The following is a 130,083-nucleotide window of genomic DNA, read 5'->3' as shown; positions in this document are numbered from 1 at the left end:
GAGGCCGGGGGGGCACGCCGGGCCGGTCATGGCAACAAGTAAATACACGAGTAATAAATGGAACACTGCGGTGAAAGGAGCTCGGTGTGGGGACCGGCATGGTGCTCCCGCACCTCCACGCTGGGCCAGGGTTGTGTGTTGCACCGCCGGCACGGGCAGCGCCATTAGTGACACCTCACACTGCCCCATCACCTCGTGGTACCTTCGTCACGGCTTCAAGTCATGCTCTAACAGGGAAAATACAGACGTGAAGTGAAAAACCTTAGTCCTGCCTGTTTCACTGGCGAAGCCAGAGCAGAGCCAGGGCCTGTGCAATGCTGGCAAGTCCCGGCCCTTCATTTGGACAGGTCTTGGGAAGCCTGAGGTAACACCCACCGTCAGAGCCTCTGTGCAGTAGCCCAGGCTTGCTGCAGCTTTGATGTGATAACATATGTCAAAAAATCGTCTTCACAAGGTGCGGTATGTTGAACTGGTTGCAGTGCAACATCCAGACTAGATGTAATACAGCATTTGTCTGTGGGTACTGACCTACCACTCGGCTTGGTATGTACAGATATGGGAGTCCTTCTGCATCTCAAGGATGCAATGCTTGTGTACGCTAAGCTACGGAAGATTTAAACCCTTTAAACCATTCTCTGCCAGATGAAACAATTTTCTTTCAGACCACTTTAATTTCGTGTCTGGAGAAGAGTTCCCCTCCCAGCTTCAAGATCAAAGGAGTGTGAATAGCATTACAGACCACTTGAAACAAACCTTCAAAATTGTTTTTCAGATAGAGGTAAAGCCACGTAATGGCTTTTCTCAGCATTGGCATTACACAAGTAGCTCCTGCAGATTGGAACTGTGGTAAAGATCTCTGTAAGCTGCACAAAAGCAAGGGCATAATAAGTACTGCAGTGTTAATCTAACACATAGAAAAATGCTTTCCTTTTTCGAGGGAACTGGCAGACCTGGAGTTTATTAAGTTTCATTAAGAAATCACTTTGTCTTCTTACCAAGTTAAATACAAGAGCTGGTTTTCCAAGAAGTTCATTCCTCACTGTGCTTACTTACTTCCCAGTTGCTCTCAGTGGTTTGCATGAATAAGTGACCTGCTGCACTTAAACAAAGCCCTCTAAACACTCACTCATCTTTTTCCTTTCCATGCCAAGAAATAACATAATGATAGTAATTGCAACAACTTCAGTACAAGCAGCTATACACCCAGTGGCAGTCCCCAACTGGAAGTAATTGGCACAGCTGTTTGGCGGAGCTGTGCCAGTTTGAAACATGGAAGGATCTGCTCCCTTGAGCTTGCAGAGAGAGATGAAGCAAAGGGAAGTACAAATGTAGGAAGGCAAGTATACAAATGAATTCATAATGCAGTTTTTTTTCAATTCCATTGAGCAATAAAGGTGTGATTTTTGATAGCATCAAAAATGGCTTTCTATCAAGATTATTTCACAAAAAGCTAATGCAAGATCAAAGACATTGGTTTTTACTGTCCATAATGTCCTCTGCTATTTGAAGCAGAAGTACTATGTTGAACTAAACTAATTCAGGTATTTTGATCCATGACAATTAAGAAAACAAACAGGCACAAAAGTACTGTTAACATTTTTTCTTCCTATTTTTATAAGAGAGCAAAAGGATCACATACTGAAAGAAGCAAATGCATTTTCCTACTTCTAACAAAGGTAGCATGCCTCTGGTGCCTAGGGTTTGTAGCTAAAAATATTTCAATTTAATTCATAGATCTGCAAGGCAGTCAAAGATGTAACCACAGCTGGGGAAGGCATGTCTAAACTGGCTTTCAATCTGCTAGCGCGGCTGGATGCAAGCTGGGTGCAGCAGCGCTACGTGTAATGAGGCAGTGCACATAAACCCTGTAATCATTTGTTGCTAAAGTGATAAACCAGGGTAGCGGGCAATGGAGAAGTCAGAAAAACAGGATAAAGACAGTCCATCTTCTAACAGAAAACATTTGTGAGATATACAACATACAACATTTTACAATATTAAACAGGTATGCAACTACCATTTTATAAGACTTCACCAGTATTTTTGGCCAGATGGCCTGGGAGCCTTGACAAAGGGCCACACACACTCAATGCCTTTTTGAAGGTGCAGGTTTTTCATTTGCATCACCTTTCATAATATTTCCAGTTCATTTTTTTGAGGCTGATAATGCTTTTGCTTACCTTAGTGGTTGCTTTTCCATCTTCAACTGTTACTATATTCCCTACTTTATCCTTCCAAGGACTCTTTCCTTTATTTTCTGTTTTTAATCTCTTCTGAGCTGCTTAAAAATCTTAAATCACATGGTGCCAGCTACTTCACAGTATTTTTTGGTGAGTGGGGGAAAGGTGAAATTCAGCCCAGACCTGTTGCTCATGCTGCCTGGGCCTACACATCCACATGTGTTCCTGGATGAGTTTGCAGCCTGCGCTGGACCCCTTGCTGTCACGCCACGCTTCTGGCTCAGATAAGCGTACGTACACCCCTGAATGACTACAGAGGGGGTGCAGGCAGTACGTGACCCTAAACTTGTTTTCTTGTACTTATGAGAGCACAATCCTGCCCTGGCAGGGTGTTGATCCTATCAACCAGAACAAAACCTTCTTGACAGCTTATTTTAAAATTGTTCACAAATATGTTTCTTCTATCCAAAGAGTTTGAGTTGTCAGGAAGGGGAAGAAGTCAGCGGCACATCTCTGTGCAATGACGTGGCCAGGCACAGACCGCCACTAGGAGTGACAGATGGAAACAAACCAAATGCTAACATTTTTTCACAAATGATTAGTAAATGCTTACAAGTAATAGATACACTCACAGAGACTGGCATTTGAGAGTGATGCACAAATGAAAAAAAATAAAAAGAGCTAAATTCCCTGGCTAGTGTTTTCATGACAAATAATTGAGTGTACCTCACATGTTCCTCTGCAGTCAGAAGTCAAAATGCAGCCATAGTCAAAATCAGACCTGGTTTAATTCAGTAACATTTAGGGTGGTTTTGGCCCATTTGGCCAGGTTCATCCCTGGCCCTCAGATGCTTTACTAGTGATTGTAGTCAAAGAGTATCAAAGATCCCTGGTGCAAAGTGGCATTTCAGGAACAGAAGTGACCTGTGTCCTTTTTATAAGGTAGGCTGAATTTCCTGTTCCGTTGATGACACACTTTCACCATGCAGCAATACTGTGTCTCTCTCTTTTATCAAGTAGCACTGTTTCTTTCTCTTCATACTATTTAAAGATCTTGTGCACTTCCCTGTACAAAATATTTGGACCATTTAACAGATGTGTGCTTTGTCAGATGAACCCTGAGTGGGCACAAGAGGAAGCACAGGGTGGCTGAAATGTTGAAAGAAGAAGCAGTGGCTGGAGACAACCCATTTTCTCTCTATGGGAGTAGGAGAGAGATAAATGGTTGGGAGTTTTCCAATACAACAGGTTTTCAGCAAAACATTTCAATTTCACAGAAAGACCTGATTCATTGAAATGGAAATGTTTTACAAAGAAGCATCTTTTTCAATGACCTTTTAGCAGAACTCAGGCAAGATGCCACTGAAATCCACCTGTTTACTCTTCCAACTCAGTTGGAGAGCTTGCCACACTTGTGAATCAGAGACTGCATGACTTCTGGACTCCCTGGTCAGCTAACTCCCAAGCTGCTCTACCCTTCTGTGTGCCACCTGCGCATCACCCATTAGGGAAGATGGAAGTTCATGTCTGCCCAGAAGTCATGACTGTTCTGAGAGTGCATAGCCTCAGAGCTTGTAAGGGATGACCGCAGCCTTGTCCAGTCTCCCTTGTTGGCAGGCATCTGGTTCCCTTGAAGCTGGACTAAGGTATAAATTTGGGGAGTTTTGTCCTAAAGAATCCAAATGGTTGTGAATACGCCTGCCACTGCTGGCAAGCTAGTCCAATTGTGTTTATTATTCTTGCTGGGAATAGGAAATTATGTAAAACTTGAGCTTGAAGTCTCATTCTGTCTTTCAGCCCCTGGATCATATGCCTTCATATGATCCAGAAAATGTCCCTCTTTTCCAGGAGCACGTGTGCAAGGTGCGCTCAAACTCTCCTGAGCTGGGTCCACATTATTTCACCTATGACTAACATTAGATTAATCAATCTATAGCTCTCACTTACCCTTTGGCTGTCTGCCAGTACTTGGAAAGCCCAATTTTTTAAAGAGTTTATAAACATTTAGAAAAGTGGTTCAAAGGACTCCTCAGCTAATTCACCAGAGGCACTTACATGCAAGATACCCAGCTGTTGTTTTGTCTTGGCAGATACTCAATTACATCTTTGGCAAATGGTAAACTTTTGATTGAAGGTACATCATCAGCTAGAAAGCATCATGCTTGGGCATTTCTAGTACAGAGAGGAAAAAGTAATCAGAGGTAATCAGCAGTTATATCTTATCTGCGTCATAATATTTGCACTTTGGGTTCCTTGTCATGACTGACTGGTGCAATACAGCACCTGTGCCAGGTAACTTAAGAGGCTTACGGACACTGGTGCCTAGGCAACAGCTGATTTTTTAGGTTAGTAATTAGCTCTTTTTTGTCTGCCTGAATAAGCTTGCCACGGAACAGGACCTTTGGGTTGAAAGAAATCATTATCCTCTAGTTTAGAAACACTGTGGCTGTTTCAGTGATGTCCAGAGTAAGGTTATCTGTGATAACGCAAGTGTATGCAAAGACTGGAAGACAGACACGGCAAGAGGGAAATTCACCAAGTGAAGAGAATTAAGTTAGTGACCACACAACATTTACTAAGATTTCCATTTCTTCTCTCCAGAAAGCTGGTGTTAGTTATTCAATCTTTAAACTTCAGTTAACTTCACTTAAACTCTTACAAGATGTAACAGCAGCATGATGTGCCCCAAGATATAGCAAAGGACAAAAATTAAGGCTAGGAGATAACGGTCTATCTTTGTCATGTCTCATCTGGAAATTATTTTTAAGTTAGGTAGATGCAGATATTACATACAGAATTTTGTCCAATTTCTTTTCAAACTGGAAATAAGAAACAAGTGTGCCATGCTAAAGAAGGTTCAAACGAGGAGGCAGTATGTAACCGTCATGGTGTAAGCCCAGCCGGTTAAGTACCACAGAGCCACTAGCTCACTCACCCTCACCTGCCACCCCGCCCCGGGTGGGATGGGAGAAGATTTGAGAAAGGGTAAAACCCACAGGTTAAGATAAGAACTGTTCGATAGTTGAAATAAAGTAAATAACAATAATAATAGGAAATACAGAGGGAGAGGAATAAAACCCAAGAAAACCAAGTCATGCACGATACAACTGCTCATCATCTGCTGACCAATGCCCATCCCATCCCTAAGCAGTGATTGGTCCCTCCCAGGTAACTCCCCACAGTTTCTATACCGGGCATGACGTGCTGTGGTATGGAATACCCCTTTGGCCAGTTTGGGTCAGGTGTCCTGCCTCTGCTTCCTCCTGGCTTCTTGTGCCCCTCCTCACTGGTAGACCATGAGAGACTGAAAAGTCCTTAAGTAAGCGCTACTTAGCAACAACTAAAACATCAATGTGTTATCAGCATTTTTCTCGGACTAAAGCCGAAACACAGGAGTGTACCAACTACTAAGAAAGAAAAATTAACTCTACCGCAGCCGAAACCAGGACAATAGTGTTTAATTCAGAAGGTTGCTTCTGTCCCTTTGTCACATGTGACCCAGAAAATTGTAAACCGCTGATAGAACTGACATTTCTGTTTAGCATGACTTTGCAAATCTTAAAAAAAAATAAAAAAAAATCATCCGATTTCTTTAAAAAGAGAACATTCTTGAACTGAAGTAGCAGCGAGATAACGGGTAATTCCAAGATGCTTCGCTTGTGAGGGCAGCGGAAGGGAGGGTGCTGGCGGCGGCGGTAGCCGGGGCTGCAGCTCCCTCCAGCGCTGGCCCCGCACCGCGCACGGCAGCGCTCCTGGTGCCTGGCGTTTGGAAACTGCTCATTTGCTCACAGACATGTTTGATATCGTAGAAATTCCTAGGTTTCGAACTTTAAAGATAATAAATGTGGGATCAGATCGTGTATACAATAATCTGTATGTGTATCCAGGAAACTGATAGGGCAAATGGCATTGACAAAATCTCATACGTTAGTTTGGGCAGGATTAAGAGCTGAATGTTTGAAGACTGTTGAGAATTTCACATCTTTAATGAAGTATGTGGTATTCCCTTTGTAATGTCTAAATGGGACAGGCATCCCTGTGCTGTGCAGCCTGGATTCCAGTGGAACACGCTGAGCAGCTGGCACGTGGCTGCAGACAGGGTGCTCCAGTGCAGGTCACACCAGTGTACTCCCCAAGGGACTTCTGAAAAAAATGCACAAATGTAAGTACGATCTGCCTATGTCTTATGGGTCCTGGCTGGCTTCTTCTGCATAAATACTCATACTCACTCATAACTTGTTCCTTCCTAAACTATTCTAGTAAAACCTCATTGTCCAACATAGAGCATGAAAACCTCCACTTGGTGTGTGTGAAACAAAAAGAGTGATGCAAACACAACTAATGTGATGGTGACTCAATTTGCTTAATAAATGAACAAATAATGCTGTTTTGCTTCTGTTGTCTTCATAGGAAATGTTCACCAGGTGTTTAATAATGACATTTTCTGCCCTTGCCCCACACAGAATCCCTGTGTAAAAAAAAATTACCCACCACAGTGTTTGACTCTAGTGGTAGAGACTTTAGAAAAGCAAAGCATTGGTCTAGATAATAGCATTGATATATCTGTATTCTTCCTGAATAATTCCCTTTTAAGATATGTTTCCCTTTTTTACTTTTCTTGTACAAAACATCCTCACCTCTATGTAATCTCTAATAGGGTCATGCTCACTGGAGTCACTGAGACGCATAGTAAGGCGGCAGAGAATCCTATAGTTACAAAACACTTCTCTTATATAAGTAAGAGATATTAAAACAAACAGCTGTACCAGGTCCCTGTATAAATTACTGCAATTGTTTAAAGTGAAAACTCTGTCCACTGACAATAAATCTGGAAGCATTTTTCTTGAGACTGGCTTCTGCTTCTGTCTTTGTTGGCCAGTGCTGCTAGCGTGAGCAGGACATCACTTTCCTTTTCAATCTGACTGACGAAATAGGCTCATCCTGGTCTTTCACGCCACACTGCTCCATCTGACCTCTCTGGAAAAAGAAAAGGGGCAGAGGAAAGCTTTGCAGAGCTTCCTGTGAACCCTCTGTCCAGCAGAAGATGCATTAAGAAGATGTGCGTAGATCCTTCCCATGCTGCAAAGTCTGTATGGGGGTGATCAGGCATGCCCACTCCAGCAGGGTGCAGAGGGGAAGCCAGGTGAGGATTGCCCTGCTCCCTCCAAAGGGCTGAGCTGGTGCTTACAGCAGTCTTCCACATTTTCAGCTGATATTGTGGAATTTGCTGTTATTGAGTATAGAGGTGTCTGATTTGCTGAAGAAAAGCTTTGCAGGAGTACAGGCTCCTTCCTAAGACACTGGTGCCAAGTTATAACATCATTTGTATTCAGCCAACTAGTTCTATTTATAATAACCTTTCAAGTGACCCAATCGCACACTTGGTAAAGCACTTCTAAAGAAGGAGATTACTTTCTATCTTTCCAGGGTATGAAGTAGTGTACTATATAAATACTGCAGCTTAACTACTGTCTATTTTGAATGTCAGTTAGGATCAGGTAGTGTTTATACACTCCTAAATTTTAGCAGTTTTTATTCAGGACTTTTCAAATTTGCATCAAGCTGAAACTTGGCATGTAAGCTGTCAGCACAGATGCTAGTTTTATTCCAAAAATAGACTAAGTAAGTTAAAGCTTTTAAAGGTGTCAAATGGATTATTTATGCAGTGGTTGCAGATGCTTTAGTTTTCTGGCTCTTTCAACTGTACAAAAGCTTACTGTGTCACCTCCCTCTCTCTTCCATTCTCCAACATAACAGTTCTGAACAGTGAGGAATAAAAAGACAAGTAATGACACTGGAGTAGTAATCCAGGGATGGCAGGCCCTGGAAACAGGCATAAGTAGCAGTCATTTTTGGTGAAATGAAACTATCCTCATTGAGTCACCATAAAGAAAAAAAATCAGAAGACACCTGAAGTGTTATGACACCAAATGATGACATGTTGCTTGACAGCACAGTGAAAGGAAAGACAAAATCCTCAGTACCTGTGGTGGTTCCCTGTCACTCCCATTTAGACAAGGAAGAACCTCTTCTGAGGGATTACTGCAGAGGACAGCTCTACATCCACCGTGATATTTATCGAGTATGTGTATTAAAGTCTAAGGCATCACAATTCAGAAAACTTATCTTCAGTGATCTACAACACTGTTTGAATGGTAAAAAATTCCCCCTCATAGAATAAATCAAACCAAATATATACCCACAGGTGATCCCATTTGCTCCATTTTGCACAGGCAAAGAAATGCCCTCTGCCATATCCTGAAGTTAATAAACCTGTGTTCTTTAGAAAACAAAACCAGATTATAAAACATAGGACCTTTCTTGCAGAATGTCTTGCCAACAGCTTCAGGACCCTCATATTATACTTATATACTCATATACTCATATACACATACTTATTTGCAAGCATATTTAAATACAAAGTGTCTCATTATAAAATGTAGTTTTTCATTAATTTTCTAGGTTTTAAGAATACTTACAGGATGCAAAGATTGTGATCAGGTTTCAACTGAATGTACTCATTTAACATGATCTTCAAATTCATAGTTATACTTTTTCCAGTGAGCAATTTACTCCTGGTAGAAGGACTTGTGCCAATACAAGTTAATGTGCATGACTACTTTAGACTACTTTATTCTACCCCTCTTGGGGAGGCATGCTCCCTCTGTTTGTAAAACAAAGAGAATGGTTACAGACAAATATTTTTTAGTTTAGATTTTTTCATTCCACTGAAACCAACCTGACCCATGTATGAATAAAGACCAGTCACAAGATTATAAGCCTGAAGCATTTGCTCGTACATAACACATATTCAATACTCAATCTTTTTTTTTTTTTCTCTGAGGAATGGTAGACTTTCAACATTCTTTCTAGAGGTTTTAATCAGTAATTTCTCCTCTAAAATTTACTCCATATAATGTTCAGCTGTTTAATAGCTATAAATAAAAAGCAAAAGAATAGATAATGATACCATATCAAGATCTATTTAGTAGTCAAGATTTAACAACACCTACCTACAGTACTCATGCAAATGTTTTAGTCCTTCCTGTCAGAATGAAACAATGTGAAGAACCCAAGCTAATTTCTTTGGGTTTCAGACAGCTGTGGATGAGAAATAATTTATGGTCAGGTTTTGAAATCATGCCAGCAGGAGCTTGCTCTTCAAACAGATGCTCCAGTATACTATTAGGAAGGTCACATATCTCATGTCATCATTTGATGGGAACCTGGTCAGAAGTCTCTTTCCCTCCTGCTACAGCTGTCCTTGTGAAATAGCAAACATGTTTTCTGGTCATTGTGTGCTCTGTGAATTATTTCTCTAAAGCTTATTTATAGAAAATTCAGGGATCCGTTTTCTTAACTCCACAAACCTGGAGGTCGAAACAAATGATGTTTGTTAAATAAAACAAGCCACAGCGTGGTACAAATCTGAATCTTTTTTAATAATTTCAGAATGTTAAATTCGTTTTACGAATAAAAAAATTAAAACCCCAAACCCACAAAGGACTGTTTTTTATCAAACCATTTGCTTTTGAGAAGATACATGAAAATTTAGAGATTGCATTTTTTCCTAATGTAAATAAAAATGAGACAGCCCAGCAAATACAGGCAGAAGAATCAATGTTTGTGTCAGTGTCTGTCTAGACCACCTCTTGAAGCTTCATGAATGTGGGGATCTTCACACCTTACATCATCTGCTGCTGCTATGTGGGCATAGAATCACAGAATGGTTTGATGGTTTGGGTTGGAAGGGACTTCAAAGATCACCCAGTTCCAACCCCCCTGCCATGGGCAGGGACACCTTCCACTAGACCAGGTTGCTCAAAGCCCCGTCCAACCTGGCCTTGAACACTTCCGGGGATGTGGCATCCACAACTTCTCTGGGCAACCTGTGCCAGGGCGTCATCACCCTCACAGTGAAGAACTTCTTCCTTATATCTAATCTAAATCTACCCTCTTCTCGTTTAAAGCCATTGCCTCTTGTCCTATCACTACTTGCTCTTGTCATCCTGAGATATCATTTACACATAATTATTGCATGTATACACAATTGCTTTTTGTGTTTCAGTGATTGCCCTTTTTTTTTTTTTACTTAGAAAGCACCTCCTTATTCCATAACAAGAATTGCTTACAAAAAAACCCCCAAAAAACAAAGCATTGCCTTTTTCAGTAGAGCTAGCAAGGGCGCAAAGATTATTTTAGTAAGGATCCAATTCTGCAAGGTATAAGCACCTTTTTCTGCACAACTTTGAAACTGACAATACCTGTTCATAGTTTTGTTTAAAGCTCACATTAGTTACAGCAGTTTCTTTCTTTCTAGCCTCAAATTCAACCCCAGGTTGCATTGTGATGTTTCCCCTCAGGACACATTATGGTTGATGCCAGAGCATTCTAGCTCCCAAGAGTTTCTTCTGTACTTGTCTCCAAGTGAGACAAATAGAAGCTGGATTTTTTTGGTAGGTTACTCATACTTTGCTAGTCAGCAGTGCTGTAGTTTCCTGAATGCTTTCAGGTAGCATAAACCAGTTCTGGTGTTGAAAGAACCTTTCCACCCTTCCCCACCCTCCAGCAACCTGCTGTCATCCCACTGCTCCCCTGCCATGGTGTTTTGTGTGGTCATGTGGAGAGCTGGTTGTGTTTGGATCAGGGAAAAACCAAGAAAGGTTGACAAATAATTCATGAAAAAACAGTGAAGGCCAGCAGCAGGGCCTGGGCTCAGCGGTGGCTCAATGCAGCACCTGAAGGTCAGGCACCAGCACCAAGGCTGGAACTCACCACGCTGATGTAGGCGCTGTACAGGAAAGGGCGACTAAATCAGTCACTGAGGGAGACTCAGGCAGGTCACCCCTGAGACTCAGTGCCCAGATTCACTTCTGGTGCCCAGCTGCCTACAGCACAGAAGAGGAACGTGCACGTAGATTCTATTTTGCAAGAACTGCCCAAAAAAGGTACAGTGAATATTTTTTGCTTGTGGTGTGATTTGACACATGACAAACCACAGCAACCTTCCAGGGCAAAGAATGCTTTCCTAGTATATATCTGATATAATTAAGGATGTATGACTTAAGTACCAGCTCCTGGCAGTGGTCTGAAGTGATACCATAGGACTGAGATACCACACTGTGGTTTTGCTTCCCATCTAAGGAATTGCAATATGTGCTAAAAATACTGTTGGGCACTTGGAAATGCAGTGTTATCGCATGCAGAGGGGGAGATGGAATGTCAGTCCCAGTAGAAGTCACCACAGAAGAAGGAAAATATAGCATTGAGCATTTTAAGGTAAGCCTTTTTGTGTTGCCAGCAAGATAAGCTGGGGCTGGGTTGACATTCTTTATCCCTCTCTCCACCCTGTCCCTTGCAGGATAAGAAATGACCTGTTTAGAAGTGAGTCATGGGTAAATAGAACATATATAGGTAAGCATTTGCACCATATTAAGCATCAGTTTTCTGCCACACATCACACCTATGATGAAGAAACTGAAGACGTTGTTTCCCTCCCTGTGTTTTGTCACAGGAAGACACATTTATGTTTTAGCTGGTTTGAAGTCACTCATCTCTAAGGAGCTGTGGGAGGGGATGCTTGACACGCAAGGACTGTGGTGACTCATCCTCCCCTCCAAATCCACTCTGTGCCCTGCCTCTGCTATCCCAACTCTGGGTGGCACACGATGACTGTGGTTTAAGAGAGCAGCCAGAAAAGACAAGTTGTTCTGACAACCCTCTTAGAAAAAAATACCCATGACCCTGTTTGAAATGGTGGTTACAGACGGTGGCATCTGCTGAATTATTTAAATTCATACATTCAGGTTCTACAGTCATATAATCAGAAGAGAGGGAGCCGAGAAATTTATACACAGTTACTTGTGAAGGACAATAAGGTAATAAACAAAATGCTCCAGATAAATAACAAATTAACCAAAGTGATTAGATTTCAGCCTTAGAGAACTGTAAAGCCAACTCCTGCCCATTTTACCCTTATGAGTATTTTCATTATACAACAATCTGCTTCTTAGTAAATTGCCAGTTATAATAAAAACAATTAAACTTATTCCTTTGCTTCTCTATTGTTATGCATTTTAATAATTCTAGTCGTAACCATTAAAACTTGTGCTTTTATACTCCCATGTTGCAAAATACTCTTCACATTACTGTTAAGCTACTCAATCTCCATTTTCTGTCCGAGTGTCAGTATAGCACCCACAGAAGAAGCAAAGTAAATAGACGCAGAACAGGTGCATGAGCTGGCTGATGCAACCGTCTGCTCAGTCTGCCCACAGGAGCAATGCAGCTCCTTGGGGCCATGAGCGTGGATCCACAAAGCAGGACTGAGTGAGTTCCATGCCAAAACGTTGGCAACATCTGATATGTGCAAGAAGGATGCTGAATGCACAGAACTGCATGCCTTGCTGAACATAATACCATGCAAACACCAGCAGGGTTAGATTTGCACACAGTAATCATTTATTCGTTATAAAAATAGATGTGCTTCGTCATTCTATCTAAAAGGTGCGCTCCCAAAATTAACAGTCTAAAACCTGTATGAAGGTAAAGGTTTGTAACTTCAACAATTAACTTGGAAAAGTTACTCTCTGTTTTCTTATACTGTAAATATCAATTTTAGTGAAGTACCGAATGACAGCTATGAAGGGGGTTTTTAGTGTTTTTTACTTTTTCACGTTTATGCTTATAATGACTCTATGCTAACCAGGATAAAGGAGTGGCTGCGCATGTATTGGCTTAGAGTGGTGAGTTTTCTTGAAAAGAGTTGTTTGTGTATTTTATACTATTCATGAAGTGTGTAAAGTTATTCAGGAGAATAGCTAGCTAAGAAATCATGATGTTTCATATGCATGTGTACAATACTTATTCTGCGAAAACAATTTTCATATGAAGTGGGTAACATCTCTTTCCTGCACAATGGTACATTTAGGAAGTGGCTGTCAGTTTTTTATTTTGCCCATGAGAAGTGACACTCCAGAAGACTCCCTTTGTGCCCATTCTTCTCAGGAGCATTTCTGAGAGGGCAACTGGCTTAGTGGTGCAACAGATCTGGAGTGAGAGATTTCACTGTACAGCCCCTGTGAAAGGGGAAAAGTAAGGCAAAATAATATTAATTTGGATTTTTGTCCACACTCCCAAGAGTCACACTTGAGAAGCTAGCAGTGTTGTGCAGAGGCATTATTCATCTCTGTTTCTGGAGCCCCTAAATCCGTTGTGCTGAATGTTGTACAGAACTGGGATAAAAAGGCAGGCCCAAAGGAAGCTGGCAATCTGTGTATGATACAACAGATGAGAAATGAGTGCTAATGGAAGGAAATAAGGAAATAACTCTGCTATAGGCTGCTCAATGATCTGAAGAATTTGTATGCAGGGATGGTGATAGGGGGTAAAAAATTCCTGTTTTCTAGCAAAAAACTGTTTCCAAATACAATCATAGAATGATTTGGGTTGGAAGGGACCTTAAAGATCATCTAGTTCCAGCCCCCATGCCATGGGCAGGGACACCTTCCACTAGACCAGGTTGCTCAAAGCCCCATCCAACCTGGCCTTGAACACTTCCAATAGAAAGACTTTGCTCAGTACCTTTTTACAGTCTAATTAGAAATTTCTCTTGACACTGTTAGCTATTTAGTGAGTTTGAAGTATTTAATCTTACAGATGAACTGTTGTGGAACCCTCTTGGATGGCCACAAACTTGTGATCTCTGGATTAAGGGGGAACGCCTTGACCTTAAGGGTCTGTCCTAAGGCTGAACCTGATCCCACCGGAGTTCATCATTGTACGCTGTGGTGGTGCTCTCTGCAGCCAGAAACCAAGCACCGCTGGCTCTGGTGTAGATTTATCAAAAGGATAAGCCACAGTCTAGGCTGCTGCCAGTGTCCATGGGCCATGGCAAATGGATCCCAAGCAGAAGAAAATGTCTTTTGGATCTCTGTATCGCTCCAGGGATAACGCAGTCCCGATGCAAACTGGAGCTCCACAATACAAGTAAAAACTACTAATGGTAACAGACTGCTGTACAAGTGAAAACACAGGTCAAGGACAGAAGGTGTCCTTGCCTCAGTAGTTTTCCATTTGCTCATGATGCAAATGTCTCCAATGACTATCTGGCTGTTCTCTTGGCTTGTTCTAGTCTTGTGGGCAAAGTATTAACTGTGATGAACTCAGGCTCCATGTGAGCGCAGCTCACATGGTAAGTCAGACTCCAGACTCCTAGCCTGTGGGAGTAACTCCACAGATAGCACTTCCTTAAGTAGAGCTGTAGCGCTGTGCCCTTTGTTCTCTGCTGTATAAACCTGGGCCCATTTAATTTAAGGAATTCTGCTTAAAATTGGTTGGCATAGTGGAGTTTCTGCTGAAAGATGATTGAAAAAGGAATGAAGTGAGTTATAGGAAGCGAAGCCAAACTGTAAGTGGTGTGAACCTTGTTTTCCTTTCCAAAGTAAAACTAAATGTATGGAATCTTATTTAAAATGACAGAATGCTTTTGAAATACATATAAAACGTTTCATTTTAGTAAGAAGAAATGATGAAAATCTTTTTTGCTATCAAGCAGACATGTGGATGACATTGGCTGGCAGTCTGATACAACACGGGAGTACAAAGGGAAACTCTTCAAACACTGCCATAGTACATGTTTTTTTCAGTTCAGATTTTACTACTATAAAGTTAGTCAAATGAGAAGACTTTCCCATGTTTTTGGTGGTAATAAATCTTCCAGCACAGTGTTAACCATCATCTTGGGCAGTTTTGCTGGTTCATATTACTCTGTATGCCACAATACAAATTGCTGAAACAGGAGAAGGGGCTTAGGTACACATTTCAAACATTTCCTTCCTAGTTTTGGTCAGCATCATATGTCCACATGAGAGAAATAGCAAGGGATTCATCAATAATATAAGTGGTAAGCTATTTTTCAGGTTTTAGGTTAAAAAGAAAACAAACCCAAAACAACCTTCTTTCCGTGCTCCCCCTCCTTATTCCCATCTAACTGTTCAGCAGATTTTGTGAGAAGCTTGGAACAATTTCCCTTTTCAACACTTCTAATTTAAATGACTTACTAGAAATGAATATTTCATGGCATATCAAGACTGTTCTTCAAAGCTTCGTCTCTTTAGTGCTAATTATTTCAACAAGACCTATACTAAAGGCAAATTCTGTCACTTCTCTATATTGTCTGCATTAACACTATAACACTAGCTTCATATGGCAGTTCAAGTTCTTGTTTCTGGTATTCCCTCATTTTGACATTTTAGTGTCTTCCACATAAAGAAGTGACACAGTTTGAAGAGGCGCAGAGTTTAGAAACCCTACAGGTAATCAGGTATAGCCTCATTAGTAAAAAAAGGCAAGATTGCTAAAATTTAATCCTTACTGCCCTTTCTCTTCAAGCCAAAGCCATCTTCAATTTCTATACTGGAAATTCCCATAGCAGTATCTGTAAACGAAGTAATGTTTAACCTTCCAGGTCAGTTTGAAATAGTTGCCTGAGCAAGGAAGCAATGTATGTTGCCATACCACCTGTATGTTTGGAATTAAAACTTAGTTTCCACTAGACCTCACTTTTCTTGTCATAGTAAAAAAACCCCAAAACATTCAACCCTCCATCTGTATCACTTTCACAATCAGATGTGCCCAGAGATAATAATATACCACTCCCCTCCAAGCCCAACACTTATGTCATTTGATCAAATAGAAAAACATGCAGTACAAAGCTGGAAATCTTTTCCGTGTACCTAGGCCAAGGTAAAGATGAGTTGTCCTGTCACCTGTCACCTGAGGTGCCAGTGTTTCAGACATACTTTCAGAGGCTTTTGCCACAGCTCCTTCATGCTCTGTGCACACTGAGGCAAAGTCCAGTGTCTTCTTCTCGCCCTTTGAAATTCCCTCTTCTTCCTTCACTCATGTTCAACCTTCAGCAGCTCATCTCTGATCAGCTGCAATTAGGAAAAAGAGTCTTCCTTTGCCCTGGCTTCTGCCTGACTCTCAAAGTCTAGCTGACCATCCAGGTGGTCCCTCACATTGAGAAGTCAAATATCAAAAGCTGCTGCGAATAACCTACAAGAGAACAGCACAGGGGGCTCACAGCCACATTCTGCCTGCCACATGCTGGTATAATTCTCCAGGTGAGAGCATTCAGGGCTGATGGTTGCTCTGTATTGCCAGAGCAGCATAATGGAAGACCAGTGCAGCCAAAGAGCAGTGGATGATATGAGAAACAGTGGCAATAATTTCTCCAGACTACTCTTTGTGTCACTGAGCAGCCTGAAGCTGGGGAAACACCTCAAAGGAGGACAGAGCCAGAGTTTCAGCCTTCCGCTGTTCATCCTCCAACCTCTGAGCTGAGTGACCTAGATCAATTTTGTCTTTCTAAAGTTGGTATTCAGAAGTACCACACTTCAATGCTTCGAATACTCAAGGCAGCTTTTCCCTCAGTACCTACATATGGCTTTTACTCATCCATGCTATGTTTTCTGATGGAGAACCAGAAGGCTTTGCATGCCCTTACCCATTCCCACAGCCAGTCTCCTGGGTGCCTAGTATCCTTATGCACAGTAATCCGTTATATAAAGCTAACAATTCAATCCCAGTTTTATGAAGCGCAGATTTCTGTAAAGATGGAGTTATCATCACAAAAGAACCTGCTGTTTATTATCAAGCCGTATAGGTTTTGACAAGTTTATTAGTTTTGGATGTGGATCTTAACTAACTCCCATTCCTTGACTATTGCAAGAGTGACTATGGCCTCTTAAACACTTAATAAACATGATGAAACAATAAACTATCTGAAATGAAAAGATGCCGTGGGATTAGCTCTGCATTTGAACTGAGCTCTTATTGTATTATTTAGCAAACACAAGGATAAATGCTTGTAAGATGGTTCTTTTGAAAGAGCAAAACAAGTAGGACCATTTGGGGAGATGTGTGAGTAGGATTAAGTCTTACAAAGAAAAATCCCTCATGACATTGAAGCTTGAAAAAACCAAGGCTTAATATTTTCCATTTGTCCATATAAACTATTGCAACAATTTCTTCAACAAAGATGAAATGGTATCTGCAGACAGCCATTGGGGTACAAACTTAATGTTTGTATGTATGAAGCATCCTGGCATGCAGAGATGATCTTCAAATACCAAAGATTGCTTCTCTGTTTTGCATTACAAGACATTTGCAGTAGTCCTACAGCATTAGACAGCACCGTTTATGATCGAGGGCGAGATTTTAATATCTGTGTTTATAGCTATTTAGCTTTTACCCTAGCCCTTCCCAAGTTTTCCTTCATTTTATCCTGCTTCTGTTGGGCTTGTGACCATATAAACTAGATGAAGAATTGTACTTCTGTCAGGCTAGTCACTGTGCTGGAACTGCTAGAATCTCACAGGGCTGATATATCGCAGTTCGATAGCTGCTGCCAGACATAACAAGGACATCCACTGATGTCAGTGAAGGTATTTGTGAAGCAAGGCACTGTGCTCAAAGGGAAGGAGGGTATCTCACAGTTTATCTGCTTGCTAGAAATGTGGAAATGAGGGGAGCAACGACAGGCGGAAATATTAAGTCTTTCTGTATGGTTAAATATTTATGTTGGGACTGCAAAATACTGGAAGAGGGAACAAATACATTAATTAAATAAAGACTGATTAATGAAAATGATTCTTCACATGAAAACTGAAGCACAACAATGAAAAAGTATATATTCCAGCAGAATATCTATCGCTACCTACCGCCTTCTGTTAATACAATTATAGCTTAGGCTAAACCCATAGTAAGACTTTAATGAACTGGAAAAGAGAACATTCTCTTTTGCCACTGTTAAAAACAATTGAACGCAATGTAAGTTTGCCATCAGCTTTGGCAGCAAGTTCTTACTCATTTAAACTTCCGTGTACACACTTTTGACTCTTTTCTCATAGGGGCTTTTAAAAGTCATTAATTTGGCTTAGTTTGCATGGGAATGATGCAATCTGGACAATGTGGAGAGTGGTGTTTGAAAGGCACTGTTTGCAAGGTTGTGCTGGGTGACAGCAGCACTTTGATCTTTCAAATGCTTGAAATGTGCTCGCTCTGGGAAAGAGTGGAATAAATGAGGAAAAGAGTGTGATATTGGTCACTCAGCTGCAGCTACGAAGTCCTGCCTTGCACATGCCTGAGTTTTTGGGCAGGCAAAGAGCATGCCAGTGTTGTACATGAACAGAAAGCCCAGGATGGATCTGGTACTGGACAGAAGTAATTCTCACTTCATCTGCAGTGCTTAGCAAACAAATTTGTTTCAGTAATTTTTCTTCATTAAGATTCTGAACTAAATTCTTGCTTCAGTGAAACTGGAATAGGGAATATTCTAAAAGCATGAATAACTGATAAGACATGAATAAAATTATGTCCATGTGTATGTGATTATTATAAATCTGAGTTCTTTTTTAAAGAGAGTACTGTAAACAAATACATGATCCAGTTTATTAACTGAAAGTGGCTGGATTACAGTTTGAAAATAAGATACACATGTTGGCAATTACTATTCTTCACTATAGTCAGGCCTTTAAAAAGTATACTTCATGGCTTTTTTCCTGTAGAAATTGTAGACTTTTTAGCTTGCCTTAATAGAAGATTTTGAGAAGTACCTTTTCAAAATATATATACAAACCTGACTTCTGAATCCATATTCAGACATAAGAGGGCAGATCCAGACTCCATCAGTTACATGGGCTGGGGTAGAAGTTAGAAAGTCTGCCAGCTAGATGGGGTATACTGCAGAGGGGGACTAGGTATAACTTTCAGTGGTTAGCATGCTTACCCATAGCCTCTGTCACTCAGTCTATGAGACTAAGAGATACATGGCCTGTTCAATGAGAAAAGCAGCTGTGCCAGTGCTCTGTTTTATTAGGAGTATTGTATCTTGCAGGATGGTTGTTCTCATCTCCTAGTCTGTAAAATGTTGAGGAAACTTCTTACAGATATTATTAGGGGAACTTATACTGCCCGGCTCTTAGGTACCAATTGCCAAAGAAAGATAGATCTTTTTTTTTGTTGTTTTTTAGAGCAGCTTTGAGAAAAAAAAGCTGCTCTGCTTGTTATAAATAGAGGAACTTGCTGAACAACAGCAGCGTGGCATTCTAGGCACTTGTGGGATGCCCAGGCCAAGTCCTTTTTCCCTGTCAGGCAGAGCCCTTGCTTTGCCCTGGGTCTGCTGCCTTGCTGGTGCATAACCCTTAAGCGCTAGGCTACTGGCCATTCTGGAGCAAGTCTCTCTCAGATTCAGAGCCTTCTTTTCCTGACACACAATAAAAATGTGGCTTAAGTACTTCACACGACTTGAGAGAACTCTGTGCTGCAATGTGCTGGTTAGAGTGGAGGGGGCAAGTTAGATCTCATGGAAAGGAACAGCAGTACAGATGTTAATCAGAGCACCACATTCAGCCTAAACAAATGATTGTTGTACAGTTTGGACACGTCTGGCAAAAAAAGCTAGAGACAATTCAAAGGTAATATTTATGTGATGGTTGCACTTTGGCATGTTAAGGAAATGCATGGTAATCCTGGCACTAATCCAATACTGGGCTATAACATTAGAAGGACATAGGCAGCAAGTAGGAACATGTCTGCAGAGATCATTAGGGATGATTACTCACTCTCACAAGACAAGAACTTTGTGTAGCAGATGTAGAAAAAAGAAGAGGAAACCCAGGCCCTGCACCTCTGATTCAAGCCCATGGTAATTTCCAATGTATCCAAGCAATGATGACAAAGTGTTTTGCGGACATTATTGGAGCATTTTGGATTATGTTAGTCCCATCCTGGCATAGCTAACATGCAGGCAGGAGGAAGACAGACCTTACCTCTCCCTTCCCATTATGCAGCCTAGAAAACCAATGAAGTATCACAACAGATATGAACAACAGCACAAATAACATCCTATCTAACTGACTCCAGTACTGGTGGCTCACAGTTAAATGAGTTAGACATGAAGATAAGAAGTCAAGCTTAAAAGCTAAAGGGACTAGCTCTGGCCTCAGCTAAGATTCTCACACAGCAGCTCTGCAAGTAGAGGAGTGCCACAGTTCAAGCATTATTTATTTCAACCAAAGTTTACCACATTTACAGTAGGAAAGATTCCCCCAGTGAAGGAGCTATGTCACTCCTGTCCCTCCTTCCAGCACAGCAGAGATAAGAATGGCCAGGTGATGGGTTAGCTTAGTCTACTGCACCTCAGGCTTCATCAGGGGTGTAGCAAGACATCACTATTCAAGCAAAGCCCAGGATAAAATTACATCAGATGCCATACCAGTCTTCAACTGCCCTGAGCAGGCCAGTAACACAGGAAAACATTTTTCCCTGTCCTATGTCACAGCTTTCCCCCAGAAAACCTTAGATTATTGTTTGATGCTGATTCTAATGTCACTTTTTAACAACATGAAATAATTTGTTATTTGCAAAAAGAATGGAGTTAAAATTGAAAACATCATAAATCTTACTAGAAAAAAATGGTCAAATTACATGAGATGGAAATATGTCCTGAAAACTCTTAAAAGGGTCTTAAAAATGCAGTATGGGGAGAGAGATGCCATCCACTTAGTCCTTTAGTCCTAACCACCATCATGACTACACTAAACAGCAAAATAATCAGTTCAGGAAACATCAGAAAACATGGGGGGAAAATGAGCAAAGGACCCAGCAAAGCCAGTATTCCCCCCTCTCACTGTGCTTCATTTCGTTCTATAAAGGCAAAGATTGTTTTCTTCTCTTTATAAAATGAAAGCAAAGCCCTGCTCTTTTTTGTTAGAAAATGTAGATCTTTTTATAGCAGCTGTCTGCTCAGACAAGCAGAAAATTTCAGATAAACCCTTATAACAGGCTCTTTTCTACTCTAAGGCCAAATAAATGGTTGAGGTATTTATTTCTTGGAAGAATAAGAGAAGCATTTCTGCTCTGCCTTTGCGTTTGTGGCTGTTAATCGGTGACAGCAATTAAAAATTACTGCCTTGTAAATTGTTTCCATTACCAGCCGAGTTCACGTGTTGGATGGAGGCAAAGGTGAGCAGGCCCACGGCGGTCAGTGGATTTCTCAGGTTGGCAGCCAACACTAGCACTATTGCTGTTATGTCTTTATCCCTGTGATGGATGTGCACTGGAGCTAAGCTCCATCAGCCTTTGCAGGATGAGCACTGGCATGCATCACATATCGCAGCAGCTCCAAAGGGCTGACATGATTGCCTCCACTTTGACATGTCCCAGTCTTTGCTGCATGTTTGGCTAAGCCACAAGCCATCTAATGGCCTTATCAGCCACCTGCAGGGGATTAGATGGACATCCCTTGACTAAAGTTTCACAGCAAGCCCCGGCAGCTCATGGTAGCAGCAGCTCTGGCACGTGGGGAGTTGAACCACAGGATCCCATGGCCCCAGGACTGCATTTATGCACTCAGGCTTTACAAAACAGCCATCTATCACTGTTCAGACACAGGGGACTTGGATGGGTTTTGGCAGCTGGCTCCAGTCCTCATACGCATTACAGTCTGGGTGCAACCAGACTGTAACGAAACTGTTACAAGTCAGTGATGGAGACTTTGGGAACTGCTCCTGAGGCAGAGGCTCTTCATCACAGCGAACCCCAAGCCAAGAACTACAGCAGTGCAAGGAGAGATACATTCATCTTACTACCTATAAGGTGTTAGTTCTGGGGTTCATACAGTAAGAAAGGCATTATTAATAGCAAATGTGACCCTTGCTCTCAGACATAAAATTTGCAAAGCTATGAAGCCTAGTATCTGATACTGTAGAAATCACATCAGAGATGAACACCACCAAACCTGTTTCTAACTGGCTATTCTGGAGGTGTTTCCAAATCTGAAAGCCTTTGTTTAGGGAAATCTTCTAAGTTGCCAGGTGACAATAAGGTTACCTAAAATAGAATTTAGCAAATCTGGATGCTTTGTACAAAAATGAACAAATAGAATCGCAACCTATCTTATGCTAAATACCTGTATTATTCAGAGACCCCTCGATTTTAATTTTTATATTTTCTAATGCTTGACTTCCGTTATGGTAGGAATTATACTACTGTCATTTGGTCAACTCTAGCAACTATTACTTTCATTAAAACCAACGGAAGCAAGATCTGGTGCAAACCTATTTACAGCAAAGCCAACCAACCAACACACCCAAACCAACCCCAAACCCTGTAATTTATAAAGCACTTTCCCTGATGCAGTTTGTGCACATCTCCATTAGAATCACTATGAGGGACTACATTAAATCCTTTTTGAGGCTGAAGAAGGCAAAACCAGATGGAACACACTTTATAGTGGATCTATGCTGACTCTTTCTAAGTCATTTAAACTTCAGCAACTGTTTGAGATGTCTTCAGGTTCTCTGATTATAACCTGTTCTTTTCAGACCAGACATGGACATTCTCAAACTGAAACAGTTCTCCAACCAACACTGCAGAGGATTAAAAAAGAAAAATGTCCTTTCTCCCTTATACAGTTAAGGGAAAACCCACAATGAGGAACTGAAAACCAACACTCTGCTTTCATAGAGAAATTCCAAGAAACGGTCTTTAAGAAGGATGAAATGTTAGACAGTTTTCAAGCTTATCTCAAGCAGTTATCATTGTAAAAATGGCTACAAGGCACTTTTGTTAGTGTTACAAATATAACTGGAAGCAGAATTCTGTCACAGCAATGACGCTGCTACTGCAAGTATTTTACAATGGAGAAAGAAGCTTTAGTAGCTGATAAAACATGTATATGGAAAGAAATGGTACATTACCTAGGTCAGCATTATGTTTCACCTCTGATTTCCTTTTTTTTTCCACACCCTCTGCATGTTTCTTTCTTGCTGAAGGCTATAATCCTTGAGAGAGGAAGTAGTGAGGCTCTGTACAAACGTAATAGTCTAAACCTGTCTTTTTTCTGCAGATAGAGACCCAAGAATTCAGTGATTTACAAGACAACACCTCTGCTTGAGGCCTTCTTTCAACTTATATTAATTAAAAGTACATGTCTTTGATACAAAGGGGAACCTCTGTGAGGTGAGAGGCATTGCATTCTATTTAGCAGAGAGCAACATAATAGATGCAATTTAAAGCTCTTCTATACTGCTCATCTCTGGTGGCATAAATTTAGCAAGTGTTAAAAGGTCTAACGCCTGTAAAACTTAGACATGTTACAGGAAGCCAAAAAAAAAGAAAACCAAAAAGAAGGGGTGATTATGCATTCTCTTAGGAATCTGTCTGAGGAAGTGACGGGTGTAACTGCAGTGCCCTTTGGCTTTGGTGAGTCTAGAGCAGGAAGTATTGTGGGATGTCCCTGGGGAAACTTACAGAAACAAAAGCTAAAAGTAAGAGAAAAATCTAGATAAGAAAACTGATAGAAATCCTTGGGAGAAATTAATCTATTGGAATGAGAGTCTAGAATAGTAGTATCTTCTTTCTGGAGTTAACAGTTTATTGCAGAAGAAGAAATGAAAAGCTATAGCAACGATGGGTTCCCCCAGAGCAGTTACTCGGACCTCTGACTGGGAGAAACAAGAGGAATTTTCTTTTTTTTATTCTGCTATTTTATTAGTTATGGCTGAAACAGCAATTCAGGCAACAGGAAGAATTTCTAAACCACTTGGGGAAGCTGTCAGCATTTTGTGATTGAGCATTATTTTGCGATTTATACAAAATGAGTAGGACTCAATGCAGTCCAAATCTTGCCCTCCTCACTGCTGACCCCAGAGCCACTCCTAAGGTGGTGCTGTGAAAGTCTACACTTAGTACTGGAAAGATCCATCATCGACAAGTGTGGTTTCACAAAACGTTCAAAGTAGTCATGTGGCCTTGCGTCGGACTTCTTTTTCTAAAAGCAGAAGTTACCTGCATAGGGCTATTCTGGAACGATATTGTCAGTTGTTTTCTGAGTAGTCAGAAAGTCCTGCTTTGTTTGCAGAATTAGACCAGAGAACAAACAAAAGCAATTTGCCAGCTTCAGCAAAACCATGTGTTTGAAGCTGAAGGCAAATATCAGGATACTTTCTTGTCTGAACTTTTTGGGCCAGACTACATCAAATGGTGGAAATTAGAGTTGACTTCAATGACACTATTTTGCTAGTTCTCAGTAACGGCCTATTTGACTGTGGGCTAAGCTACCCCATGGTCAGACTCCCGGGCAAGGTTTCTGCTCCCCAGATCTGCAGAAGGGTGCAAATGACCAGCTGCCTTGCAGATAGATGTTTTAAATGTAGCTTCAGCATCTGCAAGTGGCAACCAACACCTTCATCAATTTTGCAAGAAATCATGTTTATCGTGTTAAGTTTCCTTAGGGAAGAGAGAGACTGGAATTAGTCCCCTTGAAGCTATTTATTCTGCTGCTGCAGCTTTTTTAAGCATAGAATTTATTGGTGTCAAAAAAAAGACATGTGCCTAATGCCAAAATTGCAGTGCCCAAAGTTTTATATCCGTGTTTACTTTGCAGTGTCATTCAAGCTCCAGTGCTGACTGGGCCAAGTAGTATTAATAATAACTGCTTAATAATATTAGGCCAGCTCCTCATGAAGTTCCCACATGAAAAATCCACTGCTGGCAGATTGAGGAGGGAAGAGGTTCAGGCAGAAATTCTCCCTCTTGCATAGACATCTTTAGGAATTTATGTGGACCTAAACAAGTGAAGAATATAGCTTTCACCCACAGATGGCGATGAACACAATCTCTGCCTTCCCAAAGATAGAAAATACATATTTAGACTCAAAGAAATGCCAACATATAGCTTGAGGAAAGGGATCTAGTTTATGTCGAAACAGTATAATCAATTTGGCATGAAAAAAGTGAGAGTCAGATCAGTATCTACTCATTCATCAGGCTCCTGAGAACCAGGAGAGCGCAGACTCTGAGAAGAAAACTGCCTCATCCTAATAAGGCAGAGCTGTCTGCTAGCGACATAGCCCGGATGCCTTCTATATGAACTAATGCGAACCATCAGGAGAGCTGCTTCTGTGTGGCTGAGGAGCCATATCATCTTTCCATCAGTAACAAAGTATGATCATCTTTGCGGGATTATTTGTACTGAGTTGCACACAAATGCTTTGCTCATATGCGTGCCGCATGAAAATCTCATGTTACAAGAAAAGCTACTTCCTGATGTCCTGGGTTACCCTCTGCATCTCCTTCAATATGAAAGCACAGTGAGAAAAAAAAGCAGCCATCATGACTGAATAGTAAGCATTTTTTCTGCACAGGGAATACAAAATTATAGCAAATACTTGAGTTACTCTTGACTCTGTAGTAAAATGATGTTGCTTCTTAGTTTGACTTGTCAGGCCTTTCCTTTGTTTAGATTTAACTCGGTATGACTGAATCCTTTAGAAATAATAGATGTGCTTCGAACAAAATCAACAGCTCAGAAGAAGGGCATCTATCCAAACAGCCATGCTTCTGCCTATTGCTGAGTGGAGGTGGCAGGGTGTCTGCTGAGGTAGGAGCTGCTGCTCCTGTGTTTTCAAGAAATGCCTTTATTTCTTGATGTATTTATAACATTCATATCCACTACTTTAATGCATTTCAGGGAAAGCCATATCTACCTGCTGACACCAAGAGAAGCAGCTGAAAACAGGCCAATAACAATTTCTGGGTTTTAAAGCAGGCTCAGTGGCTGTGCAGGAAGGAGAAGATTTCTTGTTACAAACACAAATAAGAAAAAAGTCATTTATAAAGAAGAAAGTAAATCATGTCAAAATTATTCATGTTTTGCTGTAGCTCTTATATTCCGTTGCCAAAAAATGATCCTTCCTACAGCAAGATTTCCATCTGAATCATTAGGAGATTTGCTTGATTAAGGACTGCAAGATGTGGCTTTTGCACCAGAACTTCATTTTGGCCTATTAGCATTGTAGGCTTTTCTAATTCAATCAGAAATACCCAGTATATTAAAATGAAAATGAACAGTCAGCTACATCTACCAAATCTCACTGTTTTCGCTCAATAATTATAAACATCTACCCAAAACACAGAGACATTTCACACTTTTGCAAAGAACCTTTTCCTACTGCCTGCAATAATCAAGTATGGCTCTACCGGCTTCCTAATCCCCCTCCATGCCCACCTTCCAGATTTCTTCCTGGAATAGGGTATTAGTGGCTTTAGAGAGAAGAGGGAATTGTGGTGAAGGTAGGAGAACATGCTGTGGAGAACATGCTGTGGGTAAATAAACAGTACGATTGAAAAGATTTTGTTTAAACAGAGATGTGTATCTCTGAGCAGAAGAAAGCACAAGCTTATTCAACTTGCATTTTTATGAGGTGGTTTTCTTATCATCGTTGGGGATTCCTAAAGTTTGGCTACAATTAATTCTCAGTTTGGAGGAGATTCATTTGCTCATCAATTACTCAGGAAATGAAGGCAGCCCTGACATTCACATGCAGAAAAGAGCCTCCGCCACAAACATGATTGTTACTGTAAGCAGCTCCTTTAATAGTAAAAATACAAGATATACAAGAGGTGCACTAGACCAAGCATAAATACACCTCTATAGCTAATAAAGCAGAAAAGGTACTTTAAAAAGCCCTTGTAATGAATGTATATACACAAAGTCAAGAAAAATTATGATGGATCTCTGTGCCATCTCCTGCCACCTATGTGCCATCTCCTACAGATATGCCTAGCCTCTTCCAACCAGCCACACATGTCAAACTCTAACTGTGACAGGAGAGAAGCTGGGTCTGACTAGGGATCTACAATTTACTTAGAAGGCCTCCTATTTCACTTGCAAGTTTTTAATAGCTTCAAGTTGCTAGTTATATGGTTTCAACAGTGGGCAACTTCCCTGCCCGAGTTATGGTTGCCAGTTCAAATTCCCATATTTGAGTAGATGGACAGACATATTTGAACTTATAGATCTTGGAGCAGTCCATCTCCATTGAAGCAACAGAGAGGGGGATCTCAGTACACTCAGCAAAGAGATCAAAGAGTGAGCAAGTGTAGGCCACTAGTGTGGCAGAGCACCACTGAAGCATTGCCAAGGTGCCCTGCCAAGTGTTTGTAGGTTACTCAGTATAGAAAAACATCTGAAATTTTCCAGAAAAAATTCACACATGACTGGCATCTTCTACAGGTCAAAAAAAAAGTAAGTTTCACCTCTCTGTCCCAAGCAGACAAGACAAGAACAAATGCTGAGACATCAGCATTTCACATGAGACAGAAATTGCCATTTACGGCCACCTCTGCATTTTTCTCCTCTGGATAAAGGATTTCACTCCTCTGCGCCAGAATGTGTCAGCACACACGAAACAATAGCGACATATCTAAGCGTAGTTACTCAGCACTGCGTACCCGAGCACCTACAGCTGAGCAAGCTATTCGCTTGCTAAGCCAAATTTGGAGCCTTGTTCTGCTTACCCTAAAGAAATGCTCCATCATCTTTCCACTGCTTACATCCACAGAAAGCCTGGTGACTCAGAAGTGCCCACTCGTGGGCAAAAGAAAAAATAAAAGGAAGACATTAGAAAATAGAAGTACAAGAAAAGAAACCTCCTTAAAACCAGGAAAGGTCTTTTTTAAACATTTATTTTGAAGTTGGCTTGCCATAGAGGAAAACTTCTTTCCTCTTCCTCCATGTTGCTTGAGTTCTCTAAGCATGCTCTGAGTCCAGACTGTGGCTGGGAGGGAGCTCACTCATCTTTAACATCAGTTGTAATGCAAGTCTGCTAGACAGAACTCCTACATTCTGGTTGAGAAATAGTTCCCTCATTTCACTACTTTCTTCACTCCCTTAAGTTTCTCTCTGCTCTCTCCATGTCACTATCATGAGAGAACAGTGAGTCCAGTCCCAAGCAATCATTCTGAGTATGTATTTCAACATTATTGTGGTTAATTAACTTGTCAGATAGCAATCTAGGAGCAGTTGAATATATAGATCCCTCAGGCATGCTGCATATTTTATCCTCGCCGTACCACTAATTATAACCATAGTTGTGATTAGAATGCTGAGATTCACATTTTTACACCTCGCTCTTTCCTTGCCAATCCTAAGTTTCATTTCAGCCTCCTCTCTCTGGCTCCAGCGGCAAAGAAAACAGACATCGGTGACGGGGAATGCCCGCCAATGCAGCAGGAGCGAGCCAGTGCTGATCCCGCTTTCAGTAACATGTCCTGGCTGAGCATGTCCAGACTGAAAAATCATTACAGCTAAACTTACACATCCTCAAAAGCAGCTAGTGTCACTAAGCGCTAAAATGAACAGCACTGTCATCAGAAGCTGCTTGAAAAGACAACCTTTAGATTAATGGAGAAATTGGAAGCAGGTATAATATTAGCTTTGCCTTATACTAGAGGACATGTCTTATGCTTAGTTGCACTAATAATACCTAACCCCTTGAAATACTTCTCCTTTCAGAGACACATTTGAGTCCTTGCAAAGAGGAATTCAGACCAACAGACCTGTGGGGGGTGTGTGTATCAGTAATGGAAGAAAGAAAAAAGGATACAAGGCAACATCGAGAAGGACTTATGCAAGACTCAAATACGTGACCCCAGACTCTCTTTGCTTGGTTGCCTTCTAGCACCGGAGAAAACTCAATTTGACAGATACGTACTTCTTCCACTTCACAATGCCCAGGTGCCCTGACCTGCACCACTTTGTACATCCAGAACTGTCTCAGCTCAGACAGAGCAGAGAAGCTCAGCATGCAGCTCTGCTTCAACCTGCTCTACACCCAGACGGATACCATGGTGGTGCCTGTCTGCCAGATGCAGACAGGTACCATAGTGATGCCTTCCTTGTAGAATGGAGGATGAGGTCGGGTCCTCTTAATTCATTACAAGTCTGATGCTTAGTTGCTTCTGCCCGTGGGCAAGAAAGCTGTGATTCTTAGTAGGATGTCTTTGTCACTAGGTGATAGCTTCATCCTCCATGAGGCAATACTCCCCATCCCACCGCCTGAAGCCTTGACACTATTCAGGGAAGCACTTGCCATACTCAGGGCACTCCAGTGCAAGCAGAGTTCTGGTTACTCTCTCTGCTGCCAGAAATGCTTGCATATATTACCATTTAATTGCCAAACACAACTCATCTTGGGGGCAAGAACCACAGCTCACAACTCCCCCTTCCTCACGAGTGCCCTAAGCATTAGCCTACAGTCCTGCAGCTTTTTTGTTTCTTTGTATTCATGCTTTTAATTAATTTTGGTTTTGGTGGCACTACAGCTGAACCCAGGACAGTCATGTTGATTCAACGCACAAATACATGTATTTTCACTTCAGCTTTTCCTGTGCTTTGAGAAAAGTGCAATTAAAAAAAAACCAAAACAAACTATGAAATGGAGTATGTTTTGCTACTTTCAGTTGATTTACACTAACAGGATTTTTGGAAGTTCAACGTACCACCACTGTCCCGTAATACTACTTCAGAGTGTGGTAAGATACACAGCCTTATTTTCCTTCCTGGCCCAGAGTGAATAATTCAGCGTTGTGTGTTTCATAGTCTGAGTCATAAATGTTGAAATTGATTACACAGAGGAATTGGAGTAGTCTTTCATTTTGCTTGCTTAAAGATCTACTGAAATTCATTGAGACATTTACAGTTCCCATGAAACTGGGGCTTCTAACTTGAAGCTTTTTATTTTTTCCCACCCATTGTCAGGACAGCAGCTCCGAGGCTGCAATACATGTTCAGAAACTGCAAGAATGCTGAAAACCCCTGGTATTTAATGAGAGGGGAGTATGTGATGAACATTGCTTAAGCTGGCTTTCTTCTAGCAGTGAACAGGTATTACCAGAACACAGGCATATGCTAATTCTCAGTACTGTGTAACCCCAGTGAAAGTCCCTGTTCCTCTGCCTACAAAGAATTTTAGTATTTAATGAAGTTTCTGTTTACTGAAATTACCTCCTTTAACTCTCCAACACTTCTGGGTAGCAGAATAATGCAGTTAGATCCCCCCAACCCTTTCTGTTCCAGGATAAACAAACCCACCACCCTCTTAGCTCTTTTTTTGTCATATGCTCAGCCTCCTCCTCAGTCCCCCCATTTTAATGGCTCATCACTGAATTAATCTATTTGTCAATAAGTGCACTTGATTAAAACAATATGCTGGTCTGGCTATTGGAAGTAAGCCCAAACACCAGAGTGCAGGATGAAAGACAATAAAGTGTGCTGTGGGGTTTTGTTGTTTTGTTGTTTTTTCTGGGTTTTTTTGTTTGTTTGTTTTTATTTTTATTTATTTTTATTTTAAAGATGAGATTTTGTTTCTTGCATATGGAACCAGTTGTGGTCAACTCAACAACAGTCATTTGTGCCTCTGTTGAAGTCTATACAAAGCTGGACTAAAGCTACTACGGGAAATACAGTGAGTCCAGTGTTGTTTGATGTTGTTCTTTACACAAGTGGAACTGACTCGATCCCTCTACACCAAATCCAATGCCAAAGCAGATTAATGTTTGCCATTTTGGAATAGAGATCAGGAGTGATACTTTTCTCACTTCCCTATGACTGCCCCAGGACAGGAGCTAGCTACTATCTAGCTAGCACCTAACACAAAGGGTGCAGCTCCAGGTAATGTGGCTCGTGTAAGAAGAGCACTAGCAATACGTACTTCAAATTTGGAATATGCTGCCAGTGGAAGATTTTAGGAATTTATAAACGTGCTAGCCATTTAAATGGTTGTGTTACATTAGATACAGTAGTGCAGATCTTCATCCATCTGCAATTACTGTGCAAACTTTTTATGCAGTGCTTAATTATTTTCTCTTCTTCTACAAGCTTCTACAGCTGTCTACTGAAATGGAGGCTTTGGGGCAGATCAAGGGAGCTGATGGATCAACCTTGGCAGCCTGCTCGTTAGACTTCCTACATGGCCACGACTGGGCAGGATTTTCTGCACAGCATGTTTCTCTTCCCTAACCTCACAAGGCAAATTAAAGTACATCCGATTAAGACATAGAAGAAGCTTCAGCTAGAAGGAAATAACCTAATTTGTATTTCACTCGGACATGAGGGTGATACATCCATCTTTATTAAAGGAAACAGAAAAAGGGTAACACTGCTCTACAGTCCAGGGCTAGAACACAACCCTTACTGTAAATAGAGGGTTTAAATTTTATGCTTAGAAGGATCATCTTTTAAAAAAACCCTCACTGGCCAGAGCTAATGTCCTCTGACATGTGGGCAGTTGTATTTTCTTAAATGTTTTGGGTTTGTGACAACCTTTGTCCCTAATGAAGGGTCATCCCCCGCACACCCCATTATAGTTTGCTACGTTGCAGCTGGCTTTGTGCGTATTTCACACCTTGCAATCTGCTCTTTGCTGGTCATTTTTGCAGCACTATGCTTCAATAGTGATCAACTGGTTTCCTGTCATAACCTTAGGAATCATATCATCATTTAGGTTGGAAAAGACATTTAAGATCACTGAGTCCAACTGCAAACCTAACACTGACAAATCCACCACTAACCCATGTCCCTAGGTGCCACATCTACATGTCTTTTAAAGGAGCACGGATGTGAGGGAACTCAGTGCCCACCAAGAGGGAAGAGGAGCGCACGTGCTGATGCCTGGGCACAGCTACATCACTTGGTCCTTCCCAGTGCTGCATAGTTGCTCAGCAAAGCCAGAGGGCTTGCTTTGCTTCCTGCATGCTTTTTTAAAAGAGGACTACTACCGATGTTAGAGATGTCTACACCACACAGTAAGGTGGGGAGGGATTTGCAGTGAAAGTGAGTAACACTGTTGTAAACCTTTTATAGCTTCCAGCCTAAGGCCTTAAAGCATTTCCCAGCTGCTGGTGTAGCCTCAGGGGCTCCCCGGACATGGCATTCCTGAGCACAGGGGCTCCCACAGAATTCCCGGAGTGGCTGCTCGACCCTACAGCATCTTACTGTGAACTCCTCTCTGGTGCCGAGATGTTTTGGTTTTAGCTCTGGCAGGGAAAGTTTCAGTTGCATCAGTGCAGAGCTATTCTGTTCCATGGGCAGCCTCCCAAACTAATGCACGAGATTTAAAAGCTTACTTAATAAATATCAGATTTCATATTGTTTCGTCTACCATTTCCCACCCCAGTTCCAGAGCCAAGGACAAAAGCAAGGATGTAACTTTGCATCCAATTGCTGCTGGTCTCCTCTCCCACCTTTCCTCTCTCCCACAGTTTCCAAATAGCAATCATTACCACTTCCCTAGCAGTCACTCTAACCTCACATCATCATAAGCCAAGCGAGGCCGTGGCATCTCTTCAGGAACACAAGAGAAAATGAGACCCAAGACATCCACGAACTAGCAGTAGAAGGTAGAAACTATTTCAGTCTGCTCCTGGGTTTAAAGAGCCAGCTGCCAGGACAAAAGACTATTGAAAGTGTCCTCCGCAAAGACTCACAGCAAATGAGAAAGGTCAGCGGTGACAAAGCCGCTAAAGAGACAGTAACCGTAGCTAATTAGGTGGGCTGCTGCCTAGCAGTCTGAAACCCAAGGATTTGTCTGTGAGATAGTTTAATTTTAATTTTCTGAGACTTCGCCAGCCTTGCATATTTTGCTGATGTAGTTCCTACAAGACAGAGATGTTTCTTTTCCTTTCTCTCATTATTCATACCTTCAATGTATCACTGTGTTCTCCTTTCGGTCTTTTTTCTAGAAAAAGTAGGTGAAGGTAGGTAAAGGGTAGAGCTGCAAAACCTTACATACCGGACATTAATGGACACTTTTGAACTTAAACATATTTTTCAGGTGGAAAACATTTCAATGCAAATTTTTTCATTAGGAAAAGTTTTAGCATTTAAAATGGCCACTTCCAATATTTTCCTAATTGATTTTTTAGTTCAAAATTAAGCAAGATTCCTGTTAGGGTCATTTTAGCTTGCCATCTCCAAGTCAGCATGTCTCCCCCTTTCTAGCACGTCTCTGTTCTTTCCCTGCTGGAGATAAACTGGGGGATTTGCATGCTATTTTCTCAGTGACTCATTTTCCAAATATGGCCATTTAACAAATATTATTTCTGCAGGCAGCCATCCCCTTCAGATCCTTTATAAAGGAAATTACTCAATCAATAAAGTTAATTTTCACTCCCCCCTGAAGCAGCCACCTACCCCAGCAGATGTTCAGAAACAGGCTAAAACAAAGCCGGAAACCTACTCAGATCCAAGCATCTCTTGCCAATGTCCTCCTGCAGCTAAGGTTGAAATTAATACTTTCTCTATAAGAGGAAGCAATGCAGAGAGCAAGACCATGTTCTGCTGCTTTAATTAGTGAACAAAGACTAACAGCAGTGATGAGCCCTGGTCCATTCTCACTATGCTTTGAGTCAACCCACTTCTACTATAGATAGTGTTTTCAAGCTGAAACAAATTCAAAGGTGAGATTAACCCTAACTACGTGTCTGGGCACAGCACAAATTACCACAGTTCTGAAACTGGTGCAGTGGGACAGAGGAGCTAGTCTCATTGTGCTGTTTCATCCCAGGAGGAGGTCCATACTGGAAAGGGAGGAAAGACTTACCTGGAGATCCTGAGAAAATCTTGGAGCTGTGTTACTTCAACTTAGGTGTGGATGCCCTTGGGGAAGCCCTCAAAACTTCTTGAGTAGGGTTTGGTTTTACAAACCTGCAACCTGTGACAAGTAACACACAATAGCATTAACCACAGGAGGAAAATACACAACAGTCTTTCTACATTTCTTTTTTTTTTTGCAATAAGAAAACCAAGGTTCAGTATCATGTACACTAAAAACATAATCTTGGGATCTAATTTATCTGCTTTACATGAACATGGTGTTCAGGAGCAAGTCCAGACTTGAACTAAGAAAGCTTAGAATTAGGTTATCCTCCAGAAGGTTCTTACCTGGTCCAAATTCTCGCCACATGCAATCTCCCTGATCCCAACATGCTGGCGAAGTTAGTACAGAAGTTGTCCCCAGTTTGAACATCCTTGGGGATGTTCATCACACTGGGGTAGAAGGGGCACTGACATCCTTAAGCAGGATTTACCGAGTGCATTAGCTGGCCTTAGACAAAGTTTGGGACAAGACAGGAAAATGAAGGTTTAAATTTAAAGTTTAAGAAAAAAAGAAAATAATACAGTTGTTCTCAGGCAAAATATCAAGATGTTAACAACTGAAGCAGGCCTCCAGAGAGGCAGGGAGCATGGGGTGGGGGGGGGGAATAAAAAGGAAGAAAAATCACTCAGTTATGGAGAAGGGGGTTTTGTGATTTCATGAGTGAAATAAACATTGTGAAATGACTCAGAAATGCAATACCAATGTAGAACACCCATCCTTGCAGTATGTAGAGTACAATGTGAGATAGGTGTGAAAGACCCGGGACCATTGATTGTAAGCCTGTGATATGAAGCTAAAGCCAAAGTAAAAATACTGTGAATGCTTTGGTGTTATGCTAATAAGGAAGGAGCAGTTGAGCACTAGGACAGCTCTGCATTCAGACCTTAGCATCTGCATGTACCTGTGAGTGCTGGTTTTTCCATCCTGCTGACACAAGAGCACCAGGAGAACCAGCTGCAAAGAAATAAACCACTGTAATTTCAAGCAGAGCTGTTGCTATTAAAAGGACAAAGACATTTTAATGATGAACAGAGTAAAATCTTCTGTAAGATCCACTAAGTCAGGATCTCATTTGATCCAACCTGAAAGGATGGAAACTGGTAACACAATGCAGCTGGTTTCTCAGATGGGACTTCTGGTGCTGAGGGGCAAATAGAATAGTCACTGTTGCTGGTAAAATCAATGGCAAAAGCTCATGGCTTCACAAGCTCACTGGCTGCTTGAACTGGACTGGTAACAAAAAATTGTGAGCAAAATCCTTCCACAATTTAAATAAATATCCGTGATGTGTCATATGTAATAAGTGTAAAATGTGGAGGTCCAGCACATTCCTACCAACAGCTCCTGAAATGAAAAACTCTTGGCTCCGCTTACTGCGGGGCAGCAGAGCACGAGGTCAATTTACCTTAGTTTTTCTACATAGCATAAATGCTATCAGAAGAGTCCAGCTCCAGCTGCATCACCTGCTGAAAATAATAGAACCTGGAGATTGAGGATGTCTTTAGAAATCTTTAGCACATAGAGAGCTAGAGCTGCAAAGTGGTGTTTGGTGTGTCATGCCGGCTGGTAAGGAGTCGCTCTATTTAACTAATACCAAGCTCCTAAAGGTCAGGGCTGATGACAGACTGCACACAGATGGAGTTTCCAAACCTTGAGATAACTCTCTACACCTCCTCCCCAGCTATCACAGCTGATCCACAGCAGCTGTCTCCTGCATTTAAGCTCAGTTTTTGCCTAACAGCTACAAAGGTATTATTTACAGTTAAAAATCCTGATTTGGACACATCTGGGGCCAGGGAGTGGCTGCCATGGACAGATCATTAACAGCAGTAAATTCTGTGCTAACAGCTTCAGGCTCAACTATTGTCTTTGTACAGGAAGAAGGACAGATATTAATGAACATGGAGAGCATCTATAAAACCATTAACAAGCTCTTTTTATTTTGTTTTATTCTGCTTTTCTTGGCTTCTACTGTCATGTAAAATTCAATGAGTTATTTTTAAAATCTTCTGCACTTTTCTCTATTTAATAAGACATTTTCCAGTCACAGAACCCTCTTTCTTCTGTCGCTGTCACATTTGCAGTTTCTCCATGCTGCTGAAGAACTCAGTGCTAAGGGAGGAGCTTTACCTTTTGGCCTTACAGTATTGAGTTTTACCATTAAATTTAGGGGGGAAAACTGCCTTGAGCTTTTGCGAAATTGGCAAAAAGTAGTTTTTCTTTGAATGCAAAGCACAAACTCTCCATATGCATTCCACCCTTGAGAAAAGCACTGGGTGTGGGTGAAAGCTGAAGAAGTATGGAGAGACACGGAGGAACTTTTCCTCCCATTCCTTGGGATTTATTCTTCTGGTCTATGTCTTAATCTGGAACCTGGGCCTTGCATATACCCACACTGTTCTGCTGATAGCAGCATGCTGTGTTGCTGCTCCATTCTTACTCAGAACCACTTCAGCATGTGGGCATTGGTGACTGCTCACGTATTTATGTGAAGTCAGGAAAAATCTTGCCACCTCCCTTTCTGAATTTGGTAGAAGCATGACTGGAGCATCTAAAATGCTGCTTGGAAGGGATCTATGTCACTAGTACTGACGATTCTTAATGCAACCTTCATGGGTCATCACTCACCAAAGCTGGATGTTTTCTCTTCTAAATATTACTGATGCATGAAGAGATACAGATTCAGTTCACCTTCGGTTCCTCAAATTAGAAATGTGTATGTGCCTTGAGGTCTGTTGCATTAGAGGTGCTTGTACCTGTAGGCTTTTAGAGATGTGTATAATTGATCCTGTACTGAAGTGGAAAAAACACATTTGACTTAGAGAGTAAATGGAAACAATCGTCAGTCTCTGTGGGGACCACATTAGGTAAGTTCTCTTTGCAGCAGGCTACAACTATGCTTTTGCTCTTGGGACATGGTATCTTTTCTTAGAAGCTATTAATAGCATGAAGTACTATCTAGTACGTATTTGCTCACAAAAATGTTTTATCTTCACAACTGTGCACCCCTTACCATGTTATTTTCTACCACTACTATTCACAAATAAATATTCTTATTTCAGGGATTGCTTGTAGGCAAATAAAACCAGACCAAATAATACAGGTACTTCACAGCAGGTGGCTTTCCTTCCCATGACCTATGCTCCCAAAGTATTTAGCAACAAGAAACCTGTGAATCTACAAGGTCAAGTTCTTTAGTAATGCCTATTGTTGGACTGCAAAGAGTAGCTGGAACTAAATCTAAGCTTCCTAATAGTAAAATGTGAGTATGTTTAGGAAACATGGTCATATCTGCTGTTTATCTATTCTAACTTCAGGCATGGCTTAGCAGCAATTAGTAAGATGGGTGATATTAAAAATGCATTTATTGGTGAGAGGTAATATACACTGAAATACAGTTTTTTTATACATAACCCATGGGCAAACATTCCTTCACATGGTGCTATCTGTGATGCTACAGAAATTCTTGGCCCAGCCTGCTGCGGTGCGATTGAGAAGGCTGAGAACTATGAGAGCTGAAGACTGAATTTCTTACAGGCTATTCAACTTCGATTTCAGCCAGTCTCCTCTTGTGACTAGCAGAAGACGACATCAGAATAAAGAAAATTAGTATACAGCCTTGTCCCTTAGAGAGATGAGTAGTCTCTCCTACCACATCCACCCCCTTCTCAAAATTCAGCAGTTACTAGGAAGAACTTAAAACAATTCAGCTTCTCTTCAGCTTCTTTAAGCAGTGATTACTGTAGTTTCCTCATGTTGGAAAATGAGCCTGTATTAAGACTTATAGTGGAGCATTTTACTCTGTGTTTCCTGATGAAACAATTTTTTTACTCCCAAGAATTTGTTTGCCATAGAATAGATCTTGGCCAGGAGCTGCAGGCAGAAATAAGAGCGACTGCAGATGGTAAGAAGCTCACGCTGCAGTCACTGAAAGGGTTTTTCTGGGTACTTTTCTCCAAAGTCAGGGGACCAACCTGAATAGATTTAGGTGTGAATTCTGATTTCACACTACTGTTACCTTGAAAACTTATCCTGCAGTTGCGGCTGAATTATTTTCTTGTGTTAAGTTGCTCTATTCTGCTTTCACCTATGGCCACATTGCTATGGCAAAGTCACTCCTGCATGTGTATGTTTTAAACACATAACCTACAAAGCACTTTGGATTCCTTTGACATGGTAGGCATCTATTTTCCAGGTGATTTTCTTGTTTTAGATACAATCTGTAAAACACATGGGGAACATGCTACCGGCAGGCCAATTCATATTTCCAGAAAAGCATCATCAACAGCCTATGTACACATGTTGCATGTTACACATGCAAGTGCTCTTTAAGTACATGCCTTTTTATAGGAGCAAGCATCTACATAACGTCTTTGGTTTCATGCTGTTATGCTGCAACATAATTCCTTGTGGTTTTCATAGCAAGTATCGAAAATTAAATCATAGCAGCCTTTGATTGTAAACAAAGACAATGTAGATTTTATCCTTCATAGTGTAACTTCTCTAAATAAGCTATAGCATTATTTATTTATTATTATATTAACATAAATTTCCACTAGCCTGTCACAATGATCAAACATTTTTGATTTTGAATGTCTGTGAATAAATAAAAAAATATCAAATTAAATGGGTAATGCTCTGAACACGCACATACATCCCCTCAAAGTATTAGCCAGAGAGCTCTTCAAAATAGCAATTATTCAAATATTGAAAAACAAGTTACATATTGCTTACCTCAAGCAGATTAGCAGTGCTCATTAATTTACTTACAAAGTACTCTGGAAGTACCTTTTTGCTCTAAGAAGAAAGATTCTGGCGATCAGAACATGAAAAGAGGGACAGGTTGACTGCTGCAAGTTACACAACTATTTACCTGTACAGATCTGTGCCTTTTTTTTTTTTTTACTCTTGTTCCAGGGATTTTCATTACCACAGAACAACAAACTGACCTGGACATTTGCAGAAAGACAAAGGGTCTAGAAGAAGTCAGTGAAATTGCTGTTTAACATCATAATGCAATTAACGCTGGAGATGAAGAAAGAATAGATACAGAAGTACAGGTGCTAGTCTGAATCCTGTTTGCTTCCAAGGGGTAACCATTGGAAGTACATCCCTTTCTCTTTCCTTATAAATGGATTCAAATACATTCCAGAACTCGGAGAAAATGAATGCTGTTCAGATAGCCAATTCTGGATGCTGTACCATAGAAAATCTATGCAACTATTTAATATATGCAGTAAAAAAACCTAAGACATAGTCTATATGCAATGCTATGCAGTAGGTTTTACAATAAATAGTGGGAAATCCATTATTTTCAGCTATAATAGCACTCTTAGATGTGCACTAGAACAAGTGCCATTTTTTGCAATGATAAAATTCTTTTATGTCAAGGCTGGTGACAGTCAAATTGTTCACATGAACCAGATTCAAGTTACTGTGTACAATTTTGTAAGACCCGTGGAATTAGGCCAGTAGACCCTTCTATCACAAGTAAATAATTTATTTCTTAACATGAGTCATGCATTATCTGCCTCAGAAGAGATCATTAGATCTGCTGTTCAAAGCCATTTTTCTGCTGGGAGTTATTCACAAGTAATGAGGTGGTTTACAAATTCAACATCATAAACCAGTGAAGCACAGGAGCAGCAGTGAACTTCCTGAGGCCACCTTTTAGGATCTTCAGAAATCTTGATGTTGGGTGCAACACAAGGACAAGATGAGCACACAGAGTTCTCTTTATGTCTGCATCACTTTCAGTAGTTTATAGGGAGGAGCATGGGAATAAAGCATATTATAGAAAGTAGTGAAGACAAAATCATACCACTTTGAGAAAGACACGGGCAGAAAAATTAAAGGGAAAATACAGGCTAGTAACAAGCTCTGCCAGTTCTAAAGATGTACTAGGACATTAAAGTCTGTTGAGGCTACTGGCAGCAGGACTGGAAGTCTGCAGGGGCACTGACACATACATCTTGTGCATCTTCAGTCACCAAAGAATGACATTAAATCCAAGGAATTTAAAGCATCTCCAAAATTGGTATTAAGTAAAGCTTTTCTTAAGAACAGGTTCATTACTGTAATTATTTACCATATCTATAAATGCACTTACTGTATTTGTGTGCTGCATGAAAGGACAGAACTTCACCTATAAATAGTTTAGAAAAGATGGACAGGGTGTTTTTGAATATAAGAATGTTTTGTCTTCCTGTGTTAGTTTAATGGGATGGATGCCAATGCTTTTATGAATTATGAATGCAGCAGTCTTCTTTCCAAATGAGGATGTTGGAAGTCTGCCACTGGAACGAGGTGCTCATATTACATACTGCCAGCAAATTTCTGTCTCTTTAATGAAAACTAGATTACTAAAGCACTTTTCTTTTGACAAACACTACTCTTGCCTATAATGATGTTGCATAGCATACTCTCCTCTAGAATAAAAGAGAAAAAATAATCAGAATAGAAAACAATTTGAATCACAGTTCTAATAGGGAAATTCATATATTGTTCCCCTGATGTAAATAGCTGTTTGTATACCACCTACCTTCCTCCTTCAGTAAAACATAATCCGGTTTTATGACTGATCAGGCATTTGTTACTAGTCCTATGCATGTTTTATCCCCCACAAGGATTCTCTTTTTAGCTACCTCAAACAACGTAGTTATTAAAAACAATTTAATCACCAACATTTTTAATGGAAATCTTGCTTGAGAAAACATTGCTCACTATTTAGGGGCAGAATTTTGCACTTAAATACAATTCAATTTCTGTTTCGTAAGAATGTAGTAGCATTATATAGAAGCATTATGCAAAGTTTGGGTTTTTTTTCCATTGAGTCTCAAGAACACTTTTAGAAGGGAAAGTATTAGTCTATGACCTTTTACAAATCTGGAGTTCAAATATTCAGCATAATATAGGTTCAAAGAAAGCCAGTGAGGCTGCACTGCCTCTGCTGCCCAGGTTACACAGCAGCCAATGATGCCACAACTGCTCTTTGCCTGTGTATCAGCAAACTCCAACATTACTAACAAATCCCATGGAAAATTTGTTTCATTTATTATTAAGTACATAACAATATATTATATACACCTTCACATTTTGTGTTCACAAGCAATTGTTAACTTTTTCTGCTAACATCTACAAGCATTTTTCAAGAGGAAACACTATTTGTCTCAGGTCATTTTAATTTAATCTGCAATCCTTTCTATCACTTCCAAATCTGAACCACACTTCAGATCTCCTGTGGTGGTACTGCAGGTTTCACAGCAGCATCTCAGATAAAAGGTATGAGTTTTCTTGAGTAACAGCTCTCCCCCCACTGTTTTTCTTTTCAATAACTCAGTATACAGTATGAGGACTGTTAGTTCACACCAAGGGCTCATTTATAAGGTTATCCTCTAGCTTCCAATTTGCGTGCACATTATGTTACCTTGGAGTTAAAAACCCCAACATGATAAAGGGCAATCGAAGATAAGTGCACAGAACAATAAATACTACTGAAACCATATTAACTCAGGAAAACATCAAAAAGGGAGAGAGCAAAAGGAAAAAATAAATCTGACATGATAAAAAACATGTAACCCCCCCTCCAAAAAACCAACTGTGGCAGAAGCTCTAAGGGATTGTTTAAGCACTGAAATGTACTTTAAAAATAAAAGCATCAAATACACAGCCACACTGTGTAACCCACCTGGTTATATTTCACAAACAGGGTGCCAAATCCAGCCAACTTCAGTGTTAGGCAGGCTTTGCACCCATGAAAATTATGAAACACTATAGCATTAATGAAAACAAAATTAGGCCATGTAAGTACCTTCTGATTTTTCTGTAAGGCAAAATATTACTGCATTCCATTTTCTAGTCTGCATTTCTGTCAGCTGACAGCATGCCTGCACGATTAAGATATAAAGCTAGTAAATGTTTTAATTCGAATATTATTACAAACTAGAGAGAAGTCAGATAAAACCAGAGATTTTTTATTGCACAAAATAAATTATATAGAAACAATGCAACAAAACAACTCGTATTGTAGGCTGCACAACAGATGTTACAACATGAATATATTTATTGCTTTGAGAAAGGAGCAATTCAGTGCTAGTAAGCAGATTAGTTATACTTCTTGCTCATCTAGATTTTTCATAAAATTAATCCAACTGGGCTAGAGGCATCTTGCAGCATATGGGTCAGACCAAATTGTCACTTGTTTTCCACTGTTATAAGGTGCTGTGAACATTCTTGACATTAGCATGGACCAATTTAATGTCACCAGTACTGAGCCATACAGGTAGTTACATATTTAGAAATATCATTACATATCAGTATCATTATACACAAAACTGTAAAAGGTCCATTTACACGGTTTGCATGAGCTGTTGTTCTAAAATAAATCTTGCTTGCACATGTCGATGCAGCTTTGAACAGGCACACTTCACTCTACATCAAGAGGCAGGACACCCCCGAGTACTGGCACTTCCCTTACCTAATTGCAAAACTGTTCACTGATGCTAACTCAGTAATAGGTATCTCATTTTTTCCCAGGGCCATGCTCAGTTTCTAAGGACTGTAGCACAGATTAAAAAACCAAAACAACAACATTCCTTTGGTAGAACCAGGTGAAATTTACAGTGCTTCTGAAAAATACTTCAAACCACAATATATTTGGTTCTTTGAAAGATATAAGGCTGCGATACTGGTATTGTACTCAGCTCATACAGATTTAAGTTTTTAAACTGCTACTTTGTGGACCCTGAGATGGACCCCAACAATTAATGCAGAAATTAGCTCTTAACTAAAGTTGTAAAAACGCACAGTATTCAAATAATAAACCACATCAAAACCTGATCACTTGCAGATCTTTGTGAAGCATGTGTATTAATGAGATAGTGCCATTACAAGTGTTGATGGACTGAGTGAAATTCTCCCCCAATTTGACAATTATGCAAGCATTTACTCAGCTGAGGTTAGAACACTGAATTCTACTGCTAGAGTACATACTCGATGCAAAACTTATTTACTTATGGGAAGGTTAATACAAGAAATTTAAATTTCAACAATATTAGCCACCCATGAAAGAAAATTCAGTAAGGAAGTGGGAACTCTGGGTCATTTCAAGTCTTAGCTACAAAGATAACTAAAGAAAGTAGCTCCACTGAGGTAAAGCTGAAGAGCTTAACTCAGTGTCAGGCCCACAGAGTAGACCCCTGTAGAATCCCACTGAAATAACTAAACACATTTTGGATTGTATAATAATTACTACAAACAAATGTGGTCGCCACTCTTTACTGCACTTCAATAAAATTCTTTGCTTTAATGTTTGTTTGTTGTTGTTTTTTTCCCCTGAAACTGTGAATGCACTATGTTGAATCAAAATACAGCTAAGAGTGAGGTTTCAAACAGCTGCGAAATATTACAAGAAATGAGTTATTCTGAATTTAAAAAATACTATTTGTACAAATGCTCAGAAACCTTAGTGATGCAATCGCATTCCATGCATGTACCCAGCAGTAGTTTCCTTTGGAGGAAAGTAAGTATTAAACTTAACCAATCAGGTGTAGTTCTTCCATCTGTGGAAATGACATGAAATTTTGTCACGATTTCATGAAAATGTTTACAAGCACAATAAGATTCAACCGAATAACCAAATATACCCTGAAACACCCACTAAAACACAAACGTCACAAAAAATACTAGTATTCTTTGTAATTATTATGAAGTACAAATGTTATAAGGCAGGATGAAGCTAATATCAAAGATGAAAAACAGCACCACCAGTCTATGTTTTTCAATTAGCTTTCTGATCGGACAGCAAATATATTATCATAGTCAGATACAATTGATTAAGTTAAGAAATGCATTTAGCCCAGCTGTACTAACTATACAGCTTCACACAGAATAAACATTCCATAAATCAACAGAAAATGCATTTGAGCACAAAAAATAAAAATGTGAGTGATTCTCTAAGCAGCATTATGTTTTCTTTTTTCTTTTTTCTTTTTTTTCAAAACATTAACATAGATAGATATTGGACTGATTAAATATCTACAAGTGCTTTTCCTTTACAAAAATACATATATTCTTAATAGTAGGATAGACTGTCATTAACAATGACCTGTGTTTTTTTCACTTCAATTTGAATGATTTATATGCTAAATTTTACAACCACAAAAAGGTTTATTTGTAATATGATGTTATCACTTTTGACAAAAAGCTTAAAACATTTTATATTTTAAAACAAATTAGCAACATAACATCACAATATGTTCTATGAGCTCCTAAGTACTGTGAGGGCTGCTTCAGTAAAAACTGGTAACTACTGATCGAATGCAAGGAAGCATTAGAACATTATTACTGCTCACCGTAGGCTCCTTTCTTATCATAACTTGGATCACAGCTTATATAAGGACACTTAGGCCCCCATCCCTAAAAAAATCCATTGAGAGTAACTCTGTATCATCTATTCAGTAGCCTGGAACATCCAACAATTCAGGCTTTGCATTAATTTTAAAAAATGCAAAATATTTTCCTTTCAATAGTTAAGTCTGCAATAAGGGAGAAAATGATGCATTGCTTCATGTTTATTCTAAGAAGCTTGTATTTGAGAAAAAAAAATAAGATCAGTAAGTTTTTAGAATGAAACATTTTAGTCAGCTAAACAATTAAACTGTCCTATTACTTTCCAGTCTAGTTAATCACTATCCTGGAAAAGGAAATCAAGACGTTTGTATTTCTTTATTCTTTCTATCTCATACTGCACAAGTAAAATAATCGACTTCTTGCTAATCAATAGTCTCATGTCAAGGACAGCAATGCCATTTGCTAAAAAAATATCTATAAAAATCTGTATAACATACTTAACATCTTCTCATTATCCTCCAAGTCTGTCCTTTCGACCCTCCAAAATATATCACTGAACTACAACTAGAAAACCCCAAAGTAGCTTGGTGAGTATTTTGTGCTTTGGAAGGTTTACAGGATTGACAGCGCACTGAAGTTTTTTGTTAGTTCACAGGCCAGGTATAGCAGACACATCAGTAATGCAAGCCTTTGTGCTTCTCATTGGGAACATGAGCTGCGACTCAAAGAGCTACTCTAGGTATGTTAACTCAACCTTCAGGCTACTCCTGCTGTTTTTTTTCCTTTTCTATTTTGTCTTGGAAACTGCTAGGTGTGCCTAACCCTTCAGCTTGGTGACACAGGCAGCTACCACCAGTTAAGCTCTGCTTGACCGATTCCAGGTGCAACTCTTGACCACTGTGTTCCAGAAAAGTGCCGATGCCTTATACCAAGTCAGCTTCTGGGTGGCTTTACCTTTGGTATTAAATAGGTCCCTTGAAACTATTAGGCAATCAGATTATCCAGAAAAATAGTTTATTAAAAAAAACCCAACTTTTTTTAATGAACAAACTAAATATCTGACAACAAAGAGTAATTTTAAATCAATTAGTATGTGATTATTTTTCAGTAAAAAGGGAGTGTTTCATTTTACCACATTAAAATTCATGAGAGAACAGCAACAATGTCTACTATACTCAATATAATACAAACCAGAATTTTAGGAGTAGAATACCATCATAAAATATGTGCCTTGCACTTTGACAATAAACATCTTTACTACAACTTAATTATTAATACAAACCTCAGTATTTTAACTAGCAGCACAAACATTTTACTGTTGCAGTAATGTTGTATATTGTATAGCAACTTACTCTCAACTCGTACTTTGCTTTCCACTCACTGTCATGAGGAAAATGCACAGTAACTACTTCTGTTCACCTCATCCTGTCAACTATCACATTATTAACCTTGTTAGAAGCATTTGCTAAAAATACACATAAAAGTTACTTCAAAGAAAAGTACACCTAATGGTTCAGATAAACAAGTGAAGTCAAACCAATGCCTCTCTTTGGTTGAAATTAATGTAACGACAACAACTTCCACTTCTAGACATCTTTCATTCTAGAATGTTTCCTCTATCCTGTGCCTACAGAACTGGGTCTCTTTCTGCAATTACAAAAGGTAGCCTAGACATTTCCACCGTCCACAGAGCTCCTCCGTTTCACTGCCATGCTCCAGAACTGTACAGATCTAAACTGTGTACTGGAGAATGAAACAATGTCCTTATTCAACTGTAGTGGCAGTTACCTGGATTCAGACGATTTATGGCATATACCTTGGATGGAAGAATCTGTCAGGAATTCATTAATTAATCATTTTCTTATTCTAGAATCTGATGTTTTAATCTGTTCTACAGACATGGTGGACAGTAATTTAAAAAAAAAAAACCCACCACCAAACAGGTAGATCTGCTTATATATTACCATAAATACATTTATGGTAATAAATATATTACCATTGTAAGATCGTCTTTTGGAGGACATTCTTCCAGAAGGATGTTTCAGCTGAGGTCTGAAGGCCTGACTACCCATATATGATAAAACTAGTGGTAAATGAGCAGTTGGAAGCTTTTCACATTTTGTTTAGGGTGAATCAATCCCCTTGTGTCTTGGGAGTACATCCTGGAACATTCTCCAGTAAACTGCAAGCATTCCTCAAACAAGTGTCTTTAGCTGAACCCCTTGTGGAAGCATTAACTTGTTCAAACTAGCTATAAAAGATTCAAAATGCAGAACTGTGAAAACTTTGCTGATACCTGTAAGAGCTGCTTGGTGAACAAAACCTATGAGCTGATTCCTCGTGGAATTTCTCCTTTACAACGCCTCAATGTCTTTACTTGGTGGGCATTAAATGGTGTGGTGTATGGGAATGGGCAAAAGATGTGTAAGAACCTAGAATTAATTACGGGACAGAGAGTGCCTGAATAGACATTTTAACTGAGATAACTAATAAATTAACATAGCATGAAGTACGAGAGGGGAATATCCTTCATGATATATGCATTTCTGATGGAAGCAGATGCCTTCAACCTGGCTAGGTTAAGTGAAGAAACTGCATCAAGCTCTTGATTTAAACATCTCTGTTTATATATTTGTTGTGGATAAGCATATGTGTCTTAACTGCCTTTGGTCTTTTCCAGGATAAAAATGAGTTTGATCAGTCCATGTAATTGACCAGTATTTTATGTAGCCCCTCTATAAACAGGACTCAATCTGTTTGAGACACTGGACTTGCTTTGAACAACTATCTGTTCTCTAGTATTTCTAGTAGACAGTGTCTGGCTGAGCTGGATGCTATTCCTTTTGTTTCAAGTCTTCCCAAGAATACTTCTTTCTGGGGAGTGAATGCTTCTGGGTGTCTTCAGTGATACGAAAATGTATAAAACCCCACAAATGGGACAACACAACTCAGCGATTAGTTCAATGAAAGGACTAAACCCTGGCCTATTTTGTTATTTTAGAAAACAGCAGAGAAGGAAAAATTGTTTGCTTTTCTCACAAAGTCATGTCTAACAATTATACATGGGAGAGATGAGATGGAACTCTGGACCATTGCTTTGTCTGCAGCAGGGAACAACAGCCTAGCTTATATCTAAAAGGAATGTGATCAATCTCTTTTCTCCTGCAGATACACTGGAACTGTTCTCGATAACTGCAGAAGAGAAAAGTCAAGTCAAATTGTTGAAACCTAGTAGAAAAAGACAAAGATTCAGAATTCAACGGTTCCTCATGCAGAAAATGAAATAATTTACATATAAAAGTAATTCTTTTCATATAGTTTCTACTGAGATAGGGATTTTTTTTTTCAATTTTAAATTATGTAACATAACACACTTCTTTTTCTGCTTGTTTCCCATGAAAGCAAGCTTCTCAATACAGCATGTTTCTGAAATATTCTGGCTGAAAATATTAAGATCATAGATAAAATACAGAAGCAAATATTACCCTGCCAAATGCAAATAATGGGCTTAAAAAGCATTAATAATCAGGCACTTTGCTTTATATAACGTTTTCAGTAAAGTCAAAATAATACTTTTTGTCTTTTTTTTTTTGCATAATAACTGCAAGCTAGCTGAGTATGCACAATATACTTATAGCGTTGCATACTCCTATTACCCAAATCCCAGAAGCTTTCATGTGAACAGTACCTACTATAGTGATGAGTCACTCAGATTATTGTAGTAATCTTATTTGGTATTTCATCCAAATAAAAATACGTTTCTAGGACTAGGCCCTTAGCTATGAGCAGTGTAGTAATGCATGATGGAAGATACATTTCTTGATTAACCATCTAATTCCATATTGTTTAAGATATTATAGGATCTTGTTTGTAAATTCTAGTTTATGGTTCGTTACTTGACAAATGTGACATACAGCTAAGCTCAACAAAAAGTTACTTATGACTTTCATTAATGAGTTACCCCAGAGTTAAAACCAGACAGAAGTTTTTCACTTTTAGGGTGAAAAAAAAAAAAAAAAAAAAAAAGGAAGGCACCAAATCCACTAAATAAGATATAGCAAGGTTAGGTAGTAGTGTGGAATTTTTTAGGTCTTATTCCTCTGCAGCTAGGTACTGCCAATATGGGAAAGCCATAGAAACATAGTGGCAGCTACACTTATTTTATATTCTTATTCTTTACAAGCATGCAGTCGTGACACTTTGTCATGGAAATGCTCAGAAAGTGTGACTGTATACAGTCATCTGCTCTAGGATGGCATATGGTGCAGTTTTAATGGAATGCTTAGGTACTCATCTCACTTTACCCCATCTTTGGCACACAGGAATCTGTACATGCATTCGCATATTCCTATCCTGTTCAGATATTCTTAATTGGCACAGATGAATTAAATATGCATATCTGCAGAGACATGGCACATATGTACTATATGGGAGAGAAACTTCCTGTAAAGAAGGCAATGCCTGTGTTACACAAGCTGCCCAGTTAAGATATGTATTTCACTGGCACTTCACTGCTACAAAAACTATTGAACTGTAACAGCATTCAGGCACTGTGCCATCAAATCAGAAATGCATGAAGTGTAGGTGGCTAGATCATATGCATTTAATGCCATGATTCTCAGCTGGGAACATTAAATCGTATCTGTCCGTATATTCCATGCTTAAAGTGAAGATTTGCCTTCTGTAATCTAGCTTTAAGTTGCATCAAGATAATACCATGAATTAAACCAATGTCCATGTCCAATCAAGAGAATTCATGGTTCTCTGAATTGTGAATACAGAAGGTCATTAAAACAGTCAAATCTTCTATTAGTTGCCATTCAGAAGCCAATATAAAGTAGTCCTGTTTCAGGGGTCTGTTGGGTGGATGAAAACGTCTGTGTAAGATAACTTGAAATGGATTAAAAAATGACATTTTTCTCTTTTAAAACAAGTCTGTTCAAATTTGTCGAAACAGCAAGCACAAGTGTTGAGAAAAAAATCGTCACCTGAACCAAGTAGAAATCGTACTTAAGCGTACTACCATTAAATTTTGTGATAAACTGAAACAAGCGTTTTATGTCACGTGAATCTGCGGTGAAGATTCTGGTATAAAAACACGTGAAATATATAAAAACTGTAAGATGTCATTTGTATGTGCAAGTAAATATTTACAAATAATATCTTATTTCTACCATACAAAACAAGTGTATATACTAAAGAGAAGAATGATTTGCAATTAGAATGCATGCTCTGCTCTTCCAAGTTGCTCCATGAGGAAGACCTCTACATACACAAAGAATCTCTGCTTCCCTAGAGACTGCAGAGAAGGGCCCTCCCTACACGGAGTATCTTCTTGTTTCTGTCAAGTAGCACATCATAGACCGGGTGGGCAAAAAGATGACCGTTTCCTGCAGCCAACATATGCACCTATCTACACTGTGGGCAAAGGAGTGCCTGTATCAGCGCACTATGCCTGCAGAAAGGAGCAGCAGCTGCCTTGACGTTTTGCTTTCCCAGGTTCACTGGCATCTGCACAATATGTGCAACCTTGACCTGCAATGGCAGGTTTCCTAAACAGACTGCTACTGACAGCATCTTTATTTCTGCACGTCATATGGGCTTTGGAGTGCAATGGTAGAATTCAACCCGACTACATATGGATTCCTCAGTCATCAATGCTAGAACTCCTACTAACATTAAAGGGGCCAGATTTATCCACAACATGCTTAGTTCTCCTACAGAAACATACTAAGGTATATGAACATAAATTCACAAGGGAGTTACAGCCTTGCATCTACTTTTTTATACTTGATCCCAAGATAGAATTTTCACTTTGTCTTATCTAAGAATTAGTTCACTCTATAGTAGCTTCTGAAAAATTGATTTGGTTCCTTTTTGCTGTATGCAAAAGGCCTAAGAAAGTAAATTGTTATCTACAATACTAGCAGGTGTGTATAAATAGAAATTACATAAAAGTACTGAACTATAAGTATCTCCACAGAATTTAAAGTGAAAAACTCAACTGACTTTTAAGCAGAGCAAAGACAATGGAAGACTACATAAGACATATGCATTACTATGCTCCCTGCGACATTACCGCAAACCCCAATAAACATTCTACACTAGAACCATCACGCTTGCAATACCTAAGGCAACAATCGCTTTATCCAGCACTATCAGGTCTTAGAAAAAAAACGACCTGAACAATTATTTTGGTCAGACTGCTTATCTTCAGTATTGCATTACCTCTAATTTCATGGAAATATTTTATGATGTGACTTTAACTAATGAAAAATTCTGTAATGAATTCTAATCTCCAGATAGTCACAAGAGATATGTAATGTAATTAAAGCTATATATTATTTTTGTCTTATATACCTCCAACCAATCTTAAAAGGAAATGCTTACTATGAAAGGCAATAATTATGTAAAATTTTGCCTTTACTGTAATCTTATAGTGAAATTTATTTGTTTTATAGACATCTACATTATTTTTAACTTCACTTTTTATGGAGGGTTTATTAGAAGAAAGTAATCTGACCAGAAGACATTTTCCAAAAATAGCTAGTATCCCAAATTCCAACCTTTAGGGAAACCATAGAAAAGTGCAATCACAAAGGCTGCGATGCTTTTAAGCAGTATTAGCAGAATCTATTTAGAAGATTTAAAATTACCGTTTTGAATTACCATGTTCTACATCTCTTGTTAAGGATAATTAATCTTCATTCACTGCAAAAGGACTGTTGCACACTCATGAGTGAGCTATACCTGGACCCATGAGAAACTTACCAAGAAAAAAGTAGTGGCCCAATCACCACTTTTCTAAATATATTTTCTATACAAAATATTTTCAAGGTATAATCCTTAGTTATTTGTACAGTACTCTATGGTTTAAACAACAATATTCAGTAAAATAGTAAGTGTGTGAAACTGCAACACCACATGGAATGAGCACTCTGCCATTTTGCTAGTGTAATCAATATTAGGACCAGAAAAATTTTCTAACACGCAAGCAAAAATATTCCATAGTTTTTGAATCTCGACTGTACACTTCATGATTTTGGCTATGATTTGCAGCACACTCGTAAGATACACAAATATCTTATGCACATTTCAGTAGCAGAATGGCACTTGGCTTGCTCTAATAGAAACAACAGAGATGCAACTGACAATTTAAGAAAGACAATGTCCTTATTTGCATGCTGAAAATCTGGTTGTGTCCCCCCCTAATCCAGGCACATCCATTCATTGTGCAATCTGTCGATGGGTAAACAAATAGTGCAGGATTCATCTCAGTGGGATCTGGCCCTTTGGTCTAACCGAAGTCAATTCTAGGTCGATACTGAAGTACCATAGGGTAAGACTGAAAACAAAAGCAAGAGAAAAACAACAACACACACAGACAAGAAAAAATGAAGACATAATTCATAAAAAATACAAAGAAAATGCAGTTAAAGATGCCTTAAGAACAGCCGGAGATTACCACTGTATATGTATATGACAATCAGTTTTATTTATATAAATTAATTCTATATATTTCAACAGTTAAATCCCTATCCATACTTCAAATCCATATTTAATCTCTAAGCCAGTTAGTTATAGTTATTTGTCATGAATATTAAATTCCTGTATCTGCTCTTATATATTTTATGATTTATATTTTGACACATGTACTTAGAGGGCTCAAACAACTGCTCTTATTTCTGTGTTGCTGTGTTTGAGAAAAAGCAATCTTGAAATTTTATGCTTTCTAAACAAAAGTGTATTTACAGATGATGTACTTGGTTTGATTTTTATAGACACAGAGATTCATCGCTATACTAGTAGTCAGCACTAGTTAACAGGAGGCAGGCTACCCTGCTATTAAAAAGAAAGATAAGAAAAGAAAGAAGGACAAATAGCTGTCAGCTGATTTTCTGAGAGCTGAGGCTAACTTCTCCCACAAATCCATATCCTCAACTTCAGGTCTAGTGATACATTTTTATTAGTTCCTACCAGAAAAAAATCCCACTATAGCGGTGGGGGGCAAATCCTGATCCCTGAATTGGACAAAACCATCGTGGAAGGGGAGCCAAGAATAGGTGTGCTTCCAGAAAATGGTCTGGGCACTTGTTGCTGCAAGTCCTCTTTTACTAAATATCTTATTTTTTCAGTCTGCCAGCATTTTATGTGTCTGCTGTTTTCCTCTTAACTTCATTAGGATATTGGATGTTTTCTATAGCATAAACCCCAGGAAAATCTTACTGTCTCAGCCACGAGGCAGAGGAACATAGCTAATTTGAGTCTTTTTTACTGAAAACTTGGAAATATAAAGAATTATTACAGAATCGATCTCTAAACCCAGAAATATTTTACTGCATCCTTCAAATGCAATACAGATGAACTTCAGTGACCAAAAAGAGAAAAAGATACACTGCAGAGACCTATACAGGTTAATAAATTTCCATGCCATGGTAGTGAAATGATCACCAGAACTAAATGTGATCGTACTTGCTTGGGATTTACAAACTGGAGTGTGGAGAAATCACAACATAAACCCAAAGGTATTCATAGTACCAGGAGCATTTAGGAGAGAAGACAGGGAGCACCATGTGCAGTCTGCATATGCAATTAACAAACACATGATAGGACAAATGTAGTATCACAAAACTACTTGATCTCTGTTTTTCTTGCATAAAATGTGAAAACCACATCACTTAAATACTATTTCACAGGTTTTTCATTTTGATTATATAAAATGTCTCTAAAAGTACTCACATCTAATCAGAAGTGCACACAGGCAAAGACAGAGCAGCCACCTCAGTGAAATTGCCATGTAAACCCCTGAGGCTCAGTGTTTTTGCACAAAAAAATACAAAACAACTATACAAATAAAATGCTCCACGCTGGACAATTCTAATTATTGAAGTGGGCATGACTGCAGCAAGTCATTCCCATCCATAGTGGGAAGTGACCCTCCATCATTAACTTCAGGTTTTTGCTCAAGCAAAAATATTATTTCAAACTTCCAAAGTAACTTTTAGAAATCAGTTCAAATCAAAATTCTCAATGAGGAAACTGAAATATTGTTTTATATAGGTATGAACCAGTTTGATCAATGAAATTTAGAAATCAACATCAGTCTGCAAGTTCTGGAGTTTTTGGTTTGTTATATTCTAGAAATAAGGCATTATTCATTTCTAATTTTAAAAGATGTGAAAGGAATACAATATTAGAAAAATCTAACATTTCTTCACTCTATTAAAAAGAACATATGAATTGCCATAAAGAGAGGAAACCAACGTAGTCTCTTTTGACTCACACTCTTCAGTTTTGATCCCGTGTCAGTGACTGCCCAATGCTACTAGTTAGAAGGATGAAACAGAGGGATAAACCTTCCAGGCTGATGGAGATATCAGCCTACAGAATGACATCTCTCTAACAAACAGATAAATGGCATTATGTAAAGTAAAAGAAACTCCTAAACCTTCTGAACGGGTTCTGTTTCTTCATTCAATAAAGCTTTCTCTGAAGGAACAAAAATGCTCAGGCCTTGCTCACAGAGTTTTAGCACTTTCTAGTGAGGAATTATAAAAACTCCACAACTTGGATTACAATTGAAGTGCTGACAGGACCTTAATGACTGTAGTATGTACAGTCGTGAGTGCCTCTTACCTGATAAAAAGTGCCATCCTGTGAGCAGACTTGCGAAGATGAGCAGTTCTGACACCGAAACTGCGAAGGAGATGATTTTCTGATCAGATAAGAGGCATCCACAGCTGGACATACACATTCACCATTTAATGCTCTTTGTTTTTTAAGTTTTCAAATGTAAAGCTTAAAATTAATTTACTTATTTAAAACAGGAAAGACTTCTCTAATGAATAAGTGGATATTTTCCCTTTACTATTCCACCTCTTGTAAGGTCCACAGGTACATCAGTACAAGCTCATGGTGAATAGTACCAAAGACGGAGATAATGGATTTACTTGATCTTCATCCAAAAGAAAAGACTGTTAATTAATTATTGCAACTTCTGTTTCATAACAAAACCCTTTGTTAAGGAAAACAAAATCACAGAAGCCCAGATGTTACTGGATTTATTACCAGCACAATGCAATTTGTACAGGTTTTATTCTGTCATCTCTGACTTCAGGGGAGTGATTTAAAAATGCTAAAAGGAAAAGATGTACACATACCTGGCTACACTATGTGTATGTAAACACAACTTAAAAATTTTATCAAGAGTTGTCAACTTTTATATCCAACTTATGTTAGAAACTATAGCGCTGAGAATGTTGAAATATTTAACTAGCACAAATAACATCCTTTTTGTCAAGATGATAGTTACTGTTGCTTCCAAACCCATGCAAGTGTCTGAATTCCATTTGTAGGCAGAGGTGGGAGTATTAGATGTCATGAAAGAATTCAGTTATCACTGAAGTTGTTGCCTCAACACTTCCCAATAGTACAGCCAATGCTAGCTAAAATATAAGAGGGCAAGCCAAACAGACACCCACTGGTTTCAAGGCAGCATTGGAAAAAAATACTACTTCAAGCTCCCTTATTGGTGCATATTGGGGTTTCAGCAATCATCAAATTTCAGTGCAGTATTCCTTTCAGATTTAATGAATACTTGCCTATATATATTAACTCCCTTAATTCCTATCAAAATCTATCTATCCTCCTCCAGAGTAAGGTAAAACTTTAGGAAACTTGTGAACTGTTAACTCCACAATGTGCTTAATCCTCTGTCTTTTCTGTCTGTGCCCCAGTGCTTTTTATTCTGAGTACCAGGAAGCTTAAAAAAAAAACGTACAGAAAGTCTGGAACTTTCTACAGATTAGTACATTAACACATGTTAAGTGCTCAACCTAAGCTACACTCCAATATAACCTCCACTGGTAGAAAGAGACAACAAACCTGCATATACTTCAAAGCAATAAACAAACACAAACAAACGTACAAAAGAAAAGAAACGGGGATATGACTTCTAGCAAAAAAATATTAAATTTACAAGGCGATATAAGGGCTACTAAATCAAATGGAATATTGGACCCGAAAGAAATGTCTCTTACTAAATGGAATATTCTAAAATACACACGTGGAGCAAGGAAAATCCATTTAGCTGTGTTATCTGCATGTTAGTGTTATACAGCATATCTAAAAAAATGGGTACTACAGAAATAATAAGATTTCTGTTAAGATAATGAAATTAGATTTCACCAATAACATTCCAGTGTCACTTTCAGTTTACTGACTGAATAAAAGATTCTTAATAAAGAACTGCTGGACGCAGATTCCCCAACTATTGGGAATTGGTATTCCCCAACCTCAAAAGGTCACTAAAAGCAAATTCAAAAGCAGAAAAAGAACAAGTGCTTGGGTTTTCAGATACTTGACCTAAAACTCTAAGCGTAACTTCCGTGTGAACTTTGTATACCTGCTATTTTTAAGTTTCAGAATCTACAAGATACATGTGCTGCAGGGTTTCGCTTGTAGGGTTTAACACAAGAAATCCAGAAAACATGCAAAATGCATTTTTAAATAAGGTTTTTTTGAAGGGTCACAGAATATATTTTAGTCCGAGCTGTGAAAGCATGTACACTTTCTATAATAAATATACCAAAATTTTATTAATAATGTAACAGCATTTACGTTTTCGCCTCTTAGTCTCCATCTTGTCATATAGATGAATTCCATAGTATGATCCTTCCCCATGATTTCTCCATTGCATAGTACATCCAGCTTAAAATACAACAGAATAAACAGTAAGACAAAGGGACGCAAAATTTTAAGGTCTAAATGAACTGCTAAATGAGTATCATTATACAATAATTCCACTTCATTTTTTCACTTTTGAATTTTCAATTAAGGTGTCAATAGAAGAAAGTCTGCTAAACTACAAAAGAAATCACTAGTAGACAAACACTCCCTATATTTAGCAATACTACACAGTATCAGTTTGTACAAAAAGCCTTGTGCTGTATTTTGAAGGTCTTCTTGATATGTCAATGCTCTTTCAAACCCAAATATCTACAGAATTACTGTAATTTTTTATTTTTTTAAAAAATAAATGTAAGTTTAGAAAAAAAAATCTAAAATAACTATAAATTACAAGGAAAATACACTTCCGAGTACACAAACGTTACTCTTCTTTAACTGAAGGCAAAAGAAAAACAAAAGTAAGAATCTTACTGTGGAAAATGACTGGTTTAAACTGTATTATAGCATCTTACTTTTACCCTCCACTGAAAATGTTTGACAATTCTTTCATTACTGTAGCCATAATGTTTTTCTGGTTTTTAGAGGGGAAAAAAAAATGGTCAAAATGTTGAAGTAAGCAGATTCTATGTAACACCATAGCCATTAAGGTGCCAAAGACAGATTAAATTAATATAATTGACAAAACCAAATAACAGCTAAATGGCTGGTCAGCATGTCATGAATCTGTGATGAACTCCTGTGTACAGCTCTGCAATAACCTGAGCACCTGACCTAACCCAGCCCTACCTCTGACCAAAGCTGGGAGGCTGCGATTTGTGCTAAAGGCAGCCTGTAGTTCCTAGAGTCATTGTCTTCTATTAGAGAACTGGCTGAAGAAATTGTGCTGAGGTCAAAATTCCTGTATCCCTGGAAAGAGGGGAAGCAAAGGCAGGAGTCACACACTTCCCAGCTCCACCATGCATTACAATTTTGACCATGTTAGGACATCCCCACAGGGAACATCCTTAGCCAAGATCAAATCACTCATGCAGCAAAGTGCACAATCCTCTACCCATCAAATTCCACTTAATTCCAGGGAAGCTGCAAAATAGTATCTGCATTTAGAAAAATTCAAATGCTATTATTCCTCCTTTCTTCATAATTGTTGGATAGTTTCTTACATCTAAAGATAAACTGCAGAATAGTTTGGTGTACGTCTAATTAAGCTCTCCTTTTCCCCAGTAGCTACTAGCCGAAAAATCTATTAAGTGACTTTTTCTTTAGCCACATGGAAAGAGAAAGCATTTCTTTTTTGCAGAAAAATATCAAAACCTAATGTATGTGTTCCTTCACAGGTGAGCAACAAACTGAAGTTACTGGAACAGTATTGAGTTCCTTGATTAGCAACTTCAGTCACTGGGATAAAATGATCACTTCTCATTTAAGGGCAGAAAATGTAACTTGGAATATTGAACAGTACTTAGTGATTGGGCTAAAGAAAATATTTCTTAAGTTCAAATATGATTAAGTTTCATAAAAACCTAGTACTTTACAGGGAAATAAAAATACAAGCATCATTCTTTCAAATGTACCTCATAAGAACTTGGAAGTTTTAATTTTAAGCTGAGAAACTTTTTGATAGTTCCCACGGTCACTCGAGTGGAACAGCGGATAAATTTCTTCATTAAACCCTAAAGCAACAGCAACAAAACAGAACAACATGTTAGAAGTTTTACTGCAAGAACAGTTGTAATTGGTATTTTTTTCAACCAGTAACCGATTATACTGCACTCTCCTCTAATTCAGACTGGCACCAGAGATTCATTTTTCTTCACTTTTTTGCAAAATGTACAAGATGACAAGTTCATTTGACCCATCCAAAAGATACAGAAAGGAGGAAAAAAAAACCCAAACCACCCCACCACAACCACCAAAAGGAAGAACTTAAATAATCTGTCTGTGTTCGTTTCACTGGGGGGTCAAACTGATGTTACATTTCTTAGAATTTCTTCAGTCCTTGAAAGAAAAAGTAAGTAAAAACATCCTCAAATAATCTAGGTGAAATACAGAGAAGCTACAGTTCTGAGAGAACCAAACAGTTTTGATTCAACAGGAGAGCTGGAAACCCGAGACTCCTACATGGCAATGGAAATACAGATTTCTTATTATATAGCATAAACATGGCGATAACACATACATATGTTTTCTTGCTGAATCAAAACTTTCTTACTGTGTAAGAACTTCCAAAATTGCACACATAACATAGCACACAGAAAATGTAAGTAGTGTTTTATTAGACAAATTTTAAATATTTTTTATCATCCTTGTCCTTCTAATTTAATAATATTTTATCAAAATCTAAGAGGATTTCTAAACACTTTCTTCTAGATCTGATACCATTAGGTAATCTTCCTTTCAGGAATAGAGGCCAAATATCCCTAATTCTTAAAACAGCAGTTAGCAGGTATTACTCTACACATTTTACAGATGGAAGTGACCTGCCCAAGGCCACAGAAGATCCAGATCCCAGTCATTCAGTGCACAACGTATCTGAAAAGCAGCTTCATGCTGGCATGGGAAGATAGCAGTCCTGAAAGTGTGAGGCACCTCACCTACAGCTAGCTTTTTAAGTACCAGTCTGGTATATTGTAATCTGTTGTGTAATGCAGTTATATACCATCAAGGCTGTAGACTACAAAACTATACTTCATATAAAGACAAAATAATCCATGGTCACAGGTGGATTTCTGTATGGAACTGTATTTTTTGCTAAATTCCAAGATGCATTGGAAAGCCTCAAACAAAAGGACAAAATAAGTGTGGAAGTGGAGACAGATCATCACATTAAGGTGTCTTAATGGTTATAAAGTTATTTGGTTCCTGCAAGATGCTATTCTGCCAACAACAACAGCACAGATTATCTTTACCACTCACTTTGACTACATTATCTCCTGATTGCCCATTGTTGCGTAAACAGTCGAGGCAGATAGCAATCTGTGGGTCACTCCTGTGATAGTCTTTATCTTCTTCATTTTCATCACACTCCTCATCTACTTTGGGTTTATCAGCTTTTGGGCTTTCATCTGTAAAATACACAGATCATATTATTTAAGTGTAAGATAACTAAAAGTCACAGTAGCAATAAACATATTTAAAGTAATACTTCATTTTCAAGTGCATATTTTTTCTTCGAATTAACTTTATACAATTTTAATTCAGTGCATTCTTAAATCTACCAATTCACAAATCTCTGAAAACAGTTTTATTATTGAAATTTTAACAGAATATGCAAACAGCAGATTTCTATGTGACAGAAAATAATTAGGCTGATGGACCACTAATGGCTATGGCTGTCTACTTCTGTTTGTGTCCAGTGATTAAAATCCCACAACTGAGCATGCATCCAGATCATTCAACCTACTCTATGGCAAAGCAGTTCACTGCCAAAAATAATGCTTTTAAATATATAGTTGAATAACTAATCCCAACACTTGCAGATTGAAGTAACATGAGCAACCAATTCATATATACTGTCTGCCACAACAACCCAGCAGAGACTGAAATGTTAAGTAAGCTAAGGGAAGATAAACTTAAATTTCATCCACTTTTGACCCCATCTAAGTAGTGTCATTGTAAGAACTTGAAGTGCCCCCCTCCAGAAGTATTTTATAACTAGTTATATACATACTTATTCCCCTTTAAAAACAAAAATAAGAAAAGAGGAATGGTCTCCATATTTTTTGGCATGGCGCACACAGCCTATATAATCACATGCATATACACACCATGTTACCTCTCTTCACTGACGCTGTTACAAGCTCTATTGATTCCTGGTTTAGAAATCTAACTCTCTGGTGAAGCGCAATCTCCTACAGTTTTCAAAGGCTTAGCACAGTTGAACACTTGAACGCTAAGACTAGCACGTACATCTAGGTAAGGCTGCAATGTATGTAAGTAATAACCATAAAATGAGCCATAAAATGGAGTAATTTTTACAGATTTGGAATACAATATACAATAACCCTATTAAATACATTTGTGTTTTTCTGTATCCCCAACTTATTTATTTTGATTTAAAACAAAGGCTGCTCTCTGTTGGAAGAAAACATTGTCACAAATAACTTGAATAAGCTACTTTTGCATTTCCTGAAAAACTTCCAGATCAAGTTCTGCTGTTTTCCTACAATTACCACAAACTTTTAAATTCATTTAGAAGAGTTAGGATGAGAAGATAGAATGAAAACTTTAACAAGTACCAAGCCATGCCTAAGTTTCTAGACACAGCGATTAGTTCATTTTGTTCATTTTACATATTCAAGATGAGGTTTAAGCTCCCTTTATTACTATCCTTTCATACAATTTTGAAGTATTTTACAATTAGAAAAGATTTGTCCACAAGTCCCTATTAGCTATTGACAGACTTAGTTGAATGTGTATGATACATACATTTTGTTCCTATCATTTTGCTATGAACAGAATTTACAGTATCGAACTACAGATATATTCTTTTTATCTTTTTGTGAGAGTCCAGAAACTCTTTTAATCAAGCAGGTACAGTCTACCTGTCACAAGCATTTGTCTTACGAGTCTGCCTACGATTCACAGATCCTTCGGCAATGCAAACACATCCACAACTTTCAACAGTTATCACTGCAGGGTAACAGAGGAAGATTTAGTTATGCAGTTTGAAGTCTTGAAAGGCAAAGCAACTACAGAAGCAGGGAAATTAGCAAATTTCCAACCATAAAATCATTCCAGAGACAGGTATACTCACAAAAAAGATCTCATCTTTCAAAGTATTCTAACAGAAATTCAAATGCTCCTCCATGTAAATGGCACCAGACTATTTACTAAAAAAAAAAAATCCTTGTGGACATAAGAATTAATGACGTTTGTACAGGCAGCCTCCAGAAATCAATGTGATAGTCTATTAGAGGCATGTTGTTAAAGTTCAATATGGTTTAAAAAAAAAAAGAAAGAAGAAGAAAATAAGAAGTTTGGATCTCACCAAAATGGACTTGGTGTTTTCCAAGTCAAAAGCATCAAGCCAAGAACAGAAGATAGAGTAAACAAACCAACACCCCACCCAACTCCACCCCTCTTTCTGTAAGGAGTAAATTGATGTCTCATTTTTTAATCTCATCTTTCTTGCAAACCTTGGAAATTGTCTACTTCCTGTGCTTTTCTTAGCTATTTAATGTAAAACTGACCGCCAGAGAGTGACTCAATGTAAAGCTGTTTGGCCCCTTCCTGTTCCAGTTCAGACTAGAGAGGCCCAATAGAGATTTTTTTCTCTGAATCACAGTATGTTTCCTATCATCACCCATCAATTCTCCCTGGTAACCACTCTCCTAGTGGAGCCACCAATGCCTGAGATATGCTGTTGTCTGAGGTTTCTTTTCTTTTGATATGCGTGAACTGTATGTCCTGGGATTTTTTGCACAGATCTTAGATGCTAAGGTTGAGAACTGTGTTGCGACCTGCAGACTCTTTTGAACTAGACTGACTATGTGATTGCAGGGTACAGTATTGACAACTGAAACAGTCCCATCTTGCTGAAATTATTCTCTCCAAATAGTCTATTCTCAGGCAAGGTTCTGAAAGCTTGTTTATGGCAGAAAATAGTTTAAATGCTCATAATTTGTCTCATGACTTTCAAATCGTTTGCAGAGCCAAATTTCCACAGCCCAAGGATACAGTCACTAACAGAACTGGATACATCTGTAGCTACTTAAAAGTATACTTTGAGAGTTAGAGCCTTCCTCTGATTCACCAAGGAATCCAATCACACATTACACTTAGTAACTGACTGCCATTAGATTTGCCATTAAATTATGAGAGAAAGGTAAGAACAAAAAGAATAAAGAAGTCACATTCTACAAATATGAATTTTTTTTCTACTTATGTATATAGCGGAAATACTTTTCTAAACAGTCAAAAAATGTCTCTATTTCATAAAAATATTTTCTAAGTATTTTCAAAAAATGAATAGGTATACACTATATGGTATGTTGCAGTAAACTAATAAAATTTCATATAAACCATCCTGCAGTTCTTCATTTAATTATATAACAGAAAAAAGAACCTTGTCCCTTGTAATAGATGCCAAATGCAAATCAACAGAACTAGCGAGAAAGAAAAATAAAAGTTAATAAGTTGAAAAGAAGATATCATAAACAATTGAGTACAAAAGAGTATTGCAAGACATGTACTTGACAGTGATCCTTTACTAAAAATAGCTATTTCTTTAGCTTAGCAGAGCCTTTCAAAAGCTCTTAAAAATGTCTGAATCAAACAGACTATGGTATCAAAACCTTAATGTCAAATTAAAGGGACATAAACCCAGTTGAGTGTAGTCCTCACTTAGCACCTCAATACTGAGCTCTGAAAGTGCATGGGTCAACTACCAAAAAATAAAAAAAATTAAAAAAAAAAAAAAAAAAAAGATTAAAAAAAAAAGAAAGCATTTTGGACTCTATATAAACCAATTGTTTAGCATGTGTGGAAAACTGTTTTACTACTTGTCATAACTAATTCTTGACAACCTCCTACTTAACAGCTGGTCAAAGTCAGTAACAGAAAATAATCTGTAAAAAACTCAAGTAGTTCTGCATCTTGCTGTATTAAGAAAATTAAGAATTCAAGTTGAAAATCTCATGAGTGTAAAAGCGAGAGCTTAGGGAAATACAATTAAAATAATGGTAGGACAGGTAGTGTTTGTAAAACAACTGGTTAATAGATAAGCAGCAGTACATGAAGGCCCAGGCTATATTTATATAGATTTGTTACAAGTTTATGTAGTATCTTTGAATTCAGTAAAGACAATGTACATGTGTGTTTAAAGAAGGGCTTAATGATCAATGTTAACATACAGATGAGAGAGAGAAAAAAAAAAATCATCACCTTGTCCATTTTCTTGAGGTTTATTTTTCTTCCAAAATTCAATCTCTCGCTGCAGTTCCTCTAAGTAACATCAAAGAACAGTCATGTAAATTTTTTAATCAATACTACAGGTATATCACTAGAAATGGCCATATTCCCTCTATCAACCCAAACAGGTACCCAAAACCAAATGAGAAACTTACGTTCCCGAAGTCCAGGCACCAGCTTAAATATAATTTCCTCTAAGGTGTTATCCAGCCTTTCAAAGGGAAAAAATACATTTCACATTAAGCAGAAACTAGCATTTTATATATTTTTAGCCTTTAAATAAGAAAAACTTTTGAATAATAAAATAAATTGCATATTTCTGGTAAATAATGTATCCTGAAAAAAACCAGCTGATTTTAGCTTGAGAGACAACATCCATTAAAGCTTATCTCAACCACCTCTTGAATGGAATTGTTTTAGAATTAACCAAGGAATTTATTTTTTAATGCATAAAGACAAAAAACCCCAAACCCCCCAAACCATTATACTCTAAAATTTTCATTATTTTAATTTTTGTTACATGTAAACAATTGTGTTACTAAAAGGAACAAACTGGAAAAAAAGTACCCAATTTTAAGGTCCAGATCATGAGTAATAAGCATGAAAACTGTAAACTCCATGATCATATTAAGTGTTTAAGTGCTTTGATAATACGGGTGTTATGAAAAACTGAACAGACTATTCCCTGCTCATTACAACACAGACAAACCAGTCTTGGCAGGAGAAAGAAGACCACAGAGCATCCATGCTGCTCTGGCTAGACAGTTCTCAGTGCTCAACATAATTCATTTAAACTATTTAAATCTGCCATGAATTTGTCTACCAGACGACAGTATGCAGCACAGGCATGTCCTCTGTTATCCTGATATTAGTGCCAGAAACAGCTATTACAGTCCCTTCCAGAGGACATGGCGCATTTTCCTTTGTTGCTGAAGCTAAAATATTTTGCTTCCCTTTTCTCTGAATTTTACCTACTCTCCTATCCTTCTAATTTATCATCTGCTTTCTACTTCCACTTCCTCTCCCTGTCTCACTTATCCTCTGGTTTCCTATGTCTCATGCTGTTTCCTTTCATTTCTCTCCTCTGCCCTCTACATCTTCTCTTGTGAACAGTAACTCCCACTGTCCACAGCCTAAACATAAACCCAGGACCAAACAAAAACCCAGGACAAAACTAAGTACTAAGTAATATGGCCAGAGAAATTAAGTATATTGATACACAGTCAGAAGCTGCCATACAATAATTGCTCTTGTCATATTTTTGATTCCCTTAATTTTTCTTCTCAATAATGATATATATACACACGTTTGCATATATACAGATATGTATGTGTACATGTTATTAATATACACTATAGGCCTGTTAAAAAACATATGACTGTTCTCTAACTTTTGTTCACTAGCAGTGGTAAAACAGGAAGACTGAATGATTTTATGGTTGAGGAATGCCTAAAAGCCATTCTAATTGACAACAGTTCTCTTCTTATAATAAATACATGAGCATTCCATGTTCTCCTTCTTTACAGAATTTGCTTTTGTAATTGAAAGTTCACAATCAGATCTATTACCAAATTACCTTGTTTTGAGACTAGTTTCCTGTGTTATCTGTTAGTTCATGGAGACGGTCATACCATAAGAATATTAATGTTTAAGCTACAAACTCAATGCATTTTTAATTGTTGCTTCTTATAAGTACCAAAAAAAAAAATAAAAATCTTCAGCAAGTGAAACAGGCCTCCCCTAAAACAAAGGAGCATAGAGAGTAATTTCTCACAGGTAAGAAGGAAACCAAAATCATGTGATGTCTGTGCACTCAGTTTCTGATAGACAACAATATAGGTCTAGCTTTCCAAATGGTATGTTATCTCTTCTAGCGTCTCTTATCAATACCTAATGCAACTAGAAGGTACTGCTTTCTATGAAGTTCCTGCAGTAGAGCACTGGGAACCTGTGAACCTGTCTTGGAAATGGAATTGATTTCGCATTGTAAGACAGCTCTAATCTTCACAACTCACTCATTAAGAGAAAAGAAATAAGAAGAGAACATCACTAACTTAATTCAAAATCCCACTAACTATTCCTCAAGATGGCATAATACACGCTGGTTTTTCTACATTTATTTTTAAAATTCCCTTTTAGCACTTTCTAATTTGTCTTTAATGGCCCAAACCAAAAGTCACCAGTAATGCTAATATAGCAAGAAAACCACTATAGTTAACAAATCTACAATGCCAGCAGCAAGAACTGGCTTCATATGCTATAGTCAATAACTTTATTTTCTTTCAAAACTAAACAAAAAGAGCTATTTGTCCTTATGAAACATAAATACTAATCAATACTTTCAAAACTTAGGAAAAAACACCACTTGTCTGATTTTTAAGTACAGGAAAACTCAACTTAAAGCACAGGGGAAAATAATAGGAAATTATAAAAAGATTCTTAATTTCAGATGCATCTTACAGTGTTCCTATTATCCACTCCTATAAGGACTCTAACAAAGATTTGTATTTCTGTGACTTGCAACAAACCCATTCCAAAATGAAACTACTTGACATAACTCCAAAGATGGTCTCAGCCATTTAGTATGATACTTCCTGTTAATGCTGAAACAAGAACATTAATATTTTAGACATCCTGCTTTGCACCCCCACATCTTCCATCCTCCAAACCCCTCTTTTTTCACCTCTTCTATAATATTGAATGAGTTATAAGATCAAAGCCACTCTCTGATAATTGTTAATTATCTGAAGTGAAGCAAACGAAGACTATCACTCAGGAAAACATGCATTCCAAGAAGCATGCTACCACGAAAAAAAGCAGCCTGCCTTCATGGCAGACCACTGCAGACCCTACTGAATATTGATGATTCAGAATTCTGCTAAATCAGGAAAGGGAATTCTAGAATTTAGCATTCTTCCTAGATTTTTATTTTGGAGTTCAATGTTGGATTTCAGACTTTAGCTTATTGTTTCAACAGTCCTAAGTGCTGCCAACTAAAAGATACATCTAAAAACCTCACATAGCTATTAAGTTATTCAGAACTCAGTTTATGAAGTAGTTTATACAGTTTATCTGAAAGATCTCAGTTAAAAATACTATCTAGAGTGTTCAATGCCATTTCTCAGAAAATGACTGCATTCTTGAGCAATGATGGGGCTGGCCTCTACAGTCAGAGTATAAAACATGTATTAAGTTAGGCAGGCAACATCCAAGAAAGATAATTCCATTACACTGTTCATGTGCTTTTCTGATTATTAGTTTACCAAATGTTGAAAACTGCTCCATAAAATACAATCAAACTATTGCTATATGCAGTTTGTTGGCAAATAAACACAGTGACTCTAAAAGGAGTTTCAGGAAATAATTGCAGAGAAAATAGCTCTTCCCACATTTCCGGCTTGTGGTCTCAACTTTTCTCACCCTTCTATCATTTCCTGCTTAGAGCACAGTATTCATTTAGTAAACATCTACTAGAGGTTTCAGAAAATGTATTTTTTAGATCCTATGAAATGGACCTGTCAGAATAAAAGAAATATTTCCAAAATGCTTCTGTTTTCAGCCTTATGCACTCTATATAGAATCTTTTATTACGGCTGACCCAGCACCTCAGACACTGACAGATCAGAACAGTACTTAAGGTAAACATCTACATAAACCCTTTTAGCCCTACCCTTCTAAAAAACATTCAGATGATAAAGATTTAAGCTAATAACACCCTTTAGAGTTCCTGTATTTAATGTCTCTCACCTATCCTCTTGGTACATAACTGAAGCATGGGAATTGCTATGCACACAAGTATCAGTCAAAAAGCAAAGCAAAATATGACAAATTGTAGCAAAAGCAATATATAAATATTTATTGCAACATTTATGTAAGAATATTTCTTCTTAAGTTCCCAGCAGTATTACAAACTAATAATACTGGGGGAAGAAGAGGGACTGTTGGGAGTGAGGGCAGGGAGAGGATTCACTGATTTAGGAAAACATCAAGTTCTTCCACTTCTGATGACATTTCTCGATTTCTCTGTGCTATACTTGTAGCAAGATTATCACCTTTGTTTCAACATAACGTGACTAAAAGTGAGTTCAGAATTTCAAGAAAAATAATTGCTTAAAAAAAATGTGTGTTATTGTGATATAAAAAACGCAAACTTTCAAGAAAATGTATTTTTGGTGTCAGAATTTTCTTTCATGAGTGTCTTTTCATTAATCTGACAGCAGATTTCAATTCAGATTGGTAGGTCTACACCCTGGAAAACATTCAGTTATTTGTATTTTTCAGTATTATATGTGCATATTTCAGTATTGTATGTGTATGTATTGTATTTGTATATTTCAGTTATTCTACATTGCCCTACAAATTAAAAAAAGTTGCATGCAGTTTGGAATACCCTAAATTGTTTGAAAAAAGAAACTTTAGAACTTAATTTCATGTAAAGAATAAAAGGTACCTGGTTTATTTGTTTGAGGTATTAAATATTTATTTTAATTTGTACAATACACCCAGTCTTTCTGCATCTTTCCATTATTTTTCCTCCTTTTTCTTATATCTGAAAAGTTAATTTACCTTTTACTGGGAGATGAGAAATTGATAGAATCTATGGCCAAGAACAGTTGATATATTTATTATACAAAGAAGCAAAAAAAATAATTCCCTTCCAGGATAAACATATTAAGATAATTTTTTTTATTTTTTGTTCTTCCAGTTCAGCAAACGCCATGCAATGTCATCTTACCTTAACATTTCTAGTGGATTGGTCTCATGCACTTGGTTGCCACACCTGGGACAGTCATTGCTGTCTTCAAAGTGTTGAACAATACAAGTCTTACAAACTGAGGAACAGAAGAAAAAAAAGGCAAAAACGACTTAGTCTAAGATCTGAATAATATTGCTTGAGCATGACCTAATGATACCAGCTAACTACTTCATGCATCAAAGATAAGAGCATTATTTTAAAGCAAATAATTAATGTATTCTATCCACTTCTTATTCCTCAAAGCTATAGCCAGTTCTGCTCTGCCAAGACACTGAGTTCAGCAGCGCAAGTTATACAACTGCTGCTTTAAAGTATGCAAGATTTTTACTACTTAAAATTCTCCCAGCATCATAAAATGCAAACCCCATATCATGCAGCACGTGTAAAGAGCAGGTTCTGAGAAAGTGCATGCTGGGGAGCTCTAGCCCAGCAGAGCCAACCATCACTTCAGATGGTTTGAGAATGACTTATGCACATTATTTTCTTTCTAACGGTGTTGCTGGCAGCTGAAAATACTGTTGTAAATACTCACTGTAAGAGAAAAGTTTCACAGAAATTGTACAGGTTTGAAGCAGCTATGTTTCCCTTTGACATAGTGCCTTAAAAAGCTCTGACAGAACTTACAGGGAACATTTAATAATTGAATCTTACAATGAAAAATCAGGATCACAACCATGGCAGGTATAAACAAACCCAAAACAACAACAATGTGAATTTAAAATCCAATAAATTGAAATTAAACTAAACAAGGTACTACACTTCTATTGTTTCCAAATGATTAATTGCAGACTGATGGCTTTACTGCTATTAATAAGAAAATGGAAGCCAAGCTGATGAGAACAAATATGCCTGCTATTATTACTGCATTACAACATTTTGAATGGAGATAAACTCCATCCTTCCTTTGTTTATTAATACTTCACCTAAACTGAAATGAGAACTGCAAATTCATCAGTAAACGGACTGAAAAAATAAATGGACTGCTGTAATTACAATATGCTTTCTGCTGAAACACTAATTTCTTTCATCAATTACCTAAAGAACTAAGAGCACCTCTAAACAAGCTGGTAAATTCTAATTATATGACAATCTTTAAGGAATCTTGAAATTCCTTTAACAAATGTCACCTAACAAGCAAAGCCTGCATTTATCTTTGCCTTAGTATGCCCAGAAGTTACTAGAACTCAGCTGACACTGATAATACACACACATTAAACCTCTGTGCAGGTGTTTTTTCCAACTGCTTTAAAACATGAACTTGAGGATGTTAACTTCATAGCTTTGGCTGAAATTACATGAACTTTCCCCTTTAAGTTGGACAGACAGATTTCAGAGCTCTCTGGCTGGCTCTTGGCACCTTCCCCAACCTAAATGGCTCTAGCAGAGCTGTATGCTGGGCAGATTTCCGATCATCTCGTAAAACAAGCTCAGGAAGCACCCGAGTCCTGCCAAATAATCCCAATAAGTGGGGCACAGCGCAGTCCTCTGCACACTGGGACTCCAGGACAGCCAAGAATGCTGATGCTGTGAGAGCGCCATTCAACCCTCGGGACACGAGTTTATTTTTTCTTAACCTCAAATTGTGCGGTATTTAGCACTGGCACACAAATGCAAGAACCTGTTATCACAGAACTCTTCTTATATCACAGATCTTTTATAATTTGTTAAAATACCAGACCTAATTGATTTTTGCACATGCATTCTCTAACACTTCCACAGGGTAAGAAGTCTAGTACAGAGCATCAAATGTGATCTTCTGTACCTACATCATTTCTTCCCTTTTCTATACACTTTTTGTAACTAATTCTCCTAAAACTGAACACTTTGCTACTACACTTACAGAATATAAAGAATTTCATCACCCATATAGAAGCCCTCGTGCCAGCCCAATGAAGCATTTCAGAACATGCTTAAATTAAAGCACAAGTCCAAACAACTTAAAAAATATATGTAGTTAAGATTTCTATAATCTCTCCTCATTAATATGACTGTGAATCTCCTCTATAACTGAAAATAATATGAATTATCCTTGAAATTGAGAAAATATGAAGATTCTCAGCTAGAGGTTTTCCTGAAGATGTAGCGTCTGCACATGTTCAACCAAGGGGCAAACATCACAAGGTGGAATTCTTTAGCTGATCAGTAGCTCCTCAGCCATCCCAGCTCCTGTAACTATCTGAACTAGCTTCTATTCTGTCACCTACTTGAAATACGAAGAAGCACAGGGAGTAACTGAAGGCATACTTCAGTTCCTTGACTAACCAAACATCGGCCACACACACGCAATGATGTAAAAGGGAAGAGGCACAGATAGCAAAATATATACAAAAGTCACCTCTCCAAGAGTATCAATCACTGTTCTCTTTTCTTAAACTAATGCACTAGCTGGGTAAGGGTTAGAGCTTTCTCATTTCAATGAGCTAAGCCAAGATTAAATAGATGTGGGATTTTTTTTTTTTTTTAATTTCTTTACCTGAATCTATTACAGACATTTTTACTGTGTTGTTTGCTTTAGATACCACAACTTCTTTTTTATTTTTCCACTTTATCTTAATATGGTTCAATTTTTTTAAGACTTTAGAGGGAATGGATAAGAATGTGACATTAATCATCAAAAGGTGTCATCAATCTGCTCTGCAGTGCTCCCTTTAAACAAATATCCTAAACATAAATTCCAGCACCCTCAAAGGTAACAGTGAGGATGTTGTATAGTAACATGTTGCCTTCATTTCAGGCACACAGCACTGGAAAGGAAGGGGTGTTGTATAGTAACGTGCAATAAACAAAAAGCCCTCTCACCTGCAGCTACATAACAGCATGCATATGCATAGTTGGCTAGGAAATCTCACACGTAGATCTCAGAGTCACAGATGAAGAAGCAGCACCACTTCCCCAATGTTACACTTTTTGAACAGGCATTTTTATAAGAAAGACATAATGCTCTGTAAAAAACATGTACTAAGGAACAAATAGAAACCCTACAGGCGTCCAGACCTGAATTACTTGCAAGGAGTCACCAACACCATTCAATTAGCTGGTCAAACAACAAATTGTAATATTCTCCAAAAGTGCCCTTGCTTATCTTCAAACTCTAATTACAGTATCTTTACTCTTTTGATACTACCAGTAGTCCTAAAGATTGTCACACATGACAGAAAGATCAAATTAGAAGACAATGTGACAAAAACCAGGCTCTTTAAATACTGCTATGAATGGGAGTAGTTTACATTGTTGAAAATTGCATCTTTCCCATTCATTAATAGAGATGTCTTCTTGCTATTTATAAAAAAACCAAAACCAAACAAAACAACAAACCCAGGACATTTCTAGTGCATGATTCTTCTATAGTATTGAAGTAGAGACCATCAAAGCAATTAAATGTAGACATACTAGATGTGTGTGAAGTAAACCAAAGGACAAATAGGATTAACCTATTCAATCTGGTGTCAGATATAGCAGAAGTCTGAGAGTCCTAGAATAAGCACTTCCTGGACGACTTCAATGAGAATGCAGTCATTAACCATATTCTGCCCAAGCTGAATATGGTTATTCAGAATAACCATATTCTGCTCAAGCTTCTCAAGGAATCTGTGAAATATGCTACTGACACTTGAGCTCTTCAACTGCAGTATTTGATATCTCATACTCCTGATACCTATATTGTGCTGAAGGTGGAGATGATGCACTACTTCTGTCAGGAGAAAGTGTACAGATTAGTGACAGGTGATGACAATACTGATGAGAACCACAAGGTTAAGAATCATCTGCTATCTCAGAAATACCATTAGTTGGAGAACCTTGAAAGGGAAAAAGGTCTGAGAAGCTAGTATGATGATGAAATTGTGAAGTCTAATACAGTCATGAAGAATGGCCATATGGAAATTCATCTGAAAGTCACTGAGGTTAGTAACAAAACGGTTTGGTTTACTCTAGACCTTTTCTGACTTGACTTCATAGAAACTGAGCTTAGGGATAACTCTCTTCAATGGAGAACTGTGAGTGAGCTAAAGTTCCTCTTCTGCTAACTCCTATAATAAAGGAAAGGGTTGGGCTTTATTTATTTATTTACTTACTTAAGTAATTTATTTATTTATTATGTAAGCATCCTGTCTGGTAAAGACAGCAGCATCTCTATTGGGCCGTTCTTTCTAACCTGACACCAATTTTAATTGAATTATAAAGATAAAAGAAATGGAAAAAATGGTATAAATGCAATTGGTATTGGTCAGTATTAATTTGGGAATTGATAAGCCTAACTCCTAATCTTCTCTTATTTGGGAATTTTTTAGCAACGGAAACTCGGAGAGGATTAGCACAAAAATTTTTCAAAGGGATTACCAGTGGCTTCGCATCAGTACCAGAGTGGTTTCTTTCTTTCTGTAAGTAATTAGTACTTGCCTCCTTCCGAAAGCATTTCTCTGTGTTTTAAGGAAGCTATGCCTGAAATTCTTTGAAGAGAATTTAATTCCCTTCACTTGCTCTTGGGATCTCTGTTCCATACACATAAGAGAAGTTCTCGTAGTCTGCAATAATGAGATGACACTGATCTGACTGCTTTGAAAAGGACTGACTTGCATTCTAAAGATATTTTAAATTTGGCTTTGCTAGGCTTTTTGTTTATTTTTCAAAGTAAAGACAAATAGGACCTACCTGAGCTATGGCTTTAATTTACTATATGAAACTTGAAATTGTTACTATTCAGAAGAAACCTATACCACAGGATAGATAACTGACACACTTATTTGAAGTCAGATGATTAACTCCCCAAAACCTCCCAAATATTAAATGCTGCTAAATATAAAGCCTGCTCAAATCCACGGTAGTGTAACTTGAAGAAATATTTCTAATATAAACCAATCTATGGAAATGAACTGAATTCCTCAGTCTGAATATATTTACATGCTTTCCTTAGAACTCTTTTTGAGAGAAGATGGCACCCTTGGAAGCCATGCATGGTCCAAGAAAGTGACCAATAATTAATGAAGACCTTAATCTCTAGTTAAGAGAAGTCTTCAAGTAGAATATATGCAGACAACACATCATAAGGAAGCAAGAATCTTCAGCCATTCCTACATGGATGTATTCTCTATTCAACAAACCTACAGATATGTAACAAGTCTTTGTGATGCCAGCTCAAAAGATGAGGTCATCTTATACAATGAAAAAAACCTTGAAATTGTTAAATCAATACTGCAGCAATCTAAAACAACTTTTGCTTTTTCTCATCTAAAGCTATGGTGCTATGAGGATTTGCCTGTCAAAACTAAATGTGATCTACCGATAGCAATGTGAAAGTAAAAAATACACATAAATTCTAGCACTCAAGAAGAATGAACTGATACATAATACTCCTAGTAGGAGTTGGATCATCAATCAGTATTTTCAGATATGATAGGTATAATCATCCTCTGTCATTCTCAATATAAAACACTGAACATTTTTCAAAGCCTACCATTGAAATTTCAGAGAACAGGATGAGGTCTAAGTATTGGGTGAAAAGGGTAGGGAAAAAGGGAGTCTTTAAATACAATTTAATTACAGATATATTTAATTCACCACCTATGGGGGGAAAAAAAAACCCAACAACAACAAAATAATCCAAACCCCAAACAAACAACAAAAAAACCCAAACAAAACTCAAACAAACAAACAAACAAACAAAAACCCTAACAAAAACTCTTTAATGCTTCTGGTACAGACTAACAAAATGACATGGTTTCACTTGCGTTACAGTAGGTCATGGTGTGGTAGCAAATAGGCAAAAGAACCTAAATGTACACAGTTTGCAGAATTTTGAGGTATGTGCTACACATGCCAGTGAAATAAGGACCTGGATTTCATGGTTGTACTATGACATTTTAGATGAGTCACAATAAAAGTTAAACTCACATAAAAGATGATTTACTACAGCTGATAAGAGTACTTGCATGACATATGCTAATTGGCTGGCAACCATAACAGTGTTCACAATGCCACTTTTTCCACTACATGGATACCTGGCTCACACATTCTTTTAGATCTTTGTAATCAGCTGTGCTGTCTGTCATCTTGTGCAAACCAAAAAATACATATCTTATGTCTATCTACACACATATAGTTCAACAAGAAAAACTTTTACATTTCATTCATAAAAATTCATATTGCATTTTTAAAACAAAATATTTTACAAGAGAAAGTTTAATTAGTTAATTGTGACACAAATTCTTTGTCAGAACTCATCATTTGAGTTCTTCCAAGGATCCCATCTCTCAAAGTCACTCTTTAATCGAGTGAGCAAAGGAGGGGCATGGGATACACACAGATAGTGGAACATCGAACCCATCTCAGTGATGGCACAGGGATGTAACATGTCTTTGCTATGTTTAATGAGGTATTTAATTAGCTACCTTAAACCTGCTTTAAAAACACTTACTTTTAGAGAAAAAGTCTGCATCAAAACAGGACAGAAAACTTCAATATACTTAACCACCCTTCTCAGAAACTATACATGTGAGACTACTCCTCTGTTAATTACAATTACCAGAAAAAAGTCAGACTAGATTCCCTTCTGTTAAAAAAGAGAGATAATTTCAGTTCATGGTGATCAAAAGAGACTTTCTGGGTTGATATCTTCTATTTCAAAATAAGACAAATCTGCTAACCTTTAAGACCTGTGACATGCCATTGACTGAAGGTTCTGTGGGGGGAGGAGGAGTATGAAAGCAGATCAGCTTGCTTGTCTGAGGGTGGGAAATTTTGCTGTGGTATAGTTCTTTTGAGATCTTTTGGTGAGAGCATAAGTTTTTAGCAAAAATCTGAAAAAAATTCTCTGCTTGTTTGATTTTTGGTTTGATATTGAAGATTACAGCTCTGGTCATTTTCTTGCATGGAATGACATTTCTGAAAGTTCCTTGACTGTATCGGTTGATGATTTCTTAAGGCAAATACTAGAGAAACTAACTAGGAGTAATGCAACACTTGATCCGCTGTTCAGAAACAGGGAAAAACTGGTGATGAATACAGCCACAGATGGCAGCTTGCCTTTCAGTGACCCCAGGATGACTGAGTTCAGGACCTCGAGGAAGAACACATAGTTACACAGCAGAGTTAGGAGTCTCAACTTCAGGAGATGGGACTTCAGCTTTGTTTAAGCAACTGCTAGTCAGATTTCCCAAGGAGGCTACTATTAGAAAGAAAGGTACTTCAGGAGAGTTAGCTGTTTCATTTTTTTAAGAAAACTTATTTAGACTTCAAGAGCTAACCAGCCCATTTTACAGGGAATTCTGTCAGAAGAACTGCTTGGTGCACAGGCTTCCTAATCAATATGCAAAAATAGAGCATATTAAAAGTGGAAACAAGGATATAAAATCATTGCTCTGGCCCTTTGGGACAAAATCAGGAAGGGCAAATCCTAGCCACAGCTAAAACTGATGAGGGACGTTAGGGGATTTGGCAAGCAGGCTAGTAGCTGAAGGAAGTTCAGGCAAAATGTGGGTCTGGTAATGAATGAGGGAAACAACGTAAGAATGGATTATATAGGAAGGTGGATGTATTCAAATCTATAGGCCGAGTAGGATTCACTAAGCTGAAAGCTTATCATGATAATCACGGTGATTATGGGTGATTATGGGTGGTGTCTGATGACTGGAAAAGCATATGTCATGTCCACCTTTAAGAAAGATGGGAAGGATGACCCAGGTAACTATAGCTAACCAGTTTCCCCTAGCTCCTTTGAAAGATGGCAGATCACATCATGTCCCTTGGAATCAATTTCCAACCACGTGAGGGACAAAAAGGTAATCAGGAATAGGCAATATCAATTTACCAAAAGCAAATCATGGTTGAGGCTACTAGGTAAAATAACCAAAGCCTATACCACTTGAATAGCAGTCATAAGAGTGATGGAGCCCAGCTCTCTGTGGTAGTGGCAAATAGTACCACAAGGAGCAATGATGACAAGTTGTTTGGTAGGACATGCAGAACTTCTCCACTGGGTAAATAGAGTAGCACTGCAAATGGTTATTGAGAGAGGCTGTGAAGTCTCCACACTTGGAAACTGACAACTCGGCTATACAGAGGCATGGCTTGACCTGGCATAGTGTCGTATAGTGTTGGCAACTAACCTGCCTCATGCATGAAGCTGGCCTAGACAACCTCCAGATGTCCCTTCCAACCAACACTTCTACAATTGTGTAAACGGTCTGATATTTTTTAGGACACTAAAGAACATTTCTGAGGAAAGTTTACTAAACATTGGAGTGACTCAGGAGACAGATGATGGGACATACCCTTTAGCTCACATCTAGCCTGCTTCAACTAGTAGTTCTTAAACATCCTTGACAACTGTGTAACAGACTAGAAAAAAAGGTCTCAGTCCTTATGACAAAACCATTCTGTTGCAAACGGCAAACAAGAAACAAAGTACTGAATTTGCAGAATAATTAACTATTTTGCAGTAATATGAGCATTTCCTTCCCAACAGAGATAGGAAATTTTGTATTGATGATTCCCAAGTTGCACTTATTCTCCCCAGTAAATAAACGATGGACTTGTCTGTCTAACATTTCCAAAAAACCCAACAGAAACATCTCTTATTAAAAAGGAACACATTCCTCAGAGCAGAACTTTGCTACTTAACATTTTTCAGCAACACAGATGATGTGAATTAACCACTAACTGATTTAGTTACTACTGATCATATTAGTTCCCCTATGATCGCTGGAGAACATCTATGTCAATACACGCTTTTCATCAGAGAAATATATTGTACTCACAATATCTAATGAATTCACGCTGCTTCTTAAACTGTTCATATCTGCAGATTTTGATCATCTATGCAACACTGTTTCAAATTACCACAATTAGTAGTACAAGACAAATACTAAAGGACAGTTAAAAATCATTGTATTTTGCAGTAACTTTTTGGATATGACTGAAGAACCATACCTGTACTTAAAAAAAAAAACAAACAAAAAACAAAAAACCCAAACCAACCAAAAACAAATTAAAAAAAAAAAAAAACCAAACCAAGCAAACAAAAAAGATTAAATATTTTTTAAAAGCCAAAGTGTAAAGTAATTTATCAGAGTATTTTCTGGAATACAGATCACCTTTTACTCTACAGACATGAGATTTCCATATCACCACTTCAAGTTTCTAATTTTCCTTTCCATCTTTGTAAGCTTTGTATTTCGGCAACTAAACTTTGCTTTAAAGAAACATCACCTCCTTTCCTGCAGTTCTACTTAATGACCCAAATATGTCGCATCTTTTCTGTGGGGAGACCTGCGCAACTATATGGCAGCTCAGTACAACTCGTGTGCTAATCTGGGGAATAGGCAATAGCAGAGCTATCTCGGTGAAGAGCTCACAATCTACAAGTGAACAAAGGAAACAGACGCTGCTGAGAAAAAAAAAAAACTCCTCCTGACATTGTTTTGTAATGGCAGCAAAAGTAAATACACAAATAAATTATCTAAACAGAAAGATGCCATAATAAAACCAATTTTTTACTAAGTCTGAGCTGATTTCTAATGCAACTTTTTTCCTCTCACCCCAACCTTTTAAAAGTTACTACTGTTCATTAAACTTCAACCATAAAAAAAAATAGCAAATGCTGGAATTTTTCCATTTTCTTTAAAAGGAAAGATAACGTAATAATAGGTAATATACTTCTCTGCCTCCTGTTTTATTTCAAGTTCTTATAAGGACACTGCTTAACTTCTCCAGAACTTAAATTCTTTTACCAAGTAACCCAAAACAGAAAAATAATACCACAAAACACATAGTAAACCTTAGCTGATACTAGACTGGCTACACTATTTCTGATAAAGGCCAGGATGCTGTTGGCCTTCTTGGCCACCTGGGCACACTGCTGGCTCATGTTCAGCTGGCTGACAACCAACACCCCAGGGTTGTGGCCCAAGTGCAGGACCTGGCACTGAGCCATGTTGAACCTGGTAGAATTAGCCTCAGACCATTGATCCAGCCTGTCCAGATCCCTCTGTAGAGCTTCCCTACCCTCTAACACTCCTGCCCAACTTGGTGTCATATGCTAACTTACTGAGGGTGCGCTCAACCCCCTTGTCCAGATCACTGATAAAGATACTAAACAGAACTGGCCTCAGTACTGAGCCCTGGGGAACACCACTTGAGACCTGGCACCAATTGGATGTAGCTCCGTTCACCACCACTCTTTGGGCTCAGCCATCCAGACAGTTTTTTACCCAGTGAAGAGTACAGCCATCCAAGTCCTGAGCAGCCAGTTTTTCCCAGAGAAGAGTACAGCCATCCAAGTCATGAGCAGCCAGTTTTTCCCAGAGAATGCTGTGGGAAATGGTGTCAAAGGCTTTACTAAAACCTACGTAGTCAACATGCACAGCCTTTCTCTCATCCACTAAGCAGGTCACCTTGTCCCAGAAGGAGATCAGGTTGGTCAAGCAGTACTTGTCTTTCATAAACCCATGCTGACTGGGCCCGATCACTTGTTTGTCCTATATGTGAAATGTGACGGCACTCAAGATGATCTGCTCCCACAACCTTTCCTGGCATTGAGGTCAGACTGACAGGCCTGCAGTTCCCCAGATCCTCCTTCCAACCCTTCTTGTAGATGGGCATCACTTTTGCTAACTTCAGTCAACTGGGACCTCCCCAGTTAGCCAAGGCTGCTGATAAATGGAAATGGCATGGTAAGCACTTCTGCCAGCTCCCTCAGTACCCTTGGGTGGATCCCATCCAGCCCCATAGACTTGTGTGTGTCTAAGTGGTGTAGCAGCTCACTGACCATTTTCCCTTGGATTATGGGGGTTTCGTTCTGCTCCCCATCCCTGTCTTCCAGCTCAGGGGCTGGCTACCTGGAGAACAACTGGTCTTACTGTTCAAGACTGAGCACTTCAGCCTTTTCCTCATCCTTTGTCATTATGTTTCCCACTGCATCAAATAAAGAATGGAGATTGTCCTTAGGTCTCCTTTTGTTGCTAATGTATTTATAGATACATTTTTTGTCTTTTACAGCAGTAGTCAGATTAAATTCTAGTTGCGTTTTGGGCCTTCTCATTTTCTCCCTGAATAACCTCACAACATCCTTGTTGTCCTCCTGAGTTGCCTGCCCCTTCTTCCAAAGGTCATAAACACTCTTTTTTTACCCTGAGTTCCAGTCAAAGTTCTCTGTTCAGCCAGGCCAGTCTTCTTCTCCACCAGTTTGACTTACAGCACATGAAGTCCTTCCTGGACTCCTTTCCCCTTCAGGTCTGCCTCCCAAAGGACTCTGTCAACCAGGCTCTTAAACAGACCAAAGTCTGCCCTCTGGAAGTCCAAGGTAGCAGTTGTGCTACCTTACCATTCTAAGAATCAAAAACTATCATTTCGTGATTGCTATGCCCAAGATGACCTCTAACCATCACATCACCCACAAGTCCTTTTCTGTTCACAAACAACAGGTCCACTGGGTGCCTTCCCTAGTTGGCTCACTCACCAGCTGGGTCAGGAAGTTATCTTTCACACGCTCCAGGAACCTCCTAGACCGTTTCCTCTCTGCTGTACTGTATTTCCAGCAGATATCTGCAAAGTTGAAGTCCCTCATGAGAACAAGGGCCAGCGACTGTGAGACTTCTCCCAGCTGCTTAGAGAATATTTTGTCTGCCTCTTCATCCTGGTTCGGTGGCCTGTAACAGACTCCCACCACGATATCTGCCTTGTTGGACTTCTCCGATTCTTACCCATAAACACTCAATCCTATTGTCACCGTCACTAAGCCCTAGACAATCAAAATGCTCCCTAACACAGGGCTTCCCCACCACCTCGCCTCCTTTCCTATCCCTTCTGAAGAGTTTATAACTATCCATTGCAACACTCCAGTTGTGCGAGTCATCCCACCATGTTTCCGGGGTGGCAACTATGTCATTTTCCTGCTGCACAATGGCTTCCATTGTTTTAATTCTCTATGTACTTGACATACTAGGGACAGAACACCATAATGTAAAAATTAACAGTGAAGACAGTAACAACTGCAAGAACAACACTGCGCAGAACTGACAGGAAATGCTAAGGCAAGGCCTTCAACTGGTATTTATTAAAGGTTTAAAAATGGGAAAGCTACCAGAAAACATATAGCTCTTTTAGAATAATTTAAACTTTATTTGGAAAGATGCCAAATTCTCAAGAGGTCCAAGCAAATTATCTTCTATTCAAGAATGAATGTCAAAAAAATTAGTTAAATAATTTAGGTTGTGTAAGACTGAGTGTGATAGGACCATTCATATGTTTAATGTCATACACACCAATGTTTTAGAAGTATGAGGAACATAAGACGACCTGCTTATTTTTTCTCAAGTCAGTTTCATTCAAAGATATCTACTCCCTAAATAAATATTTTGCCAACTTTCACGTATTTCTATGCATTGTGCCATGAAACACACTACAGAAAGATGTGAGCCACTACTGACTGAACTGGTGTATCTATCATGCACACTGCCAACAGATACATAGCTTTAGTTTCAAAAGTACAGTTACATTATCAAAATACCACACCCAACCTAATGATCTTACTTGGGATCAGCCAGGCCAAAGGGATACATGTTTCCTTCTAGAGCCCTCATAATCACCACTAGCTTGGGGGAAAGAAAAGGGATGTCTTTACTCTGCAAGGTGTTAAGCAGAGTTGACATGCCCTGGAGATGACCCAGATGGCAGATCAGCATCTAGGAAACCCCATCAGAAACTGCATGGCATTTAATGTAACACTTCAGAAGGAAACAAGAACCAGCACAGAGGGCATATTACATGCTTCAAGGAAGTGTCACTTACGAAGGAGGGAATGTTTTTCAAAGTACTACTTACAGGTATGGAGGCACTCAGTTACTGTAGTTGGCTTGATGAGATAGCCTTTACAGATATAGCAGGTGATATGAGGATTGAAATCTTTCACCAAGTGCTTCCTCTGAGTAGCCATTCGTGGCGGAGGAAGTGCTGGCAGAGTGCTCGGGACCAGAGGAGCAAGTCTGAGAGATGACGATGCCCACGGTTCACAAGAGCTGTGGCGCTGCTCTGTGCAACTGGACTTCTCCAGGCATTTGCTCTTAATTCTGGACGTCTCACAGGGACATGGCTCATAACTCCTGCTCCTGTGCCAGGCGAGTCATCTTCCTACCTGTAACACACACGGAAAGGCAGAGGTGCATGAACCCGGCGGCACAGCGACGATGCCCGGGAGGACACGAGTCACCATGAACTTGGCAGGGGGACGCAGCAGCGCTGTTATTTACATAACAGCAGCGGGGTGCCCGGCAGCCGTGCTCCCGGCAGCGCCCTGCCCGCGGCAGGCTCCGGCCGGCGGCGGGACAAGCTGCCGCGCTGACAGGTGCAGGGGCCGCGGGCCAGCCCCACCGTGCTCCGCGGGGCCCCGCCGAGCCGCGCCGCGCTCCGCAGGCCTCGGAGGGCCCCGGCGGGGAGGAGCCCTCACCCCCCACACCCCGCCCCAGCGCCGCGGGAGCCCGCCGGCAGCAGAGGCCGGCGGCCGGACTCTCCTCCGGCTCCGGTCCCCCTCTCCCCGTACCTGCGGCGCCTCCCGTCACCCCACCCCGTGCCCTCGGTACCTGGCGCAGCCCCGCGGCCGCCCAGCGAAAGAGAAAGGGAAACGGCGTGCGCCTCCCGCCCCCTCCGAGCCCTCCCTCCTGCCCTCCCCGCTAGGCTGCCGCGGCCGGTCCCAGGGCGGGACGGGCGCGCAGGCGCTGCTCCCCGGCCGAGCCCTGCTGCGCCACGGCCCGCAGCGCCGCTCCGGGGCGGGAGCCACCGGCAGCCCCTCAGCAGCACCGGGCCGGGCGGAGGGGCTGGGGGCGAGGGGAGGGCAGGCGGCAGCGGGAGCGGAGCGGAGCCGCTGCCGGCCACAGGTAAAGCGGGAGAGCGGCCGCAGCGCAGCCTGCGCCCGGCCGCAGACCGCCTCTTGAAGATAACTTCAGCTCCTGCCCCTGAAGGGTGAAACTTACACCCATTTCCATCCCTCCAGACGAAATACCAAGCCACTGGACTAAGTTAGGCCCAAATCCTGTAAACAGTTATACACGTTACACATGTGCTTCCCTCTAGCCGGGACCGCCTAGCCAGAGAGTGATGAAGCACGAGTGAATGCTGCCTCCGTGGTTCAGTGCATCTGCTTCTTGCTCCCCTGTTATCAGAAATGCACCACCATATTAACAGGAAATTATCCATCAAGCTAAAGCTGCCTTAATGGTATTTTTCAGTTGCACTATTTCTAGAAAATTTCTTCTACACTCCTTTTAACAATAATAATAAAAATATTAGAAGGCATTTCCTGTATCGGCTGCAATACCCTCACATTACCTGTGACTGTGCTAGGTCTTTGCTTTTCCATTCTGCATTTGAAATAAATACTGATTTTATCTTGGCCCTCCAGTGCAGTCTCCCTTCCACCCTCGGGTATGTGCTGCAAAAGCAGAAGGCTTTAACAACTTAGGCCTGCTCCTGCATCCATTCCTACTTCTGGTGTATTTACCCTCCAGTAGATCTCCACTTACATCAGGTCAACTGCAGGGCTGAGTCAGGTGCATTAAAAACTGTGACAATTAAAGTTACTGTGCACTGGTAAATGTGTGATAAACCTGACACAGAGTATGTGCATAATTTTTCCTGATAGGATGTTTATCTTGGATGAGATTACTTCTCCACAACATGAGCAGAAGTGTATAAAGCTAAAACTCTTTCAAAGTGGCATGTGATATAGCTTGACAAAAACTTGTGTTTTGATGGTTCTGGTCTTCAGTTGTTAACCATTGTTTGCATTATTATACCATAAAGCACACACTGCCAACTCAAAGGTTAGAGAACACTAAACTCTAACAGAGAAAGTAGACAGCATAGACTATATATATCTCTCTTGGGCATATTTTAATTAGCAGTCACATTCTGTCAGTTTAGCAGAAGTTGACATTTTTCAGAAGGAGCATGAGAGCAGCCCCGCTTGAATGTAGACCAAGCATGATACAGTGTTATTATTTAAAACAAGCAACTGCTGATGCTCTCCTGGCTGTTTCAAAATGACTGTGTATGGTAAGATTTGTTTTAAAAAAATAAACTGGGTGCTAAGTGAGATTTCAAAACAGAGTTTATCAAGTGTCCCTACTGGGGAAAAAAAAAATCTCTAAACGAATTTATCAGCTAGGCTCATGTTTACACAGTCATGGATACACAATGTTCTATTCAAGCACATTAAAAACACAGAGTTACAACATTTATTATGCTGTGTAGTCCATACAGTAATAACTGCACAGCAGTTGTGACACTTCAAACATACACCACTGGTACAGATTCCCACAAGCCATACTGAAGTCCTTCTTTAAGGACTAGTAGTCCCATGCCAGGTAAGTGACAGTGTACATGACAAATTCATGCCTCATCTCTTCACAGTGTAAGAGCTTAGTCCTGCTGGCACCAAGCTATATTTATGAGATGCTGAGTGCCCTTCACTCTCACTGAACATGATGAAAGTTGAGGCATTCGGCACCTTTCGAGAACACAACACAGAGAACAAACAAGAAGCCGTACAGAAGCTCTCAATTAATTATCAGAGGAAAGTAGTGTAAAAAAGTTCCTTGAATACTTACTCCTAACGTTATATCATGAGGAAGTATATTATGTTAATAAATGCTTATGAATTATTATTTCAGAGGTAGTTAACTCCTAGCATACAATAGTGTTGTTTGGGTTTTTTTAAAATATAAGACTGTATAAGTGATGTGAGCATTTTGATCTACTTAGAGCAGTTAAAAGGTACAGAGGAATACTGTTTGAATCAAACAAGGCAGTCATTTTCATGTTATGAGAGAAACAGAATTAGCAAAATAAACTGAGCTAGTCAGAGTAAATATATATCATGTATTAGAGACAGCAAACATGGTATGACAGGGTGATTACAGCCCTTGCCTCAACTCAGTGATGAAAATACAGCTGCTCCCATTTCTTCATGTTTCTTAAACTTCTGACTTTCCTACAGACTGACTTGTACTCAGCAGTTCTCTGCGTCCTCTAACACAGCACTTACTTACTTTTTCAAAAAGCTAAATCCTTTCGTACGTACATGAGCTCATCTAACACATGGAAAATACAGACTGCTTTCTAAGCATTATCGAAGAAAAGGAGTAGTTTCTTGTAATCCCCAAAGAACGACTGGATCATGCTAATGTGAAACTGAGTAATTATTTACATTTAATATGAATAAAATGTATCTTTTTAAAGGAACAGCCAGAACACATAAGAACTTGTCAACTCCAAGAATTTCATTAATTTTACTCATTAATGCAGCTCCAACATTTTTGAAAAGTACTAACGTTTGATGTCAGTTCTCAAGTAAATTCCAGAGAGAAGACAACCATTGATCAATACAGCCAAGTTGTCAGTAACATTTGAAATAAGTAATTCTAATTCTGCAAGCAGATCCACATGAGTACAACCTTACATCCCTATAGAACTACACTGGAGTCTGTTCCTAGGCAAGTCTCCCATTCCCCTCCAGTCCACCTAAGAGTTACTTGTATCTTGTAGATGGAACAATTACTAGGACTCATCTGCACTGGGAAAATAATGAAAAAAAAACCCCCAAGAAACCAGACATCAAAACAAACCAACAAACAACAAAACAATCACTAGTTTTCTTAACAGGCATTGTGAAGCAATCTGGATGATATTTAGAGGGAAGCCACAGCACTCACCTCCACTGAATACTGAGTCTCTAGACATCTGATGGAAATGCCATTTTGTGACTTATAAAGTCTTGAAAACTTCACAGAACTGCTTAGGTTGGAAGAGGCACCCCAAGATCATCTAGTCCAACCCCTCTGCTCAAGAAGGGTCAGCCAGAGCAGGTTGTCCAGGACTGTGTCCAGTTGGGTTTAGCATATCTCAACAGATGGGGACTGCACCACCTTTCTGGAGAACCTGTTCCAGTTTTGACCACCTTCATAATAAAAAAAAAGCTTTCTTGTGACCAGGTGGGATTTCATGTGTTTCAATTCACAGCCATTACCCCTTGTCCTGTCAGTGGGCACTACTAAGAACAGTCTGACTTCCCCATCTTCATTCTCTCCACCAAGAATTTACATGCTGGTAAGGTCCCACCAAGCCTTCTTTTCTCCCAGCTGAGCAGTCCCTACACTCTCAGCCTCTTCTCATATGTATGATGCTCTAGCCCTTAATCATCTCCGTGGCCCTGTGCTGGACTTTCTATCTTTCTTGTACTGAGAAGTCCAGAACTGGACACAGCACTCCAGATGTGGCCTTATCCATCCTGAACAGAGAGGAGGATCACCTCCCTCCACTGCTGGCAACTTACCTGAAATTACTGTGTATTTACTCAGGTATGAAAAATCGACCAAATGTAGCCACTTTTGGATCTTTTAATTCCCTATCTACCAGAACAGTATCTGGAATAGAACCATATACTAATTGGGTCAGAGGGATGGTTGGACACCACCTGGTCCAATGCCCCTTCTCAAACCAGGTCTAATATTAAAGTTAAATCAGATTGCTCAGTGCTTTATCCAAATAAAGTCTGAATATATCCAAGGATGGCAATTCTACAGCCCCTCTGGACAACCTGTCTCAACTTTTGGCAATACTCATTCTGGATTTTTTTCCTGAGGTATAGTTGGAATTTTCCTCGCTGACTCTCGTGTACTTGCCCATATATGTGAATAACTTACTAGCAGCAAGTAAACTTAACCCTTACTGTCATTATCACTGTCTTTGGCATTAATCTTGGGATCATGCATCATATTTCTTTGCTTTTTAGGCAGAGTACTAACATTGTTTATTGTATAAACAGTACTACGATGCTCAGTGTGAAGACTGTATTTGATTTTTAGGAAATGATAGGAATTAGGCTATTCTTATCCCTATCTCTTGTTTGTGAAAATAAGGTTTTGCGTTTCTATTGTGAGGGCTTTTCTTCATCCCTGCTGAGCTCTATATAAGATGATGTATATTAGCACATAATAGCTCTTCTGGGATATATGTAGCATTTCTTTCGTTATGCTTACTCTTCTTTTATATTCTAAAGTAAAGTAGCAAGGCAGGTTGCAAAATGGTAACATCTGTATTATTATGCCATTGACAAATAAGTAAAAAAGACAAATGCATCCAAGATACATTTCAAGAGTAAGGTAAAATTGTTTCACAAAGTGTTCCAACTTTGTTGAACTAATTTCAAGCAAATTTTAAAAAGAAAAATTGCAAACTAAGTTCGTACAGGTTTTATAGTAATTAGTTGCTAGTAAAGGAGAGGGAATCAAGTTATTGACTCTTTCCCTCTACCAAGGGAAAGATAAACAGATCTGTATTGTTAAACATTTCCTTGGCACACTAAAATACTGATTAGCCATAGCACAGACTATCTCCTTCCAGCTTAAGGAAAGACGGAAAACAAGTAAGCGACCAAGGCCATAGCAGTGGGAGAGGGAGACTGCCATCCCAGGGAGGTCTGTCAAGCTGGTCACAAGATCTTCCCTCAGTATGTTTAACGGTCAGCTAATGATATGTTCTATACAGGTATTTTTTCACTTCAACCTCTGCATTTAAGTGGTTAGACTGTCTCCTTCATGCTTGTGACAATTTCTACTCAATTTTATTTCACAGTTGTGATTTTACTTCTTTTTTCTTACAGCGGCAATCTCCCTCTTTCACTACTCCTTGTGTTGCCCTTGTGTTGTCTTGATCACTATATTTTGTATTTTTCTTTGGAAGAATAGTTTTAATAGGCATGATTGTCTGCATCAGACACAAAAATCTACACATCCACAGAAACTTCCCAGAGAAAGTGAGACAAACTTCTGAAACACTAGTGGCAAAATTCTCTATTCAGTTACTCTAGAGTCCAACTGTGTGACTGTTCCTTTCTGGTTTGTGTGAGGGTTTTGTTTTGTTTCTTTGTTGTTTTTTTGTTTGTTTGTTTGGGGGTTGGTTTTTTTTGTTTGTTTGTTTATATGTGGGTTGGTTTCTTTTAGCACAGTAAAGGTATAGTATAAGTTGCTGCGTAGTCAAGCTGATCCTTCACGTGAGAATGACCCAAGTGACATTACTTTGGCTTCAAAGGCAAAAGCTCTTCATTGTGGTATAGAGGTTGTGCCGCAACAGTTGTTTTTCTTTTCTTCATATGTAATTAATTTTGGTGACATGGTGAAGAGGGGTTTGCCTTTTAACCATCAGAGACTGCTCACAGGGAGTGGTGCAATAGCAGCAAGTGTAGAAGATGTGCAATCAAGAGGCTTCTGTGCCCCTGTTTGCCTGTGTACTGGGTTTCAAAACAATGATCTGCAGCAGAGTTAGGATCTGTAGGCAACTAGAACGCTGGTGGCATCCTCAACCTCTCCTGGTTTTGTCTTATGGCACACTGTAGTTTCTATGCGCTTTGGTCTCCTGTACTATATCACCTTTAGTTTTTTATAAGGTATTTTAAAAAGTGTTTTGTGGTTCCTGGTATATTCTGTAGGCTGAAATGGAGTAGGCATTATTTCACAGTTGCCTGCAATTGTGGGGAACCACAGAGAATGACCAAAGTAGTTGTTTACAGTCCTACATTTTATACAAATTTACAGCAATACTGTATAAGCACTCAGAGCAAGTACCGGTCACACATTTTGGTAACAGCTTAAAGAAGATGCATAATTTGAAACAACCCACCTTGGTTCTCAATTAACTGCTCTCAATGTACCACAAAGCTTCTTCAGAATGACTCTTTTGGTCTCTGGCCAGCAATTTCACTTCAACTGCATAGGTTGTTAGACTTTCTCTGAACTCATGGAAATCACACCTGTGTTGCCATTTCTATTATCATATAATTTCTAACACTTCTTAACTACTTCACCTGTATTGCTATCTCATCATATGCTTCTGCCAGTTCAGTTTCCGTTTACTCTGCTCTCTACAATAGTACTACCTTCTTATTCTGTGGCTTTTCCAGAGAAAATCTACCTGGGAATTAGTGCTACTTCAAGTCTTCCTGCTACTGCACAATGGGGATAAAAAAGTAAAATCAATCAGGGACAGTCAGAGCCACATTATCAGAAAACTTCCAGTGGTGTAACATGCACGGGCCAGCCTGAATATAGCTGTTGTCTGCATGGGAAAGGCTATGTCTCCTCCACAGACTTCCAGGATCTGTTGGTCATGGGGCAAACACTTTGCCAACTCTATGTATGTATCCTTCCAGGGAAAAAATACCTCTATACCACTATAATCATAGGTTTCAAGTTTTCTAATCAGGTCTCAATGAAGTCTATGCTTTTCCGCAAGACATCCTAATGGCTATTTGCTATAATTCAGTGACCCCTTTTTTTTAACCCTTGCCTCTCTCAGCATTATATTGCTTCCTCCATTCTATGCTGCATTTTATATATGTTAAATATATATAAATATTTTATATATTGTATTTTTTCATTATCCTTCCCTGAAAATATCAAAGCCACTTACATCAACATACACAGCTCAGCTAAACAATAATGTGAAATGTTCAAATAGTTTTATAAGAAGAGTGCCATCTTTCAATTTCTGGGAAATGGAAAACAAACCGTAAGAAGCCTCCAATGACTCCCGCTAAAATTGTTACTAACAGATTTTGTTTCTTACAGTTGAAAACTGGCAGGAATGCAAATCAAATTGTATCACACATGTCAAACAGCTTCACAATTATGCAATCAACTTGCACTGCAAATTAAAAACAAGACTTGCTACTAGATCTTAAGTCAAAACAAATTTAAAACTCAATAAGCTCAGCAAAAGCAATCCTCAAGAAATCTACTCATGCCCATTATGATGGCAAAACCAGCAAATAAAGAGGCCTGAAAGGAAACAGAAAAGTAGCAACCAAATTGCCTCATCTTTTACAAGACAAATTAATGACATTCACAATGTCTTAGGGAGTTAACTGCCCTACTTCAATGGATTTTCAAAAGGAGTTCTGTTTCCAGCTCTCTCAAGAATAAAACCTTTAATTTAATAACACAATGTTGGATGGACTCCATTTCATTTGAACTGCATGGGAAGACCCTCATTCACGGGAACCATCATTTTGCCAATTAAAACAGTAGGCTTCACTGGAGGAAACCTTGTGAAGGTACTTGAGAATTTCATTTTTAACTTTTAGCTTCACATCCTCATCATTTTTTGATGGCAACTTAGCATATAAAGAGTCAAACTCTGTGCAACAATGTGTTCCATGCAATCCAGTCCATCCAATCATATGACCACAGTTACAGCTGAGTTTGGCCTCCTGAGTTAGGTAAGACTTTATCTCTGCCCTTCCGTAAGAAGAAGCAAAAAAAAAAAAAAAGTTCTTCATGTAATTTGGACATTTGTGACAGTTCACACTAACAAATAACATTCTACTGAGAGCATTAGCTCAAAATATTAATAATTTTTATCCAATATCATAATGGAAAAAGGTCAAGCAAAACTGATACTTTCAATTAATTCTTCATGTGAATAATACACTATTTTTAGGGAGAGATAAGCTCAGGATTCTAGCTAGAAGCTATTCTCAAGTGAACAATCACTCCTCAGCCCCTAACTTGGCATCACATGCCAGTTCTGTAGTCACATTAGCTTAGGAAGTTGACACTGCTGGTTTCCCAACTCCAGTCCCATGACTGCAGTAAATCAGAAAAGTTTGCATAAATGGTGCCTGTGTCTGACATTAGCACCACAGAGTTTTCTAAAGGAAAGATGTATAAAACAATTCTCAAGTATGCAAAAAAAAGTCTGAATTTCTTTTGGAATTACAAAATCATGGCTTTCAGACTCTGCACGTAAACAGCATATTCTGGGTTGATCTGCATTTAATCAGATTAAGCACAAAATCAACCAAAAGCTGTGACACTACGTTTACCATCCTTGCATCTTGAGCTTCTGTTTTGTAATGCTTGGAAGTCTGGGTTCAGCATGGTGCTAATGAGATCACGTGGCTTTTAGCTGAGCAGGCTATGGCAGTTTGGACTTTCTCTTTTTAAGCTCTGGACAGAGCAGGGCTGAGTCCCTCCCAGAATACAAAGAATATACACAATCCTGCTTTTAAAAAGCTGTACTGTCTGCAGAAGTTCATTCTCACATTACTAACTTGTCCAGTCTCATCAACTAGACAGGATCATGAACTACTTTTGCTACAAAATTCTGTAGGAAGAAAACAATGGTAGGAAATGTAGGTAATACATCAGGAGATCACATGCTCTTGAGTCTAAGAAATCGGTTCTTAAGCACACTAGCACACTGGCAAAGCCCTTCTGGAGATGCAGTCGTTTGAATATAACAAAGTGATATCTGTTTTGGTCCTTAAATATCTAATGGCGCTTACTGAAAAAGTCTGACAAATGCTCAAATTGGATCATTCTATTAAGATTCTTGGTTTATATTTAGAAAAACATTCCCTCCTCAAAAATCTGTCAGTTAGCAAGAATCACATTCTTGCTGAATTCACTACATTCTTTTGCAGGTATATCTATACTTAAATGGCAAGTGAATTATGTTTATATTTCATATTTAGGCCCTGATTCTATAAACACTACCATTCATGCTTCGCTATGCATGCCCATAGTCCATGCAAGACTACTATCCAGCTCATTAAAGCGACTACTTGCATCAAGCTTAGTACCTAAGTCCATGCACATATATATGTAACAGTCACTTCCTTATGTTTTATAAAGGTGTATAAAATTAACAAAGAGCATGCATCATTCCTACTATTTTGTCATACCCCACTGCTATTTCTAATCATCTCTATTGCAAGAGTTCCAAATCCTACAGTCACTGTCAAACACTGAGATTCTAAGAGATGAGATTTGTCTCAGATATAATACCTCAGCTTGAGGTTGCCAGCTGCATTTTTTTATAGTATTAACACATCAAAAAAAACCCCAAACAAACCAAAAAAACCCCCAAACAAAATAAACCCCAAAATAAAACAAATCCAAAACTTTTTCACTTTCAAAAATTTTCGTAATTCGTAGTGAACTGAGCTGCCTGCTAAATACATTTCAAGATTGTTTTTTTAAAGTAAATTATAACCTATGCTAAAGATTTCGTACCGTATCTGACCATTCTATACTATTACAACATGTATACACTTTGCCAAATTTTTTTAGAAGTAACTGTTTTCTTCAGGCTGCGATAAATTTAGGTTCGAGAGGCTTAAAGCTAGGTTTCACCTACCAACTTAAATGGCAAATCTCACTCCATTCCCTAATCTAATACCCTTGGTAGGGTTTTAAGAATAAAAGGCAAAATACTCTTAAAATTATTTCCCTTTATCACAAATCCATAGATGGGAATATGAATTTTTGACAAGGTATTTGGCTTACGAGAACTTGTTGATACATATAACACATAGCCTGCTCCTGTCATCACCATGCTGTCTATTTAATAATTCGCATTAAATACAAGACCTTAAGTTGCCACAGCTCAGCAGGAATAAAATTAAGGGGATTTACATTTTCCTGCTGAGAAATCTGGAATGCTGTTTAATGTTTTATCCTTGTGTCTTTTAAACTTGTCAGAAACACTGGTGCCAACATAACCCTCCATCAGTCAGGAACTAAAATATGTATTTCAGAGCTATGTCTTCCACTAAGCAGCAACTTACCGAAATCATGACAGAAACCAGTGTTATAAAATACATCAAAAAGAGGTACTTTCAAACACAGACTGCCAATTTACACTTTTATCCCCTGTATTTTAAGTCTGTGGTACAAATTTCTTCACTGCATTAGTTGGTCTCTGCATTTGTACCAGTGTAACAATTCCCCCCTCCTTTTAAAAAGATAAGTAAATCAGTGAATAGTGTAAAATATGCAAGAACAGCTGAAAACCCTCAAGGTGAGGTATTGAAACTGCTTCCTAATCATCCTATTTTATGTTAGTGTCCCTCATTCAATAAGAACAAACTAATAAATTTCAGTACAGAGATATTCAACAATATTCCTGAAAACTACGATTTTTGGTACAATTAATGTGGTGCTAACAAAACCATGCAGCAAAGAGTTTTATAAAGAGTATATTGGCAAGTATACTGGATTGCTGTAGATGGATTACATACAGTCACCTTTTTGATGAAGGAAAAAGTAGCTCTTAAGTTTGTCTGGAGTCTAGGACCACCTGACTGACTCTTTAGAAACATAAATTTTATTTACTAATAAGGTCAATATTATTCATTTTAGAGTAAACATCCTCACTATGAATGTGACCTTTCAGTAATGTTATTGTCCACACCACTGGCACTGGCATCAACAGGAGCCAATTTAAATGGTACTTTTACCAAAGAATAATAAACTTGTAACCACTTACAAGAACACTGTAAGTAATTTATTTAGCATAGACAAAAGATGATGAAGATCCCTACTTCTTTGATTAGTGTCTCTTCTTAAAGCCACAGAATACACTAACATTAAACAGACAAGATGCAAATACTGACAATAGTGAAAGATAACTGCTACTCTACCACATAATTTTCTCCCTCCGTTTACAATTTTACCATAGAAAGTGCTTGAAGGTTACAATCAGCAACGAAGTCCAGCTGGAGGCCAGTCACTATTGGAGTATCCCAAGGATTGATAGTGGGGCTTGACATCATCATTAGTGACCTGGTGATGGGGCAGAATGCATGCTCAGCAATTTTTCAGATGATGCAAAACTGAGAGGAGTAGTTAATTCACCAGATGGTTGTGTCACCACTCAGAGAGACCACGAAAGGCTTGAGAAATGGGCCTACAGGAGTCTTATGAAGTTCAATGAAGGGAAATGCAAAGTCTTGTACTTGCGAGGAATAGCTCCCACATGAGTACATGCTGGGGACAGATAGGACTATTACCAGCAGGCCAAGAGAGGTGGTGAGACACATCTGGAATGCTGTTTCCAGTTGTGGATTCCCAGTAGAAGAGGCATGGACATACTGGAGCAAGTTTAGTGAAGTGCCACAATAATTGCTTGGGAGATTGGCGTCTAGCATATGAGGACTATAAATTCTTGATGGAGGATGGAGGGAGGAGTAAAGAACACCGGACAAGAGTCTTCTCAGTGGTGTCCAGTGAAAGGACAAGAGCCAGTGAACACATACTGAAACACATGCAATGTTTTCCTGGTTTTACTGCGAGGTTGGAATTGTTTGCCCAGAGAAACTGAGGAGTGTCTATCCTTGGTGAGTTTCAAAACCTAACAGGATAAGGTTCTGAGCATCCTGCTCTAGTTAAGCCTTTTTAAGCAAAAGCAGTGAAATAGATGACATCCAGAGATCTTTTCCAACCTCAATGATTCTGGGATTCTGTGAAATACTAACCATAATAGGTTTGCAATATGCTCAGTACATGCAGTTCTAGGCTACTTGTGAACAGAAAGCGCTAGTTGATTCTAGGCTACTTATGAACAGAAATCCACTTGATTCTGAGCTGTATGAGAGATATATACCATGGTCAATGCTGGGGTCTTGTCTCACAGCCATGACATTGGTCCCTCGTGAGGGTGCAGCATGGATACTAGGGGTACACCCAAGCATGCACTGGCTCTGCCACCTCCTTCCCTTCTTTATCCTATGGGATTCACTGTGGTGAGCACCATAATGTAAACTAAACAAAAGCTACTGGGTTTTCCTAAAAATCATTACAGATCAGTATCACTGTATTACACAGCAGCTCTGCATCTGTTCCCATTTTCTCCATGACATGTTTAACAACTTTAAATTATGAAGAAGCTACTGTACAGGCTACTGTACAGGCTGAATAATTTACCATTATAGTGATCTTGGAATAGTGCGTAACAGCAAAATACAGTCCCGTTAAACTGGGTTAATAGCTGCTTCATATGTCCCAACTTCCCTCTTCTTCCCTTCATTCAGGCTTTTCCGTTTCTCTTGTCCCTTCTACATTCCTCTGCTTCTATGGGTTGCTACATTTCTTAGAGACACGAAATTTTAACTCAAAATATGATGAACAAATTGACCTGTTAGCTTCCAGAAAAATAATTGTGTTTTCAAATTATTATAGCTTTGGGGTAGAGGTGTTACTCCATGTTACATATGTAACAGGAGTCTGAATCCTTCTTGAAGAGGTAAACTCAACAATCTCAAACTGCAGAATATGTCCTTCCATAGTACAGAACTCCACTCAAGGTTTATATTCAATGCACTAGTTGGCCTTTGAAAATCTATAGCCTAATTGTCATAGAGAAGAATGTAATTTCAGAAATGGGTAACTCATGCAGGAAATGGACTCTCTGTTAGAGGATGAGAATGAGTACAACTATGTTTAGGGTCTTGGCTATGTATTACCACTATCTAGCTGTAGGGAAATCTGTACAAATCCGCATTTACTCAAGCTTTAATTATGTTTATTTCTTGCTTTTCTTAAAGCACCAAGGAAATCATACTTCTTGGGAATTCTGGGGAAACTGTCAACTAGTATTTCCCAGCAAAACAGCTTTGCTGAGCAAAGCAGCCACAGAGGCATGCCTTCTAGTGTTCTGTGGACAAGGGAAGAACCTGTATTATGAGGCAGGGGGAGGGGTGGAAGGGAAGATGGAGGATGGGAAAAGCTTGCTTCTACATGAGAATAAATCAGTAGAAAATCTAAAGGTTGACTGCAGAATTTAGTGAAGAAGTAAACCAAAAGCTGATCAAAATAAAACGATTTTTTTACAGGGAAAAGCATATCTGCTCTTTAACCTAGCTAACTCCAGTAATTATGGAAGTGAACATATAAAATGTACATCAGCATAACCTAGCCACACAAGGGTCCAGGGCAAGCTGGGTCCCATTTACTGGAAGACCTTAATGTAGAGTGAGAATGGAGTTGGCCATGGTGATAATGGTGTCTAGCTGATTAACAACATCACTTAGAAGAACAAGACTTTGTATAGGCAATACATTCCTTGCTATCTTAACCTTGGAAGAACTGCTAAAGGACCGATAAAAGAAGAACATTTGCACCAGAAGGTGCCGAAGACAAAATAAGTAATAGAAAAACAAGTAGTCAACAAGAAACAGCAGTAACTGGGTGAAAGGTAAAGGTGGCAGGGGGAGATAGTGACTGCCGACTCAATTCAGGATCGAAAACACCTGCCCCCCTCCCCCTCCGCCCCGTGTCACAGAGCATGTGCACTAATTTACATGGCAAGTGAGGACAATTTACCTAATGGAAGATGGAGTACTAATTAGTCATATATTTGGTAACTTTTGACCAATGAAAAGTAATATCTTCATTCTCTGAAAGTTATATAATCTGATATACAAAAAAACTAAGGTGTACTAGCTTTGTGGAGCTTCCACCTAGCTCCCTACTTTGCAAAATAGCTGACAATAAAATACCTCAACTGTGTGTGAATATTGGCGTTTTGCACCCAGGGTAATAATGATCCTACCTTTGTGACAACAACCTGACACTATTTTTATTGCTATTTAACAAAGCTGGCTAGATTGCACTTGGTGCAAATATATCCATTCAGTTAATACACCTTCAGCTGCAGTGGAAACATACCCTTTGAGAGACCATCTGGTCTCAGAAGTCTCCAATCTAAACTGTGTGAAGAAATGGATGCATTACTGAGCCTATTTTGCACAAAGAGTAAAATATCTCTAAGCTGGTTTCCTAATAAATTTCTAATGTCAGCTAAACAGAAAGACATGACTGCCTAGGAATTAAACTTCCAGCTCTCAAATTCCAATACGTGTTAATCACAACACTATTCTTCATTTGAATGTTCATCTGACATGCATTTAAACCAGATACCTAATCTTTGAGGTGAGAGATTTTATTTTGAAAAAAAATAGCCATATTGAACACTTAACCTACATATTGCCTCATGTTGCTATTGATCCTAGCTCCTGAAAATAATCAAGATAATCTGCAGTTTGTCTCAGAACAGGATTGGTAGGGAATTAAATGGTAAGTCTCAAATTTTCAGCATATGAAGGCAAGTATAACATTTTGCAAGTTAAAATATTTGAAGATAAAAAGCTGGATTCTTCACAATTTCCTACCTTATATAAGATATGTCTGTGCATTTATAGATATATAATTTCACACACTTGCAGAATGATAGTGAAACAGAATATTGTGTTTTAATTGCATTTTTGTATTCAGTTTTAAGCAAGAGTAAACGTCCACTTAAGATGACAAAGAATCAGACACATCAACCCATCTTTCTTTTTCATGTTAACGAACAACTCATGAATGTGAATATTGCTGCTTACACAGCCTAATTCCCCTACAATACCTCCATGACTTCTTGAAACAAGTTATTTTTATGTCTCTATGATGTAATTAAATATACTTTTACCTCTGCTGTGATGAAGAGGTTGTTGGTTAATACACATCTAGTATAGATAGTGTTTTACAGCTACACATTCATTATTAAAAAGGAAATAAAAATGCACAGTTATGCTAATTTCCAAAGCAGCAGTTAATATTAACCATTGCTGAAACAGAAATACTGTCTCACTTTATGTTTGTAATTAACTAAAAGTATTTTTGTTTGCAAATAAAAGAACGTTATTACCAATTCAAGCATACAAATATATTATACTCTGCAGCAAGGTTTAAAGATAACATCTCCATCATTGCATTCATTGCAGCATGGTTAGAAGCACACTTGTAAACTACTCTTATTCCACACATGCACAAGTACCAAAATCTCCCCATAACTAGGAGGGAAGATGTCAAATAAAGAATACCACTGGGATCCACAGTGTGTTGGTAACTCTGGGAGAACATAGTGTCAACTCCTTCTAACTCCTGTAAGCATTCCTATGTGAGAAAATTCCAGCACTACGTTATCTAATAAGACTTGTGCTGGAAGCATGTGGATGATATCAAGAACTTAAGCGTTCCTCTGATCTACCGCTCTAGTACACCTCTTAGTCCTGAAGCCAAAAAGTTTGCATTATAATCTGATGGATGTTTCATTATCTTTGGTTAGGTTATTATGACCACGGCACAGGCAGAAACTGCTCATATGAGAATGACAGATTTCCATTCTTTTTTCTAGTCTCTTCCTCACTCCTCCCAAACCCAGGATGGTTAGATACTCTAAGAACCTTCTACTCTAAAGTACTTCCATACTTTATAAGCATTTGAGCTAACTCTTTTACTTTGACAGTACAGTACAGTGACTCATTTCACTAATGACGTGAGCAGAGATGAGGAAAGATTAAGGTTTTCACGCAACATTCAAACATTGTTATAGAAAGAAAACTGCTCACATGAGGAAAGCTAGACTGCTTACATCCCTACAGACTCCATGTCAACAAAAATAACAGCAACCTTTTTGCTCTATTTCCAAAACATCAATGCCAGCTAGTAAACCTGCAAAACTCTCAGTACACTAATGCCAAATATGATCTTTCAGATCTCATTTCTCTATAAAAGGAATGCATTATGTTAGACAAGAGTAGGTGGAAACATACGACATTTAGGCAAAACATCCAAAAGACTCCTGCACAAGAAAACAAACACTCTAGTTTGAGAAAGTTGAGCATTATGTAATGCACACAACTGTGTAAGTAGTCTGTTTTCTGCAGTAAAAGGAATGAAACAGAATACTTACTGACCTAAGTACAAATTTGTTTCCAAGACAAACCTAAATTCTTATTTTTTCAACTCATTCAAGTCTTAGGCAACTTCAGCGCAACACACTGCTTGAATATCTTTCATGTGTGGATTCCTTTCTCAGCCTGAGTTACAAACATTCATTATCTCCCCCATCATAAGAACTCTAAAATGCGTTCAAAAGCACTAAGGATATCTAGAAAAGACTCTCTTGTTCCTTCCTGACAAATATTTTGTTATTCTGATGCTATCTATAGGTTTTTATAGTTTAAGCCTTAAACATTTCCTAGGTCACCCTTCCAAATAATTGGGCCTGGCTAGGATAGAATTAACTTTCTTCATAGCGGCTTCATAGGGTGCTATGTTTCAGATTTGTGACCAAAACAATGCTAATAACACAGTAATATTTTAGCTATTGCTAAACAGTGTTTGCACAGCATCAAGGCCTACTCTCTTTCTCACTAGTCACCACAATGAAGACTGGGGGGTATGCAATAGGCTGAGAAAGGACACAAACAGGCAGATGACCTGAACTAACCAATGAGATATTCCATGCCATATAACATTATGGTCAGCCATAAAAAGGGAAAAGAGGGAGGTTTAGGGAGGTTAGCTGTCTTCTGGTTGGAAACTAGCTGGTCATCTCATCTTCCCCTTATTAAACAAGTTACTCTTTTTAACTCAGCCCACAAGTTTTCTTGCTTTTACTCTTCCTTTACTCTCTCCCATCCTGCTGGGAGTCAAGGGTGAGTGAGCAAGCAGCTTGTGGTGCTTAGATGCCTACCAGGGTTAACCCACAAAATCAACCAAATTAGTAACATCCAGCCTTTCTGTTGTGCTGTCTGGTGATGTGTGAGTAGGTATTGAGGATTTATGCACACTTGTGACATGACTAAGCCTGTATCTGTGTTACAACCAGATGTGTGCCGTCCCAATTTCTCCATAGCCAGATACAGATGTGCATTTTATGACAAGACCAACACCTCTGAGCAATGGAAAGAATGTGGAAGTGGGCTGGGTGCCAGATGAACTACTTATCCAGGCAGTACCCAGCTCAGTCCGTAGTTTGCCTATAGGTCAGTTACATGAGAAAAATTTTGTGTAACACTATACATTGATTATGTGTTGTTAACATAAATGCTTTCAACATACTTGCCCCAAACTAAACAAAAAAGTCCTCTGAAACACGACCATTTACTGCACATGCTTCTCTCCTTCGGGAGAGGATGAGTTAAAAGCATGTGACAGATGTTAGGCACACTGTTTAATACACTGCTGGAAGATGTTTCATTTATACGGCAGTAAGAAGCCATATAGAATAATGACACGATCTCATAACAGGTAGATATTTATATCAAGATATTGACCTTTCTATTTTTTAGAAGGGGAATATACTAGACAAAAATGATAGTATTTTTGGGTGCCACCTCAGTGATACTTGTTGCTTTTAATGCATTCATAGTAAAGCACCATTTGTATTACTCAACATCCTCTCACTGAGCAAGAAATGCTGTATTACATCAAAAATTAAAAACCTCTTAGCAGTACATTTTCATACAGAAATTTTATGGGTAAAATAGAAATCAAAAGTTAGACGTCGTTACAAGCAATTTTCCCTATTCACTTTAGGGGTACCTGAACTTGTGGCTTTTGTCTTTAAAAATAAACACTGCATCACTGTCACACATATCAAAAATGCCATGAACACTGAAGGGTCTGCAGAACTAGCGTCATCTACTTGCTACAGCAAACTGAGTATCTGTCACAGGGGCTTAAAGATTACTGTACATTTGAGGCAAAGCTCTTTCTTGCACACCACTGGAATATAGTACAGTACAAAAATGACTTAAGTTATTAACAAGGTTGGTTATCAATTATAACAAAACATTTATTTACCAGCAGTAGTATGAAAAAAAATTGCCAAAAAGAAGAGAAGAAGCCTGAAAGATAGGAATCCTGACTTCTTAGGGTATGTAAGCATCTGTTAGTTCTACTCACACAACACCCGCTCTTGTGTTACCTTAGGGAAGCAAAGGCATACACTTCCAGAGAAGATTTATTTTCTCTAACCTTATTATTTGCAAAATAAATATGCGACATTCACTCAAGTTTGGCTTTCTTCTTTCAGAAAGAACTCTTCTGGAACGCTGATTGTGGTACATTCTGCACCTTAGCTAGTTTGCTTTTATCAGTTGTTTAAACAACACATCTTTTCTACGTTTATTTTTAAGGAACATAAAAATATAAATGGAGAAGTATTTAATACAGAACAAATAGGGAACAGTATTTTTACAGAAAAACAGATGGCCAAGCAAATATCTAACCTACTTTGAGACCAACATGTTATGCAAATATAGGACATAGCTCTCTCTTGTATCCAAGGGCTATCTTTTACAGGGCTAGCTGTTGCTTTACTTTCCATATACTTTTTGAATACCCACCACAAAATACCAATCATGTATTTTACAAAGAACCCTGCCATGCCTTTATGAAGTGCTGAAAAAACACACTAGATGTTCTTCAAAACATCTCATCTGCATCATCAACATCTAATAGCATCCTACTGCCTTCTCAAAATATATATCCTTCTACTCTGCTTTTACTGAATTAGCAATCTGAATTCTGGAGAATTGCAGGTAATTGCATGCAGAATATTTTCTGCCAGGGCTGTGTATAATTAAACATCCAAATGTTGCAGTAAAGATTGACTGCACAACCTTTACTATAATACATATTAAGTCAAAAAAAGATCAGTGTGATCATCTCATCTGAGCTGCATTTAATAAAAAATACCAACCATAGGACTTACTTGTATCAATTCCCACCTGAAGTTTAACAGATTACTTTGACTAAAACATCCTTCTTATTTTCAGATTACCAGCACGGAGAAATCTACCTCAATCATTAGTAGTTCCAAATAGTAAAATAAAAATACTAAAAAATGCTTAATTGAAGTCTGAATTAGTCTGAATTTATTACCAGATTGGCTAAGCTACAGTGATTTGATTTTCTTTTAATCTGCAAGACTGAACAATCTGGTTTTGAATATCGGTTACTTTATCTCAGATGTTTCCATTTAGTTTACCAAAGATAATATTAAGGGGTGGCTTGATTACTGGCTGGAAGTGCCACCATTGCTTTGCTTTTACAAAGCTGTGCTCCAGTCTTTCATGATAATGCATGTGTCCCAAGTCCTGTATCATTTTTTTAAGAAGTCCTCTATATACCCTTTTCAGTTTTGCTGCATCCTCCTTGAAGTGCAATTGCCGCAGCCAAGTTCAGGATTTGAGTAGTGATCACAGCATTAACAACCACAGAAGCAATGTAATTTGACAACTGCTTGATATTCCCCTTGCCCATTCATCCAAGACTACATTCTTTTGTCTCCCCTTGACACTGCAAGCTGATTATACCATGACCCTTCAAAACTCTTTCAGAAGTCTGTGCTTTGTGAGGGAAGAATAAGGCACTCAGTAAATAGAACCTACAAATAGTTTTTACAGTGATTTCTCTTTTGCTGTATATCCTATTCTTCTATTTTATTACCTCAGATCTTAGAGAGATCTGGAATATGCCTGTGGAAGTGCATGAGACTTCTATTTGAACTCATCTAATGTCAGGCAGCTAATTACATTTATATGGAATATATCGATTTTAGAATTTACCACCATGGATATTTTTTTCTGCTGTTTCCCTCATGAACAACTAAACACTGCATACTTATTTTTGTGGTTTCAAGCAAGGAGAGAGTTGGTAGGATATGAATGCTTAGCCCTCCTATATGCATTCTTTGGCTTCCAGCTCTTTCGTGATGCTTTTTTGATTCGCAGTTAAACTGTATTCTAGTCTAACATTTTAATCAAATGTCCATTGTAGGGAAATCACAATTATATTACCTTAAGAATATTGCCAGATTATATCTCCATTTAATTTCTGCTGATGGACTGGTCCTTATTCAAGGTTTTATGTCATCTAGTTAAACCACTTTTGTAGTGAGTTTCTCCCCTCTCTGCTCCTTGACTTTTTTTCTGGTAGCCCTGACAATAGAAATAACAAACTTCTAGCTGCAGCCTTTTATACCAGCTGAAATCGGTACTCAGCAACAGTGAGATTATAACTTAAATTTTAGTTCAGCAGACAATAAATTGGTGTTTTTAGATAACAGCACCTAGGATATGGGCCTAGAAAACATACATGGCGACCTTCCAGTCTTCCATCTTGCACTTACAAAGAGAAAGCTTTTGAAATTGTACCAGTAAGTCCATCTACATTAGAATAAAAATAAGCAAGCCATTTCTCTAGGATTAGGTGACTGATTCCAGCCAGTCAACTTGTAATGCAAGTATACCTGGTTTTTGCCTGACAAGCTTTTACATAGCCAAATTCTGTAAATAATTACTAGTTTAAAAAAATGCAAATTTAATGCTACAGAAGTGAAAAAGGAGCAATTAAAGTTTTCTAAACTTAAATAAGCTTTCTTGGGTTTTAAACAATCTGACTTCAAGGGAAAAAACTTTTCTTTCTTGCTTCTCACAAATTCACAGATCTAAATTCAGAATTTCCACAAAAAGTATAAAGGATTCGGCCCCTTAAATTAGCAGGAATGCTTGCCAGTGCCTTCAGTGGAAATATGGAGTCAGAAATAGACCAAGGTATTCTCCAGGTGAATACTGATATAGCATTATTTAAATGCATGAAAGATTTCAACATCTACAGTATTAAGATAATTAATTGCCTTTTGACTTCATATTGTGGAGATGGAAGACTGCATCTCAAGAGTATTTACATATGATTTTCCTTCTGATATCTTAAGGAGCAAAAGAATCACACTCAAAACATTTCCAACAGTGGCAAAAAAAAAAAAAAAAAATCTAGTACTAGAAACGTGTCCTGACTGTGGTTAGTTTTCATGTAACCAAATTTTCTTACATATAAGACACTTCAACATTTGGATAAAGCATGAAAAATATCTTAGTGGACACCACATACAACAGAGTAGGAACTATGCTAGTCTGAACCCATTTAAACATAGTTTTTCTGGTAAGAAGTAATCTTTGCCTGTCCAGCACAGACTCAGTGGAACTATTTTACGTGCTATACTCTATGCTAAGTGAAGTTTGTCTACCAGAACAGACAGTGACCTGAATTCCAAGGAAAATATTTAGAATTTCATACCAGAACTTGTAGTCTAGATTCTTCTCCACAATCCTTCTGTGATTTCTTTTCAGTGTACACAAGTTTCTTCCTATTCTGAAATGAGTATGAAACCTTGCTAACTCAGGAACAGAAGTGTTGCAGAGAAAAGTAAAAGTGTAAGACCTAAAACCCAAAAGCCCGTAAACATGTTTACATAGACAGCAATTCCAGCCCCACAAACTGAAAATATTTAGCACCTACTTGCCCACAGGAAACCAACTCTCTTAGTAGTTAGCCCAGTAGTATCTTGGGCATAGATACAGGTAATAGACACAGGTTGCAGGTAGTTGCAATGCAATTTGCTCCTGCAGAGACCTCCTAACTACTTCAAACTGGTATCCCCCACAGAGCTGATCTACTGCCTTTCCTATAGGGAAGGAAAACAGCCTAAGCATCTCCTCCTGCATCTGTGCATTGCAGAAACAAAACAAACACAAACAAACAAACAAGCACCCTCAAAACAAACAAGAACACTGGGGAAAAAAAACAACCAAACCCAAAAAAACCCCAACAAACCAAAAAAACCCCAAAAGAACCAAACAAACAAAACAGCAAAACAAAACAACCAAGCAAACAAAAAACCATTCCCTCTCCCCCCAAAGTACAAGCACCTAAAGCAACTATTCTGTCATGGAGTTTTCTTTCTATGTTAGTAGTAGCACTCAAAAAAGTTCTAGAGCTCCTGCTCTGTGCTCTGTTTTGGGGTATAATACACTGATTTTGGTACATGGTGAGACAAGGGCAGCATCTGCACAGTCAGCAGTTGCATTTTCCTGCCCTGTTCAGCTATATAGCTTATATGGAACCACTGCTTTCCTGTATTTGGTATTGGTCCAGGGGCTGATGCATGCAGCGCTGGTGACTTCCAAGTGAATGTTGCTTATGGTAACATGATAAAATGAGCTATGGTGGCGTATCAGGTTTTTTAACCACTATTTAAAACGTGTGCAGCCCACAGGATACATAGAAATGAGTGATTAACAAGAAAAGTTACTATAGTTTAGCAGGTACATTAACATATGGGACACAGTGTACCACTTCATGTAACACTCCAGTCAGATATCTGACTGAATAGTCACAATCATTAATGCCAGCATTTTACTACTCACTTTTAGAGCTAATTTGTCTGATTTATTTTGACAAAGAGCTCGGGTGGCACAACTCCTGAGACATCTATCAATACAGGATGCTCAGCAACGTTTATGCTTTTCTTATTGGTAGGAAAGTACAGGAATCAACATTCAACTGTCAGTCACCACTTTCAAAGAATGCTTAGGTTTATGGCTGTGAACAAGGTAAATCTCACCCATTCCAATAATCAGGATCAATAAAATCCCACTCTATGAGGTATAAAAGAAGACAAGGTTTTGCATTGTCCAGGTTTAAGTATTCTGGGCTTCTTTCTATCACTCTACAGTTACACTAGTTATTTCCTAAACTCTGCATGTCTTTTCCCACAAACACCATATTCAGAAGTCATCCATAAGATCACTATCACTGCTTCCTAAAAAACAGGTTTGGTTGTTGGTTTGTTTTCTTAATAAAATATTTTTCATTGTATTTTTTTTATGTTAATGACAATAAAAGTTGCAAGCTGTGTCTACTAGCAGTGAGCTATGTCTGTGTTGTTAGCTGACCAGAAACCGTATTCTGGCGTTACCATGGCATTGAGCCACAGCTAATATACTCTGTCTTGATATTACACTAACCATAGTCAGGTATCTTCCCAGTTTCTCCCAGCTCAGGCAGCAGGAGCTTACATTTGCTAAAAATCACACAGAGGTGCCCCAATGCATATTTAATTTAAGGAATAAAATAGCACCCCTGTACTTCAAGCAATACATCCAAGTATGTTATGGGGAAATATACCTGACTGGTGCCTTTCACTGAACACGATTCGTCTATTACATTCCTTTGTCTAAATACACAACCTTTGGGCAAAACTTATCTCTTATATACCTCCATGGCATGAAACTCAACAGAACTCTAGATGAGGACTTCCAAAATTAGTATAACTTCAGTAAAATTTACAGACTCCAATAAAGTTGAAGAAAAAAATCTATGCCTTTGCATATGTCAACTGTAGCACCAGTTTCAATACTATGAATGCATATTTCCTACCAAACAACCCAGTATAAAAGACAGTTACACTTTTTTATTTTACTCCTAGGTGTTTGATATCACACACACGCATATGCATTCATTCCACTAATATTTCAATGCTCCCCAACTAGTAAAAAAAGAATCTTCTCTACAATCTATTCAACAAGACAACACTGCTAGCCATAATTTACAGGTTCAGAAAGAGAAGACATAGAAGTCTAGGTCCAAACTATCTCACAGTTTTTAGTTCTATATACCTGATGTAAGTTTTAAGGTCCAATTTTTCACAACCCTCAGGACTGTTAACAGTAAAGAGCTCAGTTTCACATGATTTTAGCTGTACTGGTGATGTTAAAATACTGGCAGATCTGGCTACATGTGTCTCACAAATGTTTGAAACGTTAAAAAATGAATGGCCATCTGTGAACCCCCGACCTATATTACCTACTCAGGATAAAACAGTCATTTGGCATCCAAGATGGGCAGAAAGTAGTCCTCCAAAGCAGTATGCAACTTCCCTAAGCTGAGACCATTCTTCATCTTCCTGCATTCCCCTGCACCCCTTCTAACTACTGCTGACAACTCCTACTGATAAATCCCCAAACACTTTACAACTGTGCAGTGAATAAGGGGGTACTGGTGAGAAAACCTTTTAAGAATAGAACTGAAGAGCATTACAGTGGATAAATTATGGTCACACCAACAGCTTAAAATAAGGAATGTCCAAACATTTTAGCCCTTTAGCCTTAAAATAGCTATATTAGAACAGTCTAATTTTTATACTTAACCATGCCCAAAATACTGGAATTCTACTGCAGTCAGTATGACTCCATGCAATGAAGTTGTCAGCAGTTTGACTTCTGCATCTGCCTAACAGACCTCACATGTATGATTAAACAGAATCAATACCAAGCCAGCATGCACTGGAGGGAAAAAAGTGTTCTTCGCCTGTTGTTCTCTCCACTATTTGCTGATAGCAGAGGAAGGAAGGGGTTTGGAAGCATGCTCTCTACTTGTTTTAGAACGAGTATCCTCTCCTGAGCAGGTGACCCTTCCAGATCACTCAATGTCCATCTCCACATTTCCCTAGACTCTCCTAATGGTTTTCTAACTTCTTTACCCTCTGATACTTGCAAACAGAAGCCACTTGCAATTGTCACTCCTCTGCGGAGCAGTCATCTCTTCTTTCCCCTTCATGACGTCTCTGTCTCTAACAGCCAAAGCAGCGCTAATCTCCTTTTTAACAGTTGTATTGGAGTCCACACTGGGATTGAGGGAGGAACAGTGACAAGGAAAGTTCTACTCAAGTACTTGGCTGCAGATGCTGTCTTTGGAAAATGTAGCTGGCAAACTCTCACCAGACTCTTCTATGAAGATATATAAACTTAGATTTTTTTTTTTTCCAAAGGCTTCTACTTAGATTGAACATGGTTCTACTTTCGCAAAAACATGAAAAAATGCATTCACAATACAAGGACAATAATTAAGCCAAATTTGAGGTCCCAGTTTAATGAAAATGTTACAAAAATTTGTTTAAATGGGAAAAATTACAACTTTCCCCTAATCTTGTTCTTGGAATTATTTAATAACTGACAATTTTATAATTCAAAGCAAGGATTATGGTAACTTAACTATGGTAAGTACAAGCAGTACTTGTGGTTAGGCTTTCCTCTGTCTACAGGCATATTCAATATTGGCATAAAGTCAAACGGATCAACTGAAGCTCAAGTTCCAGCAGTTTTCATCAGCTAAGACTAAAGTTCTAAATTATTTGTATTTTTATGGATTCTACCTTGGATTCATAGACTCAAGACACTGCCTTTGAAAATATGCAGTAAAAATTACATGGTAATTACCTCCCAAAAAAGGGAGGTCCCTTGTAAATTCAAAGGCAAAATGTTCAGCATATCTCTGCAAATATTCTTTATATATAAGAGGTGCTTGAGAAATCTAGGTATAGGACAGCTAGATGGGGGAATTGGGAAGGGTTTTCCACTGCCAAGAAAGAAGTCAGATATAGAGTTTGCACCTAGTAGTCCAGAACCAGAGAACATTGAACTTGCTACAATAACTCATGTCTATGTAACCCAAACCCACTTATAGAGCAGCAGCCTAGCAAGCATCCAAGAAAGGGAGACCAGAAACTACCTTAAATAAATATTAAAGAACTGTTTTCTTAATGTACATGGTTCTATTCATGCTGTTCTTCTGTCAGTGTAATTACACACATATTAGTAAGACCTTTAGGTGCCAAAATGAATTCCATGAGAAGGTTTTTCCTCAGAAAATTCCACCTCTCACTTCTCAGTCCTGATCACCAAGTCAAGGCTGGAAATGAAGATTCGCAGATCTTCTAGATATCAAAAATGATAGACTTACTGGAGATACTGCCCTTACCGCGTGATAGACATTCCAGCCAAAGCCTTCAGTGTTCTGGTGGTAATGACCCATTTTCTTCCTGCCCATGATGGAGAAATCACAATTTCTCCTCACAATAATATCCCCTTTGTTTTACAGGTGATAACCATACTTTTCCCTCCAATTAGCTACTTAATTCCCAACTTGTCCTAAATCTACAGTTAACAGCAGATCTGATCTGGTGGACCAGTTGTACCAAAAAAGAGAAGTACCACTCTGGAGCTTGTTGATCCATCTGCAAGCCCATTTAACACACTAGCCCAGCAGAAAACTTGAGTTTATTAGTTCCTTGCTGGGTTAGTTAAATTTTTGGGAGTTCAGTGACTGCCAGGGCTCAAACAGAATAAGAGACAGCAGCAGCACTTCTCTCATTCAACAGCAGTGCCTATAGATGTCTTCTGAAACCGGACCCTTAGCTCAAACTTTGCTGCAATTGAGAGCTGAAGAAGGGCTTGTGTGGCCAATAGTTTGTGTGGTTTTCCCTACTGTATTAGTTAACGTAATAAGAGCTATTATACCTTGAGAAGACAGATGTTACAGAAAAGCTTCTCTATTACAAGTTTATCACTGGTTTCATCCAGCTTCACACTGAATTCACCAGGAAAGCTTCTCTGCAATTAATAGAAATTTTGAATTGTACACTAATCCCATGTAAATTTACATTCTAAATTTTCAGCAATTAATAAACAAAAGTTACGCATGAACGGCAGATTTTAAACACTTGCCTGTGTGAGACACCAACTGTCACAAGTACATTATTTCAAATAAATCCATTTGCATTCTGTGATCACTGTCCACAGAAATACTTGCCAATTTTGGTAAATATGTATTTCGGATGAAAGTATGAAAGTTTACTTTATCTATGATGTACCAAAAGAGTTAAGATGGAAAGCTGAAAAATATTGGTTTGATTAAGCAGCTCTTCAAAATCAGTCTGTATGCAGGGAAATTCTACAGCCAGAATCAACCAAGAGTACTTAGTCAAAATATCATTTATAGCATATAAAGGATCTTTTGTCTCTGCAGCTAGTACTGATGATTCTTCAAAAAAGTAAATAACAATTTTATAAAACCTCGAAAGAAAGAAACATCTTTAACTTCATTCAATCCACATACTGGCTACTTAAGAGCTGATCTTCCATCTGAAAAAAGAACTGTGTTTTCACTACGGAAATCACTTAATCAAGAGCCTGGTTTCTTACATATTCCATTCTTCTTGAGGGAGGAAATAAATATAATTGCACTTGCTTTAATTAGTGGTGATGCCTCTTTAAGAATCACTGAAGACTTTTATCTCAAGATCAATTACTTCTTTGTGGCGGACAGAATTTATCTGTCTGTCAGATCTGATCAGTAGTAACTAGCACCGAAATCTATCCTCAGAATATTTAATTTTTGGATTCTCTTATTTGGATGTGCTTTTTTTAGTATACAAAGACTCTAATAGATGCAACACAATACAAAAGGTGATCTGAAAAATTCTAGGAAACTTACATAGACTCATAGAATCATAGAATAGTTTGGGTTGGAAGGGACCTTCAAAGGTCATCTAGTCCAACCCACTTGCAATGAGCAGGGACATCTCAGAACCACATCCAGCCTGGCCTCGAATGTCTCCAGGGATGGCACAACCACCAGCTTTCTGGGCAATCTGTGTCAGTATTTTACCACACTCATTGTAAAGAATTTTTTCCTCATACCCAGCCTGAATCTCCCCTCTTTTAGTTTAAAACCATTACCCTTTGTCCTGTCGCAACAGGCCCTGCTAACGAGTCTTTCAAACAGATAAATCCAGCACATTTTACATCCCAAAGAAAAGTGATAATTTCTCTTTCCAATCCAAATTAATTTAATAAGGTGATAATATTTTACTGTTAAAAAGAAGAACCAGAACTAGGAAGTACAATGTGAAGACTTCTGCTATTCAAAGGAACTCCAGTGCTTTTTCTTTCTTCTACATAGAGCTCCAGATTCAGGGCATTAATTTCTTGTTACAGGTCACATCATCAGTTTTACATTGTATTATTACGTCAGCAACTGCTAAAGAGACTCAGTGTTGAGTCTTGGAGACTGCTTTTATCAATCAAGCCCTGCTATTGCTCAAGGCCAGCAAGCACTCTCACTGTACTGACAAAGCTAAAATAGGAATTATGGCCATACAAGTAATTTCAATCTGCAGATACTTCCTTTCTGCATCATAAATTCAGAGACTATGAAAAATACAGCAATTAGGAGAATGCCAAGACTGGAAATTGAGACTGTTCCCTAACAGGAACTTTTTCATGGGTTAGGACACTCAGTGGTGGCAGAACACATGTTACAGCCTATGTTCTTGTCTTACATTTGGGGGGAGTGTGTGTGGGGGTGTGTGTGCTAAGCTCTTATTTACATAAATTATCCCCATTTTAAAATGACTAAAAACAAAAATGAGACATCTATAGGTGGTAAAAACATAAGAATTAATCCAAGTGTGTTCTTATACATCCACACTATTTGTATGAGTATGTATTAAAATACTTTGACTTCTTACATGATGGTAGAAAATCTTAAAAAATGTAAATGTTAATGTATATTGAAACGTTTCATTTTCTAGTTTTAAAGAGAAATCTCAGATATTCTACTTCTGTAAATTACTTTGTCAGCTGCAGCCACTAAGAAATATATGCCACTGTCTCATGAAAAATCATAAAATTATATATATGATCATACAACTATAGTTCACAGTTGTTGCAAACTTAGTTTTGTTTGGTGAAATGGAATTCATTAGTACTGACTGAAACTGCTACAGAACAATTCTATTAGTCCTGAAAAAGTAATCCATGAACATTAATACTTTTAAAGACCACTGCAAAGAGAAAGTAATGTAAATGTACCAAGTAACATTACATTGAAAATCCATATATTTCCTATCCTCTGATATAGTCCCAATGTGAAATCACCCTTGTAACTACAAGGTGAAGATAAACTGCCTCTCTGTCATCAAGTTGTAACAACAGCATTTGGTTCCTCATGGAAGAAGTTAATTGTAGCAATTTCATCTGTCTATAATCAGTGTAAGTAGTCTCTAACTCCACATCTCCGTGAAGTGAACCAGGATAGCTCAGGTACCAAAAGAACTATGCGATTCCAAGTCTACAGCTGAACAAACCTCTACTATGGGTACCACAGGGTGTTTTGGCTAGACAAGAAAATCACAAATAGATTGGGGTTTGGGTGTGGGTTTTTTTGTTGGTTTTTTTTGTTTGGTTGTTTTTTTAAGAAGGACCAGAAGATACTATGAAAATAATAACCAATCTGCCCCTTACAGAAGTTCATCACATTTGAGAATTCCTGTGAGATTTTTCCTGCTGAACTATGTTAAAACAAAACTTAAGTCTTATTTTTCTTAGGGCTTAATTTTGCTCTTGGTAGTATTCATGGTCTATTCATGGTCTCCCTCACGGAAGCATCATGAGTCACAAAAATGTGAATTTAGATTTGTTCTTCTCTTTCATTCGTACTGCTGTATATTTGGAGTCATATTTTACTTACAGTGTTGCTCTTTGGACAAATGTTCTATAAAAACTGCAGAAGAATTGTTTTGGGCTTTTTTTTGCACTGGGATAGAAACACAGTAAAGACATCTAAAATGAAAGCTATTATTTATTACTTATTTCCATAGAGACCGGAAGCCAAATCAGCCAGGATACTAAAAAGTGCTGCAAATTTTACAAACACAGAATGAATGACAAAGTGTTCCCCAAGAGCTCATAATACAGAACCTAAGCTGTAACAGGTGAACTAAAAAAGTGTGCAGGGTGGAGTTTGGAAGATGGGAACAATAAACTGGATGCAAGCAATTTTACAGCAATTACAAACTACTACCTTCCCTGCTGATATCAGATTGTACTCACTGATTCAGCTGTCTGCTATCCATAAGCACAGAGCCATAGATCTTCTGAGGAAGCAGAAAACTGCCAGAAAGTTGCCAGAAACAATGTATCTTTGTCAGAAAATAATTTTGTAATGCTGCCATCAATAATATGCATAGAATGAATCATACCCATGAATCAGGAAAAAAAACACAGCTTCACCATTTAGGTCCCAACACTATTTCTCAGTACATCTCCACTAGCAATTTAGTGTGTAGGCACGGGTTTTTTTGACAAGAATTTGCTTTGAGTAGGAGTGGTATGACTATAAAGTGGCCTTCCTCCAAAGAATCAATACTGATCCTGTGCACAAGGAGACACCGAAGGCACCCCATTTGCAGTGTGGATACCTGCTTCTTCAGCAGTCGATGCTCAACGGAGAGTGCTACACTCTCCAAAACAGCTAGTGCAAACTCAACTGTCAGTGAAGAGCCAACGTTGGAAAGCAGCTCCTGAACCATCACAGAATCTAGCAACTTGAAGCCTGGTGCCTCCCTCTTTGCAATGCATCAGTCAGTAACAGAACAGTAACTTAAGAAAGTGAATAACTCCCAGTAACTCCCTCTCAGTAACTTTTACTCTCATCTTTAACCTATTCTGAGAAAGTTAAGTCTTCACATTTTTTCCTAGTTAGGTCTTTTATGAAAATGGGATTATGGTAGCAAATTAGCAGGCTATTTTTTAATTTCAGCCAAACCTCAAAACACATATAAAACCATGACAAAGGAAGAAAATTATTCTGTAACATGAAAGAAATGACCAACGCATAGTAGCAAATGAACAGTTTAGCCAGATGTTAGGAAAACTGCTGAGACATGCATGAATTCAACAATTAATAATGGGATATATGGTTTCAGCTTTAGGTAACCAGTCAAAGTTATTTGTTTCACGTGTAAGAACTAACAGTGGCAGCTGTTGAGACCATAGTGCTCAAGTAACACTATGTATCTTTCATTCCAGAACTGTCCTACACTTGGCAGTGGACAATTTTTATTTTATAAGCAATAATTAAGACAGAGATGGTAACACTGATATCTCCCACCTGCACACATGCAGCTAGATAGACACAGTCTTGTCAGAGCATGGTGGAGCTTGCTGCCAGTGCTACACCTCCTCTGCTCATTACGGATTTCAGTCTCGAAGTCTGTCAAGCTGTTACTTTTCATGGCACTACATTTACTGGAAAATCACCTTGGTATAGTATCAACTTTTTATAACTATTTTCCCTTTTTTTTCCCCAAATACTAAGACTAGTAACAGAAATTACATTTCCTCACAGGCAACTGCAATAAATGTTTTTAACTGAGAATCTGGGGAGCAAATGACTCCCAGACCAAATGACTTCCAGACCAATGTGCACCTGGCACAAAATTTTTGATAGTTATAGAAAAGATTCTCTTTTTCAGCACCAGCATTGTGCCTTTCTACAGGAATAATTCAAAACTTTGCTTGGGATTTCTGCATCTCTCTAGAATGGGTCTTTAAAGAATGAAAGAAAGGAAAGCAAGAAAGAATCTTTCTTTCCTTTTTTTTTTTTTTTTCCCATTGGGATGTTAACTGTTAACTTCCAGTTGAGATAGCTGGAAGGACATATGAAGGTGCTGTTGGCATCAGTCCTTCAGAGCACAGAATCTCTGAAGTAGGTGATAACTTGAACTATTTTTTTGGCAAAGTACTATTTACTTCAAATAAAGATTACAACTTATCATAGCATCATGGAACAGTTTGGGTTGGAAGGAACCTTAAAGATCATCTAGTTCCAGACGCTGTCATGGGCAGGGACACCTCCCAATAGACCATGTTGCTCAAAGCCCCATCCAACCTGGCTCAAACCATTCAACTTCACCTCTTTTTGAGGTTTTTTTGGGGGGGGAAGTTTGGTTTTGTTGTGGGTGTTTGTTTGTTTGTTTTTTGGGGGGCGGTTGGGTTTTTTTGTTTGTTTTTTGATAAAAGGCAGTGTAACATTTTATATATATTCATAAATGTATCATGCTAAGAACAAAGCCTATGTATCCCAACATAGCAAAAACCAAGATACAAAGTTCAGACACTTCACTTTTATCTGCATTGCCCTCCTCTGTTCTGTAAGTTCTGCTGTGCATCCTACAGTAATCTGCTTAACAGTCCTAAAAATGGAGCTGCATGGAAGTAACCTTAAACCAATCCGTTTTATCTCACTTTATTTTGCACATTCTGCAGGCTTAAAAGTGAAACCTAGAATTTTTCACTACTACTTTGAAGCCTAGAGTGCATATAGAGCAGGGGGAAACAGCTGGAGCAGAGTGGTGAGTCCACTTTCAGAATCATTTGCTGTACCGCTTTCAGCTGAGATCTGGGCACACAGAATGCCATACACACTGTATGTTTCCATCTTCTTGTAAGGAAATTAATGAATGCTATCTGACCGTTGATTAAAATACACAAATACAATAGTACTTTTCCTGTTTGTTAACTTGACCACCCAATATACCTAACTTAAGAGAATATCTGTTACAGCGTGTTGACAGGCATGTGCAGTCTTAACTTGGTTATCTTCAGAATCTTCTGGTAGTGTGGTGTTAAAAGCCACACAATGAACCCTGAAGTGCTACAGTTTTCCCTCACTTAGCTGCTCCATTCCTGTAATTATGCTATAAAATTGTTTCTGAAGTGGCAGTGAACTCAGTCAAACAAAACTAGTCAAACAAAAACAGTAACACACCCTTTACCCCCAAAAGGAAGAAAAACCCACACCAATCCCTTCCATGATTGATGTATTCATCCATTCCTGTTTGGAGAATGACTAGAGACAGAAAACACAGGCAGCGAGATAAAGGATACCCGATGCCAAAAGAGACACAATGGTATACCAGTAAGTCATACAAAGATCTTCAGATACTTTTACACTGTAAAACCAAGTGATGTGTGTGTAAAGCACTACCTCGCTCTTGTAAACAGCAACTTTATTTCTCGACAGTGGCAGGTATGATGAGAAAAAAAGGGGAATTAATCTTGTAAAATTCATAGTTCTGCCTCTATGCAGGGAGAGGCAGACGTGTCGAGAAAACATGGAAGATGGAAATTTTACTCTGGAACCAAGTTGAAGTTGAAGGAAAAAATATATATAGGTCCCAGCCTCAAACCCATTTAAAACAGCAACAGGCAAGAGGATCAGGAACAGAAGTCTATCTAGGTACAACTCTAACGTGTTTATTAAATAAAGTGGCTTAATTTGTTTTCCAAATATGTATTTATACATTTTAACTCTAACGAAGACTAACTATCTTTGCTTAACAAAACTAAGAAAAACAAATCCCAGATTAAAAGCATCTGGGATCTGCCTCTGGCTTCAGGGTACGGACACAGTGCGATACCATTTGGGGGGGGGGGGAGTGTTTAAATTTTATTTAAAGAACAAATACACTTTGAATAACAGTTACTTAAATTTTACCATTAGCATCCCCCCTTTTGAGAATTTAACCTAAAATAAAGGGTAGCAAGCGGATACATAAAGAGGTTACTATTCAACCACCGAGCCAGGAAAACTGCAATGGAGTGTTGCAAAACTTTCACAGTTCACAAACTAGCCCCGGGAATCCTGCTGGGTTTCTGAGCATTGTCTATACTTCTTACATCCCATCACTTATCAGAAACTGACAGTAACCTTTCACTGTCTACAGCAACAACTATGCTCCCTCGCAATTGTGTGTACGAGAGATGATTCACTTGCTTCTATTCCATGGAACTGATGATTCATTCAACCGTCTCCAGATCATGCTAACATACTAATCATAATGGCAGCAAAAAATCAAGTTCTTAAACTTTGTTATGCTCAAATGTTTATTTTTGGAGAGAGAGAGCAGGAGAAACCCCACACGCGGAGAGGAACCAGGACAGGTTACGTTTCAGCTCAAAGGCATGGTTTGGGAAACACACCCAACCCACGTGTAAAACGAGCTGCCGTATTTCACCGGCGGGCTGCGAGGTTCGCTCCGCTCCCCGCCCTGCCCGGGCCGCGCCGCCCGCTCCGGGCCAGGGCTGTTCCCTCTGCCCCGGTACCTGCTGCAGGATGGCGCGGCGGACCAGGGTGTACCGTGTGTGTCCCCCCCGCCACGCAGAGGACTTGTGCCTCTCCTCCTCCGGTGACAGCTTATATAATAAGCCAAGCTAATCACGACGGAAGCGAGCCAAACTGCCACGGAGCATTAGGCAGGGATAATTACCCGCAGGAACAGATGCTTTGGACCAGAACCTACTCCTCGCTAACTAGCCGCCCAGACGCCTTGCTAGAAAAATCCTCGCAGGGGTGGATCGGCTCACGCCGCAGCCGGCCGCGGAGCGCTCGTCACCCAGCCGCGCTGCGCGCCGTCCCCTCAGGAACACACGAACATCACGATCGGCACCAGCCTCCCGCGGGCGCGCTCCGCGGTCCCCGCCGGCCGGCGCCCCGCACCGCCGCCCTGCCCGCGCCGCGGCCGGCTCCCTCCCTCCTCGGCGGCGAATTGGAGGAGAAAGTTACTCGCCGGCCCCTGCCGCAGCGCGGTTCAAGAGCAATGTCACGTTCAACAACTTGTTATGACACATGATATCCCCCCCCCCCCGCACGCATCCACACCCCGCCGCCGCCCGCCTGCCCGGCGGCCCCCGCCCGCCCTTGCCGCCGGCCGGCCCGCCGGCCGCCTTACCTTCCCCCTCGAGAGGCCGCGGGCACCCGCGGGCGTGTGCGGGAGTGGGGTGCGTGTGGCAGCGCGGGCGGCGCCGGCTGGGCGGGGGGAGGGGAGGGCGGTTGAGGAGGTTGGGCGGCGGGAACGCGCGCCTCGCCGGACTTGTTGGCGGGCGGCGGGGGAGGCTGCGGGGCGGCGCGGGGAGCGGCGCGGAGGGAAGAGCGGGGGGCGGAGGAGTTTCCCCGGGCTTGTTTACGCATTGCCGCCCCGCTCGGTGCACGCACTTCACTCTCTGATTGGACACAAACTGGGGCACAGCCTGGCTCGGGCCCTGCCGGCCCGGCAGCGCGGCGGCCCCCGGCGCCACTCGGCCGCCGCTGGAGCCCGCGCTGGGCTGCGCCGCGGCGGGGCACGGGGAGCTCCACTGCCCGCCCGCGCCCCGCGGGCTCCACCAGCGCCCGCCGCCGACAGTCGCCCGCCCTCAGCCGCTGCCCGGCCGCCGGCGTGCGCATGCTCGGCGCGCTGGCGGGGGAGCTTGAAGCGCACGCGCCCCCGTGGCTGCGCATGCCCATTGAGGCGGCGAGGTCGGCGCCAAGCCGCTGCCCGGTCCATGCCCTTAGCTCCCGGCGGGGACCGGCGGCGGGCTGGTTCCGGGAAGCCTGGCTCAGTGGCGGTGGGGGGGGGGAACGGTGGGGGCGTTGGCCGCCCGCTCTGAGGCGGGGAAGTGGTGACTGAGCGGGTCCGGCGGAGCGGTCCGCTCCCCTGCACGCGTTATGTAACCCGCGTTCCTCTGAGGGCCCGGGGCGGGCGGGGGCACCGCTTCAGCTGTGCCCGTCCGGACTGCGGCAGGGGCGGCCGCCCTCGGTGGTGCCACCGCTTCTGCCGGCGGTAACATCTGGGAAGGAGGGGCTTCCCCTCGGGGTGCGCTGCTTGTTTATGTGGTGCGTTTCCCTGCCGGGGGGTGGATTTTCTCTCTCCGGGTCCAGCCCGACGACCTACCCCCGCCATGTAGCGGGAGCGGCCGGGAAGCGCCGCTGCTTCTTTCCACCCCTAGTCGGTAGGTGCGTCCCGCCCCGGCGGCTCAGTTTGTGGTAGGAGCACAACATTGCCGACGGGAGAGGAAAAGGACGACTCGTCGTTCCCTTAGCCCGTCGGATCAGGGAAACTTCAAAGTCCGGGCAGTACGCGGGCGCAGCGTGCGTCTGCGGGCGGCGGGATTTACCGCTCCGTGAGCAACCTCCGCGCTGGAACACCGTATTGTTCTGTTGGTGGAGGCAAAAGGCCGTTGCAGCAATGGGTATTTTCTCCTTAGTTTATTTCTGCTGTGTTCATTGTGACTCATATCTTATCCGTGGTAATTTCCAGCGAAAGAAATAATTTAAACCAAGGAATTAATGAGAACATAACTCGATTGAATGACATTACTCATGTATTCATTAATTCTAATTAAGCAACCCCTTACCGTCTCTTTTACTCCCAGCCCACAGTCAACAACGGCAATAAATATAATATCAAAATATATGCCATGAGAGCTCTTTGCAATAGGAATCCCCAATTTGCACACTTGGTATGCACCACAGGAATTTCCCTGACTCATTCGCAGATGAGTAAGCTGCTCAGTCAAGTTTTCCTGAGATTTAATAGTAAAGCACTCAACTTCCTCATGCTAGTAAAAGAATCAATATTCCCTGTAACCTTGTTCATTTTGTCCCTTGCATGAAGTTTGGGATAAGGCCACTTGCTAGAACCATTTTCCTGCAAGCCAGCAGAGCAGTTGGCCAGCAGTCAGGACTCCTGGTGCTAACTTAGAGCTGGGCATTTACCTGCAAGTTAGTACCTTTGATGAGTTCAACTTTCATTCCTAGACGGGAAGTAGGAGAATGGTTTTGAGGGGTTCACTTTAATCTGTGATGCTTTCCAAGTACCATTGCATTTAAAAAAAAAAAAAAACAAAACTAGAGAAGAGTTCTCTTGTGCCTGCTTTCTTATGTGTTTTTTCCTCTTAGCCAGCTCAAGCCTTCCTGGAGCACTTACCAGGACATCTGAGTTTAAGATGCTTCAGCATCATCTGACCAGGTTGCAGCATCACATGTATTTAGACATCAGTGTGCACTGTCAGGAAGTGGATAGTCTGAGGCTTTGCTGGTCAGACTAGTGTTGATCTTGACTGTCAGGTCAGCTGCTGGTTATAATTGGGTTTGTTATAATCAGTCAGATTTGTGGTATCAGAACAGTGCATTCCATCTCCTTTGAGTTTATACTCAATGAGGGTCACACAGCGCACAGAGTATTTTTGGAGATTAAAAGAAACTTCACTGAAAATAAATTGGACTACCTGTACTAGCTATTGCATCAGGCTCATTGAAAACTCCAGCATCTCTGAATAGTTTTACCTGGGTCCTATCCTTAAAGGTTTGGGGTAGGTTATTTGGTTTTGTTTTGGGAGGCTCGTGTGAGGCAAAAACACAGAGTAAAACTTCTGACTATAAGCTTTCATTTGCGGAAAGTAAATAGAGAAATTCTGGATCATGAAAGAACAGTTTCCAAGAGAGACAGTAGTTTTTTTTCACTGTGGTCTTTGTTTGTCTGAAAAAGGGTAGAAAGAGAAAAAAATGCCTTCCTAGTCCTTCCTGTACATGAAGATTCTTGAGCAGTCAGTGATTTTACTGGAAAATATATCTAGTCTAAATCTACCCTCTTTCATTGTAAAACCATTCTCCCTTGTCCTATCACTACTTGCCTTTGTAAAAAGTCCCTCTCCAGCTTTCCTGTAGGCCCCGTTTAGATGTTGGAAGCTGCTCTAAGGTCTCCCTGGAGCCTTCTCCATGCTGAACAAGCCCAACTCTCTCAGCCTGTCTTCATAGGAGAGGTGCTTCCAGCCCTCTGAGCATCTCATGGCCCTCCTTTGTACTTGCCTCAACAGGTCCACATCCTTCCTGTGTTGCAGAGCTGAACGCAGTACTGCAGGTGGGGTCTCATGAGAGCAGAGTAGAGGGGCAGAATCACCTCCTTGGACCTGATGCCACCTTGATGCAGCCCGGCATACAGCTGGCTTTCTGGGCTGCAAGCGCACACTGCCGGGTCGTGTTGAGCTTCTCATCAACCAACACCCTCACGTCCTTCTCTTCAAGGAGGACTTGAAGAGAATGCATTCTCTGCCCAGCCTGTATTTGTGCTTGGGATTGCCCTGGCCCATGTGCATCACCTTGTACTTGGCCTTGTTGAACTTTGTGAAGTTTGTATGGGCCCACCTCTCAAGCCTATCAGGATCCCTCTGGATGGCATCCCTTACCTCCAGCATGTTGACCACACCACACAGCATGGTGCCATCTGCAAACTTGCTGAGGGTGCACTTGATCCCACTGTCCATGTCACTGACAAAGATGTTAAATAGTGCTGGTCCCAGTACCCAATGCAAAACAGGATTCAGTACTCAGACAGCTCAACAAATGTTCCCTGTCTACTTAAATGATGGATGTGGGTTTTCCTTTTAAAGATTCTCTTCACAGCCAAGAGGGCCACAGATTTAAATATAACTCCATACATATAATTTATAATTGTAAATTTAGGTTAAAGTTTATCTTCTCACATGTTTTCTCAGCTCCTAGGAGACACCAAATAGCAAGAGACTAATAATCAAAGCACAAGAGTTGGCACCACTCACTCTGTTTGTTACAATGTAAGACATAAAGGTCTAAATCCATTAAGTGGCTGTGAAAACCTCAACTGCAGATTCCAGTTTTATTTTGTATCTTAGATGGTACTGAATTCTTAGTGTAAACAGCTTTTACAGCTTCACAGGAGAAAAGGGTTTGTCTGGTTCAAGACTCGGTTTTCTAATTATATTTCTTTCACTTCCTCTGCTGATTTTATTTCTACTACAGTGGGGAGCCTTAAACTACTCCCTGGGTCTTTCTTCTTGATCTCAAGCTTTTTAACATGTAGGTGTTTCCTCAAGATCATGGCTTTTAAAAACTGTCAGTTAACTGTGATTAAAGCAACAGCCACATCTGGATCTCCTCTTATGATGATGCATCTTGGGAGAACTGGCATGAGTGTGGTTCTCAACTGTAAAACATGTGGTTGGGAAATATTTTTTTTTCTAACTAAAAATAAGCAAAATCGAAGTGTTTAACTTGGTTCTCAGCAGTTGCTACGTTTAGGGTTGTAAGATAACTTCCACATCATTAGCAAATCTCTAACAAGCTCACATAATTTCCACTGAAGGACAAGCCATAACTTTTTGGTATACGTTTATCTTTCAAGATCCCTGGCTCTCAATTTCTGACTTGATATACATCATTATCAGTGAGTGCCCTTCTTACCTCTTCACGACTATTGCCAGGGTACATTTTTTCCATTTCCAATGCTTACACAGGAATTGCAATTATGGCTTTAAACATCTAGCATTAATTAGGCAGCTTTCTCATGTGCTAGGACTTCTTGCCAGCATGAGTGATGAATCCCTCTCCCTTTCATCCAGAATTTGACTACTAAGCTATCTTGTTTAGGAGAGTACTAGGGCACTCCATGACTACTTCCATTCGAAAAGAGAGCATCACCACTCCTAACTCTATATTTAGAACCATTATGCTATTTTAATTACTATTTTACCCTATGATTTTTCATTTCAGGCATTTTGGTTTTATTCATTGTATATATTACCATGTCATACGCAGTAGGCTCTCCAAGCAAAGTTACGAGTTGTTTACTGGTCAGCTATTGGCACCCATGGGTTTTAGTTTTACTGAGCACAGCTTAGTATTACTCTTGATTCTAGAGTATCTCATACCCATGATGAGACTAAATTGTGATTTCTGCTTTTTGGTGGGTATTTTCGACTTGAGCGTTGTTTTATTTCTATTGTATAAGTGCCGAAACATACTCATGTATGAATTACACATCAGAAAAGAAGTGCTCTCTAGCCTTTGGACTAGACTGAGTTTTGACTCAGTTGCAGAGGAGAAGGAAAAGGTATAAAACACCTGCTGAGCCTGGCTTCAGCTCCAGCAGGAGGAGGAGTTGCCAGATGATCTTCTATCAGCTGAAATAGGTGCCTAATTGCAAAGTTGCTACGGAGCCTACCACAAGAAAATATCAGTTTACTTTCTCCTCAGGACAAAGCTGTTGAGATCAGTGGGTGAAAAGCATGTTTAATATAATCTATTGTTGCATTGTAAATATATAAATAAATGACAAACATCTTTGAGCTACCAGCCAGAATCTGGTACTAAAGACAAACAAACATCTCCAGTGTTGTAGCAGATCATTAAGCACAGCTACAACCACACCAAGGCTAGACTCTCAGCAGGGCATTCTGCACTCCTGCAAAGGCAGTAGGAGTTTCCACAGACCTCCTCTAGTGCTTTGAGGCAACTCACATCTCATGTCCAGTTGCAGTGCTCCAGAAACTTTCTCTACTTCTTTCTGTTTCACTACTGTTTGGTTTTTGTTGTTGTTGTTGGTTTTTTTGGTGTTTTTTGTTTTTTTTTTTTTTTACTCGACCATGCTCCATAGCTTAGTATTGTGAAGCATTTCAGTTTTAATGTCAGAGAAAGGTGTTTCCCAGCAGTAGTTTGAATTTCATCATTTTACGCAAATGAACTAAGGTATAATTACATTATATAAGAGGCTATTATAACATGTCATTTTGTAGGCAGGATAAAATGCTTGTGAATAACTATGGGCAATCTCCCTCTGAAATGGAAAAGGGTAGAGACAGGTTATCTCCTAGTACTGAGCTGTATTGTTCCACACTGGGGAGTTCTGCTCGTAGAGAACTGTGGGAGAGGATTTTGATAGACTAAATTATTAATGTTCTGTTTGAGTGGGTTGGCAGGACAAGGCTGATACCTGTGCTCAATAATCACAGCAGCTGCTTCTGGGGAAGTCTCCCTCCTGTCAAGTGAGGAGACAATCCTTTATCGAGAGATTCAGAGTATAATTACGGAATAGAGTCAGTCCTTGAGCAGCCCAGAGACCATGCTAGGCAATCACTTTTACTCTGCCAAATGGAATGAATGAAGGAAAGTAGGATGGCAGAGCAAAATCTCCAGGAACACTTTTCCTTTTCATTTACAGACAGCGACATAACTGGTCTCCTATACTTCCCTTCTGTAGCCTGTGGTGTGCAAAACAGCTCACAAATCAATTGAGAGAAATAACTGCTCCGGAGGAGGAGGTGAAGCTACATGACTTAATTCAGCTCATATGCATACCCTACCATGTAAACATTTTTGGACTAGCCTAAAAAAAAATATTTCCTGCATTGAGTGTTGTTTGTTTGTTTGTTTTTGATAATGTCTGTCTGAGCCAGTGTTGAAGTAAAAGAAAGTAGGACTAGGATATTTTTATATATATACATAAGACACCCAGAAATCAGTTTTTTAAAAATTTATTTTAAATTCTAGTTTCTACTAGAACACCTGCAGTGGGTCTTACTGGCAACATGAACAGTAAGATAAATTACAACCAGTCAAGTTCATCTATCATACCAATTTCTAAATTAGCATTCAAAATCCTTAAGATCACAAATGTTTCATCTGGTATGTTTTGTCACAGTCCTCACTGGGGCATCTGAACATGTTAGTACTAAAAGGGCAAATATACTTTTAAGTCTTACTTGTATGTCAGCTAGAATGTAGGAATAAAGATTTTTAAAGGTAGAGAGAAAAAAGTTCTGCTTACACAGTATTTATTTTCAGTCTAGCCTGTGGACCTTGTTAAAAACAAGCAAGTTGTAAGGGGTTTATATATTTAGGGTGGAGCAACGGAGGTCTCCATGTAGACAACTAGAGCTGTAGATACTGGAGATTTCCTTTACAATGGGATACACCAGTACAAGGAGAAAAAGAAAAGAAAGATGTGTGTGGCAAATCCATCCCACAGATCAGAGATCTTCCTTGCATTTCTTTAAAAAGAAGCAGTCGCTAAGAGCTCTTCCCACAGGATAGAGCACAGATGGATTGAAAAGTTCCTTTATGAGAAGGAGCTTTTCTAATTATTAAAGCTCCACCTGTTCCCGAGTGAATACTTAGGATGACACAGCACACACAATACTGTATAAAAAAAATATACCTATTTTCTAGCACATACTAAAATGTGCAGTATAAACTGCATTTTTTTCTGCCCCATAGCAGGAACATATTTTATACACGTTTTAAACCCCTCTGCACGTACCTGATGGCATCATCAATTGGAACACAGTAACATTCCTTATAGACTTCCTCCCAGGCAGCAGGGATCCCATAGTTTTTAATCCTGAATCGTTGTCAAAACTGTTAGAAAAACATATGTGAGTAGTCCAAACAATTACTATTGAGAGCTTAAATTATTATTAGGCAATATATGTATTTTGAAAGTGAGTCAGTGAAAGATTTATTTATCAAGTGATAGTGTACTAGTGTATTTTCTTGGCAAACATAGAAAAGATTTTAAACCAGGAGATGGGGAAGGAGAATTTGATAGTTTGCTCTTTATACTTCTAATCAGAATAGTTATCAAGATATTTTGGTTCATTAAATGCATAAAACCTCTGCCACTGTGTGAAAATTTTCACTCGTTAAAACATAGAGAGTCTATAGCTGCAAATCCATGCAGAAAAAATATAGTGCTCTCATAATTTGTCATATTCAAAACCAAGTACTGCATAGTTTGTTAATGGTCTACTGAGAATTACTTATTTTTATCTCATTTTATTTAATGAGGTGTATGATTTCTTTATTTTTGAGTCCTGCTGTTTACAGATGAGTTTATAGCAATCTGAAAATGTTTCAGTCAGATGTCCAATGGTTATTTCTCCTGACTTCAGTCTGCTTAGGCAGAGCTGCCCACATCTTGGCAGCGGGACTGCAGCTTCATGGTAGGCAATGAAAATTATCACAGGTGACTTTTATTTGTTCAAGGCAGACATGTCAACACCTTGGACTGCTATATTGAATACTTCACAGAAGGCCTTAAATATCCTGTCCTTTCAATTAATTTTTAACTTTACATATGAAAAGCTGGCATTAGCATGGCAGCTGGGAAACATGGGGACACCTTGACGTTCCTCAGAAAACTGCACACAGGCAATTGCCTGTAGGGTACTCAGAGAGACCACAGAATTGCAGAAACACTCTGTCCATCAGATTAATGAAAAGAAGTTTCTTGCCAGAGAAGCATGCCTGAAATAACTATCTCTCAGGCCTGGATAATTAGTCTGTAAAGACTAAGAGAGGGAGGCCTGTAAAAGTACTTCTCTCACCACATACCCTATTCCTGGGGTACTGTGTTCAGCTCTGGGGCTCCCAGCATAAAAAGGGCTGTTCGAGCAAGTCCAGAGGAGGGCCGTGAAGATGCTCAGAGGGCTGGAGCACCTTTCCTATGAGGACAGGCTGAGAGTTGGGCTTGTTCAGCCTGGAGAGGTGAAGGCTCCAGGGAGACCTTGTATCAGTCGTCTTGTACCTAAAGGGGGCCTAGAAGAAATCTGGAGAGGGACTTTTTATAAGAGCAAGCAGTGATAGGACAAGGGGAAATGGCTTTAAAATGGAAGAGGGGAGATTTTCCCCCTTTTCCCAGTGCTCCCAGATGCCCGTTTCCCCTTCCAACCACAGCACCCAAAGCATCACCCACTGACCCTCTGCATGCCTTACAGCCCTCCTTGGAGCTAAACATGTCAGGGACTAGCTGGACTAGCTGCCGTTAATTGAAGTGGCATTAATCTGGGTTGTTCCACTCTGACTAGCTGCTAGTCGTAGTTTAACCACAACTGGCAACTAAGTACCATACAGCCACTTGCTGTGGGGAGGAGAATTGGGAAAAGAAAGGTAAAACTTGTGAGTCAAGAACAGTTTAATAATTGAAATAAAGTAAAAATATAATAATAATAATAGCAATGAAAAGGGAAGGTGAGAGAAATAAAACCCAAGGAAAAAACCTGAGTGATGCACAATACAATTGCTCACCACCCACTGACTGACACCCAGCCTGACCCGAGCAGTGATTTGCCCCTCCAAGCCAACTCCCCTCTCCATTTGTATAATAAGCATGACGTGCTGTGGTATGGAATACCCCTTTGACTAGTTCAGGTAAGCTGTCTCTGCTCCCTCTCAGCTTCTTGTGCCCCTCCTCACTGGCAGAGCATGAGAAACTGAAAAGTCCTTGCTTTGGGTAAGCAACATCGGTGTGTTATCAGCATTATTGTCAGACTAAAGCCAAAACTCAGCACTGCACCAGCTACTAAGAACAAAAAAAAAAAAAACCAAACCAAAAAACAAGCAAAAAAATCCAACAAAAACCACCACCAACAAAAAATTAACACTATCCCAGCTGAAACCACGGCACTGGTTTTCATGAATCTTCCAGGAGCTTTGTGTTCTTAAAGTCTTTCTGTCTGTAAAATATAGCTGGAACTTGTCAGTAAATTCAAACATCATTAGGGAAGGGAAGCCAACAGATGGACAAACTGTAGGATTGTAGGTCTTATTTCTTTCAAACACCCAGCTGATCTCCAGTTAGAGCTAGCTTTCAGAAATCCTCTTAATACTAACCAATTTTCTATAATGCTGGTTAAAAGCCCAAATTATGTTTTCAGTAATCTTATGATACACACATTGGTGTTTTTAATTGGAATTCAGAGTTTTGAGAAAGAACTTTAAGGAACCAAATTTACAGATACTTTTAGTGGTAAATCAGTGGAAGCAGGTAGACATCTAAACTTAATATTGAATCTATTTTCACACAGCCAAATCTGTAAATAGGAAGAATCTATAAGATGAGTTGGTGAAACTGAAAAACTTCACGCCCCCAAATTTTATGCAACGGAACCTTCAAGATCTCATCTAAATTCCTGCCAAATTCAGGATCCATATGCACTGCCATGGAATTAATTTGAATTTTGAATTGAAGGTGTTACTTCTTCACTGGTATATAGCATGTTCCATAAAGACAGATTCATAGTTGAAGAGATGAAATGAGAAAGAGCAGCAGAGCATGAGGAAACAAAGACGAGCAGTAGAGAGAAAGAGAATGAATGTCAGGTGCCTGTATAATTTAGGTTCTGAGCCCTCTGCTAGCTGCAGGTACAGTGGCGGTAGCAGGCTTTTTCATGCTGTTAGTGGATTTCATTCACAAACTCTAGCGGAAGAAGTCAAGAAAATCAATGCTACTTTTTCCATCTGGTTGCCCACAAGATCATGTGAATGAAATATGCCAGTGATGCTGAACGGCTCGCCGGGCTGGATGACTAATTACTGCAATTTCCTTCTTCCTCCCTCAGTGTTTAGCTTGTATTTTTTCCTGTGACATTCTGTCCAGCCCCACATATCCTTAGTTACTGATACAAGTCACTAATTTTAAACATACTAATTAAAGTACATTATGGAGAATCATGTAGACTAACCAGAGGGAAAGAGAAGCCTTCATAATTACTTAGATATAGACATTGGTGGAAGAGTAAATAAAAACATGGGTGCACAGGCCATCTGGTGAACTGCATGGGTAGGTTCTGCCTTCCTAGGATGATATCCACATTTACAATCTTATACCCCTATTGCAATGCTGTAATTCAAGGAGACATTTTGGAAAGGCAAGAAGAAAGGGCACTGGCTAAGTGTAAATCCATGTTTAGCAGGAGGCTTTCTTCCTTTTAAACACATGTTATGTCTATGTATTTTCCTAAAAGAGAAGGGAAGCTATCAAATACCTTTGAAATCTGTTAAAAATGTCCTCATACATTAGAGCTGAGATAGGAAGTATCTGGTTCCTGACTGGTTTTATCTCCTACTTGGAACTAAATAAGATTCATAATCCTGTTCCTACCACACAAAACAAGCTGGTCAAACCCGGCTTAGTAGTCGAGATACAGGTAAATTCTCATTAACTGTATTTATGTACATGCAGAAATACAATAAAATAAGATTTTTTAAAACAAATAACCAGATACATTAATATTTTTGAATGCTGACATTTTAGGTTTCAAGTAGTTTTGCTAATATTTTAAGATTTACTTTCACAGGTGAAGATGAGTAAATTTAATTTTGCTGTGACTGCAGCACTTTAGACTTGGGGTCTCAAAAGCCCAGACATAACTAGCTGGATTCTCATTGAAAACGATGATCCTGCACAATACAGTAAAATTTTAGTTTCTATTTAAGATTCTTTCAGTTGTTCACTAGCAGGCTCAAAAATGAGTCACAGTACTGGGGGAAATAAATAATGAAATAGGAAGGCTGTCTAAATAAGGGCACACCCTGACCAATGGTCATCTTTAGTGAAATCTGACTGCTTATGATTTGATGTTTCAATATCTCCAAAGCCTCAGAAACTTGAGCAAGGCTGGCCTGAGGCCCCTCTCTCATTTTTTTCATTTGGGACAAGAGTTCTTAAACCATTAGACGGAGCCCCTCTTCTTTGCCCTGCCTAGATGAACCCCTCAGTGAGGTAGAGATACCTCCAGGTGGCCACTGCTGCACCATGAGGGACTGGGAGAGTCTAGAAGACTTTGAATGTAAAATACACCTTCTTTCTTGTAAAAAACAAGTACTGCTCTTCTGTTTGCTTTGACTCCAGAGGTCATTTGGACTGCAAAACCACTTGAGAGTGACAACTGGAGCTAGGTGTGTCCTTGCTGTGGTATCATAGCTCCCTTGCTCAGCGAGGTGGAGAAAGAGGCATATTGATGTGACAGGATACACTTACACTGGTATTAGCTATGCTAAGCCTGTCTGGTACATAGAAGACTTCTGTCTCCAGAACAGATTTTATGCACGTTTCATCAGCCCAAGTTTAATCCCTCCTGACAGTATTCCTACTTTAATACCATCTTTCTTTTCAGAAAATTTCATCCATCTTTCCTCAACAGCTTTTACCACAATGTTCCTAGGTAAGTATGCCTAGGCGTGTGAAGGGTGCTGGATTGTTAGCAAGAGAGGTCAAATTCCTTTATCCAACAGATTTGATGCAAGTCCCACAGGACATTCAGCTAAAGGAGGGGCTTTGTGACCATTGTGATTAGATGGTGCAGTTCATACACACTTCATGCTTAGCCAGACTCTTGAGGCTGATGGTAAGTTCTGGTAGCCATTACTGATATTTTATCTTCCGAGAACATCCATCTATTATCAGACTTTTCCCAGTTGCAAGAGACACACCAAATGATTTTTTTATTTCCTTCCTATTACCAGTATAGTCCACATAGCTGACAGCTTAGAGTTGGGTTTTTTTTTAATGGCTTATATAATAGCTCTGGCAATTGCAGTAAGCTCCAGCATCTTGCTTCCTTCTCCCACAATCCTCAGATAAGCATCACTGCAGCACACACTGCTGGTAGCCCACACCTCTCCTTTTCAATCCCTGCAGCAGCTTCTGATTTGTTCATCTTTACTCTCTGCAGGGAAAGTACCTTAGCTGCCTTGCATTCATTCTTCACTCAGCAAAATGTGGAACAAATGTTCAGTGACAGCCTGTTGCACACCAGTTTAATAGTGCATAAACCAGAAAGGCTAATGATAGCAGCTTTTGGAAATTCAGCATTTTGTATTTAAAGCTGTTCAGCTTTACAGTAATGTGATGGTTCATTCTGCAGCTAGATTTCCAGAGACATGTGGCTTTATGTAAAGCAGTATTACTGCATTTTTAGACACTTTTGGATTTCCAGTAGCGTCCTTTATAAGCTCCTAAAAAGTTTGTTCCAGATATTAAAGTAGTAACAACAAAGTACTTCATGCTCCATGTTCTCCAAGAAATCACTAAGATATTTTTGAAGATGCAAAAAAACCCACAGCAATTTAAATCAATAATATTGATTTAAATACATTTATCTGGTGGATATGTGTTTCCACCTAATGGAAAATTGTAAATTATGTTTAAGCATTTCATTACCAGACCATATATATTCTGACCACTATTGAAGTTGTGTTGCTGCATTATGGAAATAGGTGTTTGTCTTAGAGGGAAAACCACAACCGGTTTTGCAAACTTCAAGTGCAGACTTGGAGATACATTGTCCCAAATTTCCTTCTGTCTTCCCAGCCTTTCCCTCTGCTCTCTGTTCAGTTTCCTTTTTAGGACTCTAATCAGCCCTATTTTTTTTTTTTTTCCCCCAGATTTCTCTCTCCTCAACACAGGTTTTACTTCACCGTCAGTTACTTTCCCTCTGTATTTCTGTTGTCCTGCCATACCTTTGAGGGGTTATACATTTTCCTTCCATAGCACCCGTGGCGGCCACATGGAGGAAATCCCTCCATCTCTTCCTGTGTGGCTGCTGAGTAGTTCAGTGTGGGATGAAGAGCAGTAGAATCTCCTTTCCTATGAGGTTCTTTGGTGTCCTCATGCCCAAGTTTCTGCTCTGGCTGCTGTAAGGAGGCTGTGGGGTACCGCACATAGCCATGTGCTCTGCCTGCTACATTAAAGACCTCCATGTGTTCCTGGGGCTGAAGATGGCCTATCCATTTCTCTTAAAAGGTCTTAATAAATATTTTGGTTTTGGTGTTTTTTCCCCTATCACAGGATAGCTGTTTTCCCAACAGACTATGCTGAAGGCTGCAGAATGCGGGCCATTCTTCCTGCTTAAAAAGCGCCGTTGGGATTGCAAGAGAACAAATTGGGTCTTTCCAGTTCTTCTCCCTCCAGTTGCACTAATATTCCCATTGGCAGCTGGCTGTTCTGAGCCCAGCCAGGAGACATTCTCGTAAACAGAGCAGAAGGTAAAGAGCTACAAAAGCCAAGAGCATCCTTTTACACATAGTACTTAGTTTTATAAGAGCATTTGGGGGTTAGGCATCATTCACTGCCCATATCCAATTCCTGACAAAGTTTTTAAGCATCTTTGAAGACAGCTCTTAGCAGAGCCTTTCTTTTCAAACTGTACATTAAACATAAGGAATGACATTTGAAGAAATACTTTCTGTATATGGTTAGCCTCTAATCTTCTAAGAATAAGCCAATCAGATACAAATCTATTTCCCAACAGCATATGCCATCTTAATATAGGCATCTTTCCGGGCAGTGTGGTTTCCCCAACAGCAAAAAATAGAAAACTGTCCTCATAGAGAGAGGTGGAAATAATGCAACATTGATGAAATAATCCTGTTGCAAGACAGTCAAGAAGTTTTGAGATTATAACTTGCCACTGAATCCTGATTGTCACCTGCAGCTGGTAGCAAAGCTAATAGCGCATCTCTGAAAAGTGGCCCGCTTCAGGGGTTTACCTCTATTTACCTCTGGTGCACTGGCAGTCTTGTTGGGAGGACGTAAGTTGTGACATCTCCAGCCCTTTGTGAACACAAAGTAACTATACAGAGAACAAAAACCAGTGTCAGCTGAACTTACATCCATGCCCAAAGATTTAAATGAAGCAAGAGAGAGGAGACAGATCTTTAAAGAGTCACACCTGATAAAGAAAACCAGAAGAACCTAAGTGACAGCTAGCTCAATGTTCTTACCATCCATCAGTAGTCTAACTGGGAGGTGAGCAACATGAAAGGGAAGTGTTTTCTGTGTGCAAGCTTTCATTCAGTGGCAGGTGAGAAGAGCAGTTTTGTTTCAGGTATAAAAAATTATAAGTATAAAAGTATGTTCTCAGTTTTCCCTTTAAATTTTTTTTTTTTTTTAAAGTTTTCCTCAACAAGGAAGTAATAGTAGAAACACTAGTTTTGTCTATAGAAAAAAAGAGGAAAACTTCACAATAATTAGCTCTGTAACACTGTAAGACATTAAAAAACATTATATAAGAAATATCATCTTCTCTTTGACTTGATTTGTCATGAAAATACATTTAACATCTCTGGAAAATAAAACCCAGTAGCTCAACAAAAGATACCTCGTGGATCACTGTGCTTGATTTTCTTCAGAACTGTTGGAGTGCTGAACAACAGAA

At 39.3% G+C, this 130,083-nt stretch overlaps 1 protein-coding gene across 4 annotated transcripts; it reads right to left on the bottom strand.

Annotated features, from left to right (window-relative positions):
- Positions 1 to 43,983: 43,983 nt before the first annotated feature.
- On the bottom strand, positions 43,984 to 115,640 carry PCGF5 (polycomb group ring finger 5). Of its 4 annotated transcripts, none has more exons than XM_030486808.1 (10): positions 115,248 to 115,640; positions 80,208 to 80,517; positions 67,371 to 67,467; positions 62,791 to 62,846; positions 62,609 to 62,668; positions 58,640 to 58,788; positions 57,298 to 57,396; positions 55,658 to 55,747; positions 53,675 to 53,734; positions 43,984 to 51,383 (listed from the first exon to the last, which is right to left on the bottom strand). In XM_030486808.1, exons 2-10 carry the CDS (start codon positions 80,317 to 80,319, stop codon positions 51,336 to 51,338), a joined length of 771 nt encoding a protein of 256 aa, XP_030342668.1. In that variant the 5' UTR covers positions 80,320 to 80,517; positions 115,248 to 115,640; the 3' UTR covers positions 43,984 to 51,335. The 4 variants fall into 4 exon arrangements, with proteins under 4 accessions (XP_030342668.1, XP_030342670.1, XP_030342669.1 ...); XM_030486810.1 differs by lacking the exon at positions 115,248 to 115,640 and adding an exon at positions 102,131 to 102,149; XM_030486809.1 differs by lacking the exon at positions 115,248 to 115,640 and adding an exon at positions 80,963 to 81,023.
- Positions 115,641 to 130,083: the final 14,443 nt, after the last annotated feature.

The sequence above is a fragment of the Strigops habroptila genome, chromosome 5, assembly GCF_004027225.2.
Source record: "Strigops habroptila isolate Jane chromosome 5, bStrHab1.2.pri, whole genome shotgun sequence".
In the NCBI taxonomy this organism is placed as follows: Eukaryota; Metazoa; Chordata; class Aves; order Psittaciformes; family Psittacidae; genus Strigops; species Strigops habroptila.
The sequence above is the reverse complement of the archived record's forward strand: the minus strand, read 5'-3'. Positions and strand labels throughout refer to the sequence as shown.

Bases quoted from the DNA above. Each gene is read 5' to 3' on its own strand.
- PCGF5 (XM_030486808.1), bottom strand. From the start codon at position 80,319: ATGGCTACTCAGAGGAAGCACTTGGTGAAAGATTTCAATCCTCATATC. The intron at 58,789-62,608 runs GTGATGATTTTT...TGTATTTTACAG, and splicing joins ACCTCAAGAAAATGGACAAG to ATGAAAGCCCAAAAGCTGAT. The intron at 57,397-58,639 runs GTGAGTGGTAAA...CTGTTGCTTTAG, and splicing joins CAGGAGATAATGTAGTCAAA to GGTTTAATGAAGAAATTTAT.